We start from the raw sequence: 144,179 nt of genomic DNA, 5'->3' as shown, positions 1-144,179 counted from the left end.
CACTGTTTGATCACATTATAAAGGACAAAGAGTTACAGTTTAACAGGGATGTTGGAGGGACGGTCTTTTTCCTTTTATTTTTCTTTTTGCCTGAGGGAAGCGTCTGGACTGTAGCTTTTGAAAGAATCAGTTAAATCTTATTTTCTGTCACTTTCCTTAATGACAAAGAAAGCTACACAAACTAAGCTTAGTACTAATACTAAAACAGATCCTTCAGCTACCTCTGGCGAAGACATCCATTGAGTGTAAAGTGACCTGGTCAAGTCAGAAATATGGAGAAGTCAAACAGTGGCATAAAAGCCAGAAAAGCACAAGCTAATTCAAATTTTTGCATCTAGGAGAAAACAATTCTAAAATAAAGCCACTCTGTAAGATAGAAAACAGCTCTAAAATGGGAAAGAAATGCTCAGTATGTGATAATATTGAAAGGGATTGAAGGGTCAAAGATTGCTAATATCAAGCACTCTTATTAATGGCAAGGACAGTATCTTATTTGAAAGACAGTGAATAAATATAGCTATAGATCTGTGTGTTGTTTTCAGTTTAGTTATGAATCTTTCTTTCTATGGACTAATTTTCCAACATGTGTTAAGATACAGCCTCCTTCCAGAAGGAAATTTACTTTTCATCCTACTCAAACAAAAATCAAATTATATTTAAAAGCAGGAAAAATAGTGCCTAATTAACTATGTGAATTTAATGTTATATTATTAAAAAAAAAAGTCCCTGTACTAGAATTTAATTGCCCTCATTCTAACAATAAATAGTACAAATCGTGAGTTAATATCCACCAATGTGATAAAAACCTTGCTACATACCTATACTTTTGTTTCTCCAGCACATAAGCATGAATTCAGACAAGGCATGACATTTTCAGCTGATAAAGTGCTAACTTTCTAAATACTAATAACTATGAGAAATAGCAGAAAACTGATTTTTAAGTATGTTAAAATTGACACCATTTTTAGCAACTGCTTACATTTTTCAATTTAGTACTTATCAACGACAATAATATGGAATAGAGTTCTAGTCACCTCTCTTTATAATCATTTAAAAGGCCAGATTGTGAGGAGTGTTAAATGACCTCACATCAGAGGGATTCCATAAAACTTCTTATTGTGTTATTCAGTTATACAAGTGCTTCAGACAGCAATTTTCTTTCTCATCCTCCTTTCCTCTTCACTATCTGCCTACCAAGTAATGAAGGAGGAGGTAAGGAACAGTATTAATGACTTCATCTTTCACAGCAGTTTGCAAAACTTGACTAGAACTGCGAGAAAAACACTTTTTTTTTTCATGGTAACAGCAGATTACATGTGGAGGAGGCATGAAAGAGACCTTTTCTGTTTGTCTGGCTCAGAAATTCTATTGAGCCCTGAACGGCAAAGGCAAGGTCCTTACTAGACAAGTGTACAAATCCTAGATTTGCAAATTAGGCCTGGTTTATGGTTCTTTGAGCAGAGAGTTCCACTATATCAATAGGACCATTCCTTGGGGGTTGTTGCTCACTGTTCTGATAACTGAATTGTAAAACTAAAACATGACTTATAAATGAACACTTAAGACCCCCCCTTTGTTTTTATAATACCTTCCTGCGATGTTAAAAATAAAGAAAATATATATTGATCTATTTATATGTAGAACTTGTGGCTTCATATCAGGCAAATCTATTTAGCAGGTTTTTTGTTACTATGCTTGTTTTTAACTAAGTAACTAAAAGCTGTTGCACCCAAAGTATATTCACAAAAAACTATTCATTTTTATGTGGATTCATATATGTCAATCTATTTAATAGCCTTTTACCCAAAGTCTATTCAGAAAACCTTATTTGTTTTTGAGACTGGACTGCAAAAAAAAGCACGATATTTTCATGCTAAAAAGATACCCTTGAGGGTCTGCAGCTGAGGCAAGCCACAAAAGTCCATGTACATCCCATGGCTGTGTATGACCCACAGCAAGGAGACGTATTTACCTAAGTGATTTTTTATTTGTTCTTCTTCTCAATATTCAAATCAGTGGTCAGAAGTTTGTAGTAACTGGGAATAAATTATATTAAAAAAAAATTCCCCAACTCAAAGCTGTGTTGTCCATGACAGTGAAATATGTTTATCCGAAAACATTTTACAGCTAGTATTGGAATAAAGAAAATCTAATAATGCGATGTAAGAGTTAAGATTTCAGGAAGTTCTCTCTGAATTTTGACCTAATCAGCACAAAATAGAAACAATATTCTAAGAAAAAGGTTTATCTGGAAGTATGATAAATCTTCATAATTATTAATATCATGCCAACATAATTGGAACTATCCAAATGTAAGAAATGAGATAGAGGTAGCATCCCATGCACGGTGGTCCATAATACGTTGCAAGAAAACATTTCTCATGTAATGTGTAGATGAAACATGTCCTGAAGGAACCTTGAAATAAAAAGTTTTGTTTATAATTTGAATACAGCGGCTTCAAGTATTTTATTTGACCTTCATTCATTTTAATTGTGAAATTGAAAGGCTTATCTGTTTTAAAGATAGTTTACTTCTCTTAGAGTAATCTACAAATAAACAGTGGTTTATAATAAATATCCAAGATATTAGGAAAAATCTTAAAATATAGTAATTATGTATTGTCACACTATAAATGCCTTTTGATAGGAATTGCACCTTTGAGTATATTTGTACATTAACCAGCATGTTGGTCCCAGACCTGATTTCATTCTGTCTGGATTAGAACACAGATTTGTGTTCTGGTCAGCTTCCCTGGTCTTTTCCTTCTCTAGTAGACTGGAAGGGTGATTCAAGAAACTGGAAAGTGTGTTTAGTGCATGATACATGTTCTTCAACAGAAGTCCAGCAGCACGTGTGGTACTCTCGGTCATGTATATTAAGAACTTGTGGCTTCATCTTTATTGGGTGCAGGTGCTGAGTGCTGGCAGTGGCACGGCTGCAGGGTAGCCTCTGTGAGGAGAGGCCAGGGGCTGCCCTGTGCTGGACACAGATGGTTCTCGCTAGCTCCATGAGGCCCACTGCAAGACACAGCTGAGCCTCTCAGCCATGCAAATGGTGCCTCTGGGAAAACACATTTGAGAAAGAGTAAAACACCATGTGACTGGGAGAAGTAAGGAAAAAAAAAAAAAAGAAACAACCAGCAAACACAATGTCAGAGAAGAAGGAGGACCAGAAAGTGCTCCAGGTGTTGGAGCAGAGATTCCCCTACAGCCCATGGAGCAGGCAGTATTTCTTGCTGCCCAAATCTATTTTATTTGGCAATAAATTAAATTAATTTTTCCTAAGTTGAATCTGTTTTCCCATGATGGTAACTGGCAAGTGATTTCCCTGTCTTCACCTTGACCCAAAAGTGTTTTTCATATAATTTTGTCCATCTGCTTTGTTGAGGAGGGGGAATGATAGAGCCACTGGATGGGCATCTGGCAGCTGGCCAAGGTCAACCAACCACATCATTAAGAGTAGAGAATACAGAAAGGCCCATAGTAATAGCCAACAAGACTTCTGAAGAAGCTTTAAGCTGGAGCATCACAAACATCTACAGTAAATCATGAGTTATTTACTATGTGGGGGTATAGCAATATATTCTTATTAATTTACAGCATATTAAAAATATAGTAAGTGGAAACGAAGGGTATTTCAGAATCCTTATAAAGTCATTAGCATTACTTTTTGTGTTGTGATTTATGGTATTTCAAAACTATTAATTACTTGAAGTGAGCCATGCTTACTGAAAACCATCTTCCTACTTGCTTGATACGAATGCAAATTTCACTGGCTCATATCTTTTACTTCTGATTGACCTACAATCAGTCCAGATCTCACATTTCTGTCTTGCTCCTCTGCCTCAGTTCTGTGCTTGCGAAAATCAAGATAAATTCTTCAACATTGACCATGTGCTTCAGAAAGACTGGAGCTCAAGATACACATGATTTGGAGGTGTTCAAAATTATTGAGGTACTTCAGAAATTTTTATAAGTATTTGAGTTTGAAAGTAAGCAGAATTCTGGGCTCACAGAGTAAAAAGTGATTTAAAATTACTGGAGCACTTTTCCTAATTTGGGAGCTTGGGAGTTTCCCAAATTGAAATGTGGGAGTTTTTATTAATGCATAATGAACTATGAATGGTAGTTCAAATGTTTGATCACCCAAAACTGGATGTAATGTAGATCAAAAGTCAGGAGTCTACTAACTGTACTAATGAGAGTATTGCAATGGACTATTAACCTGCTTTCTCTTCTGACTCTTGCTACTATGATATATACATATATGGCCAGGTTTTTGATCTCACTTTGCTTTTCACTCTTCTGACCCTTTAATGACATATAAGTGCTAAAGGTTTTATTAGCTGCATTCTGACTGGGTTTTTTTCCCCATCTTTCCTTTTTTCACAGTTGTCAGAAACTCTTTTTGCATAAGCACTAATAACTTGTTATTTTGAAACTATCTGCCACGGTACATTGCAAAGAGTGAAAAAAAGCAGGAGGATGAGAAGTTAAAGTTTCATGGTCTCCTGATATTGCCAGTGTTCCTGACAAAGGGCACCAGAAATCCATTTATCTTTCAATTCACCTGGTTTTCTCTTTCTATCTCCACCAGCAGTCAAAAAACAAAATTGCTGTTGTACAGATAGACGACACACACAATCTACTTGATTGGATAGCCTGAAGAAGAGGGGCATAATTTAGGATTGTAGAATATTTTTTTCTTAATTGTCTCTTGTGGTGTTTTCTTTTTCTTTTCTTTTTTTTTTTTTCCCTGGTTTTGTTTTCTTTTTTTTTTTTTTTGTCTATTTTTTTCTTAAAACTGGATTCTATTTGTGGTTGCTTATAGAAATTCCTAGGGATTTCTGCAGCCAATAGTTTCTGCTAGCTGTTTCCTGAAAATACATCCTGATTAAAAAGGGATGGCAGCAGCAGTCTGTAACAGACAGCTGAAGGGGGAATATCAGCCTCCTGCTCACCTGCTTTGGGGAGCACATGTTCAGCTGATACACAGGATTGCAGCTAACACAGACATCAGTTGTCACCAGGGCAGGGGATGTGAAGGCAGCCTGGAATTTCTGCTCCAGACGGTTTGGGACTTGCTGACTGAGGTAGTGATGTCCTGTGGCTGTTTCTCCAGCAGGAGAAAGTACTCGTGGCAAAGTGCAGTTCTTGACTCAGATGGAGATGCCGAGTGTGGGTGCTGCCACCCAGGCCTCCAGCTGCGGGGGTGCCTGGTGCCCCTCCTGCTCTGGCGTGACAGTGGGAGGTACAGGAAGAAGAAGTGAGCAGACTACATCATATCAGGATGCTGAACAGGAGACTGACAGTGTTTTCAGAGACACTTTGCAGAGTCAAAATCTTTGAGTCACACGATGCAAGGAAGGAGGAACAGTTAAAGGCTATGCTTAATGGCAGACCAAGACTACAAAAATGGGGGAAACAGGAAGCTTGTGGCAACAAGAAAAAAGCTTCTCCACCACCCTCAGCATGAGTGCAATGGCCTAATCACCAAGGAAAGGGAACAAGTTCAATCAAGGTGTGTGTCCAAGCCAGCTTGCGTGGACTGACCATTAGTACTGAAAGGAGGACAATGGAAGACAATGGTTGGAGATTCCCTTCTGCAAGGGCTGGAGGCACCAATGGTTCATCTAGAAAGACTGTCCTGGGAGCTTTGTTGCTTGCAGAGCTGTCAAGGGAGACCTAGAAGAAGTCAAAAATGACTACACAGTCCCGGGGGCCAAGGTGACGGGTAGGAGAGACCAGGAGGTCTTGATCTTACAGGTGAACAGGCAATGCTTGTTTAGAAGAGGATGCATCCTAAAAGCTGTCAGCTGTCTGTGACTAGTGCTACAGACGGGACTTTGGTTACTTTTACCATGTTCTCATCTTTAAGGAAAAAGAACTGCTAACAATATACAAGGCTCGCTTAACAAAGAAGGGCAAGAGCACTTTTCACAATTTTTTTACCTTGTGAGGAAAGTTTTAAACTAAGTGTGTCAGGGGATGGTGATAACAGCTTGCAGATAAGTCAGGAAAGAGGTGGTAAGTCCTTGGGGCAGTGTGAAGGGAGTAAAACTTGTAAAACATGAATGTGGTCATAAAATCTAAAACAAAAGGCTTGTACACAATGCCAGCAGCCTAGGAAACAAAGAGAATACAGAGTTTCATATAAAGATGGAAAGATACAGGCTTTTTAGAAAGGCAGGAGTTGAAGAAGAAGATAAGGTGTAATTGCCTTTTGTATCAGGAGCAGCACAGATGTTTGTATCTCCTTTGTGGAGTGGGTGATAGACTGATAGTCATGTGGGTCAAGATCAGAGAAATAAGGGCTCTGTGGTGGGAGTCTGTTACAGGTCATCCAACCAGATATAACCAAACCAGAAGCCTGTGATACCTGTAGATTGCAAGTACACCGGGTTTGCTTTGAACCCAGTGTAGTATAGGGTGTTCAAATTTTCAATTAACATGCATTGCAAGAGTAGTACTTTTTGTGAAAAGTAATTTATGTTTATTCTTGAAATTCTCTTTGCTTCAGGCAAATGCTCTGTCTCATTCTCCTTTGTGAAGAAACAGACTAACATCAGAAACAGAGGCTTATGGAAGTCAGACTATATAGAAAATTATGGAAAACAAGTAAAACTATGATGTACATTTTTGACATTGATATTTTTAAGGGGGCAATTGAACCTCCTATTTGGTCACTGCCAGACTGAGAGGTGTTTCCATAAAAGTATATCCTATCAGATGTCGTGTGGACTGACTTGCCCTCAAGTTTCAGCGTTTATACTAATCTCCATGTTAACTTGAAGTCCTCCCATTATCTGTTGCAATCATCATATTGGAGTAGGTACCCTGAAAGTAGAGATTTGAACATTTTGAGTTATCATCTAAAATTTTTAGAGAAACTTTGCAGTGTGTTATGTGCCACAGTTACACAACACTTGATACACTACTTTATGAGCCATTAAACAAACATTCAGCAATAACATTTGCTAAGATAATTTTACTAAGGAGATTCATTGAGGTCTGAGTAATGGAATGCTGAAGAGAATGAAGAGAAAGAAATATTTACTGTGTGTTAGTATTCACAGGAAAATAACAGACTTTTCTGTCAATACATTTTTGCTCAAGTGGGATTAGTTTAATTATTTTTTCATTCCATTTTTCTTTTCAAGCTATTGTTTTTGATAGTAGTACAAATTTCATCTCAAAAAAGACCAAGGATGTTGGAATTCCATTTTTCCAAAGTTCAAGGTGGTGTTTCCATGGAGATACTGCAGTAAAAGAGTCCTCTAGTTATTTAGGGAAAGCTAGCATGTAAGGACGTGAGAGATGATACGTGAATTAATTCACACATACAAATGTTCACAAAATTGGATTCTGCAATTCACGCATCTTAGAAAGATGCATGCTTTGCCTTTATAAGCATGTGAGAAGTAACCCACTGGTTTCAAAGCTAAATAATAAAGCTATAACATTTATTATATGATGTAGACCAGAGTCCTCGGTTCTTAGCACAAAAGCGACATTATGCTTAGATTTACCAATTTTAACATACAAAATATAAAATAAAATGTGCTTCTATGGCTTTTTTTAATGATATTTGACTTTTAAAAATGTAAGCAAGCAAGATATTCAAGAGTATTGTGGCTGAATTATTATTAGAGAAAGTGACAGGAAATCAGAACTACCATCCACTGAGAATTCTGTTTCATTTCAGTTAAAAATAGTTTTCTTGAAATACATGCTGTACATTAAGCTATGGTTAGGTCCACTGAAAATTTTTGTTTGTATATTTGCATTAGCATAAACATTAAACTGTTAATCATCTTCTGAGAACTACAGTCTGAGATTTCATTAATGCTTTGAAAGTCGAACCTTTATTTCTTTCTTTTCAGTGAAAGAGAGAAATACATACTCTGCAATAGGTTCTAGAGTAATATTAGCAATTTTTCCCTTCTTCATCCTGTTGGTAACTTTTTCTGTTACTCAGCTCTCTATCCTCCACCATTTCAGTTTTACCCTCAGTTTAAAAGGGAACCTTTCCTTCCAAGACTATTTCTTGAGAATCTGACTGCCAGACAAAGGTTTGTCTTTCCCATAAAAAACATATATATATGTGGATTTTTTTAACAGAACTACATTTTCATGTAACAGTTACTTCAGATTTATGGCAAGAAGATTCTCCAAATTGGAAAGTTTTGCCTCTGACTTTATTGAGACAATAGACATTTGTTCCCTTTAGTCCTTCAGCCCATGACCCTACACCTAATATTATCATCCTTCTTTGAAAACAGAGATAAAACTCACTTAGATTTGAGAGTGTATATAGATTATTTTAAATTTCATTCTATTCTACTTTCTTGTTCTGGTTTGGTTTGCTTACTCTTCCTTTATCTACGTAACAAAGGAACCTCTTCGCTTTAATGTCTTTGACAAGTCCGGCTATGTATGGCTTCCAGTAACTTTCACCCAGGTCTCCATCCTGAACTCTAGAATAGCTTCGTTTATGATCTATGTCTATTTCCATTTCTTATGGATCCTCTACTTAATAATTTCTGAGATTCAAACTATTATTCCAACTGTTAATGAAACTATCTATGAAAGCATCGGGGGGATTTATCTCTTTTTTATTTTTTTTTAAGAGGGAATACAAATTCCATATAATTTGGGAGTTTGTGACTTAAAGAAATCTAAGTTTCATCATTGTTTAGCCCCTTAAATGTTTCATTTTTAATTCACATAATCTTTTCTGAAAGCAGGATTTTGGTATATTTCATTTAGTTTAAATTAAACAAACTTGTTATCTTTTCCATTTTTGCTAAGATCTTAATGAAAATAAACAAACTGAAATTACATCACCTCTTAATAGTTCTGTGACTATCTGATAAAGACATCTTTTAATTGTCACACATGGAAAAAAATATTAAGCCTGCCATTGTCAATAGTATTTGTTATCCAGAATGTATCTTAAAATTTAAAATCTTTTTAACGACATGTTTATTTTTTATTCCTCTAGGTAAACGGCTATACATTTCTAAATCCAGTTATTGGGGAATATAACTGATTTCCAGCCTTACTTGCATAAGACATCTTTTAACATCTTACCTTACCTTACCTTAATATCTGGCCCAAGCAAGTTTTATTTCATTTCTGTTATCTTAGTTATTGTGGATCTCTAACATGTAACTACTCCTCTTGCACTTGAAACCTCCCCTGTTTGATAGGTCAACTAATGTTTCTACCATTCCCAAGCAGCACAACCCTTCAAAGTTTGTACTGTGTGACTGATATCCTATTTTATTTCTGTTCTTCTAATTGTATCTAGTTTACCATTGTGCACTATTTGCTCTACCTTCTTGATTTTATTTTTCAGGTTTCTGGCATCAAAGTTTTTTCCCTATGACCTCATTTAATTTCTTGGGGCATAATTCTTTTATCCAATGATCTAGTTGTTATTAAAACCTGATAAATTCAATTTTGTTGAACTATTTTGATTCAACAAATCTGATTCAAAATGCTTCAGATCTCAATTTAAAATATTTTCATTTTAAAAGGTTTTATACTATTAAATTAAACAAAATTTGAATTTATTCTTAAAAATGAAAGAAAATTAACAATCTAAGCTAACCAGCAGCTTTATTTTTAATAGTGAACAGTACTGTTCCTCTTTATTCTTAACAGATGGTTTGTTTTTTTTTTTTAACTCCAAAAATCACTAAAATAAACAATTAAAAAAAAAAGGCAAAACAAAACACCAAAACCAAAACATAATAAATATCTGCTCTGATCATAAAAATATGTTTGAAACAAATAAATGAATTTTGAATGCCTTATCAGAATATCAAAAGAAAATGTCATAGAAATATGATTCTTTCTGCACCGATTTTAGTTTGTATGTACTGAGTTTTGCTGCCAGAAAAACATTTTATAAATGAACCGGTTATGGATGAGCAGTAGGCTCTGAGTAGGAAAAGGAGCCATTGCCCTTACTCTCAGTCTCAAAAGTTCTAGGTAACAGCAAAGCCCCAGGGATGAACTGTGCAGAGAAGGAAGTTTAAGAGCCTTCCTAACTCCCCCTCTCCCCTTCTCTACTAGTAAATGAAAAATTTATGCCTCCCTTGAGAATTGCATCATTTCCCATAGAGGAAATAATAAACTCTGACATAGACTAGAGAAAACAATATTATCAGAAGCAGCAACTATTCCTGAATTTAAAGGACTGCAGCATGCAGTCCTAATTTGTGGCCTTTATTCAGAAGTATATACAAGAGTTCTGACTACCACTAAATTGTAATCATATGCAGATGTTTCGGATTTAAACTGTTTCTTCACAATACCTTAGTATTTGCATGAGATTATATAACATGCAAGTAGAAAAACAGAGAAGAAAATATTTTTGAGGAAGAAAAGTGACTGGTAAGACAGTGACGAAAAGAAATTCAAACCACAAACAGTCTGTCTTGGATAATACAGTACAGTCTAATTTGAAGTCATTAAAAGTATTTCTGATACCATTCATACATTCCTGTTGTTAGAGAAAATGCTAAAAACTAAACAGCAAAGCACATTATCCAAAGATTCAAATGTGTTTCATTCACCGCGGAAGTGAGGAGAAGTGGCTAAGCATAGTATGAAATAGTCTGTAAAGAAAGTAATAGATATAATATAGATAGAATAGATATAATAGTTATAAAAAGAAATAGTTTTATGGTGACATATGCTCACAGTAAGATTATATATACACAATACTTTCAGACAGTACATCCTGATGTTTTAATTCCCCCCAAGCCTTCTTGGTTTCTGCCTATAGGGAAAGTAATTCATCTGCGATCTACCATGGCCTCTGGCAAGCAACATTAATTCTTATGATTCATTTAATGCCTGAACTAAAACTTATTATTTAATTAAAAAATAATTTAGGAATAAGACAGAGGAAAAATGCACTGAGGTTAAAAGAAAAAAAAAGAAAAAGCCCCATAATCTAGCCCAAATGAGAAACGCAGTTAAACAAAACCGCAAAGCCTAGCTATAAATTAAGGTTTGTATTAAACATATCAAGGGCAATCTACAGAAATTAAATATGTCAGTAGAAAAAAAGCCACAAAAGTACAGCATTAAAAATTTAGCTTGATGTAATTTCATACAGAATTTTCTACAAATACACCTGGAATTATCAAAATAAGCAAAATCCAGGTAAAAATGCATTAAAAGTTATCAGTTTCTTCTTAAAGTATTATGGTTGTATGTCAGAATAAAAGGTCTCCAAACACCAATTCCTTTTTTGGAAAATCTTGATGACCATATTATCTTTCATATTTTGAATTAAAATGGAGTTGGGAATGTAAAGTATTCGTATATTGGTCACCACCTTGCGAAAATCAAATGAACATCGTTTTGGATATATTTAATATTTAGTGAACTGTTTATCCCCACGTGAAAAATTTTTATAGAGTCTTAGATAAATTATGTGACTGTAGTCCATCACTGATCTTAACACAGAGCTAGGAAATTGTTTTAGTTATTATTATAAGCTATAGTAAATTATTCTGTGTTGTGACTGTATATTCTGTGTGGAGGTATGTATATATGAGAAATATGACTTTAGAAAAGTTCATTTCAATATTGGTTCTCCATTTTCTGCAACAGCTAAGGCTCACAGCCTGCTTTATCATTATTGAGACATCATGGTCCTCTCATCTTTAAAACTGAAGTTTCTGTCATTGCTGTTTTCAAAAGTGTGATTTCTGTAACAAAAGTAATAGTGCATAATTAGATCAGGACAGAAGTGTCTGGCATGTGCCTATTGACATTCTTAGGGAAACAGGCCTCCCTCTCCTTTTTCCCACCTTCCCACCAGGTGTAATAGACCCCAACCTTCTGTGCCAGACTGGCAGAGCACCTCTCTTGGCCACATTGCCCACACTGCCACCAGTGACTGCTACTAAGAACTTCATTTCCACAAACTTACAACTTCCCACTTAGTGGTGTCAGCCAAATTCCTCTTCATCTCATCTTTGTGAAATTGAAGTAGCAAATAAATAGATCTAGGCCTAAGGAAGGAGGGGTTTGTGTATAAGAACTTTTATGCAATTGATTTAAGGATGCTATCCATTTTTCCAATCTCATGAAATCAAAACCCTCTAAATTGTGAGGAATTGCTTACTTTATTCTCAGCTTTTCTGATTTCTATGGTGATCACAGTCTTGACAATGACATGAGTTGCTTTTTACGCACTAACAGTACAATTAGTTTAGCTAACTGTAAAATGTAGAGGCCTATTTTCTTGAATTTAGTTGCTCTATGACTCCCTCCAAAATACCAAGTTCAATTTATTCAATTGACTCATCATATGAAGTGCCAGAAAAGACAATAAGTTTTACATGTGTGTAGTACCTCACACAGTACAGTAATATTCAGAGTTGTTCTTATTTAACAAAATAAGGACAGTACCTATTTATTCAGAACAAACTACTTAGCACAGGATCTATTTAAAGTATTAATGAAGAATGATTTCATTAAGTCAACAGATTTTCTGCAAGTGTCCTCAATTGTAATGGAAGAATTTAGATTACTTCTTCTTCTTTGCTTCATGGGCAATGACTGACTTCCTGACTTCATGTCTTGTAATAAATATGATATCTGTTCATTCTTCTAATGATCTGAGCAGCCTTTTGCAATCTTTCTTCTGTTCTTGCATATCACCTTGTTGCTCAAAGCAGTGAAACACTTGTTTTGTTCCAGTTGAATGTCTAAAGTGTTTTACATGACATTTACATTTAATGAAATGTTGTATTATTTGAATTACAAGCAAAGACCATTAGGAAATACAAATGTAAATCTTAACTCCCAACAACAACAGACAACTGTTATCTAAGCAGTTAGTACATCCAAAATAGCATTCTGCCCCAAGCCTTCGACTGAAGTAGAATTGAGGTAAAAAAATTGAAGAGAAGCATAAAAAAAAAAAAAATCTTGCTTCACTGATTTTGGTGATTTTGATGGTTAAAGGTTTCTAGAGTATATTTAGAATCCCTACCACTTCACCTGAGTATCTAAGTCACACCTAAACACTTCTGTTTATTCAATCATTGGATGCAGGACTCTTGTACTCGTAGGTTATTTTTCTAGATTAAAGTAGCTTTTCCAGAACATATTTGTGATGACTTTAAACTGAAATTTCCCAACTCTAGGCAAGTCCATTACAAATAGAGTTCATTTTATGTACAGTCATTTTCTGTTTCCTCTTATTTTCGGTGGAAAGAAAATTGAGGTAATGCCAATACTCAAACACACAACAATGTTTATGTCTACATTATCTTTCACATGTTCTGACTATTTTTTAATTTTGCCAGATCCAGACCTGCCTCAATCCAAAGTCTGGTGACTGTAATAGCATATCACTGTTTTCAAATTAAAAGACTAAGATCAAATGGGTTATAAACTCAGGCACAGCACAGTTAATATGGATATATAACTTTTGGATGAACAAACGTTTGACTTAGAGCTCAGCACAGGTCTGTTTATAAAATGTTATGCAGATGTACCTTCAAATGTAAAAACCTGTGGGGAGGGGATTCATAATCTTAGCCTTTGAACCAGCAATATTTCCTGCATAAAACTCTAAAAAGAGACGTCCAATGATTTGTTATTAAATAGAAGCAACATATAAAATCTATTTTTTTCCTGATTTAAACACTAAATCCTGATTTCACTTACCATTGGATATTATTTCTAAATTACATTAAAAAAAAAAAAATTGAAAAATGTATGGTTTTCTGCCAGTAGGGGCACCCTCACTGAACTATAATTTGGTTGCTCTTTTTCTATTTTTATTATTCAAATTCTGTTTATCTGAGTCTCATTTAGTTTGGTTTTAATTACCGTTCTTCATAAAGCACATTCCTGTGAGACTTTCCAGCTAAGTTTGGCAGGAGCTGTTGCTTGATACCAGTAGTTATGGATGGCTAACCAAGTATGACAAAAGAAGCTAGAGAAACACCTACTTAGATTTCCATAGTAATATACATCTAGAGTGGATAAACAGACATCTAGGGTACTCTTCACTATGAAAATTAAAGCACAAAGGCAATTAACATACCACATGCTATGGAGATCTACATATTGCAAGATAGATCAATGTTATTTTCCTTTTTACCTGTAATTGATTATAGTTGATAATAATTTAGCAGGGATTTTTTACAGTTTTTCTTCCAAGTTAAAAAAAATATTAAATGTGGGAAAAAAAAATCTATCAGCTCTACAGATCATAGCTGCTTGTTTTGAGAAATAACCAGAAAGAGCCAGATGCTATTTAAAAAAAAACACAAACAAACCTTTGGATAATCCATAGCACAAATGTACAAGCCCATTGCAGATGAGTTTTTTATTATTATTATTATTTTTTATTTTCTCTAGCGACTTTTATCTCTTGTGCTCAGAGGACTGCATGCCTGCATCAGTTCTGCCCTTACAGGCCTTCCCCTACTGAGTTCTGAGTGCATATCTGACAGATGCTCTTGCTCTCGCAGAAAGGAGGCTGCTGCTGTGCTACTGCCTGTTCTTCGACCTGGTCTCAGCACTACGCCTCTGCTTTAATGGCAGGGATCAGCCCACTCCATCTCACATCTGCCTGTGAGACTGCTGCTATGCTGCAGTCTCAAAACAGTGCCTTGCTCACAGTGTGCATGACACAATGTCTAATTTCATTATGGCACACATTGCTACAGGACGTTATGGAAGCTAATAATTTAAATTGGTTCTAAAAGCTGTTAGGCCAATTCATGGAAGAACAGGCCACCGAGGCCTATAAAGATACAGACTCTACAAGAGAAAGTCGTACGCCACAGATGACTGAGACAGTGGGTAGTTTCACCACATACACCTTGTGTTCTTAATTACTATTTGCCTCAGAATATACTCTTGGCCATGGTTGGAGATAAAATACTGAACTAAAGAAACATTCTTTCTTATCAAAATGGCATTCTGATGTTGTTTAGCTTAGAACATCAAGTAGGGTTGATCTTTTTCAAAGCAGAAACTTTCTTTCCAGTGATGTTTTCATAGTACTGCTTAAATTCCTGCATTTTTTTTCACTTTGTTTCATTTATATATTTAAAAACAAACAAAGACCTTCAAAACTTGTGATCTACATTCATTTTATAATGACATAATCTAACATTAGATCACAGTTATCACCGGCCTATTTAGTTCAGCTATAGATTCAACACAGTTTTCACTGGGAAAGAAAAAAAAAAAAAAGGAAAACTAAAACCAGGTTGGCAATATAATAAGTTGGACATATCTTTTTCTTTATGTGTCTGAATTATACACTGAATTACGTAATCATATAGAATCACAGAGTCATAGAAATGCTGAGGTTGGAAGGGACCTTGAAGACCATCAAGTCCAACCATTAACCTAACCTGACAAAACCACTTCTAAACCATGTCCACAAGTACCACATCTACCCTTTATTTAAACACCTCCACGGACGGCAAATCCACCAGCTCCCTGGGCAGCCTATTCCAATGTTTAATAACCCTTTCAGTGAAAAAGTTTTTCATAAAATCCAATAAAAACCTCGTCTGACATATGTTGAACCCATTTCCTCTCGTCCTATCACTTGTCACCAGGGAGACGATGTCAGCCCCCACCTCTCTACAACCTCCTTTCAGGTAGTTGTAGAGAGTGATAAGGTCTCCCCTCAGCCTCCTCTTCTCCAGGCTAAACAACCCCAGTTCCCTCAGTCGTTCCTCATAAGACTTGTCCTCCAGACCCCTCACCAGCTTTGTAGCCCTTCTCTGGACATGCTCCAACACCTCAATGTCCTTCCTGTAGTGAGAGACCCAAAACTGAACACAGTATTTGAGGTAGGGTCTCACCAGTGCCGAGTACAGGGGGATGATGACTTCCCTAGTCCTGCTCACCACACTATTCCTAATACAGGCCAGGATGCTGTTGGCCTTCTTGGCCTCCTGGGCACACTCCTGGCTCATATTCAGCTGGCTGTCAGCCAACACCCCCAGGTCCTTGTCTGGCAGGCAACCATCCAGCCATGCTTCCCCAAGCCTGAAATGCTGCATGGGGTTGTTGTAACCCAAGTGCAGGACCCAGCACTTGACCTTGTTGAACCTCATACCATTGGCCTCGGCGCATCAGTCCAGCCTGTCCAGATCCCTCTGCAGAGCTATCCTACCCTCAAACAGATCAACATGCCCGCTTAGCTTAGTGTCATCTGCAAACTTACTGAGGGTGCATTCGATCCCCTCATCCAGATCATTGATAAAGATATTAAAGAGAACAGGCCCTAGTACCGAGCCCTGGGAAACACCACTTGTGACCAGCCACCAACTAGTTTTAACTCCATTCACCACAACTCTCTGGGCACAGCCATACATCCAGATATTAAGTACCTCAGCCTTTTCCTCATCCTTGGTCATTATGTTTCTGCTTTATCCTACTAAAGGATAAAGATTATCCTTGGCTCTCCTTATATTGTTAATGTATTTATAGAACCTTCTTTTATTGTTCTTAACATAAGAAATCTTGGATAAAGAACTGGCTGGATGGTTGCACTCAAAAAGTTGTGGTCAACAGCTCGATGTCCAAGTGGAGAGCAGTGACAAGTGGCGTTCCTCAGGGGTCGGTACTGGGACCTGTACTGTTCAAAATCTTTGTCGGCAAAATGGACAGTGGAGTCGAGTGCACCCTCAGCAAGTTTGCCAATGATACCAAGCTGTGTGGCGGGTAGACATGCTGGAGGGAAGGGATGCCATCCAGAGAGACCTGGACAGGCTGGAGAGGTGGGTCCAAGCCAAATTCATGCACTTCAACAAGACCAAGTGCAAGGTCTTACATCTGGGTCGGGGCAATCCCAAGCACAAACAAAGGCTCAGCAGGGAATGGCTGGAGAGCAGCCCTGAGGAGAAGGACCTGGGTGTGCTAATTGATGAGAAGCTCAACATGAGCCAGCAGTGTGCGATCGCAGCCCAGAAGGCCAACCTTATCCTGGGCTGTGTCAGAAGTAGTGTGGCCAGGAGGTTGAGGGAGGTGATTCTGCCCCTCTGCTCCACTCTCGTGAGACCTGACCTGGAGTACTGCATCCAGTTCTGGAGCCCCCAAGACAGGAAAGACATGGACCTGTTGGAGCAAGTCCAGAGGAGGGCCACAAAGATGATCAGAGGGCTGGAGCTCCTCTCCTATGAGGAGAGGCTGAAAGAGTTGGGGCTGTTCAGCCTGGAGAAGAGAAGGCTCCGGGGAGATCTTATTGCGATCTTCCAGTACCTAAAGGGGGCATACAGGAGAGCTGGGGAAGGAGTTTTTACTAGGACATGTAGTGATAGGATGAGGGGGAATAGCTTTAAACTGGAAGAGGGCACGTTCAGATTAAACATTAGGAAGAAGTTTTTCACTTTGAGGGTAAGGCACTGGAACAGGTTTCCCAGAGAAGTTGCTCAGGCTCCATCCCTGGAGTTGTTCAAGGCCAAGCTGGATGTGGCCTTGGGCAACCTGGTCTAGTGGGACATGTCCCTACCTATGTCAGGGGGGTTGGAACTTGATGATCTTCAAGGTCCTTTCCAACCTAAACCATTCTATGATTCTATGAACATCAGAGATCAGCTTAAGTTCTAATTGGGCTTTGGACCTTCTAGTTTTCTCCCTACGTAACCTTACTACATCTTTGTAGTCCTCATGAGTTGCCTGCCCTCTCTTCCAAAGGCCGTAAATTCTCCTTTTTTCCCTGAGATGCAACCATAGCTCTCTGTTCAGCCAGGCCATTCTTTTTCCCCAATGGTTCATTTTTTGGTACATGAGGATGGCCTGCTCCCGCCCCTTTAAGACTTCCTTGTTGAAAAACGTCCAGCCTTCTTGGACTCCTTTGCCCTTGATGACTGCCTCCCAAGGGACTTTGTCAACAAGGCTCTTGAAAAGACGAAGTCTGCCCTCTTGAAGTCCAAGGCAGCTATTCTGATGACCCCCCTCCTTGTTTCACCAAGAATTGAAAACTAACATTTCATGTTCACTATGCCTGAGACAGCCTTCAACCTTCACATCCACCACAACCCCTTCCCTGTTCACAAACAACAGGTCCAGCAGGGCACCTTCCCTAGCCAGCTCTCTCACCAGCTGTGTCCAGAAGTTATCCTCAACAAACTCCTGGAACCTCCTAGACTGTTCCCTTTCTGCTGTATTGTATTCCCAGCAAATATCTGGTAAGTTGAAGTCCCCCATAAGAACAAGAACTTGTGATCTTGAGACTTCTCCCAGCTGTTTATGGAATATTTCATCTGTCTCTTCATCCTGGTTGGCTGGTCTATAACCGACTCACACAATGATATCTGCCTTATTGGCCCTCCCCCTGATTCTTATCCATAGACACCCAACCCTCTTTTCACCATCATTTAGTTTTAGACATTCATAACGCTCCCTGACATACAGGGCCACCCCACTGCTTCTCCTTGCTTGCCTATATTTCCTGAAGAGCCTATAGCCATTAATTCCAGCACTCCAGTCATGCAAGTCATCCCACCATGTTTCTATGATGGCGATTACATCATAGTTTTCCAGCTGCACAATGGTTTCCAGCTCCTGCTGTTTGTTGCCCATGCAACATACAAGCACTTCAGTTGGGCTATTGATCCTGCCAACTTTTTACTGGGAGAAGCCCTAATTCCTGCCTGACCATTCCCGGGCATGGCCAAAATTTCAAATCCATCAATGACCCTCACATCTCTGCTGCTGCATGAATCTCCATCCCCTACTTTCACTGAGTCAGCAGACCGAGGAACCTCATTACCATCCCGTCCCATGGACGTTAGCATCCCAACCCCAGCCTTACTCCTGAAGAGCCTGGTTTTCATTCCCTTTCCCCCTTTGAATCAAATTTAAATCCATTTCAATGAGCCCTGCCAAGTCCTGCACCAAGAATCTTCTCCCCTTTTGAGACAGGTGTACCCCATCAGTTGACAGCAAGCCTGGTGTCGAGTAAATTGACCCATGATCAAAAAACCCATAGTCCTACCACTTATACCAGGCTCAGAGCCAGGTATTGATCTGCTTGCTCTTCCTGTTACTTTCCTTATCCTTCCCTGCAGCTGGAATGACAGAGGAGAACACTACTTGTGCTCCTGATCTCTTAACGAGTCATCCCAAGGCCCAGTAGACTCTCTTGATTGCCCTCGGGTTTCTTGTTGTCAGTTCATCGCTGTTTGTCTGAAAAATCAGTAATGGGTAGTAATCTGAAGGACGTACCAGGGAGGGAAGCTTTCTCTTTATAACTCTAATCCGGGCCCCAGGGAAACAGCAGACTTCCCTGAGAAGTGAGTCTGGTCTACATATTGGGGCTTCTACTCCCTTCAGGAGGGAGTCAGCCATGATAATGACCTGTCTTTTTTTCTTCACTGAAGAGGTTTTGATGCTGGATGTAGTTTAGCTTAACCATGGCGACACCTCTGCACCCATTGAACCATCTTCTTTGTCATGGTTTGGTTCCACCTGCAGAACCTCATACCTGTTTTGCAAAGCTACCTGAGAAGGTGGGGGAGTTACTGAGGAGACACACCTGCTTCACCAGGCAGGAACTTGTTGCCATTGCCCCCTATCCTCTAAATTACCTCATTCGGCTTGGCAGAGAGAGGACAGGGGATCCTCTGTGTCATGCACCCTGTGTGTCTGTGGGGTCTGGTTGAGGGAAGGTAGGTTGCACCTCCAGTAGGCTATCTCTCTCTTGCACTCCCTGATAGTTCTCAATCTATTTACTGCCTCCAGGAGCTCCATCACTGGGCAGAAGAGTTCTTCCACCTGGGCACACCTTCCACAGGCGTGCTAACTGCTGCCATCTGATACTGGCATCAGAGCAGGGCACAGCCTGCAGCCTGACACCCGATAGAAGAGGCTCAGCAGGAGCTATCACTTCAGAGTTTCTTGCTACCATTCCTCTTCCAAGCTGGTATCCATGTCCTTCAAATAATGGTGCTAGGTTACTCTGCATCTTCCAAGAACCTTTCTCTCCTATCTCTTTTTTTTCACGATTGTCCCCATAAAAATCCACAAGAGAATGGACATCTCTTCAGAATCTGTATCCTCAAAGTACCATATTCTCCTCAAGAGCTGAAGCAGACCACCAAGAATGAAGCCATTCCTGGACATTCACTATTTATTTGCTGCAGGTATGTGAGGAGATGGTGAGAAGGTGTTTCTATTTCCTCGTCATTGGAGTATATCTGGCTGACAGGAGAGAACACTGTCCTTGAGAGCCTGAGAAGTCGCAATGCATGGCACCAATCCCAAACACCATCCTCTTCATGGTCCTGATTCTGCAATAGCCTTGTTTCTGTCTTGAATGTGCTCTCTCGAAAGACTGGGTGGAGCTATAGATAGGATGGGTCACCAGGTGTTGGTAAAGTACCCTTGTGCTAGCCACAACACCGGAGTGTAAAAGAGCAATTTTTTTTCCCTGTAATGAATTAATCTCTGCAGCGAGGGAAGGCCAAGCTGCCAGACAGGATATAGGCTTTGAGAATTAAATGCAGGAGGTGTGAAAGAGATTAACAGTGAGAGAAAAAAAAAATAAATAATCAGAGGGCTGCTCTACTGTTCCCAGTAGGAGTAGGAGAAAATTTAGGCTAGGGTTTCTGTTTTAGTTTCTCCGAAAGTAAATCATGGAACTCTCCCATTTCTCTAAGATCGAGGTTTATCTTTGGCTATAAAGTACTTAGTTGCAGAACGGAACCATATACAATCCAAATCCAAACACCATAATCAGTTTCTTTAAAGCTTGTTTGTCAAAGAGAGTAAGTCGTAACCTAGCCTAGCCAAAGAAATTTTGAAGTCCAGAAAGGATTCATAAGAATAGGAAGATACGGCATTTCAATGTTAAGGGCCTAAAAAATTCTATTTGAAAAGTCATGAAAATGTTTTTATAATTCCTGACAGTAAACCTTGGAAAGATTTTGCCTGGACACCTAGCCTAAGTATGATGACATTCACTTACCTCCATTTGCATCTTCTCTAACCATAAATTATCTAGAGTCTATAATCGATGATAAACAGATGACATGCTGAATTTCAGGACACATTAATGGAACCATAATGAGTCTCATCTTTAGTAGTTCCGTTCTCTACATGGAGATCAGGGATGTTATTTGTGTAATTAGAGAAGACCCTGCACAGGGGCATGTGCCTCTAATGTTGTTTTGCTGAGGAGATGTGTGATTATTCTGGTCTTGTTTGTGGCTGTTCTAGCAAAAAGAATAAAAAGTATAAAAAAAAGCTTTGCACAATAAAATAGAGATTTTCTAGGCATCTAGAAATAACTGGAGAGACATTTAGCCTGACTTGTTAACGAGTTGAAACCAAACTGAGCCAAGGACCTGGCTTGTATTCTGTAGAGTTTTCCTAAAACTCTAATTAGCCATTGTAATTTCCTTTTTAGTGTTATCTGTGTCTGACTCTCAAATTTAGTTTCTGCATGAAGTGCAGTCATGAAAAGGATAAATCGTTGGTTCAGACTGCAATCAAACTATGTTTCTAGCTAAAGCTGTCAGACTTCCGAGCCATTTTTCTCAAACACAGTAAGGGGCATTTTCTCTGGGAGAAAAAACAAAAACGACCGTTCTTTTCTCACTGTGCTGCTTTTCTTACTTCTGTCTTTCTCTGCTCCTGTGGCTTACTTTGCACGTGTAAGATAATAATTTAATTTAGAGGGATTCAGATTACTCTAATGAAATATATGTTTTATAGCAGTAGATTATTTTTGTGTAATCATGGTGGTGTGTGAATTAGGAAGATCACAGAAAATCAAATACACACACACACACAAAACCCTCCAAAACCAGCACTCCCTAAAGCCCCACTAAATTCAAAGAATTTTATTATTCTTCAGTTCTATCAAGTCATAGTTCATATTATAAAGGCTTTTATTCTTATTGGTTTTGCAGCTTTCTTATTTTTGGAATATATTTTGGGAATAATGGAAAACTGGAAAATGGAACACAGAAGGGAATTGAAGAAAATTATGTATGTGTATAATTATTTCATAAATACAACCAGTATTCATGTGTAATTGACATTAAAAATATATATATGTACTCCCCTGCAAACTTGAAATGTACATCAGATAAAGTAAAGAGCATGCACTAAAAATTCTACAACACTGAGAATAAGATCTGGGCAGGCTCTCTGAGTAAATATTAAACAATATGCCAAGACATTTCACCTTCCATCCGCTCTAAGAAAACTACTATACACATACATAGTCCCAGTGGGGACGCATTATCAAAAGCCCTACCTAAGGAGAGTATGAACTCCATGTGTTTTGTTATCCACCAAAAGAATGGAAAGAATACACAGAAGGGCAAGAGTGCTTTGTTTTTGCATTCTTGTTTGAAGACTCTGTCTACACATCTTTTTCAACAAAGCCTTCTGCACAAGACTTTACTTGACAGCTCCAAAGGAATGAAAATGACAGCATAAATGTAAAAACACATCGTTATTTTAATCACCATAGTATAAAGTATTGCACAACGACTCATGCTTGAACTCAAGTTCAGTTTCTCATATCACTTTAAGTCACAGCTTAAAACACTGAGTATGGCTCTGAAGTATGGATCACAGGGTTCATCAGTGAGATGCTTTTGCCCGTTTATTTCTAGTACATGCAGATCTATTATCTCTATAAAACATTATTTCTATTTTGTATCTGTTGGGCAGCCCGAGATTCCACAAACGGTTTTCTCTGCCTGCTGCTTATTTTGCAACTTAGCTTCTTCAGACCTCCAGACAGAAATCTCCTACAAGACTACAAAGATTGATGCATTATTTTCTTTATTAATAAAACAAAATGTATTTTTCCTTATTTTTCCTTAAATTCATAGTCCTTTTTTTTTCTTAAAATGTTAGTTTTTAAGGGTTACATTCTAATATTTTACCTATGTAGCAAAAAGCTGTTCTTGGATTCCTTTTTTATGGCTGAATTTTACATAGCACATACATTTTATTGAATTTGAGAGAATAGTGTAGTCTAACCTTCCGAAAAAGTTTTCCATTACACTTAATTTCAGTTCTGAAGGCAGTTTTCTGCTCATTTACACTTTATCTTCAGACTGATTCACCTTACATATAAGATAAACTGCTGCGTACAAAGGTTTCCCATGGTCCAGATGCTAAAAGTGCAGAACATCAGTCTAACACTATGTTCAGTAAGAAGGAGCTATTTTATTGCTGTTAGGTCTTTCAAGGAGAACTATATCTATCATAATACTCATTGAATTAATCAAACCATCCAAAATTTCTGAGTTTTGAATCCACTTTTTTAATTCTAAGATTTAAGAAAAGAAAACATCTCTCAAAAGCAAAACTGTACATCTTCTCTTCCTATTTTTTTTTTTTCCTTTCTATTTTACATATTCCATCTACTGGTGGCAATAACAGTTCTTTCTGTCAATGCAGAATCAAACTCCAGCATGGTTAGAATACTCAATAACTGCCTTATTTCTTTTCATTATTCTGGATTTTTTTAAGATTGCGTACACTAAATCACTTATACTGCATAGCATTCTTCACTGTTTTACACATATGAAGTGGAGATCTACATTATACACCATCATTTTGCCCTTGTTTGTGTGTTATATACAATAATGCATACATGCAAATGAGAAGACCTATCTGACATGATTCTTCAGCATCATATAATATAACGAGAGGTGAATATACCAACAAAGGCCTGGGTGAGAAATAATCAAAGGGGGGGGGGGGGAGGGAACAATCAATAAAGACAAAAAATAATAATAATTAAAAAAATAACTTTTTTGCATAGGTTCCAATTATTAAAGTTCAGGATGTACTTAGTGAACCAAGAAGAAAGGAGGACTTTGAGCTTTAATAGAAGCAGTAGCTTTCAGCAAATACACTCAAAAATTCTTTAATACATATCAAAATGTTATCACATCTAGAGCTTCTTGCAGGCAAAGCCGCTCTGGTTTCACTGCAACATTATGAAGGTAAGACATGTTTATTAAAGAGTTAAGCAACATGGTGTCACTGTTTGCCTTGATAAAGTGAAGGAGGTCACTGCCAAGTCAGTAGTTTCTCACACAGATGAAACTAGAAGACAATAAAATTTCTTTGAAAAATTATGTCAGTCAGGGTTGAAAGGACACCTCAGCTATGTACAATAGTCACATTTAAATCAGCAGTCTTTTCTTGTTTATTTATATGCATCACAGAATTTGTTTAATACATTTTAGGGTTTCAATTTTCATTTCCATACTTATATGAAAACAGCAACATTTATTTTTAATCTTCAGCAGCTCTGCAGTGTTTCATTTCCAGTTACCTGAAGTACAGAAAAAAAGAAAAAAAAAACAACCAAAACCCAAACAAAAAAGCTGACTAAGCCCTGATATTTGTAAGTATTGTTATTACCATATAGAGCAACTTGTTAGTTCTTCAAGAGGACTTACAGCAGCTACTCATTCTTCCTTCTGAAAATATTACTAAAACAAATACATATATTCTATCAAAATGTTTAGCAGCTTATCCACAACTGTAAATTAAAATTAATTTCAATGACATAGAACTGTTTTTTCTTATACAACTTTTATAATTTTAAATGGTTGTTATGCCATTGATATAATGCAATTATTTGGCTGATATTATAAACTTCTACAGAGATGTTTATTGATACTGTTGAAATTAAAGAACACATTGTAAAATACAGAGAGAAAGACCAGATTCAATCTCTAAATCCGATCTCTGATTGTCTAAAGAAAAGTTAGTATGTGTTTGTACTGCAAATAACAGCACTTAAAAAAAATGTCTTCACTCTGACTAAACCAAGAACATTATTAAAATGAAGCTTGACTGTGTATGGCCAAGGTAGATACAGAAAATACTGAGAAAGTCAATAAAAAAAGCAACCTTGACTGATGGGATCAACTTAATTTGACAGACTTCTTAACTTTGTTTGGTTGAGCATTTGAAATGCTGTCTTCATAGGCAAATCCAGTTTTCTCAACTATGGCTATTTAAAGATTTAAATTTAAAGATCATTGTAAATTTTGTCTCTCCTTTATGCACTTTAAAAAGGTGTTAAAGCTCATAGTTCAATAGATTTAAAGGCTCTTGCCATGACTTTTAAAACATTGAGATGAAATTATATGAATGAAAAATGCCTCATCAGTTTTGGTACACTTAATACTACCCACTGGTAGGATACCACTGAAGAAAACTGCTAAATATTAATCTTTGAATTTTGCAAGTCTATATGAACCTCTCAGTCTACTAAACTTTCAGATCATGTTATACAGAATAATTTAAAACTAAATATAAAGGGAATGTGCAATATCATCATACTCCTTATTCAAAATGCCAATTACTTTTGATTAGGCAAACATTCATGTTTCCCATAGACAAATACAATTGCTCAGTGATCCCTCACATATAGGCCTGTAAATCCCTCCAGCCAAGCAGGTTATTGAACTGTTAATACAAGGAATGAGTGCCTGCTTATTCCACAAAATTCATCCAGCTACCAGGGAAGATCTTGCCTCCTCACAGAATACAGTGTTAAATAGCATCCAGCGAGCAAACAGGGAAGACAAGTGGTTTTATTAATTACATGAAAACAAAATCATGATGTCCTAATAGGACTGACCCTTCATCATATTCCTACCAATGGGGTACATAAGCAAAATCTTAAGTGTTGAACACCCACTCTGTTTCTCTCTATATTTATGTAAATATATGTACAATAATTTATACTTGTTATTCTGGTAGGGTCTGAAATTATTTACAAAGTGACAGAAGTTCAAATGGGAAGAGTGGGAAAGAGGTGCCCAAGAAGGGTGACACGTGACACAGCAACAACATGAATACAAGGACCATCAAGAATGGGAGGACCAACAATACAGGGGTTCCTGTTAACAAATAGAAGCACCAGAGTCTCTGCAGGCAAAAAAGTGAAGCCAAAGTGAGCTCAAGGGCCTCTGTCCACATAACCATGCTAGCACTGTATTGGTTGACATAATGTCACCTCTCCATAAGGAAGATGCACGTTTAGTACTGATTTTTCTCTCAGTTATCCAAGTCTATATAACTGAAGACTTCAACTAAGCAACTGTATGTGATAAATAGCCTAAGAAAACGTCTGTAATGTTGTCATTATCAAGACTGACTATTTCATTCAAAAGACGTAGTGGCAATTTAGGGAGAAGAATGAGCTACTGAGCTTGAAATCAGCAGAGGTATCCCACAGCATGACTGACAAGCTCTCTTCCTGGAGGAGTATTCCCAGCAGACCTAATTATTGCACTACTACTACAGATATCTGTTGGACTTTTGGGGAAACTGTTAATTCTCAGATACAGAGCATTGCTTCTGTTTTTTTCTTCACTTTTCTTTTGATAATTTTCCTTAGCCGTAGTATGATGATCACAATTCATTCAGGATTTAATCTGAATGGGTGCTGAGATCGCAGACAGCTCTAGTAAGCAAGTAGACTTTCTCTGATCAATAGACATTGTCCCTTATTTTTCAAGTGGTCTCTCCTTGGGGGCCAGGATGGGGAAGGGGCATTGCTTTTTCTTCTCTTTCTTTTAATACCAGCTGTGTTTAAGGGCTCACACTTTCACAGAAATTTTCAACATGAAAACAGTGGAACCGACTTGTTCTTCCAAATAGTTTTCCATGGTATTCTTGCATATTGATATATAAATTTGATATATAAGTTAGGTCTATTTTTCAGAATATGTTGAGCAACTTAAACTGCCTTTAAAGTCTAGGGAAATAGGGATTCTTAAAGCTTCCACAAATCATACAACTCATTATAGAATAACATCTTTAACTGATGCAAAATAAATAGTATTATTCCAGGAGTAGTTTCCTAACAAAGTAGATTTATTTCTTTCAAAAATTGCTTGTTCAGGAATGGATGATTAAAAAATTATCTTACATATCCTGTATGTATTTTATATATACATATATACATATTTTATATATACAATATATACATATCCTATATTTTGGCACTTTGATTTAAAACTGGAAGAGGGAATGATGAAACAAAGGAGAAGATACACTGAACACACATCTGGCTAAGCTCATGCAGATTTAGCCAGTGGCAATAAGGACAGCATTGCATGGGGCTTGACTGGGTGATGGAAGGATGGGTAACAAATAGAAATTATTGAGGAATGTTTGGGTCTGAAAAGTCAGTACTGACTATGGCATGGTTTTAAAGAAGATATATTATATGTGCATGCAGTATTGTGCAGCTGCATGAATCATGCAAATGTATACATAATATGCTAGGAGATAGAATCAAACAGAAAAGTTTGAGAAATGCTGGTGCAGGTGGCTTCCATTTCTGTTACAAACTTAATTTATTACCAAACCAGTTTGACAAGCAGAATATAACCCATGTATAGAAATCCTCAGAGCAACACAACATATCATATGGAATACTCCAAAATTTTTCTTATTTCCGATTCCTGTACTGCCTGTTGTAACACTCTTTTTAATGTCAGTTTTCTTAAAGTATGAAAAAATATGATAAGGTAAAAAGTTATGTTAGTAAAAGGAACCTTAAAGATCATCTATGCAGCTTGTCTACACTGAAGTCTGCAGTGACAAAGTAGATTTAAACAGTATACTGCTGGTATTAAGTATTATGTGCTGGTTTCTTTTCTAAAAGAAAAAAGAAATAAATGAGAATGTGGATATGGAAAATTTCCTGTTTGTGTATTATTTCGTTATACTTGATACCAGATAACATTGTAACACATCCTTTCAGATACAACAATAATTTAGAGAGATTTGCTCTTTTAATTATTAATCACAACACAATAAAGCCCTGTAAATGTCAGCTTATAGGAAAAAGCCATGTTCCATGCAATTGAAAACTTGCATTCAAGTGAGGGGAGGAATCTATTTATAGATCACTTCCTTCGAATAGCTCCTGTGAATTAACACTTGGACAGGACTTTGAAGAGAAAAATCAATCCAATTACATAATTTGTTCTTCCTGAGCCACTGTATGGAGAGAATAGATACAAGTGAGAATTCAGAGAAAACAGGATGACAACTTTGCAGCTTCAGCCTTAGACACCCACAAAGAAAGTGGAAAGGTGGGAGAAATATATAACAAACTTATATATAACATACATAACAAACTCACCAGTTTCTGAAAACTGAAAAGCTCATTTGGTTTCATTCATAAGGTAACAGACAAAATTTTCAGGTCTGTAGTTATATGGGAAACCAAGCGAGAGCATCAGCATCCATAGTTTAAAGCTTGGGTCCTGAGAGCTGTGCTCTTGAAGCTATATGGCAGTATCTGCCAAGGAACCACTTTAAAGTGTTTGAATGCGCAGGTTGTTCTTGGCCTGAAATTGTTAGTCTGGCAGGGAAGGGCAGGCTCTGAGGAGAGCACAAGTACGACTGAGAGTCTCTTTGACTGTCCCAAAGAGTGTCACTGAGACATAGATACAGCTTTAGGCTGGTACAGCCTACATTGTTGGTGACTGCTTTTAATTACACAATAGCCTGATTTTTCAGTAACCTCCTTTTGTCCAATGAATTCATGTCCTTTCACTGGACTCAATCCAGTAAATCCATGTTCCTCTTGTACTGGGGAGTCCAGCACTGGACCCAGCACTCCGGATTTGTCTCCTCAGGGCTGAGCAGAGGGGAAGGATCCCCTCCTTTGAGCTGCTGGAAACACCCTGTCTAATGTAGCCCAGGAGTCTGTGGGCCATGTTTGCTGCAAGGGGCCATTGCTGACACATGGGCAGGTTGGGGTCCATCAAGACCCCCCAGATCCCTTCTCTGCAGGACTCTTTCCAGTAACCCCTGCCCCATCCTCAGCATGTATTGGCGTCTGGGGTTAAGTCACTTATACTCAAAGTAGCAGAAAGTAACAGAAAGTAGCAATAGCATAAAAGGCTATTATTACATAGCACATATATCACGTACCATGCATTATGTGGAGCATAATTTAATGTTTTTGTTTGTGTATGAAAGTGACAACAGCATCTCTACAGACAGATAAAGGATATCAGTAAATTTTGCTTACAAAGGTGGAAGGAGATATTAAAATGGGGGACAATATACCTAAAAAGCTAAGTTACTGAAAATTAGAGAGAAACTATTAAAGAAAACATACAGAATATTCCTGAAAGATCCTAAACAATTTGAACTTCCTAATGCCAAAATACTGCCTCATACTGAACAGAAGAATTTTCTCTGGGAAGAGGAGGTTGTTATCGTGAAAACATTGAAATAAATGAGGTGACAAACAACAGCATGCATATTAATACATTCAACACAGAGCTCAACTGTAGCCTAAAGCATTATCAATGACAGAGCTGAAGGAAAGATTAATAGCTCTGACATCACTGGAAGTAGTCATCCCACCATTCTCAATAAAAAAAACATATTCAAATATTATCAGAAGAAGATCCAAAATTTGACATTTTTTTACAAATGAATCTACAAATCTAAAGAGAAATTAAAAGTAAAAAAAAATTTGGAAATTAAATACATAAGTCATAGGTAAAGAAAAAATAAACTCATAACTAGGAATTCTGTTTTTCTGCTATTCTGTAATCTGGCAGTAATGAAAAGATTAAGATATTTAGGAACACAATTCAAGAGAAAATCCTTCATGAGTTATAATCTGTTTTTAATCTACTAAAAGCAAATGGACACAAATCCAGTGAAACACATGAAATATTTTCCATGATGCTATTTAAGGTGTCAACTAACAGAAGTTCTTAGGCTACGTTTAAGAATTTGTACCATAATGTGTGAACATTATGTTTTTACTGCCTTGCACTCTAAACCTATCCTAGTAGGGGGCACTGATGTTATACATTATAATGCGTTCAAACAGAACAGTGAAAGAGGTCAGATTTGATGCCAGCTGTCTAATCTATCACAATTATCTAATTTTAAACCCTCTTGGCACAAAGTGAGGGAAAATAATTTTTCTGTTTACCATTAATTTTCCCACTGAGCATAGCCTGTTGATAATGAAAGCAAACAAAAACCAGTGTAAATGGATAATAACCTGGCACCATTGATCTAGTTCTGAAGGTTAATTAATCATACACTTGCCTTCAAGAAAGTGTTATGTTACAAAGAACCTTATTTCTTGCTGATTATCAGTTGGGTACTTTTTCCCCCCAGCACCCCAAGCCAAGGGATAGATTTGACTTTCAAAAGCTCCTTGGAAGCTCAGGTTAAAAGTATGCAAAAATATCTATAGTTCAGTTCAAATATTTATCATTGCATATCCTGTATTATTTATATCACTGACCAGAATAGCAGTAGTAGGCTGGTACATAAGCGTAAATTCCTTCCACAGTATACTGCTCCAGGAGCGAGTCGAAAGTCTGCTATAGGAGAAGAATGATTCTCATTTCAGTGGCAATAAATCAGTGAAATGAGAATTAATAATTTCTATCCATAATGCTACTCTAGAATTTTCTTCTGAAGTCATGAACCAGAAAAAGCTTACAGTGCATTGACTCAAGTTACTCATAATCATGCATTAGATTTTGTTCTTTTTAAAAAGTACATTTATTAGTTAAATCAGAATGGCATGTATATTGTTTCCTCACATAAGTGTTGATGAAGGGTGACATACATCTTAAGTATACTCATAGTGTTGCACCTCTATGCCACAGTCAAATAAAGAATATAGGAAAGTATTTTTGACACATAATTTAATCAACAGACATACAAAACAATCAAACATCAGTTAAAAGACACCTAAGAACCTGGACTTAATTTAGAAATGTGATAGTGGCACACATACTATAACTAATGCAAACATGCTGTAGGTTACACTTCCCAGACCTTATTCAGACCAGTTAAAAGCATGCCACTTTTCAATAATTTCTTCTTGATCAGGATTATAAAAATATATTTATTTAATATCAATTTGCAAACCTGTTTCTTCTTCCTTCCTTCATTCTGGACTTTATTTGTACTTCATGTACATAGCATAGGGACATGGCTTTAAAAATTCTTCATGACACAAAATCCTTTAATGCTTTTTTAAATTTTACTCCCCTGAACTGACTTGCGAGGATCGTATAAACTAGTCTTCTACAGTCACATGCCTACAGATGTACCCATTCACTTGCTTGGGCTACATTTATCGCATAATACCTTTTCCCCCCCTCTCTGGGAGAGTATAAGCTGCCATTTTTATTTCCAAGTAAAGACTTAATCATCCTTTCTATTTTTTAATTGTATCCCTGCTGAAAAAAAAATGTTGAAAATTGCCATTTCTGTTAGTGCCATTTCACCTCAGCGCCTCCTTTCAGTATGATTTAGATGTATAATGCATCTCCAATCTACCTAGAACATTCCTGTTCCTTCTATTGCATGGCGATAAGGAGCCCTGACCCTACTAGATGTTGTTTATTCAGCTTGCAACCTCTTTCAGATTTAATAGGTAATCCTTCATCCAAAAGCGAACAGCCCTTAAATGGCCTCATACAGATCTGCAAAGTGTTTGTTGTCAGCATTGCTGCATTCCATTTCATATATGACCTTTTACAGTGAAAAACTGATTTCATGTTCTTCTAAATGCTTGGGCAATAATGGGAGGAGAAACCAGCCACAAGATCCTGTGCCACACTCTAAAGTGCATTTACTAGTAAGAAATTAAAGGAGGTTTAACACTTATTTTTACTGACACAATACATTTAAAATAAAGAGAGAAAATTCAAGCAACTTTATTATGTATTAACTCCATTTATTCATCATCAAATCTGGTTTGAGTCCAAACAGACTTCTTTCTCACATTAGAAATACAGAACTAAGTTTACATACTCAGTAACAATATGGGTCTTGTAGCCTCTAAAATGATAACAACAGGGGGAAAAAATAGTTTTATATCTATTTTCTACTTAATAAACAGTGCATAAACTAAGTTTCTCATCATCATTGCAAAACAGATATAGCTGCAATATCTCTAATCTTGCCAATTGGCTGAAATTAGGGTGAGGCTTTTTTCTCTCCACTGTTTTATCTCTAGTCCTTTCAGATTTGAAGCTGGCTTTAATGAAGGGGAATATTTCAAACAGTTTCTGTTGTATTCTGTTTTTATTTTCAATATTAGTTATAATATTCTTGTCCTCTAGCAGAAAAAAAGAATCAATTACAAAAATATTCTAAGAAATAATAGTAAAGCAGGAAATATAATTTGTGGTACATTGTTTAGTTAAAGTGAACGTTAACGCATTAAATTTTACATTAAGTTTTGGCAATACACATGGAAGTCACTTGAAAGATCAGCCCTTATATTTATTTGTCTAATCTATTATACATATTACAAAGAGAGAGAAAGCAAATATTTTCTCATGATGTATGACTTTATCTTACTGAAATACAACACAGAACATATGTCTGTATGCTTATATTTAAATATGAGACAGGAAAAAGGTGTTGAATCTGATGTTCATGGTTCTAAGCAATGTGCAATGTAGTAGTTCCAGAGGAACTCATCATCATGAGTAATTCACCTATTTTCTGGCCTAAATTTTAATTTTTAAAATAAACTTTAAAAATTTTAATGAAAATTTATGAAATGTACCAAATAGTAAGGTTCTTCATTTCTGCTGTCTGCATTACAGGTTGTGGTGAAGATTGTCTCCTGTACGTTGTAGTGAAGCACTGCTGCCCAAAATTGTAACTATCAAACTTGGCTTTACAGGCAGTAGGGCTTTACTGAGGGGCTGGAGCCTTAAAGGGGAAAAACATGCAGAATTTACGGGGAAAAATACACCTTCATACACAGACACATGCATAATTGCAGCATCACACACAGTCTGGACAACTGTCAGACAGGTCCCAGGTCCGTCAAGGGGACTCTATGGTCCATGGTAGGGAAACCTGGACCCCAGAGCTGGCAGGTAGCCCAAGGGAAAACGACTGGCTTCCACTATCTTGTGGTGCTTCTGCAACCACAGCTCCTGTGGCGACAATTTCCCACCCCTCTTCCCTCCATTGGCAAGGTGTTTCTAGGCAGGCCCTGGCCCCTGGCCAACCTGGGCTGCCTGCAGATCATTGATGGGCTGTTAGTTTCCTAGGCCATGGCAGGTGCCTTATGCTGCTGCTCAAGTGTTTTTTCTTCATTTGGCTACCACTTCTATCCTTTGTAATTCTTGAAGCAGTCTTTTCTTGTCTCTCAAGGCTGATCTCTTCTTCAGTGACCGTCAGCTGACAAATAGTGAGGTTTTTTCCCAACTTGTACCCATATTTTTAAGACTTGTACTATTATCTCACCCTTAAACTGTGTATCGTAACAAGAGATACCTGGTACCAAACTCTAGTTCACACAGCAAGTTTTCTAGCAAGTTGACTGACCAAGACTAGGGCGTCACACATTTAGCATACAGCAAAGTTAGCAAAGTTTTAACCTGTGACCTGTTACTAGCAATGGCAATACTGTTCTTTCTGGGTCACCATGAAGTAACGGTAGATCGCAGGTGGCCTTCTTTCCACTAGAAGAACTATGCAGAAATGCTAACTAAATACCAGTAGGGTCATTTCTGCATTAGCACAGGATTATTGGGTTATAGGGGAGCTCAGGTGGTTGAGCCCAGAAATCCCTGCACTGCATTTCATTGTGCAGTGAAGATATATCTTATAGTAATGTGAAAAGAATATCAGATATCCAGTTACGGATGGTGAGGTAACTGCCTGCATGGAATAAAATAGCTACAACTTACAATTGTAAGACAAAATCATCATCAGATAGAGGAGCTCCTGCGCTTAGTGATGGAGTTCAGGGAGGAGGTAAGTAGGTTGAGGGTCATCAGGGAACGTGAGAGGGAGATAGGTGCCTGGAGTCGCACCCTGCCTCCCATGACAGAAACCCAGCAGGCAGACAAAGCCCCTGCTGTGGAGAGATCCCACTACTCTCCCCGATCAGCTGAACAGGGTGGCTTGGAGGACAGGGGGCAATGGCAAGTTGTTCCTGCCCGACGCAGCAGGTGCCGCAGGCACATCTGCCCTATGACTCCCACACCTTCCCAAGTCCCACTGCACAATAGATACACTGTTCTGCAGGGGGAACGGCACAACAGTGAGGATGATAATCCTCCCAGGTTGGAGGACTCGCAGAGGCCTCGTCAGACCACACCCCGAATCAAAACTTCCTCAGTGAAAAAGAAAAGACGGGTCATTGTAATAGGGGACTCAGTTCTCAGCGGGGCGGAGGGCCCATATGCAGACTGGACCCACTATATAGGGAGGTTTGCTGCCTCCCTGGGGCAAGGGTTGGTGATGTTAAGAGGAAGCTTCCGTCCCTGGTGCGGCAACCGGATTATTATCCCCTTTTAGTGTTTCAAATAGGAAGTGATGATGTAGTAAGAAGAACGCCAAGAGCGATAAAGAAGGATTTCAGGGCCCTGGGACGACTAGTTAAGGGATCGGGAGCCCAAGTCCTGTTTTCTTCTGTCCCTCCTGTTGCAGGGAACGATGAGGGGGTTAACAGGAAGAGTCAGCAGCTCAATGACTGGCTCCGAACTTGGTGCCACAGACAGGGTTTTGGGTTCTTCGATCATGGCCTGATCGACAGAACACCAGGCCTGCTGGCAGCAGATGGGAAAAGCCTGTCTCACAGGGGGAAAATGGTTCTTGGGGCGGAGTTACCAGGGCTCATTGGGAGAGCTTTAAACTAGATTTGAAGGGGGATGGGCGTGTAACTGGGCTTGCTGGAGAGGCACCTGGGCATAGTAGCTCAGCAACTGTGGGGCCGAGTGCTAGTACTTTTGAGAATCAGAAGGCCCACCACTCCTCAAGGGCAAAAACTACACACTCATTGGCTTTTCTGAAATGCCTGTACACCAACGCGTGTAGCATGGGGAATGAACAGGAGGAGTTAGAGATCTGTGTGCGGTCACAGGACCATGATCTCATTGCAATTACTGAGACGTGGTGGGATGGCTCACATGACTGGAACACTGTCATGGAGGGCTATGTTCTCTTTAGGAAAGATAGGCCGGTGAGGCGAGGCAAGGCTCTTTATGTGAGAGAGCAACTGGAATGTATTGAGCTCTCCCTGGGAGCAGATGAAGAGCAAGTTGAGAGCTTGTGGGTAAGGATCAAGGGGCAGGGTAATATGAGAGACACTGTTGTGGGTGTCTATTACAGGCCACCTGATCAGGATGGGGTAGTTGATGAGGCCTTCTACAGACAGGTGAAAATCGCCTCACAATCACAGGCCTTGATTCTCATGGGGGACTTCAACTACCCTAATATCTGCTGGGAAGGCCACACAGCTAGGCATGTACAGTCCAGGATGTTCCTCCAGTGCATTGATGACAACTTTTGGACTCAGGTGGTGGAGGAGCCTACAAGGAAAGGTGCTCTACTGGACCTGGTACTGACAAAGAGGGACTGGTGGAGGATGTAAAGGTTGGGGGCAGACTGGGCTGCAGTGATCATGAGAAGATAGAATTCAGGATTAAGTGTAGTATAGACAAAATGACAAGTAGAGTTGAAACCTTAAACTTCAGGAGGGCTAGCTTTGATTGTTTCAAGGAGTTGCTTGGAGAAATCCCATGGGAGAGGGCTCTAGACGGTAAGGGGGCTCAAGAGAGCTGGCTGCTATTTAAGCGTCACTTTCTCCAAGCTCAGGATCAGCGCATCCCAAAGAGAAAGAAATCAGGCAAGGGAAGAAGGAGACCTGCATGGCTGAGCAGGGACCTTCTGAAAAAGCTCAGGTGGAAGAAAGGAGTTTACAATAGGTGGAAGAAGGGGCTGACTGCTTGGGAGGAATACAAGAATGCTGTCAGGGTATGCAGGGAGGAAACAAGGAAAGCCAAGGCAGCCTTGGAATTGGACCTGGCCAGGGATGTCAAGGCCAATAGGAAGGGTTTCTTTAAGTATATAGGAGACAAAAGAAAAACTAGGGAAAATGTGGGCCCGCTGTTGAATGAGACAGGTGCTGTGGTGACAGATGATGCAGAGAAGGTGGAGTTGCTAAATGCATTCTTCGCTTCTGTCTTCACTGTTTGGGCCAGTCCTCGGGAAACCCAGACTTTGCAGGTAACAGAGAAAGTCTGGAGGGAGCAAGACTTTCCTTTGGTTGACGAGGAGCAAGTTAGAGATCAGTTAGATAAACTGGATATCCACAAATCCATGGGGCCTGATGGGATGCACCCTCGAGTGCTGAGGGAGCTGGGGGAAGTCATTGCTGGGCTGCTCTCCATCATCTTTGAAAGGTCCTGGAGGACAGGTGAGGTGCCTGAGGACTGGAGGATAGCTAATGTCACTCCAGTCTTCAAAAAGGGCAAGAAGGATGACCCGGGAAACTACAGGCCAGTCAGCCTCACCTCCATCCCTGGAAAGATGATGGAACAGCTTGTGCTGGGTATCATCTCAAAGCACCTGGATGAAAAGAAGGTTATCAGAAGTAGTCAACATGGATTCACTAAGGGGAAGTCGTGTCTGACTAATCTGATAGCATTCTATGATGAAGTGACTAGATGGGTGGATGAGGGGAGGGCAGTGGATGTTGTCTACCTTGACTTTGGCAAGGCTTTCGACACATGCAAGCTTAGGAAGTGCGGGCTAGATGAATGGACAGTGGGGTGGATTGAGAACTGGCTGACAGATAGAGCTCAGAGGGTTGTGGTTAGTGGTGCAGAGTCTAGTTGGAGGTCAGTAACAAGTGGTGTCCCTCAAGGGTCAGTACTGGGTCCAGTCCTGTTCAATATATTCATCAATGATCTGGATGAAGGGATAGAGTGTACCATCAGCAAGTTTGCTGATGACACTAAACTGGGAGGAGTGGCTGACACACCAGAAGGCTGTGCGGCTTTACAGCGTGACCTGGACAAGCTGGAGAGTTGGGCAGGGAGGAACCTAATGAAATTCAACTAGGGCAAATGTAGGGTACTGCATCTGGGGAGGAATAACCCCATGCATCAGTACAGGTTGGGGGCTGAGCTCCTGGAGAGCAGCTCTGTGGAAAGGGACCTGGGAGTCCTGGTGGACAACAGGATGACCATGAGCCAGCAATGTACCCTGGCAGCCAAGAGGGCCAATGGCATCCTGGGGTGCATCAAGAAGAGTGTGGCCAGCAGGTCGAGGGAGGTCATCCTCTCCCTCTACTCTGCCCTGGTGACGTCGCCTCTGGAGTACTGCGTCCAGTTCTGGGCTCCCCAGTTCAAGAAAGACAGGGATCTGCTGGAGAGGGTCCAGCAAAGGGCTATGAAGATGATTAGGGGATTAGAACATCTTTCATATGAGGAAAGGCTGAGGCACTTGGGTCTCTTTAGTCTAGAGAAAAGAAGACTGAGGGGGGATCTTATTAATGCTTTCAAATACTTAAAGGGAGGATGCCAGAGGGATGGGAGGAGTCTTTTTTCAGTGGTGCCCATGGATAGGACGAGGGGTAATTGGAACAAGCTTGAACATAGGAAGTTCCATCTTAACATGAGGAGGAACTTCACTTTGAGGGTAGTGGAGCACTGTCACAGGCTGCCCAGAGAGGTTGTGGAGTCTCCCACTCTGGAGACGTTCAAAACCTGCCTGGACGCTGTCCTGTGCAACCTGTTGTAGGTGACCCTGCTCTGGCAGGGGGGTTGGACTAGATGATCTCCAGAGGTCCCTTCCAACCCTGACTATTCTGTGATTCTGTGATTCTGTGATTTTCCTTCAGTGAAAATAATAAAAAAAAAAAAAAAAACAAACCCAAAAAACCCCAACCTACAGTTTCTGCAGGTAGCTCTGGAATGTGATTACACCAGTGTCTATGCTGTGACTGAGTTAATTTTTGGAAGCCAAGAAAGCAATGAATGCACATAAAGTCATGCCTCTACTTACCCATACATCCACTGTGAATGAGCACACATTATGTCTCTTAAATGTCATGAACCCAGTTATAGTCATGCGTATATGTTACTACACAATATAGTATTAAATTTCTTTTGTAATTAAAGGAGATAAGAAACTGGATACCTGGAGACAGTTGTTGTCTGTGTTCTCCACTTTAGATGATCCCAGAAACCAATCTGAATGCCTTCCTGCACGTGTTGCCATCGCTTGAGATTTACAGACAGTAAAAGCCAACAGAAAAATAAACATTCATACCTGCACTGACTGTTGATCAGTAGCCTGTTTCCAGTCTTAGGAAAGACTGGTTATATAAACCACAAAAGAATACTGTACATCGGAGTTATAGCAAACTCAAGAGATATAAGTTTACACACTAGAATTATGATTATGCACAAACTGTATCTAAAAGCTTTATTCAAAACTGTATTCAAAGCTTTAACATAGGAGAATTTATAAATGAATGTGACACTAATTATTGGTTTGGAACACTTGTTTTCTTATCTCTCCCTAATATGGTATAAATTATACACTATGAAATACCTGTTAAATCACCTTCAAGGTATAATGATAAAATGAGATTTATCAACTTGACAGTAAACTCATTTCAAATTGATTTATGGGAGCTCAGTGCATTATGAAAAGTTTATACTATATAACCACTTTATCAAGGCAAGCAACGAAGCTTACTTTCTAGCATTTACACCGAGACACAGGAACTGTTCATGTGATCAAAGATTAATATTTACCTTGTATAACTCATACTTTATTCAAAGAATATCATTCTGTCCTAGTTACTAAGATGCAGCCATACTGAGAGATTTAGGTCAGCCTTCAGTTTAACCCTTCTTTAACATTAGCCACACTGTAGCTAGGTGTCATGGGCAACCCCCCTCTCTACCTGCTCAGCTTCCCCAGGTGCCCCTCCGTAAAAGGTTTGAGGCCCTGGATCTTGAAGAAGACGTAGGCGAGGATGTGGTGCAAGCCCCACCTGCAAGGTCATATAGGAAGAGGCGCTTGACTCCACGCCTCAAGACTGCCTCTGATAAAAAAGAACGAAGGGTAATTGTAATAGGCAATTCCCTTCTGAGAGGGACGGAGGGCCCGATATGCAGAGCTGACCCTCACCACAGGGAAGTGTGTAGTCTACCCGGAGCCCGGATCAGGGACATCACCAGGGTACTTCCCACCCTGGTGCACCCGACAGACTACTATCCACTGCTGGTATTCCAGATGGATGGGCAGGAAGCTGCATCCCGCAGCCTGAGGGGAATGAAGCAAGATTTCAAGGCCTTGGGGCGGATGGTGAAGGACTCTGGGGCCCAAGTTATTTTCTCTTCTCTCCTTCCATCTTCACGTGATGATGTGGGATGGAATGGAAAAATTAAGTCAGTAAATGATTGGCTTCAGGACTGGTGCTACAGGCAGGGCTTTGGTTTCTTTGATAACAGCTGGTTTTATAAGACACCAGTCTGGACAGTGACACGTGGGAAAGGTTTATCTCACAGGGGCAAAAGGATGCTGGGGCAGGAGCTAACAGGGTTCATTTGGAGGGCTTTAAACTAGATTCGAAGGGGGATGGGCTTGTTACTGAGCTTGCATTGGTGGGGCAGCACTCCAGAATTGATAAAGGCCAGGAGGCCTCCCATACCCATAGGGTGAAATCGGTGTGCTCAGCTCGCTCCCTGAAATGCCTGTACACCGATGCACGCAGCATGGGGAATAAGCAGGAAGAGTTAGAAACTCTTGTTCGGTCAGGAGATTATGATCTGGTGGCAATTACAGAGACATGGTGGGACAGCTCACATGACTGGAATGTGGTCATGGGTGGCTATGTCCTTTTCAGGAAAGACAGGCCAGCCAGGCGAGGTGGTGGAGTTGCCCTTTACGTGAGAAAGCAACTACAATGTACCGAGTACTGTCCACGTGCAGTTGAGGAGCAAGTTGAGAGTCTGTGGGTGAGGATTAAGGGACAGGCTGGCAGGGGTGACACTGTTGTGGGTGTCTATTACAGGCCACCAGATCAGGGGGAGGAAGTTGATGAGGCCTTCTATGGGCAGCTGAGAGTGGCCTCACAGTCACAGGCCCTGGTTGTCGTGGGGGATTTTAACTTTCCAGATGTTTGCTGGAAGGACTACTCAGCCAGCCAGCCTCAATCTAGGAGGTTCCTCCAATGCATTGATGACAACTTTCTGATGCAAATGGTGGAGGAGCCGACTAGGAGAGGTGCACTGCTGGATCTTGTCCTCACTAACAAGGAGGGTCTGGTGCAAGGAGTAAAGGTTGAAGGCTGCCTTGGCTGCAGCGACCATGAGATGGTGGAGTTCATGATCTCGGCTGGTGGAAGCAGAATAGCAAGCAGAATTGCAACCCTGGACTTCAACAGGGCAAACTTTGGCCTTTTCAAACAATTACTAGGGGAAATCCCGTGGACAAAGCTGTTTGAAGGTAAAGGTGCCCAGGATAGCTGGTCAGCATTCAGGGACTGCTTCTACCAAGCTCAAGATCAGAGCATCCCGACACGTAGGAAGTCAAGGAAGGGAGCCAGGAGACCTGTGTGGCTAAACAGGGAACTGCTTGGCAAGCTCAAGTGGAAGAAGAGAGTTTATAGATCATGGAAGGAGGGGCTGACCGCTTGGGAGGAGTACAGGGCTGCTGTCAGGGGATGTAGAGAGGCAACTAGGAAAGCTAAGGCCTCCTTAGAGTTAAACTTGGCAAGAGGGGTCAAGGACAACAGGAAGAGCTTTTTCAAATACATGGCAGATAAAACTAACACCAGAGGCAATGTAGGCCCACTACTGAATGGGGTGGGTGCCCTGGTGACAGAAGATACAGAGAAGGCAGAACTACTGAATGCCTTCTTTGTCTCTGTCTACTCTGTCGGGGGCTGTCCTGAGGAGTCCTGTTCCGCTGAGACCCCAGATGAAGATGAAGTCAAGTCAATGGATGAGTTTGCCTTAGTTGATGAGGACTGGGTCAGAGACCAGTTAAGCAACCTGGACATCCATAAATCAATGGGTCCAGATGGGATGCACCCGCAGGTGCTGAAGGAGCTGTCTGAAGTCATTGCTGGACCACTCTCCACCATCTTTACCAAGTCTTGGGAAATGGGCGAGGTGCCTGAGGACTGGAGGAAAGCAAATGTCACTCCAGTCTTCAAAAAGGGCAAGAAGGAGGACCCGGGTAACTATAGACCGGTCAGCCTCACCTCCATCCCTGGGAAACTGATGGAACAGCTTATCCTTGGTGCCCTCTCAAGGCATATCAAGGATAAGAGGGTTATTAGGGGCAGTCAGCATGGCTTTTCCAAGGGGAAGTCCTGCTTGACCAACCTCATAGCCTTTTATGAGGAAATAACGAGGTGGATGGATGATGGCAGAGCGGTAGATGTGGTCTACCTTGACTTCAGTAAAGCATTTGACACGGTCTCCCACAGCATCCTCATGGCTAAACTGAGGAAGTGTGGACTGGATGACCGGATAATTAGGTGGACTGCGAACTGGCTGAAGGAGAGAAGCCAGAGAGTCGTAGTCAATGGGGCAGAGTCCAGTTGGAGGCCGGTAACCAGTGGAGTGCCTCAAGGGTTGGTACTGGGGCCCATATTATTCAATATATTCATCAATGATTTAGATGAGGGAATTGAGTGTACTATCAGCAAGTTTGCTGATGACACTAAGCTAGGAGGAGTGGCTGACATGCCAGAGGGCTGTGCTGCCATCCAGAGAGACTTGGACAGGCTGGAGATTTGGGCAGGGAATAACTTAATGAAATACAACAAGGGAAAGTGTAGGGTCCTACATCTGGGCAGAAACAACCCCAGGTTCCAGTATAGGATGGGGAGCTACCTGTTAGAGAGCAGTGTAGAGGAAAGGGACCTGGGGGTCCTGGTGGACAGCAGGATGACCATGAGCCAGCACTGTGCCCTTGTGGCCAAGAAGGCCAATGGCATCCTGGGCTGTATTAGAAGGGGGGTGGTTAGCAGATCGAGAGAGGTCCTCCTTCCCCTCTACTCTGCCCTGGTGAGACCGCATCTGGAATATTGTGTCCAGTTCTGGGCCCCTCAGTTCAAGAAGGACAGAGAGCTGCTGGAGAGAGTCCAGCGTAGGGCAACTAAGATGATTAAGGGAGTGGAGCATCTCCCTTATGAGGAAAGACTGAGGGAGCTGGGTCTCTTTAGTTTGGAGAAGAGGAGACTGAGGGGTGATCTTATTAGCGTTTATAAACATATAAAGGGGGAATGTCATGAGGATGGAGCCAGGCTCTTCTCAGTAGCAACCAATGATAGGACAAGGGGTAATGGATTCAAGCTGGAACACAAGAGGTTCCACTTAAATTTGAGAAGAAACTTCTTCTCAGTGAGGGTGACAGAGCACTGGAACAGGCTGCCCAGGGAGGTTGTGGAGTCTCCTTCTCTGGAGACATTCAAAACTCGCCTGGACACCTTCCTGTGCAACCTCATCTAGGTGTTCCTGCTCCGACAGGGGGATTGGACTAGATGATCTTTTGAGGTCCCTTCCAATCCCTAGCATACTGTGATACTGTGATACTGTGAAAAAGCCAAACTTCGATTCAGAACTCAGCTAAATACATCTGTTTAGAAAAACAAAGAAAAAAAGGTGGTATTTTTTCAGTAGGACATTCCTGACAGTGTCCCTGTCCACCACTGAATTCTTCACTTCCTCTGCCTCTTTAGCACAGATGTTGCTGCCTCCAGTAGGACTGACTTAACTACTGGTGGAAAAATGACCTTCACTGCTTTTCCGTACCTAACTCATCACCCCAGCTACGGACATCTCTTTTGTTCTGTAACTTGGTCAGAAGAGATAAGCAGTGTTAGCACACCAGGGTTCCTGAAATTTTAAGCTGAACGTCACCAAATCTTTGTAGATTGGCCTCTAGAGATCTGGGGAGTAGTCTGCAGACTCCAGTAGGGCTATTCTCATGTGATGTAGTGAAAGGTAGTGAAGTTGTAGATCTTTAACATGCATTCACTCCTGATGCTAATACTGAATTGATTGAACATTAACTTACTGTAAGAAATTCTATGTATATTACAATATTTTACATATAGTATGCTTCTGTTAAATGTGCTGTCAGCATTCATTATGGGGTTAGAGTAGTGAACAAATAAAACATCAGGTTCATTTTGAGTACTACAAAGAAGAAATGTTTGACTGGCATGCTGGTTTTTTTTTCTTTTTTCTTTTTTTTTTTTTTTTAATCTTGGGCTTCTTTACTCTGAAGATTATCAAGTCCAATCATTAACCTAACACTGCCAAAACCACCACTAAACGACATCCCTAAACACCACATCTACATATCTTTTAAAACCTCCAGGGATGGTGATTCAACCACTTCCCTGGACAGCTTGTAATATTCAACAGGATGGTTAATTAATTAGCATCAAGCTCACTGCTGACTAACAACAGCTTGTTTACTTAAAGTACTAATTAAACTGAAAACAAATTACTGATTTATCTTGTTAAAACAGTTGTTTGTGACACAGTTCAAGCCTTGTCTATAGAAAATTGGCACTTTATAAGAAAAAAGAAAGACGTATTTTTCAATAAGTTTCAATGATAATTTTCATTAAGGGCTGACATTTGTCCCAATGAACTATGCTATTGTTACCTATGTATTGAATTAACCATATACTTTTCTTCTTTCCCTGCTAAATTGCATTATTGTTTTATTTCACGTTCTCCTGGTTTGAGGTAAGCAGGACCAATTTTGTTCAGTAACTTTGCTTCTTAGCTGGGCCTCTTCTAACTACTGAAATTAACAGCATATTGTGCAGACAATGTTTGCTCTCTCAAAGTGATAAGACCAATGTTTATAGCTGATGCCCAGGCATGGTATGCAGAGAGGCTCCTGCTTATACTTATTGCTCTAACACCCAGGGCAGCTAACTTTGCTACTTGCCCCGTTGGAGGGTCAGAAGCGCAAAAGCGTAGTGGGGTCCCACCTGAGGGGAGAAGTGGACAGGACAGGTGACCCAAAACTGACCAACAGGGTATTCCATCCCATCTGCCTCATGCTCAGTATAAAAGCTGAGGGATCAAGGGGTCAGCCCTCTTCCTTCAATGGCCAACGTCTGAGGAGGACTCTGCCTGTTGAACCTCTATGCCATGTGTTTATCAAGAATCTTTGATTCACCTTAGGGCTTTAACATTTATTACGATGGAGGAATGTGTTTCAATGTGTCTGTGATACTTTGGTCTGTGTACTGTATGAAGCTTTTTTTGCAAAGGGCTTTTGTCAGAGTTGTTAGCAAGAGTTCCATATAACTTTATATCTGTGTGTTTTGTGATAATAATTTAGCTCGATGTAGAGATGAGTACATATTGTGAATTTTTTGAGATTTTACTGTGTTAATGTGTTATAAATGGAAGTCTTACAACATCATATCAAAGAAGAAAAACATGTTCAATAAATAACAGTAAAAAATACGTTCATAAAAATGGCCAACTCAATCTGAAAGCAGATATATACCTGCCAGGCCTGATTTCCAACCTTTCTAAACACTAAAAATCAATTATAGCATTCCTCAACTGTTCAACAGACCTTATACTGTTATGGACAGGAAACTATGAAAAGGAAAATCAACTGAGTCACCAGCAGAACATAAATGATTAAAGTATACAAAACTACTCAAATTAGAGAGAAACTACCTTCAAGAATTCAAAATCTGTAAAGAAACAGTTCATGAAATTACTATCTGGTCATAAGGAATTGTGGTGCGGCTGGAGAAGTAAAATAAGTGCTGTATCAACAAATTAAAAGAAAGAAAGTTACAGGCAGATTCGTTGGTTTGAAGCTTTTCATGGCTCTTGTCCAGCCTGTACATTAGTGTTGGTTTCCTCTACAAATCTGGTTATGGTATGGACAACACATAACATAAAAAGGATACAGAGTAATTTTCACTTGTGATTAAAGCAGAGCACAAGTGAGGAATTCACATGAAGCACAGATATTGTCATAGTATTCCTGAGTCTGGTATGGAGGTATAAATGAGAAATCAGCTGTTCCCAGTATTTTATATTTAAGAAAAAAAGAAGATGTTAAGTAGAAATTGTGACAACTGGAAATTAAAGTTAGAATGTGCCATATTGAACAAGCTTCTCTGGGGAAAAAAAAAAAAAAAGTCTCATCATTTTATCAGCAAAGGGAGAAGAATGGACCTTATTTATCTGATCTTTAATAAAGTGCTCAGTGTAGTGTTATCATTAGTTGGGGAAATCTTGGAGAAAAAGAAAAAAATAGTATATTAGTGGACTTTCTAAGTTAGACTGTTCTAACTTTTGTGAAAGGACAGTATTAGATAAAAGTTTTAATAAAAAATAAGGATTTTTAAAGCCTACCTTATGATTAAGTAATAAGTGATATAATATAATAACAATAAACAATATAGTAACAGGTAACACAGTATAGTAACATTAATAAAAATGAATTAATTAGACATTATGAATATATGTATAACAGGGAAAGGGAAGGAATGTGCAGTGACAGACTCATGGATTCTTTTTCTACCCTCCAGAGAGCAAGCAGTACTAGGCAACTAGCAGTAATTATGCAATTTGAATTCACAAAGCACATGGACTATATAATAAATCAGAGGAGAGGTCTGACCAAATAAATAGTCTGATGAAACACAGTTCTCAGCCTTGTTAAGGCACATATCTTTCTGAGCAGTATGCTAGGAGTTTAAAAGTTAGAAGCAAAAACTCTTGTTATATTGTGTCATGAAGATAGAAAGAATATGTTGGTTGTTTGGGTGTTTTTTATGAAATGTTATTAAAAAACTATTATGCATTTTGAAAATTGTCTAATACTAATTGCAATAGCAAGTATTGCACTTTGGGGACATATTCCCTTCAATAACCACAGCAATTGAAAGATGACATGCATGATTAATTGCTAACATTATATAGTCCTCTTATGGTGAATCATATCCAGCTTTTCTTTGATATTCATACTTATTCTTAATCAAACCTGAAAATAGTAGGAAAGATTTTGTGACAGGTTGCAAGTTTCAGTGAACTTCAAAGGCAATCGTATGTTTAAAGGCAAGATTGTTGAGGAAAGTTTTTTGATGTGATAGCTTTGGGGGGTTAAAAGGCAATACCTTATACAAGGCGGATAAAAGATATATTTATATGCATGCAGTTGCATAAGTAACAGTGAAAGGAGGAATTAACTTTCAGTCAGTCAAGTAGTCTTTGTTAAAAAGTCACTAGAAGAAGAATGAATACAATAAAGTATGACCTATCAGGTTTTGCATCTGTACCACTTTCCTGGTCTTAAGACAAAGTATTGATGCATGGGACAGTTAAAAAACTGAGACAAATTAATGTAATTCAATATCTTCCCAGGTGGTTTGAATGAGATAAGAATCAGACCTGCCAACCGGTTATGCAAATGTAGTGGGTATTTTTTAAAAGCACAGAATCTACCAATCTGTAGATTTTTTTTTAAGGACAACTAATAATTTTTAGCAACATACAACAAATAGTTTGGCCACTACTTATTTAGATCAGTAGTACATGTAAAAAAATAAATTGACCATCATGGTGTTAGAAGGCACAAGATCCTGGAACCACAGAGGGACTGAGATCTGAAAGACAGCATATGTAGAGTGAGACATCTGAAGGGTCCTGAAAAAGCTCTGCCTAACTACTTATCAGTTAGAAATCTACAGGCACTTAATTTTTTTTCTGGTAAAATTAATTGAAGGTAAGATTTTGCTGGAAATTCAGAAACCTAGTTTTGAGTCCTTAATAAAGATATCTACATGTGGAAGAGATCTCTTATCTCCGATCACACAAAATTTTGGCAATACAACTACAAGAGTCCAAAGACATTCAGATAGCAAAATAGAGGTGCATACTTCGGAATAAGATTACTAGCTTTCTAATCCCACTGACTCTGTTGACTAGAGCCTGCTATTGTAGCCTAGATATCAAGTTCACTCATAGACAACAGAATATACGTGTCCAGCTATAGAGCTGAAGCCTACCTTTTCTGATAAACCTATGTTTTTGCAAAGTAATTAATGTTTTGAAGAGTTCAGTATCTGTTTCCTACTTTAAAACCATTGAGAATCCACGTGTTAAATCTCTTATTTCTTTCATTGTTAAAGGCTATACAGGTGTTGGGAGACTGTCATGTTCCTGAGGGCACCAAGAGCCCTGAATATTCTTGCCTAGCTTCCAGGGTCTCCCTGGCCCTGCCCACGGCCCAAGGCCCGGGACCCCACATCAGCTGCCTGGGCTGCCAGGCCCTGCCCCAGCAATGCCACAGCAGAGCCAGTTTTCAGCTCCCCACAGCCCTGCTCTTCTGTATGTAGACTTCAGTTGTATATAAATTTCCCCCCTTAACATGAGGTGCGGTAATACTCAGTATTCTCATATCTAACCCATTTATGGAGCCCTACCAGAACCTCTCCCCCAACTGCCAAACATCCAGCAGCTCTCAGGAGACAAATGCTACTTACTTAATACAGAGAAGGAATCTCCTTTCTGTGAACTTTACATGAATTGAGGGGAAAGACATGTGAAAATCCCATTGCTCAGCAATGACAGGTTATGTCAAATTGTTAATAAGCAGAACTTCAGAACTACATAGAATTTATTTTCATTATTTTTGTCTGAAAGAAAATTGAGCCCTGGTAATCTTTACTTATAAAGCTGTTTACTAAAAGAATACCTTGTTCTAAAGTAAAATTTGGATCAACTTAAAATTGCATTAAAAATTTTAACATTCATAGGTTTTTAGACTTGGACATTATCATAAAGTCTGCTGCTGTATGAGCATAAAACGTATCACTTATTGTGTTATGCCAAATTCATTAAAGCATTTGTGATGAAAATACCCAGCAAATAGTGCTTACTCATCATACTATATTTTAACTATATAATAGGGATGAAAATATAAAATTAAGATATATATATATGCACAGCTCATTTATATTTTTAACTGCAGGAATAACAAAATCATATTCTTATATTGCAGTTTAACTGAACTTAATGATAGATTTTAGAACTGAGGCTTTAGATAAAAGTAGTGTAAAATATTATGACAGAAATTAGCATAAGAATGCATTCATGACAAAATGTTGCAAAAATACTGATATAAATTCAATTTTTTTTAAAAATACATGTTATCATTCTCGTTCTGTATTTGCAGACATCCAGTATAGGAAAAGTGTCATGATATGTTCTTTAAAAGGTAGTTATTAAATGATATTAGAATTATTCCTCCATTTATAAACCTTATTGTAAAGGAGATACACAGTATGAAGTCTGCATAATGTATTAATGCTTTATATATATGTATATGTATATGCAGGATATAGAATTTACATTTAAACATCTATCTATTTTTTCTTTAGATAACAGTCTACAAATTACACAATTTTTTTAGTATTGGGAACTGATTTCAGATCACAGTTTGTAATGAAGGTGATATAAATGGAGATGGAAAACGTTAGTTATGAATGTGTTAAACATGACACAATAGTACTGAAACCAATGGAGAACTCACATGGAGGAAAGACTAGCCCTTGAGAAAGCAATGAAAGTACTTCTCTAAGTATGATTGAAAAGAAATAGCTAATATTTTGAAAGAACATACTGACAGATATATAAATAAGATAAAGCAGAATTTAAAAAAATCATATATAGGAGAGCTAAGACATTCCTGTTTCCAATAAATATTACAAGTATTTTACCATATATTAATGTATTAATATACAGCAAAGTCTACTGTGTGTACAAACTACAAGTGAGGATGGAAAAAGCTCAGGAAACAAACACAGAAAATAACCTGAGAAATACACATTATCAGGAAATATGCAATTAGCAGTAAAACTAGCCAGCAACTTCAAATCAGAAAAAAATACTGAAAAAGCAGTTTATCCCATCAGAGTATTCCCTCGTGAAGGGCAATTTGGCAACAGAGGGGTAGAGAAGTTGGTTTGAAAAAACAATAATCTATCTAAAACACGTATTTTACTGAACATGCACAGCTATACATGATTTTTCCATTGCTTGCATATTCTCTGGAATATGGAAAAGGGATATTAGATTAGATGAGAGTTTCACTTTGTCTGGATTGAGAGTTAATATTCTTGCACTGAAAAGAAGATGGCAGATCCTTAAGGTATTGCATGTGGGTTTGATTTGACTACAGCTCCTACCTGTATGATTTTAAATGATTTATACTCGTATTGGTGGGATCACACTACATTATCTTCTACTGAGAACTTACAACTATAGCCAAATCTCATTAATGAGCAATCTATCCATGAATATCCCTATGAATTCCTCTAATAGATGTCACAGTAAACATTTTTAATGATTTATTTGCTGTTTGATAATATGCCACATTTATCTTTATCAAGCTTTCTTTATATGCACTCTGGAAATACACTTAGTCATTAAAAAAACCCAACAATGGTACAGGTTGTATGCAGCATTAACATTTTTTATAGGCTCCAAATTACACAGTTTATAAGTAGATTGAAGAGGGAAAACTGGCAAGAGTAGTAAAAGAGTAATTTGTTTCTACTTTTGCTGGTGATTATCCATGTTGATTATTTGATTTATGGGGACATGTAAAATGAGGAACACAGAGAACTGAATATGCAGATAAGTGTGCTCTCCGAGATAAAACTGAAATCTATTGCACAGCGGCTCTTTTCAGTTTAGCCTGTAACTGTGGAGTGTTCTGTTTTCCTGAGCTCACCTGACAATCTCCAAAGTTTCTTGCTTTCTGTGTATTGATTTTTCAATGAAATTGTCATTTCAATTGATGAATTAATGAGACATGAAGTAAAGATGTTCTCCCTGTTTACCTAAGGTGACTCCTGCCAAAGCAATGATGTCCTCTGCAAAGAGTCAAGAGCTATGCCAGTAAATAAAGAATTACATTACAGAAAGAAAACAGAGAAAGAAGGCTTCCTAGCTAAAGCATCTTGAAACAATATCCAAAAAAGGATTCCTTTCTTTTCATTTAGTTTTTGTCTTTCATTGCATCTTGGTGATTGTATGTGTATATTCCTAACCCTCCTTGACAATGATACTAGATTTCTAAAAGAAATCTGAGATTATAATATAGACCATTGATGTAGTTCTGTACAGATGGCACCATCTATCTTCTGTATTTGCTTGTGTTCAATTCTTATTTTGATAAAAAGAGCAAAGACAGAGTTATTAAAGCTGAAAAGTTTTGCAGAAAAAATGAACAAAAAAACAGCTTTGCTTTTTGAGGTAATGCATGGATAAGGATTAGGATGAAATAGTCATAGAGTACATAATAAATTTTATTTTTCCACAATGAATCCACTGCAGATAATGGGCACAAATGGAATGTCTCAAACTAGTTTCCATTCTGTGTGATGGATGTCTCCCTTTCCCCTTTGACAAAGAGTGCTCTGAAAAAAAGACAGCCTATGGTATATAACCTTGCCAAAACCAGAGCCTAGGTTATGGACCAGTAAGAGCAATGCCCAATTTGAATTGGCACCAGGGTCTTTCCTGCTGAAAACACTAACAGAAAAATGAATTACCTATGGAGGGTGATACGGTGTTTTGTTTAATGCCCACACCAGCAGCTAGGAAGTGGTAAACTGCGATGACTTAAGTGTTGTGTTTTTCTGCTGTCTATGCTGTACAAGGCTCAGCGGATGGAAAGTTGAAACTGAAACAGTTCAATTGAAGTCAACAGGCTATTAGCAAGTATAATAAATTAAATAGTACAAATTAAATGGTTATGGGTTGCATGACAATATTTCCTGTAGAATTCACCAGATTATTGCCCTGTCACATAATACAAGGGTTCTGGGGTTTTCCAGAAAATTTGTCATGCCTGACAAATTCTACAAGGGGATTACAGCAGTAGTGAACAAGGGAAGAACAACTGATGTCATCTACCTGGACTTGTGCAAAGCGTTTGACACTGTCTCACATAATATCCTAGTCTCTAAATTGGAGAGACATGGATTTGACAGATGGACCACTCGGTGGATACAGAACTGGCTGGACTGTCACACTCGATGTCCAAGTGGAAAGCAGTGACGAATTATGTTCCTCAGAGGTTGGTATTGGGACTTGTACTGTTCAATATCTTTGTTGGCGACATGGACAGTGGGGTCGAGTGCACCCAAGCTGTTTGGTGAGGTAGACACGCTGGAGGGAAGGGATGCCATCCAGAGGGACCTGGACAGGCTGCAGAGGTGGGCCCAAGCCAACCTCATGCACTTCACCAAGGCCAAGTCCAAGGTCTTACACCTGGGTCAGGGCAATCCCAAGCACAAATACAGGTTAGGCGGGGAATGGCTGGAGAGCAGCCCTGAAGAGAAGGACCTGGGGGTGCTGATTGATGAGAACCTCAACACAAACCGGCAATGCACTATCACAGCCCAGAAGGCCACCCATATCCTGGGCTGCATCAGAAGTAGTGTGGCCAGGAGGTTGAGGGAGGTGATTCTGCCCCTCTGCTCCATTCTCGTGAGACCCCACCTGGAGTACTGCATCCAGTTCTGGAGCCCCCAAGACAGGAAAGACATGGACCTGTTGGAGCAAGTCCAGAGGAGGGCCACAAAGATGATCAGAGGGCTGGAGCTCCTCTCCTATGAGGAGAGGCTGAAAGAGTTGGGGCTGTTCAGCCTGGAGAAGAGAAGGCTCCGGGGGGATCATATTGGGGCCTTCCAGTACCTAAAGGGGGCCTACAGGAGAGCTGCGGAAGGACTTTTTACAAGGACATGTAGTGATAGGATGAGGGGGAATGGCTTTAAACTGGAAGAGAGGAGATTTAGATTAGATATTACAAAGAAATTTTTCACTGTGAGGGTGCTGAGGTGCTGGAACAGGTTGCCCAGAGAAACTGTGGAAGCTCCATCCCGAGTTGTTTAAGGCCAGGCTGGATGGGGCTTTGAGCAACCTGGTCTAGTGGGAGGTGTCCCTGCCTATGGCAGGGGGGTTGGAACTCATTGATCTTCAAGGTTCCTTCCAATCTACACCATTCTATGATTCTATGATTCCAGTTTTATACCTGTTAGGTACGAGAGATGGTATTGGTTGGATGTTTGTCTTGGTGATACCTGAGGTCACGTCTTTTCTTTTTCACAGCTGTCTATATTTACTGAATGGTAACTGTTATTGTATATGACTTTGTTAATTCCCAAGTCTGTATACTTCATTGTATATTCATAGATTCCTGTGTGATCATTTAATCCAGAATACGAAAACAACTTTCAGAGCAGAGATCAAGATACACAGCACTCCCCATTCATCCTTGTAGAATGCATATTTATTGGTGAAATATAGTTGTATGTGACCTCTCATTTACTGTTTTATCCCAGGCATTTTTTTGTATGTTTTTTTCATTTAGTGATTTGTGATCAATAGCAGAGTTTAAAAAGTCTGGATCTAGTCTAGGGCTTTTATAAACTTCACTGAGACATGAATAAAACCCTTTTTAATTAAAAGAAAACATGCATTGTAATTTTTAAGTGATACTGTATTTCACTGAATGGGATAATCTCTTCCTCCGCAAGCTCTAACTGAAATGAACCCGACACTTTTTCTTGTATTGTATTCCGTGATCTCTACACATACTGGATGTAGTCCAATTCAAACACATTTAAAGGATTAAAATAGAAATTGGTTTGAGGATTTAAACATCTGTGAATTATGACAAAGCTTAAACAGATCTTTTGATCATACTGGAAGCCAATGGCTAAGTGCTGGGCACACTTTAAGGTTCAAAATGAGTCTCAGTTGGCTGATTGATTTTAAGGATGAGGTAAAACTTGGTGTACCCAAGTACTGTACCAAATACTCTGAAGAAGCAAGATTAAGATTTGCGCTGCCTAACATTAGACACTAGAATGAGTCCAAATATCTAAATTAGTAATTTTCAGCCATTTTTTTATAATCAAAGATAACAAATAGGCACTGCCAGGGCCTTTTAGGAGTACCTTGCAGATCTGAGATTTGCTCTTTAAAATGAGACCAGCTGAATGCTAGAAAAATCTGCTTCTTTGCACTAGCATTGCAGATATCAGATGATTATTGTGCTTAAAATCTGCTTAATCTGGTATTTAAAAGGCCTGTCAGCCTTTATACTTATAATTTCCCACAGTTTCCTGCTATTTTCACCAAGAAGAACAAATATTAACTGTTAGCTTCCAAAATTTGAATATGAAGGTAGGAAAATTACTGAAATAAACTTTGACTCTGTTGAGAACAGGTTTCCCAGTTACGCTGTGGACCCTCTGGCCCTGGGGATTTTTGGAACTCAGCCACACAAAGCCTTCAGCAGCTTGAGCTGAGCTTTGAAATTAACCCTGTTTTGTGCAGGAGGTTGGATTAGCTGACCTTCAAAGATCCCTCCAACTAAAGTCTTTCTGTGGTTCTAAGAATAGTAATGTCAGGTCTAGCAAAAAGATCCCACGGGTGTTTGATTAATAAAGAGCAAAAAGGCTCAAATAGAAGATATGACTTTTGCTGAATAATTATTTTTCATTAAGCAGAATATTTATGTAGCATTTCTTCAGTCCCCTTAATGTCTGAAACATTCTAGTGCCATCAAAACAAGAAACTGATAAAATTATGATTTTAAGTATAGAATGTGGCATAGAATTAGATTAGATATATGCTAATTAAGTCAGTTCTGTTTAAAGGCTTTCTACAGTGTGTTGAATGTAATTTGTAAAGGAAACTTCTCGTCTTTGTTCTTTTCTGTGAGCCCTCATGAAAAGAAGAGGATTTTGATATAGGTTTTTATTCCTTTTGTGGGGGCAGAAGGGGAAAGATTTGGTAACAGATTGTAGGATGAGTGAAATACCCATATTTGATAATTTAGTATTAAAAATTCTGGATATTTTATATTAAAAATTGTTTTCTTCTTAATCTTTGAAAAAAAATTGCCAATGAATATTTAATATTCTGTTGTATTTCTGAAACGTTAAAATGCCAATCATAATAAAAAATGCCATTTATTTTGAAAGAGATTGTAGCTATTTAAAACCATTAAATAAATAATTTTCAGTTGCATTTCCAATATTTTGACATCTTGCTTGTGATTTTTTATTATATTTTCAGTGTTACATTTTTTGAAATCAATAATGTTCTTTAATATTTTAACCTAGTTTAAGACAATAGCAAATTGTATTGCAATGATGAGAAGTTGCATCCTGCTGAACTACTATAATCTCTTTACAGAATAGATATTCCTGTCACTTCAATCACTACTTGTTATGAAATAATCAAAAATGGAAAACTAGGCATTGATTCAGTTTATCTAAACATAGATATTTAGTATTATCTAGGGTAAGAGGCTGAAAGAAGCTGGGAAATGCAGAATTTCAATTGGTAACTTTACCACTAGTAATCCTGTGCTGGATGGCTTCAGTGAAGCAGAAAGCAACAGAAATGGTAGAAAGACTATTTGAGTATTGACTGCAGATAAGCTTGACTGAAAAATTAATTTTTGTTTGCATCTGTATAATTTTTTTTTCATCCCATCTCTGAAAGAGAATGAGGGAGTGGGAGAGGTAGTGGTGGGGAAGAGGATCCAGATACATAAATATTCCACCTTTGATGATCAAAATCTATGTCTGAATACAAGAACTATGACTTGGACCCTTTTTCTTGGTAACATATTGCAAATAAACTCAACACAACAGAATTTCTAAGCAGACAATCACATTCAATAAAGTTATGCAGCTCTGGGTCCTAATGAGCATACACTGCTGATTACCAAATAAACAGTTAGGAATTCTTGCCATATGGAAAGTTATCTTCAGTGCTTACTATGACTTCACCCAGCTGTCACTGCAAAGTGGGCAGCAGTAGAATTACTCTCTTTTCAATCTGTCCGGAAACTTCAAAGGCAAGATACCATCAACATGAATTATTTTTCTTCAATATTACACCTCATACAAATAAGAAGCTGTTGCAGACAGTCACTTTTAAAGTCTTATAAACTCTTAGAAGTCTCATACATGTTCAATTCTGTAGCTAATCATTAATTTCAAAAGGCAGCAACATAGAGAAATACAGAAAACATAATACAGACTGTATGTTACATAAAACTTCGCTGCATATACACCAAAACAATTTGTCTAATCTTTGAGTGGCAACATGTTATGTCCGTATGTAGCACCTTTGGTGCATAAGTCCAAGAAGAAAGCTCTCATGTCGTGAAAGATGTTGAAATTAATTGAATCAGGGGTATTTCGTTGCCACAACAAATGGCATAGAGTTTAGGTATTAGAAAATACTGTCTATGGCAATACAGTGGACCAACATGTTTTTAATCTCTGGCTTTAGAGGCAGTTCAAGGTTGTTTGTCTACCTTGGCAAAATTTAGTTTTGTGGCAAGATGAGGTTGGGTTCACGTTAGAGTAGAAGAGGTCACAGTGAGACAGTTAATGAGGAGTGGCAGGGCTGCGATAGCCTAGGAAGTGCAGGTAGGAGTGCTCTGGAGGCAAATAAAGATACAGTTAGAAAGGAGTCAGTGATGATTTTGTGGGTGTTGTGGTATTAGCAATAATTAATGCCGTTTAAGTAGTGTGAGGTGACTAAAGCAAGTGGGATGAGCTGATGTGGCTTCACAACCTATGGGAACACTTAGGCAGCAAAGGGAACTGTCTTTTTCTCAGTCTTGCTCTCTTTTTTTATACCTTGTCTCCTATTAAGATGTTTCTATTTGACTGTCTGCCTACACTGTGGCTTGCTACTATAGCCTGTTGCTTACTTTGCCTGCTGCCATGAGCTGCTTTGAGCCTTGCTCTGGAAGGCATATTTATAATAAAAGAATAAGATATTGTTTTAATGTTAAAATCATCAGAAGTCAGAAGAGAGGGTGGTTGGAAAAAGAGAAGCTACAGGAAAATCTCAGAAAATCTGGAAAATAAGGGGACTATAGAACTGCTAAACAAATTGGCACCTGCTGATTTAATTTTTTTTTATGCTCTGTCATTAGGCCAGACTATAAGAGATAGGGACACTCTGGCAGCATATCTTCCAAGAGCTGTCTATTACCGGGAAATCATTGCTTGCTCTGTGAAGGTCTGCAGGTGGACAACTGGGTCCTGGCCTGAGGTTTGGCTACGTCTACAGCATGAGTGTCTGGGCAGAACGTGCAAAATCACTGGGCATGACAAATAATAGAGTGAGTAGATAACAAAATTATAGATAGTGCTGTGAGGAATGGACGGATTTCACAGATGGTTAAGGGAAATTATGTGAAAGACAGCCAAACTTCACAGATATTTAGAGAAGAGGATTAAGGATGTTTTGGAGAACAGTGTCTTGCAGAGCCAGCAGTGCCTAAGTAGCCATATCAGTAATACAATGTATGGCTGAGATGATCTAGGTAATGGCATAAGGAGTGACAAATTTGTGTACAGACTTAGCAAAGCTGGGACATTTGGGGAAAGATGTAAGAAGGCAGGGGTGTTGTTTATCTGGGAAGAGACAAGGGCAGAGGAAGAGGGGAGGTCAGTGGGGGAAGGAGCAGCCTGGGAAAAGGAAGCAGATAAAAGGGACAGTCTGGTCATGTGTGAGATATTGGTTTGCACATTTTTCTGACAGAGCCCCACACCTGCACCAGTCACCGCAAACTGTCCTGTCTTCATAATACACCATATTCCTAATGATTTTCCATGTAAGTGGGATTTCTATTATGCACGTGCATGGCCTGACTGTGAACTTCAGCATGAGCTCATCCCCAGTGAGTGGGATGAGAGATCTGGGTGCCTACAACTGCAGAGACCAGGGTCTGGGTACCAGCTGCTGGACAGATCAAGCATCTATGGACAGCTAGTGAAGAAATCCGTCTGTGACTGTGCATCTGCTGTAATGAGCGCTCTTTGATCACAGGCAAGGGGGAGAACTGTTTTGTGCAAGATGGTATTTGGATGATAATTTATGTTTTATAACTTCTGATGGTTCTTTTAATGCAGATGTATAGAAAAATACAAATTTTAAGACTGTTAGAGTGAAGCTCGTGAAATGATGTATCTGCTATCTTCTTCACCAGGTAGCTATGTTTTGAAACTTCAGTTCTTTCTTTCTGTCCCTTCCTTCCTTTCTCCTTTCCTTCATTCCTTCTTCCCTTCCTTCCTTCCTCTCTATTTTCCCTTTTGTGTTGTTTTCCTTTTTTTCATGTTAAAGGAAAGGGTTGAATCTCCCCTTTTTTTTTCCAGGATGTGTAGAGTTTTCTTAAAAAGTATAAACAACATATCAGTAGGTATTTCACAGACCTGAAAATGTTTCAAGTCTCTTTGTATAACTCTAATAACATAAACCAGAATTCCTTTAACATAACATGAATTAAACATTACAGTAAAGTAATAAACTAACAGCATCCCTAAAACCAGTAATTATTCTAATACGGTTGTAAACCTGAAAACTTCTACAGAAGATTAGAAGAGGAAAGCAATTGTACTATTATAATCTTTGCCTTATTGTCAGTGAAATTTTTTTTTTACTGAAAAATTGTAGTTAGACTTTTAGACAGGGAAAGGAGAAAATTAGAATCCATCATGGAAAGGTATTAGAAGTGCAATACATTTTTCCCTTCTTTTCTTTATTCTTTTTCCTCCCTTCCCTCCAAAAGAAATAAATAAGAAAAGGAAAGAGCAAAGGAAGAGGAAAAAAAAAAAGTACTATCCTTGCTATTATTGCATGAAAATAATGGAGAATATATTCAGCTGAAAAACATTAGGAACCTCAGTGATGTATTATTGTTTCTTGTTTTATACAGCTTCTTTCCTGCTAATGAACTTCCAATTGACAAAATTTTCAGTACCACTAGTAATACATCTAGAAACCAGTGGGTAAAAGACACTTTCTTTTTTTTTTTTTTTGCAATATCTTTTTCTTGACCAATGTTTTCCTGTAAAGTAACATCATTCTCTGTGATCATCATTTTGGCTACATAAAAAATTAATTTCCATCTCAGGTTATAAAATTTCTATTTCCTTTTTCAGGCTGATCTTCAAAATGGATTTATTAGCTGAAAAGAGATCAATAATTTTAAGTCACTGTCCTTTACAAACTTTTCTCAGGTGACTAATAATCAATAGGTCAGAGAAGAACCTGTTCTATTATAGGGTATAAAAGGTTAATGTTATCCTCAAGACCCCAATTCAGTTAATTTAAGACAAACATAATTTTCTAAAGGTTAAGACAAAATGCATCTCATAACAAGAACTTCTGTTTTATCATGGAAAACCAGGGGCTTAAGAAATATAGCTTCAACTGATTAAAAAAATTTTTAGTTTACAACACAGAACACAATATGTATCAAACTGCTATTCAAGTTTTGTTTCAAAGTTTTCTGTACATGTTTTGCTCTTCTTCACTTAAGCAAACCCCTTTGAAGGATTTTGACGGTTGAAAAATAATTTGGGTTTCCTAAGCCCTATCCCAATAAAATGACTGATATCCCTGACTGTAGCTGTTTCCACTTCCTCTTGCTACCGTCACATTTTTGCTTTGCTTACTTTTAACAAATAGAGACATTATCTAAGATCCCACTCCCTTTACTTCTCTTGTGCAATGAAATTCTGAGATTTCACAGTGCTCTGAAGACTCTAGTCCTGACCTAGTTCTTTGTAGCATCATGTTTTTATCCTTCCTCTGGTTTTAGAATAAACTTGAAGGAATTGGGATTAGTTATTTTGTTGTGGTCTTTTCTAAAGTGAACTAAGCTTAACCATCCTCTTCTTCCTCTTTTAACAGAACAAATTTTTTAACTGTGAATAAAGACTGAATATGGGAATGAACAACTGGAATCTGTCACCATGATACATGATATCTATCACTCATTTTCTGTTTGTAGGATTCTGGTTTCACCGCTAAAGGATTTTGATGATGGTATTACTGCACCCTGCACTGCACAGAGCTGCTGCCTTGTTCTTGTACCACCTCAGGCATCACATGAGTAGATTCAAACCTGTTATAGTCTCGCTACCATAAAAGAGAGGGAAATAAAATAAAAATACATTAAATTAAACTGCTACCAAAGAGGAGACTTGGGAATATTTTATATTAATGTATTTCTATAGAAGAAGAATATTTTTAAGAATTTTCCTTGGAGGAAGAATCTTTTAAAATTCGACTGCATTCATTATTACACAAGAGAGGGTTAGCTTGCTTCTGCAGAACAAACTGCGGTTCTGTTTCCATGGTTAACTGTATCATCATAAGGAGATAACCCTCATTCCTCGTGTTCCAAGTACCCGCTTAGGGGTAGTTTAGGGCTAGCCTCCTCAGAAGCAGGGTGGCTTGTGCAAGCTTTGTAACACTTGGCCCAGGTTGCCTCTGGGTCCCATAGGATACTCCTGTAAATCCCATGTATAATCTGGTCATTGTAAAACAAATCGTCAATTTGAAGGTTAAGATTTCATTAATGTTGAATACACGTAAAATGTCATTTTTAGACAATCTTGCTTTCAGCTTACATATACAAGTTTGCTTAAATGTATTCAAGAACTATACAGACAACATAAAATATTTTTGAAGAGAAGGCTTACCAATTTTCTGTAAAGATCAGTCAATCCCATTCTTTTGCCAAAATTCGAATTCAGTTGCACAGTAATAAAAAACATTCTACCTCATCTTTGTGAAAAGCACCTATTCACTCCCATCAGCTTCAGCTACTTTTCACACATTTTAAATTTGACACATTAAGTCCTTTCCTCACAGTTTAGTTTCACTGTTCCTCTTGTGGCTGACTTGTCACAGAAGTCCAAAGTTTAAACCAAATGTCCTTTCTCAAGGACATCTGATACTTACTTTGTTCACAAAGAGGGTTTAGTGATGTAAAATGACAACTGCCCATGTGGGAAGGCCAAATGAAAAATACCGTAAGCTTGAAAAGGAGTATATTTAGTGAGAATGTTAAAAAGTAGTTTAAGCCTAATTCCGTGAAGTAAAAGGTCAAGTTGTATTTCTACCTTGTTTTACATATCCAGATTTGTTTGCAGCAGAAATCCCGTAACTCCTTTGAAGTGACTCTCACTACAGAGTGCAGCAGGTTCCAGAGGAAAGTCTCTACACAAAATCAAATATTTTTTTAACAACAATATATATATGCACAAACATAGACATTTGCACATAGGTAACCCTAGAAACTAATATAACTTTTTAAACAGAAACAAAATAAAATTGCATTATAAAATCATTCACAGTCCACAGATGAAAGTATTCAGCAAGCTCTTAAAGCCTGAAGTCTAGGTAAGTTCTCAATTTACTCATATAAAATAACAAATAAGATTTTCTTATGTGGAGCAGGTTGCAATGATCAGCAAAACTGAGTTTGAAGAAGACCAGCTGTGGCATTTCATCCAAATAATATTGTATTGCCCTTCTAGTAACAGGCTAGTAACAAAATTTTCAAGGCCCCAGGAATGAAGCTTGTCAGGATTGGGTTGCCTGAACTTTCCTTGATGTTCCTGGAGCTTTGATCTCCTTTGGTCTAACTGAAATAGACTTTCTGTTTGTTTTTTTTTTTTTTTTTATTATTGGGTAGCTATAGCTACCATTTGCTTTATTTTTCCTTATATTTGTGTGGGACAACCATAATTTTTATACAAAGAATAGCAACGAGTAGTTGTTCTCTGCAAATGAGATATTTATGACTATTATAATGATGCTGTGTAGAGGGAAACAGGCCTAGCTTGATAGCAGGGACTTTGAGAAGTGAGGAAACAGGATGAGGCATAGAAAAGTGCAACAGGGGGTGATAAGGGACACAGGCTGACACTGAAGGTGTTTGGCTAAAGAAATGCAGACCGAGAAAGTGGACAAAACATGTTTGAAAGTAACAAAGATAACAAAGAACAAGTGTCTAACATAAAATGCAACGTATATTGCAAATTCCTGCATACAGTGAAGTTACAGATCAATGAAGAGAGAGCATGATGTGAAACTTTGTTAGAAAAAAGACCCCAGTAAATCTGAAAAAGGAGAAAGGAAAAAAAAAAAAATAGGTGGAAGAAGAAACATATCACCATTAATCTCTTTGCAGTGAAAGTGAAGAACCTGGAGCACAGATGACCTGCTGTTACCATTGCCTATACCCAGCCCTTGCCCCTCGGTGCCCCTGCTTACTTGACAAAGATTGGTCCTGTCAATCTCAGAGTACAAAGGGGTATTGAAAGAGGTGAGTATAACACGCAATAATTTTAACTGTATTATTACTACTATTACAATTATTATGACTGTGTTTTGTTTTTCTGTAATAGTACTTCTTAATTTTTCTTTTTCTCTTTCACAGTATTGAAATCTGGACTAACAAAGATTCTTTGATTAGATTGTTCAGGGTCACATGATACTAAGAGTCAGATATTTGGCTTTACACGCAAAGTATATTTCCTTTTCTCTCTTAGCAATACTTTATGCATAATGCAACTGGAATTTCAGTAGCATATATTGTTATTTTGCATTTAGCTTGCTGAAAGATTGCTTATTACACAAAGTCAATAGGTAACTAGGAGCATCCTGATGGGAATGATAGTAATATCCTTTCTGCAGGTGAATAAGCATCAGACAAGTCTTTTCACCTATGATATGAATCAGAAATTTTTCACAGAAACAAAACTAATGGTATTATGGCATAGGTATGTCTGCCTTAATGCTCTCGGTCAAGCATTCAAACTTTATTTTGTCAGCTTGAGTTATATAGTACTTCTATGTGCAAAATAAATAAAGGCTGATAATAAAAGTACATAAAGAAAGACCACATTATGTTGTCAGAATACCTGTAAAAATTGTTTATACGTCAGGCAGTGTCTCAGAGAATACTTCTGTTAAGGAAAGTTGTTGTACTAATTGTTTCATTCACAGAGTGTTTCTCAAAACATTATTGAGGAAAACAGAAAGATCCCCTTTAACGTAAATAAGATTAAATTGCATTCTAAAATGAAGATTCATTCTAAACGTAAACACATAATGCGCCTTTAGATTTAGTGGGGTACCCTGGAAGTCCAGCAACTGCCCCTTCCAGATTGGCAGAGGCTGCCTATAGGTCCTCTGCTGTATCTGTCAGCCCCATGCAGATGTCTCCCTACCTTCAACAGCAAAAGATACCAATGTTTAGGTGGCTACATCATTCCTAAACGTCTGACTTCCAAGGTGCCATATAAGAGACAATAAAGTGTTCCCTTTCCATTTCCCAAAGCTGCTTACACTTTATAATATTTTAAATTAAATGTTATAGCAACATTTGGATAAGAACCGGTGATGGCATGGATGTGAGTCACAAAACAATCACACAATTATTTAAAGAGGTACTCCGCCCTATTAAAATAATTGAACCTTTTTGTTGATGAAACTCTTAGCACTGGATCAACGTATTGGATCAAACTGCTAATACTCAGCAACTTAAGTTCATGTACTTCAGGACAGTCAATTCAATTAGAAAGCTCCCACTATGTGTGATTAAAAGTCCTCTGCAGGCGTTGACTATGCTTACTGGCCAGAGCTGACATTATGTCCACATTGTCAAGTATCCTACAGATATTCTTTTGTTTTCCTGTTCCATTTATTGATGTGCTATGAATTTTAACTGCTGAATATTTTAAAACATATATACTCACTTAAAAGAGGTAATTACGTGTTCTCCACTGGGAGGCACCTCTTCATGAACAGAATCTACAGAGTCTTGTGTGAAAATCTGTCTGGGGCCTGTCCAATGCTGCATGAAAGTGGGTTGTCCAGCATCTGAAGGGATGTAACACTTCCTCACTATCTATATTCTTCTTTTTGTTCTATCTTATTCAAACAGCTATTTTATTATGCTGTTTGCTGTCAGGTTTTTTCTTACTGAGATCCAAAAAGAACCCCAGATCATCTTTCTCTCCCTTCATCCCGATGAAGAACATCTTGTTTATTGGATTTCAAGATATTTGTGTTTACTTGACAAAATGGAAGACATTGGAAAAGGGATGTTATCACATACCGAGGCATCTCTGTCTAATTTTAAGATTTTCTGTTATGTGTGTGCATGTATAGGAGAGAGCTGAGCTGGACAACATCCATAATAATGTCACTGAATGCCTTTTTAAGAACAAAAAGTAAGACAACATTGTAATAAACAACATTTTACATTCTTCTAGATCAGAAACCCGACCAGCCAGTTCTGAACTTTAACAGGATACTTTTCTGGTAGAGTACAAGAAAGGTAACTGCATATGCATCAAATGAGTGGATTATGACTCTTCAGAAGTTAAAGTTCATCTCTGCAATTAAATCAACTCTGGTAAAAACAGCAGCCTCACAGAAAGGTCATACATGAGTGCTGAGAGGCTGCAATCCAAAGCATCTAAAATAAACAGCAAATGAACTGCCTAAAAGCTTGTAAATCTAGTCCTTCCTGTATATCTGCTGACAAAGCTAAGATGTTATGGCAAGGAGTTTTTTAAATAAACTTGAAAAAGCAGCTAATTTACATTGGCAGACTATTTGCATTGAAGACACGTAGAGGAAATCTTGTTTGTCAATGACAAAAGTTCTATTATATTTTTCTTTTCTTTTTTTTTTTTTTTTTAACTGTTTCCAAGTGTTAATGAAGCTGGAAATGGATCTTAATGTATTCGGAAAAACAAAGGTTTTATGGAAAACAGGACCATAAATGAGAAAAAATGAAATGTAAGATTACACTTTAAATAAATGTCCCAGGTAAAAATGGGGACACAACTGGGGTGTTTAAACACTTGGTATATTTAAGCAAATTACCATAAAACATTTTCCACAATACAATATCCAAAATCAAAAGATTTTTTTTTAGATGCAATTCTTTTTCATTGAAAAATAATAGTTTCCATTACTCATTAAAGGACTTGCAGCAGCCTTTCAGAGGAAAACAAAGGAACATATTTCTCTACTTTCAAAAATGAAGAATTGAAGAATCCTTCAAAAGATTTATGTGGTCAAGAAAATCAGTGACAACTTGTACAAGAATTAATAGGGAAAGATTCTGGGGAAGCTAGCATGCAAAACTGCTAGAGAACATGCAGCCTAATTTTCATCCAGTCTTTTGCAGGAAATAAACCATTATGCAGGAGTATATCTAGAATATAAATAATGTAAAAGTAATTTTGTGCATTAAGGATATAATGTGCAGATATGTTAAATAAAAAAATAAAATTAAAAGGAATCTAGCATCCCGTAAAACAAGAATATGAAACTCCATTTTTAATTTTAGAACTAATCTACAGAGAGGTATAGTTAAATTGAAAGCAGAAGAACCTGAAGTAAATATTGCTAGGTATTTTCCTTCCCCCCTTTATACCACCTAAATCTTTTCTAAAAAGTTGAATTTGTTGATCATGTGGAATAGTATAAATTTTCACCACTGTGACCAACAGAGAAAATATGTTCCGTGATATAAGTGAGTCTACCAGCTGTGCTGGAATACATTAGTGGACTGATAACATTTTGTTACTTTTTAACTGACTCAGCATTTTGGTTTTTAGAACATTTTTTTATTACAGTATATTTTGTCCTTAAATCATTTGTCTCAATGAAACATGCTCAAATAAACTATCAATATTTTATAGAGATTTATTTTGCCCTTGAAGTACAAGGCTCTGTGATGAATTTGTTCTCATATTTCCTGCAGTTTGCAACTAAAAATATACTAAGGCTTAAAATTACTATTAGATTGTGTTAGTGTTGACTAATATTACCCAATCTTCTCTCAGCTGATCAGTTATATGGTTCAAGAGAAGATGGGTGACTAGTCTAGCTGAATCAGTTTCAGACCAGAACCTTCTTTAATATAAGAAAAAATTATTTCACAATGATAAAAATAAGAGGAGAAATAGACAAAGGGAAGAAATATGTAACCTTTTTCTTTTTTAACCCCCACAGTGTAATTGTGAATGGGTTTCATTTAGCATAAATGGGGACTATGAATGTGTTGGGCAACTTATCCTATTTTCACTCTTTTCTTTTTATATTTTTCTTGGTTTTTATTAAGCGATAACTAAGCTAAGATGAAGCCTTATTCAGTTATTATTTTCCTGTTACTGGAACATCTGAATCACTAATATTAATCATACCAAATAAACAAATTTGTGGCAGCCCTTGGGGAAATGAATGTGGAAGCAACTCTGCTCTTTTCCATGCTTGTTTAATTTGGTACTTTCAGTACTTATTATAGCTAATCAAAAAATACATGGATAGTTTTGAGGGAGACAAAACCGATCAAATTTTCATTAAAAAATCAATAAAACTAAAAAAAGGTCATTGTCTAATGAATATGAAAAAAAAAAAAATAATTTAAAGTGTGATTTTAAAATTATATCCTGATAAAAGGTATGTTTTTCAGAACTTCTGAAGCTTTCCAGCATAAGATATTTTCATTTAAAGCATAAGCTTGAAAGCAACAACTATTGATGTCAGGTACCTCGGAATTAGAAAAATTTTATTTCTTGATGATTCATAACTGTAATAATCCACCCTTCATTTTTACAACCATTGCAACAGAACCCAGGTCTTCCTGTGAAACAAGCAAGGTACTGCATCTGTGTGGGCATGTTTGGTGTTCAACCTGCCCAGCATGGAACAGCAGATCCTTCCACGACACAGAAACAAAGTGTAGGATAGGCTAAGTAGAGATGTGTAGGGTTGATAAAAGGTAAGAATTTGGCAATGTATTTATATGTGTATAACCTAGTCCGTGAGCTACGATGAGTTACAGTACATTTTACAGGAATTGTCATGATATGCAATATGAAGTGGTTTTATAATATTTTCTTGAAGTAATTGCATTTACGACATAAAAAGTGTTAATGCATTAATAAATTGGAAATGATCCATTGCCTATTTTTATGAACACTGTGCCAAACTCTTTCCTTTTCTAGCTTATTAGAGATTAAAATGTGCAGATTTTCTTATGATTTCCTCCTGAAAAAACTTAATACCATTCACTTTGAGGTTTTGTGCTCTCTGTGTGTTACCTATATTGATTTTCATTTGCAATATGTCAGTGTAGCATCAAATCAAGTCAAAATGTGTCTCATTTTTTCCCTCACAGATCAACTGCTTTTATGTCATCAATGATTCAGAAAGAAAAAAACCCAAAATAACCCTCAGCAGGTATCTCACTTTTGCTTCATTACCTGAAAGATAATCGATAAACATAATTTTAAGGACCATTAACGAAATATTTTGTTGTAGGAGAGGCTGAAAATATAAACCCTTTGTTTTTTTTTTTTAAATCTGAAGAAATAGAGAAAAGACTGGATTAATTCTGAATGCTTGGAAAATTAGATTTAATGCTATTATTTTTTTAAGGTAAAACATGTTTCATTACAAAGTTGCTCATTTTATGCATAACCTTTTAAAAAGAACCATCTGTTGGTATTTAATATTTGCTAGTGCACCAAAAAAAAAAAATTTCAAAAATTTGCAATGTATATAAATATTCACTGAATCTTTAAAAGATATTTTTAAACACTACTTTATTAAAGTCAGAAGTCAGCCATTCCAGATATAAGACTTCTTAGGAATTAAGTTGTTTGTACAGACCTAATTTATTCTCCTATATATCATATGCATTCTAATATAGCTCTTTAGTTAAACAATCAGATATTTGTTTTAGCTTTTCTTAACAGTATTAATAGTGCTGAAAGATGAAGGAGCAAACATGGGCAGATGTAATTAGTCTTGATTGAATATTTCTGTGCAACCTGAGTCATCATTTCAGAACAAAGCTCAGAGAATGTAAATCATCTAAATTTTTAGTCAATCAATCAGAGTTTTGACCAGTCAGAAAGACAACTTTAACTTGAATGCATACAGGATAGTAGTAGATAGATTAAATATACTTTACTTGATGGAACTGCATCACTGACTTGTAGTTTTTACACTAGGAGGGGATTTCTTCAGTATTCCAGTCCAGCAACTGGGGCTGGAAAAGCCCCAGTTTCAGACCGGAAAAGGGCAAAAGGAAGGTTCTGACACAAACATTGACATCTGTTTACAGTTTAGCTTTGCTAATAAATAAAAGGCCAAGTGATTTTTTACAAATTTAGAAGGTGTAATTATATGAGCCTTCTCCTACAGCTGTGTTGGAAGCTGTGCTCTGTCAGGCAGGACACATGGTTTGCCAAGCCATTCAGAAGAGTAAATCATAGGGCAGGCAGCTATAACTGGTAACCATTTTCTGCACTTTACACTGTTCATTTGATAAACTCATATGCCTTAAATATACCTTATGCACCCAATGAGAACCCTTGCTTTACGAAGGCTTGACTGATTTTCCTAAAGCACAAGAGTAACAAGCTTCTCCTGATCCACGTGAGCATAAATGTCTATTGTGGTTTGGGCTGGGCTGGCCACTAAAACAAATGACAGATGCTCTCTAACTTCTCTCCCAAGCACGAGAAGAATGAGAAAGAAAGACTTATGAGTTGAAAAGAAACTAAACTACTTTAATGAAATATTAATAATAAAATAATAAAAAGAAAATATAATAATAAGAAATATATATATGAAATATATATACAATATATACAAAACCATATCAAACTCCTAGGATGATGATCACGTCACTGGCAGGCACTGAGAAATTCTGCTTAGGCATACTACCCAAATAATTCTTTCTCTAAACTAGTAATAAATCAGCAAGGTAGTTAGATTACTACCCAGAATGCTAAAAGTTAAGGGCATGATAACATCTACAATACAGACAATATGATTGGTAACTGACTATTAAAATCTATACTGGTTTATTTATTTTAACGACAACTATATGGATGCATGAAATGCTTATTAAATGTAAAATTATATGAGACATAGAACTGTGAGACCAATAATAAGTTCTGTTGAAATCCTTATATGGTAAGTAATACCTTTTTCTGTGTTTAGCTAGTCTTTTTGCAAGCAGAACACTAATTGCAAACACTGAATCTTTACTTGAGTAAGAATGTCAGGATTAGGTCTTTTATTACAAATACAAGAACTTTATGCTAGTATTGATAATTAAGCAGGACCAGAAGACATTTTGCAATAGTGTGATACCTTTTGTCACTAAGGAGAATATTAGCAGTTCTAAAATAATTTTAAAATTACTTTCAGAATCAATTTTGCAATGTTTATTGGATACTTTCTTGGAAAAAATCATTTCCGCAAGAGTTGTTCAGGATGTCTGCTTAAGGCAAGCTTCACTTAAACTTTTTAAATATTTATATATATAGATATCCTGATAATCCATTTCAGAATTGACTTATATCCAATACTAATGTCACTATTTCTTATAAAAATTCCCTCTCTTTGTCCAGAGAAGATAAACCAAGATGATGCTTATTAATCAAAAATAATTAGGAAAACCAAGAGGTTTATAGGCAAATCCCATAAAAATCAGATGGACAAATAATCATACATATTATTTATAACATAAAAGTTAAAAAGTAGATTAAAAAGAGTCAGCATTAATTTACTTGGTCAAATTAGTCTAACTGTTGTCTAACATTATTATGTTTCTGTAGAGAAAGCAAAAAACTAAGGTATCTTTAATTTAGTAAGGCTTTGAAATTATCCCAACACACTTTTTAATAAGCTATCTGGGACACATGGAATAAGTAAAACTACTAGCAAGGTTGCTTGACTAGTTAGCTGCTGTCAATGGTTTATCGCCAAAAAGGAAGACAAGACAGGTTCTGCAGGGATCCATCTTGGGTCTGACTTTATTAATGTATTTTTCATTATAGGCAATCCAGAGGGACCTTGACAGGCTTGAGACATGGGACTGTGAGAATCTCAAGAAGTTCAGCAAGGCCAAGTAAAAAGTCCTGCATGTGGGTTGGCGCAGTCCCAAGCACAAGAACAAGCTGGGCAGAGAATGGATCAAGCAGCACTGAGGAAAAGGATTTGAGTGTGTTTGTTGATGAGAAGCTCAACATGAGCTGGCAATGTGCGCTTGCAGCCCAGAAAGCCAACTGCATCCTGGGCTGCATCAAAGGAAGCATGACCAGCAGGTCAAGGGAGGTGGTTCTGCCCCTCTACTCTGTTCTCGTGAGACCCAACCTGGAGTACTGACTGCCCAGCTCTGGGGCCCCAAACATAGGAAGGACATGGACCTGCTGGAGCAAGTCCAGAGGAAGGCCATGAAGATGATTGGAGGGCTGGAGCACCTCTCCTATGAAGACAGTCTGAAAGAGTTGGGGTTGTTCAGCCTGGAGGAGAGAAGGCTCAGAGGAGATCTTATAGCAGCCTTCCAGTACCTAAAGGGGGTCTGCAGAAGAGCTGGGGAGGGACTCATGTAGTGATAGGATGAGGGGTAATAGAATCATAGAATCATAGAATCATAGAATTAGTGAGGTTGGAAGGGACCTTTAAGATCATCAAGTCCAACCATTAACCTACCCTCATAAAAACACCACCACTTCTAAACCATGTCCCTAAGCACCTCATCTACCCTTTTCTTAAACACCTCCAGGGATGGTGAATCCACCACCTCCCTGGGCAGCTTATTCCAATGTTTAATAACCCTTTCAGTGAAAAAATGGTTCCTAATATCCAATCTAAACCTGCCCTGACATAACTTGAACCCGTTTCCTCTTGTCCTATCACTTGTCACCAGGGAGAAGAGGTCAGCTCCCATCTCTCTAAAACCTCCTTTCAGGTAGTTGTAGAGGGTGATAAGGTCTCCCCTCAGCCTCCTCTTCTCCAGGCTAAACAACCCCAGTTCCCTCAGTCATTCCTCATAAGACTTGTCCTCCAGACCCCTCACCAGCTTTGTAGCCCTTCTCTGGACATGCTCCAACATCTCAATGTCTTTCCTGTAGTGAGCTCTCACTGAACATGTTACTTGCATTTCTTAGCTTGAATGTTGAGTATACCTAGTCAATGCATATTTGAAACATATTTTTACACTCTCTTGAGCTAGCTCCTGATATACACAAACATCACAGTGAATTTTTGGTAATATTTAGCTATGGGGAGTTGAACTGACTGCACATTATAAAATCAGGAAGGTAAAAACACTTTCCACTGAATTGTACTGATGATACATAGATGAATTGATGTTTCTAGTTGGAAAATTCTTTCAAACATCCACAGCGACTTTTGTCATGTAGCAGGTTGCAGGAACAAAACAATCTTCGTATAGAAGTGTATTCAATGCAACAATGTTATAATAACATATTATTCTGAAATTATCTGGAATGATGGTGTATTATTTCCATTTTCATTAGACTCAGGACTGTGTCTTCAACATAGATTTTATCATTGTTGAAGTGCCTTTGAAATAAGTTTCTTTAAGGGCAAATAGTGCAAACAGGGATCTGCTTAGAGGACAGAGAGAAAAAAGGATTGTTGGAATGTATGTGCAAAGAAAGTTTTCCAGCATAGAGTTAAAAGGCACTGTAAGTGTAGGAAAGGGAAGGAAAATCTGTTATATAATGCATTAAGACTAGGGTTTCTTGGTGAAGTAGTTCTGAACTTGCCTACAGATGCACAATAATTTTCACTGTAATGTCTTTTCTGTATTGTCCCTATTTCATATTTGCTCCCTAATTATTTATTTTGACACGTGTAAAAGTTGAGACAAGAGGAAGCAATGGTCTGTAAAGTTACAAAATGTAGTTTTATTAATTTTAAGTGATAATGAACATAATTTATCTGAAATACTTGAGTGAAATCCTCGAATTAAGGTGCCATCTGCAAGATGCTACCTGAGCCTCATATTAAATAATCAGTATTCATAGATGTCCATCATGTTATTGGCCTCCTGAGTACTAGCCTCTCATTGAGTCCTAGTCATAAGCTGCAGCAATATAATTTCCTTGGCTTATTAAATCTAGTCTGTCTGTAGCTGGAATGCATGGAGCTCAGCCTGGGGATGGATAAAGAGCCAACTCAGACCCTATGGGTCAGGATTAAAGGGAAATCGGGAGCAGGGGACATTACAGTGGGGATCTGTTACAGGCCACCCGACCAAGAAGACTGAGTGGATGAAGCCCTCTAAAGACAGATAGGGGCAACATCATGTTCACAGACCCTGGTCCTCATGGGTGACTTCAACCACCCCGACATCTGTTGGAAGGGTAACACAGACAGGCATAGGCAATGCATCCCTACAAAGAGGAAGGCAGGCAGAAAAGCCAGGAGGCCTGCATGGATGAACAAGGAGCTCCTGGGCATGACCAAAAGGAAAAAGGAGGCTTATAGGGAGTGGAAACAGGGGCAGGTAGCCTGAGAGGAATACAGAGGAATAGTTCGAGCAGCCAGGGATCGGGTTAGACAAGCTAAAGCCCAGACAGAACTAAATCTGGCCAGGGACATCAAGACAAACAAAATATCCTTCTTTAGGTATGTCAGCGAGAAAAGAAATATTAGGGAAACTGTGGGCCCTTTCTGGAAGGAGACGCAAGAACTGGTTACCAGGGATACAGACAGAGCTGAGGTACTCAGTGACTTTTTTGCCTCAGTCTTCACTGGCAAGGACAAAAGATGCAGCCGCACTACCCATAACAGAATGTAAAGGCAAGGATTGGGAAAACCGCCCACTGTAGATGAAGATCAAGTGCGAGGCCACCTGAGGAATCTGAAGGTGCACAAGTCCATGGGACCTGATGAGATACATCCGCGGGTCCTGAGGGAACTGGCAGATGAAGTCGCTAAGCAACTAACCATCATATTTGAGAAGTTGTGGCAGTCTGGCGAGGTTCCTGCTGACAGGAAAAGGACAAACATAACCCCTGTTTTCAAAAAGGGAAATAAGGAAGACCCAGGGAACTATAGGCCAGTCAGTCTCACCTCTGTGCCTGGCAAGATCATGGAACAGATCCTCCTGCAAACTCTGCTGAGGCACATAGAAATCAAGGAGGTGATTGGTGACAGCCAACATGGCTTCACCAAGGGCAAGTCATGCCTGACAAATTTGGTGGCCTTCTACAAAGGGGTTACAGTGGCAGTGGACAAGGCAAGACCAACTGATGTCATCTACTTGGATTTGTGCAAAGCGTTTGACACTGCCTCACACGATATCCTGGTCTCTAAATTGAAGAGACATGGATTTGACAAATGGACCACTCGGAGAATAAAGACGTGTCTGGACGGTTACACTCAAAGAGTTGCGGTCAACGGCTCGATGTCCAAGTGGAGAGCACTGATGAGTGGCGTTCCTCAGGGGTCGGTACTGGGACCTGTACTGTTCAATGTCTTTGTCAGTGACATGGACAGTGGAGTCGAGTGCACCCTCAGCAACTTTGTCCATGATACCAAGCTGTTTGGCGAGGTAGACACGCTGGAGGGGAGGGATGCCGTCCAGAGGGACCTGGACAGGCTGGAGAGGTGGGTCCAAGCCAATCTCATGCAGTTCAACAAGACCAAGTGCAAGGTCTTACATCTGGGTCGGGGCAATCCCAAGCACAAATAAAGGCTCAACAGGGAATGGCTGGAGAGCAGCCCAGAGGAGAAGGACCTGGGCATGCTGATTGACGAGAAGCTCAACATGAGCCAGCAGTGTGTGATCGCAGCCCAGAAGGCCAACTGTATCCTGGGCTGCATCAGAAGAAGTGTGGCCAGCAAGTCAAAGGAGGTGATTCTGCCCCTCTACTCCACTCTCGTGAGACCCCACCTGGAGTACTGCATCCAGCTCTGGAGTCCTCAACATAAGAAGGACATGGACCTGCTGGAGCATGTCCAGAGGAGAGCCACGAGGATGATCTGAGGGCTGGAGCACCTCTCCTATGAGGAGAGGCTGAAAGAGTTGGGGCTGTTCAGCCTGGAGAAGATCTTATTGTGGCCTTCTAGTACTTAAAGAGGGCCTACAGGAGAGCTGTGGAAGGACTTTTTACTAGGGCATGTAGTGATAGGATGAGGGGGAATAGCTTTAAACTGGAAGAGGGCAGGTTCAGATTGAACATTAGGAAGAAGTTTTTCACTTTGAGGGTGGTAAAGCATTGGAACAGGTTTCCCAGAGAGGTTGATGAGGCCCCATCCCTGAAGGTGTTCAAGGCCAGGCTGGACGTGGCCTTGGGCAACCTGGTCTAGTGGGAGGTGTCCCTGCCTATGGCAGGAGGGTTGGAACTCGATGATCTTCAAGGTCCTTTCCCACCTAAACCAGTTTATGATTCTATGATACTATTATTTCTTAAATTTTAGCCTACAGAATGCTATGAAGTAGTTAATACATAAATGAAGTAGCTCTCTTGTAAATAGTAGTATAAAACAAAAAAAAAATAATTTTAATCCTCAAACCACCAAACAATTAGGCCCAAAATACCGTGAAACATATGATTTAAACTTGTAGTTAGCAAGGTCTGTCGCAGATGGAGCAATGCACTTCACTCATAGAGAGAAGTAGCAATACATTTATTAATATGAAACAGGGATTTAACAAAGATTGATGGTAAATGTGACAGTGTTTTAACAAGATTCAAGATGGCAAGGCACAGTTGGTTATTTACTGCATAAAGGGTCAGATAGAGCTTTCAGGGATTCTCTCCCATTGAGTCAAGGTTCCAGAAAGGACCCCCTGGCTTTCTAAACTCCTTCTCAGAGAGGAGTCTAGGTGAGGCTGGATCCAATCCTAATCCCAGACTTTGTCAATGGTTTATGTCTAATGATTATATATGCACAGTCAATCCTTTATATCACTTAGCTAAGATTTCAAAGTTTAGTGCGCTGTTAGTCACTTACCAAGGATCTGTTCCAGCAAGGAATCTCTCAATCTTGAGAAGTAACCTTGAGTGGTGTCCCTACACAAGGGGACATCCTGGCGTGCAGCTCACTGCCATTCAGGAGAACTCAGAGGGCTCTTGGGCTGTTCACTGTTTATGGGGTAAGGTGATTGACCTATAGTCATATTTGCATATTGACCTCAGTACCAGCATTGCTCAAGTTAACCCTTGGCCATTATGTTGTTATCTTTCTTTCTGAAACTGCATTGGGCCAGGTGCAGACATCACAACTACGTGCATCAATTATGACCATGGGTGGTTATCACTTGAGCAGGGTTATGGGAGATAAAGATCAGGTTGGCACTGGGGAGGGGGAGCACATTGTCACACTTCACCACTAGAGAACTCTACAGTTTCTGTATTTTGTAATACAGTGAGTAAGGTTGGTTATTTCTTATTTCCTTTTATCATTTTTGATGGAGAAAAAAGAATTTAGAACAATCATTTGCCATCTTTTTTTTCTGTTTCTCTGCCTTTTTTACCCTCATTTGTGTCCTTAAGAAAATCAAGTTTTTCCATGTTTGTTTGGGATTTATAGATTAAAAGGACGAAAGAGGAGGAAAGTGATGAAAAAAGTAGGTATTGGAAAAAGAATTTCCTTTGAAAATCAAAATAACTTAGACTCATTAGAGCTTTTTTTAAAAGCATGTATTCAAACTCTCCTGTGATCAAAATAACGTAGAATTAAGTATTCAAATCCTATTTAAAGCCCTTCAGATTTCTGGCTCCAAGCACCCTATTTGCTAAAAAAAATAAAAAAAATAACATTGTCATTGCAGTGGTAAATTCAGCAACATGTAAGATGAAAATAGGGAAGCATTATTAACTATCACTTTCACAAGAATTGAGCCCAGAAATACTTTATTTTTTTTTTTTTTAAATAATACACATAGGTCATTTATAACATCCCTCTCCTTCTTAGCAGAGGAAATACGTGTCAAACCAGTAGACATGATGATTTTCAGTATTATCAGTAGATAACACAGGGCAAATGTCTTGCAAATATAAAATCATCTCGTCCAGAATAAGAATGCAGTCATATTTCTGTAGATTGGATTATCAAGTCATATAACTAAATATCCACTCTTTGGTGGATTTGATTGATAGTTCCTGTTATACTGGGCACTCTTCTAAAAATCATCTATTACTGCTTACAATTAGATATTGCAAAAGACATGGCTAATGAGGCTGAAATACTCTGAAGATGCTCAAGTGAATTTTATGCATCTGGGTATATTAGTGCCTGCACTGAATCCAATAACTAAAATCAGATCCTCACATCTTCAGATACTACTGAAGCTATTACGTTTTGACTACTACTGGCTACTATTATATAATGTTTGTCTAATGACACTTCAGTTAATTAAAAAAAAATAAATTTTTCTGGCTGTATTATGTTAAAAGAAATAAAAATGTTATCCTTTACTTTTATCAGTAAATAAACAGCAGCCATTCAGTCACTTGAATAGTTGGCAAAGATTCTGTGTTGTACAACTAGAAATAGCAAATGTTTTTCCTCTTTTCATTCAGATCATTACATAGTCAGATTAGTGGTTAAATAGCACTAGTTTTCCTTTCCCTAAGTGGCCTTGGAAAGCAGAGCCTGTAATTTAGTAACAGCTGCAAGGAATTAGCTGAAAACAATCTACTACAGATGTAGACAATTCAAATTATAAAACAAACAAAAACAAGCCATTCACACAATCAAGAGCCTCAGCCCCCAAGTTTATTCAAACTGCTTATTTGTATTGTTTTGACGTTCTTCCCCTGAGTGATGAAAAGTGTGAAGCATGTTGCCATAAAATGTAACTTATAAGTGCTTATAATGTATACAACCCTATATAACCCTATTATAGCTTTTCTTTTTTTTTTTTTTGGAAGGCTGGGGTATTAACCTGGTTCTTGCAATGGTATGTAAAAAAAATCGCATTCTTCTTTGGTGCCAGCTCTGTATCAAATTATTTCAGGTCATAGGTGCCTACTTTAGTAACAAAAAAAGAGTTTCTCTTCCTTTCTATTCTTGTTAATTCTTCAGGTTCCTTGCTTCTGGATATAATCTTGCTCAGGTATACTCTTCACTGTTCCATTATTAACAAATTTGACATTCATAGGGATAATCAAAACTATTTCCACATTTAACTATAAAAAAATCTCTGTTTTGACAAGAAGGAGAAGATTTGCAGAAATATATTTATTTGGTTCAAAACTTCTCAGAACCATACTTTTAAATAGAATGTTACTCTTTAAAAGAAAATAATAACCCTGATAATTTTACAGAAAATGTATTTTTATATCTTCAATTCTATTTTCAGGGTTCTTGTATTTTAGGTTTGGGTTTTTTTCAAAGAGGAAGAAGAACTGAAAGCTTTTTGCCATTAACTGTTAAGTTAAAGCTAAGACAAAAATTAACGCTAAGAATTGCTAAGAAAATAATTTTCATTATTTTTGCAATTATTTTTGCAAGTCTTATAACTGAACTGAAAGTCATGATTTTGCCTAAATATTGCCAATGCTCTGTTTAAAAAGACTGGATCTAAAAAAGAATAACCTTTTTCCTTTCAACAATAAAACAGAAGTACAGTCTTAATGAAATAAGTTCAGTTTCAATTAAGTCTCTGATAACAATACCAGTGGAAAGACGAGTGACTTCAGTCCAATATGAAGAAAGAACAATTTAAAGATGCTTTGATAAGTTTCTGATTTCTGCACCTCACATGAGCTTCACCCTACAGTTTGTATGGATTTTAGATGGATTTTTGTATGGATTTCTATCTTAGAAAAATCATGAACTGAAGGAAGATAACATAACAGCAAACATGGAAAAAAAAGTAGAAACCAAGGAGAAACGTACTTAAAAATAATTTGAATAATTTTTATTTTCAAAATTTAACAGATTTAGAGAATCAGTATCTTCCATGGACCAAATCAGGTCTAAAAATTATTTTGGTATAATTTTTCACAAGGTTTTCTTAGTACTGAGTAGTATTATCTAAGTGCTGGAGCATGTGTCTGCTCTCCTGCACCTAAAAAAAAAAATCCAGTTTTGCAGCCATCTTGGATTTTCCAATAGCACGGGCAGAGAAACACTGATGTTTCAGCTTTTGTACTAGGCAGAGCTCATCAAAGTAGCAGTTGTCCAAACATACAGCAGCACTAGTTTCTTGGAGCGCAAGAAGTACATATCATGGATGTACTTCTGTTACATACAAATCATATTTTTGGCATGAATTAATCACAGCTAATTATAGGGATGAGATTAATTAAATCACCTCATTTAAGATATGCATATGTAGGTACGTACATGTGAGACATAGCTAAACTCCCATTTTGCTCAACAGGGATCTAGTTAGTATATATACTGGACTCTAGAGAACTGTGTAGGAGAAAGAAAATTACTGTGAAGACAGTGAATCCTCAAGAGGGGTTTCTGTTCAGCTGCCCGTACACAAGCATCTAAAGCCATCTGCAATATGTGACATAGGCCAAAATGGAGACAAGGCAGGGTACCCAGGAGCGTCTCTGATGGGCCTAGAGAGCTGACTGTGAGCAAATACATCAGGCCCAAGTTTCCCACAGATGTAGCTACTAAATATAAACATTGGAGGTATTCTGACTGTTCCTTCCATAGGACTGGCTCAGACAGAGCCCCCAGTTTACTCTCATTTGTAATCAAAGGAAATGGGTACAATTGTTTGAATGTTATTTCGCTTTGTTTCGTTGTTGCTTTCACAAGCTGCCTTCTTTTACTTCATTCTTCGTTGTGATATGGAATTCTAATTTTACTGTCATTAATACAAGAGAATTAAAGCCTCAAGAAAAATCTACATGGCATAATGCCCAGAGTGTAAATATTCTGTTTCTGGACAGACTTACAAGTACAGGGCGGGGGGGAAGGGAGTAAGGGGGAGAAAAAAAGAAATGTTCAGTGCATGTTCAGTGATGTTTATAAAATAATATCTGAATGGTTTTCTTCGGATGCGAGGGGGACTAAATGTTTCATATTCTAGTAAAATAATCTACTCTAATCGTAGATCCTTAGAGCAGCATTTCACAAACTGTGTTGCATGCTTCTCTTTGTCTGCTACCAAGTGAATTTTAAAAACTTACACATCTATTTTGCTTAGCATAATGATCAAATTTTGGTATTATGAACAGAAGTAATAAACCCACTCCTTCTTATGCCGCCCCTGACCATCTGGTAGTTTTTATGCCTCATCCAGAAGAGCATGACCCACAGTTTTTGGAAACATAATCATAAATGCATGTGTCTCTTTTTGATTAGAGTGTATTTTGTTTTTATGGATGGCAGCTTGTTTATTGACTGCACCGATGAAATCTTATTTTCCAAGAGATGTTTACCATTGAGGTTGGTGTTGCCTGATTGTGTGACCTTCAGCTGCAGAAATCCATCTGACATTGCTACTAAATTAAGCAGATTAAATAAGATGTTCACATAAATGAAGACAGTGAAAAATCTAATAAAGGATTGTTTTTAATAATTTGCTATTTTCTTATTTTTTATAAACCTTTAAATGACAAATGTACTGTTCAGCTCACTGTTTTATAAGCCAAAATGTGAAGGTCAAGCTGTTGTAAATGCATGTTGTAACAAACACAATTCCTTTGGCTTTTATGGTACAATGCATATAAAATGATTTTATATGCTTAAAAGCCTAATTTTTATGAGCTAAAGTGTTTGTAGTAGTGGCTTAACCTTATGTTCATGGATGTTTAAGCTGGCTGAGATGAGATTTCTCTCTATCATTGCTGCAGTATTTCTTGTTTTATATAGTCTACATCTAAGTCTAAAAAACTCCATCAAAACATTGATCTGATCCTATCAGATTATTTTCATTATCTATATAATTTTAATATTTCTGAAGAATGAATGAAATGGTTGTTATAAATGTCCATCTACCATAGCCTAAGTTGTCTGTTATTCAATACCACTAAAAAGAAGTGATATGAAGTTTACTAAGATTGCCCAACTTTATTTTTCCTCATTTTCCTCTGCCTTCTTCCAACTTTTTCTTTTTTTTCCTGAATTCCATTGTCTCATTTTCTTAGACATTAAAAATTCCTTTTCTGCTCGAACCAAAGGTATGTCAATTTCTCACTAGATGTTATGGGAAAATATGTAAATAATATCACATGCTTGTTATGATCCTTCATCATTATATTCTTTCAGCTTTTGGTTTAACATTTAGGAATTTTCTGAGGCAGAAGGTACATCTGGACCAGTGTGATAATAACCAACAAAACTTTATTTGCCCAACCTCTTTTAGAACCCACTTGTTTCCTCTTTAATATCTTGTCACAATGAGATTAATGTTATGGTTAAGTACTTCAATTCTTCCTAAGAATTTGCTTTAGACTGTTATCCAATAGTTTTCTATATTTTTCCTCTTTTTCTATATTATGAGAAGAAGCTAGTAGCCAGTAACTTTTTATTTACTTTCTTGAAACCATTCACTTCTCTACAGACCTCCATCTTATCTTCCATGGGTTGTTTCTTTTCAGTGTCATTTCATACAGGAGTCATTCCATGCTTCTGATTATCCTTTTCGTCATTCTCACTACTTTGTCTAAATCTGCTAGATTTTTCTGAGATGGCTGATTAGCACATTTTATGCAGCATGGAGTATACTATGAATTTATATGACAACACTTTTTTGTTTGTTTGTTTACTTGTATTCTATACTCCTTCAGTCTTAACTTCTGGCATTATATTTGCCTATTTAAAATGACTCTAAGACAAGTTTTGAGAATGGTAATCACTAATTCAAAGATTATCATTCTGTCTCCACAGTTAGGGTGATATTTTCATGTGTGCTTTACATAGAATTTATAAGCACTGAGTTCTCTCTGTCATTTTTTATCACAGAATACAATGAGCTCCTTCTGCAACATTTTGCAGTCATCTTTTTTTTTTTACTTTCTTATAAAAATGTTTTTCATCTGTAAAATTTGGCAGCTCATTATTCACTCCCTTATATAAATACAGTGAATATCATAGATCCTTCTGGAACCCTGAGGGTAAGCTCCTTCCAGTGTAGAATACAAGCATTTATTCCAGCCCTTCATTTTTGTTTTCTTTCTTTTTGTGTCTTCATTTTCTTTATTAACCACATAGAATCATCCATGGAAGAATTTTCCTTGTTTTTCCCTTACTGTCTTTCATAGAGTTTTTGAAGGCTATGTTCTTATTGGTTTATATCCCTTTTCCACTTTCACTTTTGTTTCCATTTGATATTTTTGTCTTTCTATCTCCTTTTTGCTGAGATTTACTTTACTTTTCAGTCCAGTTGGTATCTTTTCTGTATATTTCCTCTGCCTTTTTTCACTTTTTGCCTCTGTCATGATGTTTCTTTAAAAAAAAAAAAAGTCTTTTTTTTTTTTCATTTTTAAATCTATATATCATATTTTCTTTGCTTTCTACAATATCTATTTTCATTTTATTATTTTACCTCATATTTTTCCCTTGGAAATCTTTTTATTTTTTTTCCTTTTTGAAATCAATACATATGCAAATCATAGAATCAAAAAAATATCTCAAATTAGAAAGGACCCATAATGATGCTTGAGTCCAACTCCCTGCTCATCACAGGACTACCTAAAACTAAATCATATGACTAAGAGCATTGTCCAGATGCTCCTTGAACTCTGACTGGCTTGGTGCCTTGACCACTTCCCTGGGGACACTGTTCCAGTGACAGACCACGCTCTCAGTGAAGAACGTTTTCCTAATGTCCAATCTGAACTTCCCCTGACATAGCTTCATTCCATTTCCTCATGTCATCAGAGAGAGGAGATCAGCACCTCCCCCTCTGCTGCCCCCCTTGAAGAAGTTGTAGCCTGCAATCAAATCAGCTCTCAGTCTTCTCTTCTCTTCTCTTCTCTTCTCTTCTCTTCTCTTCTCTTCTCTTCTCTTCTCTTCTCTTCTCTTCTCTTCTCTTCTCTTCTCTTCTCTTCTCTTCTCTTCTCTTCTCTTCTCTTCTCTTCTCTTCTCTTCTCTTCTCTTCTCTTCTCTTCTCTTCTCGCTTTGCTTTTCTCTTCGCTTTGCTTTTCTCTTCGCTTTGCTTTTCTCTTCGCTTTGCTTTTCTCTTCGCTTTGCTTTTCTCTTCGCTTTGCTTTTCTCTTCGCTTTGCTTTTCTCTTCGCTTCGCTTTTCTCTTCACTTCGCTTCCCTTCGCTTCGCTTCTCCTCGCTTTGCTTCGCTTCTCCTCGCTTCATTTCTCCTCTTCTCCAAACTGAACAAACCAAGTAACCTCAGTTGCCCCCCCATAAATCTAGCCCTCGAGACTTTTCACCAGTTTGGTCGCCCTGCTCTGGACACACTAATAGTTTGATGTCCTTGTCATACTGAGGTGCCCAAAACTGCATACAGTACCTAAGGTGAGGCTGCACCAGTGTGCTGTAGATTGGGGCAATCACATCCCTTGACTGGCGAGTTATGCTGTGCTTGATGGACCCCAGGACACAGCTGACTCTTTTGGCTGTTGACTCATATGCAATTTGCCATCAACCCAAACCCCTAGATCTTTTTCTGTAATGCTGCTCTCTAGCCTCTTGTCCCCCAGTTTGTATGTATAACCAGGATTATCACACCCCAGGTGGAGAATCCAGCATTTGCTTGTGCTGAATTTCATACGGTTTGGTGGTTACCCAGCTCTCTCATCTATTCAGATCTCTCTGTAAGGCCTTTCTACCTTCAAGGAGTCCACAGCTCCTCCTAACTTAGTATCATTGGCAAACAACTCATGTTCAATTCCTGTGTCCAGATCATTTATAAAACATTAAAGAACACTGGCCCTAAAACTGGAGAACCCACGGGCCACCAGTCTGATGTAATCCCATTTACTATAACTCTTTGAGCCTGACCTGTCAACCAATAACAATTTTATCAGGCATTGAACTCAGACTGACAGGCCTGTATTTACAAGGGTCTTCCTTTTTGCCCTTCTTGAAAACTGGGACATTTGCCAGCTTCCAGTCAACTGAGACCTCTCCGGACTCCCAAGACCATTGAAAAATAATAGACAGAGGTCCTGTGACAATATTGGTCAGGTCTTTCAGTACCCTGGGATGAATCCCATTGGGTTCCATAGATTTATGTGCATCCAGCTGGAGCAGCCAGTCTCAAACAAGTTCAGGGTCAGCTGGGAGTTTATCATCCCCCCAGTCATGGTCTTCCAACACAGGGCTCCAAGGGTCTCAGGGCCCATAATCAGTGTTGAAGACAAAGGAAAAAAAAAAAAAAAAACATTAAGTGTCTCTGCTATGTCTACATCCCTATTTATGAGGTGACCAACCTCATCAATCAGTGGACCAATGTTATCTCTGATATTCTTTTTGCTGTTAACGTATTTTTAAAAAGCCCTTTTTGTTGTCCTTCACAGTGCTGACCACCCCAAACTCTAATTAAGCTTTGGCCCCATGAATTTTCTCCCTGCAGTGTAAGGAACAGCACCTCTGTAGTCCTCCTGTGTCACCTGTCCTTGGTTCCAATGTCTGTACACTTTCCTTTTCTATCTAAATTCTAGAAGATCCTGGCTTAGCCAAGCCATCCTTGTTAGAATCAGATATTTTTCCTGAGACTAAATTAGATTGGGGTTTATGGTCCACTATGTATATTACTGCACTTTACACTTCTAAAATAGTCATGAGAAATAAAAATAAAATTCAAGTTTTGTTCTGTCAAGTTTATTGCAGCTGTGACTCCACTAGCAAAACAAACTCATATACACAGATATTAAGCCTGATTGAATATTACAAATTTAGATACTTTTTTCCCAGAGATTTTTTCCAGAAACACTTATATTTTTTTTTTTCCTCAGCTTTCTAGCTTTGTCACAAATCAGCTACATAATAGGACAATAAAGAAAAGATTTTAAACATTTCCAGATGTATTTAGGTATACAATATGCTTTATGGAATGATCTTACCTGTTAAAGAACTTTTGAAAAGGACGGTGCTGTGCAGTGCTAGACTGATGATAATTTTGTTCAGCGTGGTTATTGATTATCAGTGTGAGCTAATGAAGTGTGTACCATTATAAAATTTATCACATCTCTTTCTCTGAAATAAATAGTAGTCTTTGTTGTAAAAGAAAATAGGGAATGTGGTGGTTGGGGTTTTGGGTTGTTGTTTGTTTTTTTTTTCCCCCCAGATACTATATTCAGAAATCACATTTTAGGTACAAAGCATGGGATTCAGTTCTCTGAGCTAGATGTCTGTACCTGAAATGTTCCTCCTCTGAGTTACTGGAGATATAGAAACCTTTCTAGAGGACAACTCACCTGACAGGTTTAGGTTATTAGGATAAGATGAATCTCAGCAGCTAAAAAATCTTATTCCTTTCCATTGACTGTAAAGGTAATGAAGAATGATTAGTTAACCTCTATACCTAGATGCTGTAGATGTCTCCATTTGGTCAGATGAACCATATCCATTATTGTCACATTTTTTGGAACCAGTCATTCAACTGGGGGGGGGGGGGGGGGGGGCAGATAACCCCCCTCCAAAAAACAAAACAAAACAAAACCAAAAAAATAAAACCCAAGCCACCCACTCTTACATTCTGGTCCAATTCTTGCTCTCAAGTACAATGTTTTCAAAGCTGAAACTTGCTGACGCAACTCCAAATTTTTATTGCTAATGTATAGGTTAATAGATTCTATAAATGAAGTTAAATAAATCCAAGTTTGCAGTTGCTTTGCAGTGTTAGAATATCACAAGCTATAGCCAAATTGCATTGGTGGCCAGCATTGATTGTTCACAGAGAGCATTTTATTTCAGGGACAAACCATGCTCTTCATTAGGGTGTGGTACTCATTCACAAAGAATAGCACATGGTTCCACTAGGCTTGCCTGAAATTGAAGTATTTCAGAGAGAGCAGCTGTTCTGAACCTGTTGTGTGATGTCATCTGTTGGTATAGTAATAGTGATGTTCACAAGTGAAGGACTATTTTGTTCTAGGACTATTTAAAAAACTAGTACATTTTTGTCATGAGAACTGACTTTTAGTTATGTATTTTAAAGAATATTCTTATTGAATGTCACTTTTTGCTTCTACTTGAGAAGGTAGAAAATAGAATCCTATTTCATTTCTGTGGTGCAAACTGTATGCACCACATCCAGGCTAACAAAGTTGATTTTCTTCAAGCAGCCACATAGAAACCTCCAGTTTGGATAGCAATGGAAGGAACTATGTGAAATAATTACAATTTTCTGAAACAATAACAAAAAATGACAGAAAAAAATCTGTTAGAGGATTAAGTTACAATAGTAAGCAAAGGAGACATTGCAGAAGAAGAAAAACATTCTTAAACCTTCAGTTGTCTGACCCAGGAACATTTTGTGATTCTGATGCTAGCTATCAATCCTGACATCCCAGTCTGGTATGATCACAGATACTAGATTTTCTTCTTTTGAAAAGAAGTAACTTTCAATTATAAACATGGTTAAAAAAAAAAAAATGAAAGAAAGAAAAAACCAATATCAGTACAAACTAACTAACTAATAATTTCTCTTACAAGTGCAAAATATAGACAAGTACTTAATTGTAAGTAACAGACAGAGGTAAAGTCTAGGATATTAACTTATCATTTTGGAAAGAATGCTACCTCAATGATCAAAACCTGACTGGTTGGTTGTACTCTGTAGGGTACTTTAAACCATGGTAAAGTCTAATGAAAGTCTAAATCCTTCTAGACTCCAACCTGTTTTATTTCTGATATTAAAATGATGATGAGTAATATTGTTATTGGCTTTCCACTAAGAATATTTTGTTTGTCCTGTTATTGATAAAGAAGAACACTTTTATTTCTGACTTAGCAACAAGTCACTTATGTCAGTAAATGACACCTGAAACCCAGCAGGAACTAAGAAAAACTCATCCTTTTACAACAATTTTCTTTTGAAAAAAAAAAAAAATTGCCAATGACATTTGAGCATTTTATTAAAATTACATTAATTTTTACTGTGATCAATAATGATTTTGAACATGCATTAAATCTCACAGCATCATCTTTTGAATTTGATCTTGATATGATTTAAAAGGCAATGTGAATAAACCTGTAACCTTTCTTGCCTATTTATATGTTGTCTAATTTAAGTTTCATTTTCAGAACTTACGCAGAATTCTGCTATTCTGCTCTGGTGAGACCCCACCTGTATTGCAACAGCAATTGCAACAGCACTGGAGTCCTCAGCACAGGAAAGACATGAACCTTTTGGATTGGGTCCAGAGAAGGGCCATGAAGATGATCAGAGGGGTGGAGCATCTCTCCTGTGAATACAGGCTGTGGTAGTTGGGGTTGTTCAACCTGGAGAAGAGGACTCCAGGGAGACCTTATTGCCGCCTTTCAGTACTTAAAGGGGGCTTATAAGAAACATGAGGACAAACTTTTTATCAGGGACTGTTGCAACAGGACAAGGAGTAATGGTTTTAAACTAAAAATAAAAGTAGATATAGACTAGATATAAGGAGGTTTAGACAGAGAGGTTTAGAGAATTTCAGGGACAATTACTGTGGGTCTGGCCTGCTGACAAGAAGGGCTTCCAGATCGCTAATTTCAATTCACTAATTTGTGTCGGTGAAAGGAAGTAAAGATTTCAGTCACTAAAGCTCAGGAGGCTAGTATCAATTGAAAGAGATGCCAAACATTAATGGTTGCATCTCTATGAATTTATCCTTCAGGCTAACCTATAATTCTTGTATTTGACATGTGCTTTTATTATATGGAATGCTGAGAGTCAAATATAAATCAGATTTGTAGTGGCATGTAGTAACAGAGTCAGTCTCATACCAAGATTGTCCAGAAGTCATGGAAAACACTACAAGTACTAAGTGACACAATTTGGTTAGGTGTGATGGTATATGAGTTCACTTGCCTCGGTGCCCAAGATCATTTAATGAAGTCTTCATTGTCATTGCATGAAAAAAGATACAATCTATCAAAGTGGATTTTTACTCTGCATATGCCGTATGCCTGTATGGATATCAAAATCACAAGTCCTGCATTTGGACTACCTGTCACTTCTATTCTCAGAAATTAAACATGCTTGGGAACATCGCTGGGCACAGTCTCCTCTTGGCAAGCTATCTCAGCCCCAGGAACATCATGGCTGAAAGCACATTGTCTATTAAACAATTATTCTCTTAGTTTTTCCTGCAACTCTCAAACCATTCTCAAGAATTGTTCAGAAAAATGCTAGTTAGCACAGGACAAATTTGTGTCCGGGAATATTCTCGCTGTTTTCTAGTAAAGACAATCATGTACCAGTGTCCAGAAGCATTACTACACATGATTTTACTTAGAAGATGTAGACTTCTTATATCATTCTATTACATTTTTTTTTTTTTAATTTCCCTTTCCATGCCTCTATTCAATGCACTGATGCTTATTTTAAGGAAAAAATATGAAGACAACAGTAAGCTGTCTCCTTCACTGACTGGTTTGATAAGCAGTAAAGCATCACTGACAGAGTGCCATTCTTTGTCTATTAGCACTCAGTGAAATGGTAGGGACAATTCACATTTCCATGCTGTGTGCCAGTACTGACATGACTAGTATCCTGTTAACACACAACACAGATAGCAGGAGACATCTTTAGAAGTACATCTTAGATTAAAGATATGAAAAGTTTGTTCATGTTCCTCATACTTCATGACTCTGTTTATGCTCCACGCTCTGGAAAATGAGAGTTTACATTATGACTGTGACTTTTATTTTTTTTCTGTGAGCTCTTGCCTACTGGAACTGGAGGAAAAATTAATAGAGTTTTCTGCTTGTTCATATTTTTTTCTATATTGATGAGAGCTGTCAATTTCTTCTTTTTTTCTTATCACAGGAACTATTTTTACAAGGACAGTACTATTATTATTTTAAAAGACATGATGAATATCATACACCAGACAGAAAGTAGAACAATTCTGTTCATAAAATGTCATAGAGCTATCTTTAAACAATATTGATTTCCTTTGAGGTAGTCTGATGCATGTAGTTATGTTGGCTGTGTCTAGACTAAACTGCAACACAGTGCATCACAGTGATGCTTAAGAACCTGGTTCCCCAGTAATGCTGGATGAAAGACACGCTGCAGAGTCCCAGGGCTCTCTTTAGCCTACATGAGTGGCATCTTTACTTGCAGAAACCAGAACGCAGGAAAGGCTGGCGTGCATTCAAATTTTACTCTGAGATAGTGTAAGGATACTGCAAATATGGGACCTGGGAAATGCTCCTGGTTCTTATAAAGGAGACATCACTTGATGTCTACCATACTCTGTGGACAATCCTGGTGAGACGAGTGAATCTTTGCAAAAGCGGTGACACTACATGCAAAGATGAATCTTCAGATTTGGCTCTGTGTTCTAAAAGCAAGGTGAATAAGGTGAGCTGCTGCTCTTGAAATCAGAATGCAACTGTCAATTTCTTTCAAAAGCTCTGGATTTTCTCTTAATATCTTAGATCCTGGGCTCTAAATAGGGTTCAAAATGGAAAGAAAGGTCTTTCTAGATCTAGTTGTCTGAAAGTTCAAGGTTCTAATGTTTACTATAACAGGCTTTTAAAATAAAGCTCAATAATCAAGGCTGACATCACTCCGATCTTCAAAAAAGGCAAGAAGGAGGACCCAGGGAACTACAAACCAGTTAGTCTCACCTCTGTCCCTGGGAAGGTAATGGAGTGACTCATTCTGGATGTCATCTCCAAACACGTTGAGGAACAGAAAGTTATTGGAAGTGGTCAACATGGATTTACCAAGGGTAAATCATGCTTGACCAATCTGATAGCTTTCTATGATGTTATAACTGGTCGGCTGGATGAGGGGAGAGTCGTGGATGTCATCTACCTTGACTTTAGCAAGGCTTTTGACACTGTCTCCCATGACATCCTCATTAGGAAGCTGAGGAAGTATGGGCTAGATGAGGTGACAGTGAGGTGGATTGAGAGTTGGCTGCGGGACAGAACTCAGAGGGCTGTGATCAGCGGCACAGAGTCTAGTTGGAGGCCTGTAACCAGTGGTGTCCCCCAGGGGTCAATACTTGGTCCAATCTTGTTTAATATATTCATTAATGACCTGGATGAGGGGACAGAGTGTATCCTCAGCAAGTTTGCTGATGATACCAAACTGGGTGGGGTGGCTGACACCCCAGAGGGCCGTGCTGCCATCCAGCGTGACCTGGACAGACTGGAGAGCTGGGCAGAGAAGAACCTAATGAGGTTCAACAAAAGCAAGTGCAAGGTCCTGCACCTGGGGAGGAAGAATGCTAGACACCAGTACAGGTTAGGGGCGGACCTGCTGGAAGTAGTTCTGAGGAGAAGGATCTGGGGGTCGTGGTAGACAGTAAATTATCCATGGCCCAGCAATGTGCCCTTGTTGCCAAAAAGGCCAATGGAATCCTGGGCTGCATAGGGAAGAGTGTGGCCAGTAGGTCGAAGGAGGTCATTCTTCCCCTCTACTCTGCACTGGTGAGGCCACAACTGGAATACTGTGTCCAGTTTTGGGCTCCCCAGTTCAAGAGGGACAGGGAACTGCTGGAGCGAGTCCAGCGAAGGGCAACTAAGATGATTAAGGGCTTGGAGCACCTCCTTTATGAGGAAAGGCTGAGAGAGCTGGGACTCTTTAGCCTGGAGAAGAGAAGGCTGAGGGGAGACCTTATTAATGCTTACAAGTATCTAAAGGGTGGGTTGAAGGAGGATGGAGCCAGGCTCTTTTCAATGGTTCCAAGTGACAGGACGAGGGTTAATGGGCACAAGTTAGAACACAGGAAGTTCCGTTCAAACACACGGAAACACTTCTTTACGGTGAGGGTGACAGAGCACTGGCACAGGCTGCCCAGCGAGGTTGTGGAGTCCCCTTCTCTGGAGATTTTCAAGACCCGCCTGGATGCAGTCCTGAGTAATGTGCTCTAGGCAGTCCTGCTTTGGCAGGGGAGTTGGACTAGATGATCTCTAGAGGTCCCTTCCAACTCTGATAATTCTGTGATTCCGTGATTTCTGTGATCAGTTCCTAATAAAAAATGCTCAGATGTGAATTTCATTGTACTGTTTAATGGCATAAGGTGCATATTAGCACTGTAAAGAGGCAAGTTTCATTATGTTGGGAGGAGTCCTTTTTCAGCTCAAAGTGCGTTATTTGCTTCTGTTTTTTCCCTTGTAAGCACAACTAAGGCATACTAGAACATTTATTCCTTCAGTGCATAAGCAATGCTTAATCTTTTTTCCTAATGAGTGCCAGGAGAGAATGTATTAACTGAGATCCCAAATTATCATTGCAAGTTCCAAGTGGATGGGAAGAAATGTGTTGTGTCTGCCTGCTTTCCTGCCATCATTTCACTGGTGTAGAAAACGTTTTTGCAAATCATTAGGAACTAGGGGAAAGGCAGAAGGAGTGGCTTCCCTGTGCACTCTGTTCATTATATCCAAGTCTCATCCCGTCCTACACACAGATACTAATACATCCCAAATGGATGCGAGTACAGAACTGTGACCTAAAAGAGATATACAAGAAAAAAAATATCCAAATTATAGCTCTCTTATTCTACAATTGATGTCCACAGATAGAAAGTATTTTGTGGATTAAATCTCATGACCACAAACTTCGGGACCAATTAGCACCCGTGCTCTTCTAGTTTTAAACTACAGTGACTTCCCAAAGCCTTCAGGTAGCACACCACTGAATCCCAGTGCAGCCTTGGACTGCAAGCTGCATAAGAAAAAGTTACTTCTCTTTCATATTATTTACAGCCAAGTGCAACTTTGGGCCTGAAAAAAACAAGTAATAAATTCTCTGCTCTGGATCTATTTTTCAAAGACTTATTCTTTAACAATTTCAAAGGTATTGTAGATAATATTCCTTTTAACACTTTTATATGTATCTTTTTGCATTATTAAGAAGCATATTTTCTTATGCACCCATGTGCAGTAGACCCAGTCCAAAACTTAAAGAACACATAAAATCACATGAAACTAGGGATCCTGTCCCTAAGAAAATGAAAGATATATGGTGTACAGGTTTAGTAGAGGTTACTCTCCAGTGGATAAATTTCATTCCTCTCTCATCACCATTCAGTATCAACAAATAATGCTTAAGCAGAGTGCAAATTATGTGGGACAAACATAGTATTTCATTTTTGTAAGACCAGAAAGCTAAACCCAAACTTCAGAGAAAATACAATATATGTACTTTGTCATGTGCATGTGGATTGATGAATTCAGTAAGGCCTTCTTTCCTCCTTCTTCTAAGTATTATCACCAATTGCCTTGAACTTCAGATTCTGTAATTTTTATTGCAATCTCTGTCTTTAAATATGCATATAACATTTTTAAAAAAAGAAAAACTCCTTAAAACTCCTGTTAAACAACATATATATATATTTTAAGAGAAATGACAATAAAATTATTCCTGATAAATGTTCTTGTCATGGTTTGGGCTGGATTATCCACCAAAACAAAAGACAGATGCTATCCCCCACCTCCCTCTCCAAGGAGAGGAGGGAGAGAAAAAAAGACTTATGAGTTGAAAAGAAACTAAATTACTTCAATGAAAATATTAATAAAATAATGAAAAGGAAATAATGAAATATATATAACATATACAAAACCAGTATTGAGCTCCCAGGATGACAATCATGTCACCGTCTGGCACTGGGAAAGTCCCAGACTGGACTCAGTGACAGACAGGAACTGGATTCTGGAACTGGATTCAGGAATGCACAGATCAGGCTCAAAGGCAGACAAACAGAAAGAGTCCTCCTTGGTTGCCAGCCACTGAAGAAAGAGACTAACCCCTTTGATCCCTCAGCTTTTATACTGAGCATGATGCAGATGTGATGGAATACCCCATTGTTTTGTTTGGGGTCACCTGTGCTGTCCACTCCTCCCCGCAGGTGGGACCCCACTACACTTTTCTGCTTCTGACCCTCCAGCAGAGCAAATAACAAAGTTAGCCGCCCTGGGTGTTATAGCAATAAGTATAAGCAGGAGCCTCTCTGCATTCTGTTCCTTGACATAAATTATAAATAATCAGGTCTTATCACTCTGGGAGCAAACAGTGTCTGGACAATATGCTGTTAATTTCAGAGAGTTCAGTTAGTTAGAAGAGGCTTAACTGCAAAGTAAAATTACTGAACAGAAAACTGATTCTGTTTTAGCTCAAACCAGGACAGTGCTACATATTAAAATCCTCACAGGACGGGAAGATTATGTATTTTCCTTGTGAAGTCTACCCAATAAGCTCTGCTACCTGTTAAACAGTAGCAAGTATCACCCGCTCTCTGGAAATAGCTTTCTTTCTATGAAAATTGCATTGTGACATTAATCCTTGAATTTAGGCACTCAGTTCTGTTCCTGTAGTCAGTAAATCTGAATGTAATATACACTTTCATTTCTAGCCCTGATCCTTATGGCATGTTAGTTATTTACAAATTTTCAGTAGATATTCTACATATGTAGATGTATACTATACCAGAAAAATGCACACAGACAAGAAATTGAAAATTACATGTCTGCTGTAACACTGAAGTGAACTAAAAAAGATGTTAGGGTTTTTTTTTTATTGTTTCATGATGAAAGGTAATAAGTTTTAGGGAGTGAAATAATTAAATCATTCCATGTGGATGTTCATGCACAGTGCAATTTTTCCAGTTCATTCTGTGATTCGTTTCTTTTTGTCAGCATTTTTATTGGCTAAAAGTACAATGTATAGGTTATGTGATTGTATTGGGTGTAGGTGGAAAAGTTTTGGTAGCAGGGGGACTGCATGGGGGGCCTCTGTGAGAAGAGACCAGGGGCTGCCACATCCCAGGCACAGCCAGTTCTGGACAGCTCCAAAACAAACACACCGTAGACATGGCTAAACACATCAGCCAAGCTGGTGGCATCTCTGTGAAAACATAGAGAGGACCCTTGATGGAGCACACCTACCCTGAAGGACTGCAGCCTGTGGAGAGGAGCTATGCAGGAGCAGGGGAAAAATGTGAGGAGGAAGGAACGGCAGAGAACAATTGTTATGGACTGGCTTTTATTCCCCATTCTGCATACACCCATGTGCTGCTCAGGGGCAAGGACATAAAGGAGTTGGGAATGAAGGAGTGAGGTTGAGCCTGGGAAGAAGGAAGGAGGGTGGGAGGAAGGTAGTTTTAGGGGTTTGGTTTGGTTTGTTCTGCCCCCGCCCCCCCAATATGAATCTATTTTACTTGGCAATAAATTAAATTAACTTTTCCAAAGTCAAGTATGTTTTGCCCGTGATGGTAATTGGTGAGTAATGTCTTCAACTAGAACCACGAGTTTTTTCATCTCCTTGTAGTCTGTTGAGGTGGGAGAGTGAGAGAGCAGCTGAGTGGGATCTGGCAGCCAACAAAGGCCAACCCATCACAGAGGTTAAAGTTTGATTATGGAGCTTAGCAAAAACAAGAGGAAAAAAAAAAACAGTTTATTTGGGACCAGATATCCTATTATTTAATTTATCCAGCCAAACAACATACTTTGCTACAGTACTGTTTCAATATTTTCTTAAACTAGTTCAATTTCACTTTCATTTAACATTTCATTCAATGTTATTGTGCTGAAATAAAAGAATCCTAAACCAAAAGTTCAAAAAGAATATGGAAAAATCCAGTTTAATAATCCAATTCTGACTAGTGGAATTTTAGTGCAGAACTTATTTTGTGTTGTATGTAAAAGTGATTTTGAGTTTTTTGAGTTTCTAATTTTGGGCACGTGATAGAAAGCTCATCTTCACCCTTATATGGGACTTTTTCCCATTCACAATTTCATGAATCATGTTAACAGTTTTAAACTGGATTTTTTAAAGTATTGTAACAGATGTTTTTGATATATTTCTTATGTTTACCACTACAGAACAATAAAATTTTTTGTTCTTCTGTAATATACATGTCCATTTTGACGTGATTTGCTATAAAGTATCGATACAGATAAACATTTTCCTACCAACTATGATTCAGGCATTGATTTGGGGAGGAAGACATAGAGCAATCACATTCAGTACCTACTATTAATTTGGACCAAATGAAACCTTGTGGTTCAATAATATTCTTCATCAAGTGGGCACACAAATGCTCTACAAAGCAGGGTAGGATCATTCAACTTTGTTTCACTGGTATTGAGATTTATTGTGCCTATTTATGAAGACATTAGAGAGAGCTGGTTGTGCACACAGGTACATCCATTTACATGTGTAGCTCAGTTTTACATACTCATTTCCTTTGGCAAGTAAGGTTATTTCTTTTCAGTTTGGTATTAGTGATGCTCTTTCTTTCCATTTTATTCTCATTTTTAAGACATTTTTATCTTTGGTGAATGGCCTTTTCCGGCCATAGATGTGTGTGGTCAGGCATATCATGCATACTATGTATCTATATAAGTGTTAATACTTGGGAATATAATACATAAATCTCACCATAAAATAGGATGCAATGGATGGAGCAGAAGAATATATTAAAAACAATATATTCATTAACTTATTATGAAATATGATTACTATTATTTCTGTGACCCTCTCATATTTCTTCTGATTATCTCTCATTTTCTTACCTCAAGATATGTCCTTCCTTAGATCACTCATCTTCTTCAAATTGAGTTTATTGTTCAAATCATAGGTATTCCCTCAGACTGAATTAAATAATGCAGCACTTGAGAGTTAATTAAATGTCCCACATAGGTGAAACATATTAGGAATATGGAGGTGATAAATAACAGACTTGACCTTCAGCATCTTGTAAGACAAAACTCTGAATATCATCATGTCCTGGTTTGAGGTAAAACAGAACCAATTTTCTGTTCAGTAATTTTACTTTTCAGTTAAGCCTCTTCTAACTCTCTGAAATTGATGGTGTATATTTCAGACACTGATATTCAGATCTGCTTCTAGCAGATAAATTTGGTGTGTATAGTGAATCCCAAGGAATGGTATGCAGAGAGGCTCCTGCTTATACTTATTGCTATAACACCCAAGACAGCTGACTTTGTTATGCACCAAGTTGGAGGGTCAAAAGCAGAAAAGTGTAGAGGGGTCCCACCCGCAGGGACGAGCGGACAGGACAGGTGACCCAAAATGGACCAATAGGGTATTCCATCCCATCTGCCTCATGCTCAGTATAAAATCTGATCAAAGGGGTCAGTCTCTTTCTTCAGTGGCTGGCAACCAAGGAGGACTCTGTCTGTTTGTCTGCCTTTAATCCTGATCTGTACATTCCTGAATCCAGTTCTAGAATCCAGTTCCTGTCTGTCACTGAGTCCAGTCTGGGGCTTTCCCAGTGCCTGCTGGTGATGCGATCATCATCCTGGGAGCTCAATGAGGTTTTTAATATATATTTAATTCTTTTCTCATTAATATTATTATATTTTCTTTCTATTATTTTATTATTAATATTTCATTAAAGTAATGTAGTTTCTTGTCAACTCATAAGTATTTCTTTCTCTCTCATTCTTCTCTCACTTGGGAGAGAAGTTAGAGAGCATCTGTCTTTCATTTTAGTGGCCAGCCCAAACCACAACACATGAAGAAAATGGAGTGGTCATAAATTCACATCAATTTTTAGTATTGGCTTCCTTAGATGACCCAAACTTTCAGTGCATTGGCACTTTCATTGTATCTCCAAGTTCTATTTTCTGCTTCACGTATCAGGCTTTGAAATCCATTACTAACTCCTTCTGTTTATGCTTAATCAAAGCAGCACAATACTTACTGTGATATTATTCTCAGTAAATATCCATCTCTGTAAGTACTCTCCTGGTGGTGCTGAACCCTCAGAATATAATGCCTCCCGGCTTCTGAATTTGAAGAACGTGAATAATCAAACAGCTGGCACTTGTTGAAATGAAAGGCCTGCAACAAGCTATGTTGTAATGTTACATTGTGCTGCTGCTCTTGTGCTGTGAAGTTACTCACTGCTATATGCACATTTCCAACTCTTTGAGGGGAATGAGAACAAAACACATGACCGTTTTGTTGAAAACAGAAGTCAAGAAGTTACTCATTTGTATTCTACAGATTCATTTTAAGCCTGTGGATTTTGAGATTCGTTTATAATTAATTGCTGTTAAATGTTATTATTATACAGAAAAAAAAAATTAAGAAAAAGTATGATTTTGAAAGTGCACAGTACTATTCTTACCTGCTCTCATTGCATAAAATTATAAAAATGCAAAAATGCTAAGACTGGCATGAATAGAAACAATCTAAACTAGTAGCTCTGAAAATTACTTTCTAGATCTATTGATGAGAAAGAAAATTAATATTTAAAGGCAACTCTCTTCTGAGGGGTATGGAAGCACCTATTTGCCAGCCTGATGAACTCTCTAGGGAGGTGTGCTGCTTGCCAGGGGCTCATATCAGGAATGTAACTGAGGGACTACCAAATCTTATGCAGTCATCAGACTATTATCCACTGCTGCTGTTCCATGAGGGCACCAGTGATGCAGCTGGGAGCAGCCTGAAGACTATCAAGAAAGACTATAAAGCCCTGGGAGCAGTGGTCAGGGACTCTGGAGCACAGGTAGTTTTTTTGTCAATCCTCCTGGTCAAAGGGAAGCTGGTTGATAGGGCCAGGCGAATCTGTCAAATCAATAAATGGCTACAGGAATGGTTCTTTGGGGGCCCAACTTAAATGCCTCTATGCAAATGCGTGTAGCATTGGTAACAAACAAGAGGCGTTAGACACATGCGCATGCCTGCAAGACTATGATCTAATTGGCATCATGGAGACATGGTGGGATGGCTCCTATGACTGGAGTGTTGAAATGGATGGATACAGACTCTTCAGGAAGGACAGGCAGGGGAGAGGAGGAGGAGATGTCGCCCTCTATGTCAATGACCAGCTGGAGTGCATGGACGTCTGAATGGGGGTGGGTGAGGAACATGACTGAGAGCTTATGGATCAAGATTAAAGGAAGGACATGAACAGGTGACGTTAAAGTGGGGGTCTATTACAGGCCACATGACCAGGAAGACTGAATGGATGAAGCCCTCTATAGACAGATAGGAGTGGCCTCATGTTCAGAAGCCCTGGTCCTCATAGGGGAGTTCAACCACCCAAATATCTGTTGGAAAGACATCACAGCAGGGCATAAGCAATGAAGGAGGTTCCTTCTCAAAGTGATGGAGGAGCCAATGAGGGGAGGTGCCATGCTGGACCTTGTTCTTACCAACAAGGAGGGGCTGATGGAGAATGTGAAGCTCAAGGGCAGTCTTGGCTGCAGTGACCATGAAATGGTGGTTGTTAAAGATCCTTATGACAGTGAGGAGGGTGCACAGCAAGGTGACTACCCTGGAATTCAGGAGAGAAGACTTTGGTCTCTTCAGGGATCTGCTTGGTAGAGTTCATGGGATAAAGCCCTGGAAGAAAGAGGTGACTAAGAAAGCTGGCTAATATTCAAGGATCACCTCCACCAAGCTCAGGAGCAATGCATCCCAACAAAGAGGAAGTCAGGCAAAAGTGCCAGAAGGCCTGCATGGATGAACAAGGAGCTCCTGGAAAATCTTAAACAAAAAAAAGGAAGCCTACAGAGGGTGGAAGCAAGGACAGGTAGCCTAGGAGGAATAGAGAGAAATTGTCTCAGCAGCCAGGGATCGGGTTAGGAAAGCTAAAGCCCAGATAGAGTTAAATCTGGCCAGGGGTGTCAGGGGCAACAAGAAAGCCTTCTATAGGTATATCAGTGACAAAAAGAAGACTAGGGAAAATGTGGGCCCACTCAGGAAGGAAACAAGAGACCTAGTCACCCAGGACATGGAAAAGGCTGAGATACTAAACGACTTTTTTGCCTCCAGTCCTCTCTGGGAAGGGCTCTAACCACACCATCCAAGTTACAGAAAACAAAGGACTGGAAGAATGAGGTACCGCTCATTGTAGGAGACCAGACTGGAGAACACCTGAGGAACCCGAAGGTGCACAAGTCTGTGGTACCTGATAAGATTCATTCACAGGTCCTGAGGGAACTGGCGGATGAAATTGCCAAGTCACTATCCATCATATTTGAGAAGTCACAGCAGTCTGCTGAAGTTTCCACTGACTGGAAAAGGGGAAACATGACCCTCATTTTTTAAAAGGGTAAAAAAGAAGACTTGGAAAATTACAGGCTGATCAGTCTCACCTCTGTGCCAGGCAAGATCATGGAGCAGATCTCCCTGGAAACTCTGCTAAGGCACATGGGAAATAAGGAGGTGATCAGTGGCAGCCATCATTTGACACTGTCCTGCACCACGTCCTTTTCTCTAAATTGGAGAGACATAAGTTTGATGGATGGCCCACTCAGTGGATAAGGAACTGGCTGGATGGTCGCACACAAAAGGTTGCGGTCAACGGCTTGATGTCCTGGTGGCAAGCAATGACAAGTGGTGTTCCTCAGTGGTCGGTAATGGGACTGGTACTATTTAACGTCTTTGTCGGTGACATGGATGTTGGGATTGACTACGCCCTCAGCAAGTTTGCTGATGACACCAACTGTGTGGAACGGTCGACACGCTGGAGGGAAGGGATGCCATCCAGAGGGATCTGGACAGGCTCGAGAGGTGCAAACCTCCTGAAGTTCAACAAGGCCAAGTGCAAGGTCCTGCATGTGGGTGAGGGCAATCCTATGCACAAATACAGGCCTGGTGGAGAATGGATCGAGAACAGCCCTGAGAAGAGGGAGCTGGGTGTGTTGGTGGATGTGAAGTTCAACATAAGCTGGCAATGTGCGCTTGCAGCCCAGAAAGCCAACTGGGCTGCATCAGAAGTGTGGCCAGCAGGTTGAGGGAGGTGATTCTGCCCCTCTACTCCACTCTTGTGGGACCCCACCTGGAATATTGCATCCAGCTCCAGAGCCCCCAACGTAAGAAGTACATGGACCCATTACAGTGACTCCAGAGGAGGGCCAAGAAGACGATCAGAGTGCTGGAGCACCTCTCCTATGAAGACAGGCTGAGAGAGTTGGGGTTTTTCAGCCTGGAGAAGAGAAGACTCCAGAGAGACCTTACAGCAGCTTTCCAGTGTCTGAAGACAGCTGGAGAGGAACTTTTTACAAGGGCATATAGTGATAGGATGAGGGGTAATAGCTTTAAACTGGAAGAGGGTAGATTTGGATTAAATATTAGGAAGAAATGTTCACTATGAGGGAGGTGAGGCACTGGAGCAGGTTGCCCAGAGAAGTTGTGGATGCCCCATCCCTCGAGGTGTTCAAGGCCAGGTTGGACAGTGCTTTGAGCAACCTGGTCTAGTGGGAGGCATCCCTGACGATGGCAGAGGGGTTGGAACTAGATGATTTTTAAGGTCCAACCTAAACCGTTTTTTGATTCTATGATTGGTACATTTAAAAAATTTCATCCACATTATACAATTTTTTATGTTTTTAAATAAATAAATACTAGTTTCAACTAGTGTCAACACTGAATGAAAAAATAAAAGGAAATATCAAATGTTTGAGTGGCTTTTGAGAAGATTTGGCTCTAAACAACTTACACATTTTTGTCTTTAAGCCTCTTTTGTCTTTGAAAAAAAAAAAACCTAGCTCAGTGCTAGAGATGTGAACTGATGACTCTACAGGGGGCGTAGGTTTGTTGAATCATGCTGCAGTACACATATATGTATATATTCGGTACATATACGTTGAAGTATATATATATTCCCACACAAAAGAATATCTAAAAGCATTTAAAAGCATCTTATAGGAGGAATTTTGTTGCTAAGTAGACATGACAGACAACAGGAATTAGAATTAAGAGTAAATCTGGGGAAAACATCCAAAATGTAGTAAAAATAAGCCTAAAATTTGATTAAAAAAAGCAAACCAACAAAACAACCAAAAACTTGGTGGATCTCATTTAAAGGACAGGAAGGTGAAATCAGTGTCACCATAAGAATGCTTATCTTATACATCTTATAACCCACTAACCTGTTATTAAAATCAGAACTGACTGGGAAATTATTTTAATTTCTGAGACATTTAAAATTCAGCCTGAATTTACTTTTATTCTCCTCACAATAATTTCAATTACAATAAAAAAAAAGTTTTGAGAAAACTAAAAGTTTTCCATTGCATAATTATTAAAATATTTTTAAAGACATTTAAAATATTTAAAGAAAATAGTTTAACAGTTCCAGAACTTTTCTAATTTTTGTAAAAGCATTAAATTCACTCAAATTATCTGTTGCTCTCAAAAAGATTTGGCTCCAAAGATTTTTATTTTTTCTATTAAGATTCTGACTATATATAGTTAACATAGCTTTTTTTTTTTTAGTGATATTCTGGGCAAAATCTCCCTTTACTGAAAGAAGAATACCTATTCTTTGTAAAACCTTTAAAAGAAAATCTGTTTATATAAATTATACATATCTGAAACCCTCCGTCATTTCCTTTGAAGTCCCATATTTTTCTCTTCTGATTTGTGCCTAGCAAGCTGTCAAAATTTACAGAAAGTAACACATGGTGAAAGGACATTTAGAACCCTAAAGTAGGTTACCTTTATGTGCAGTATCCCCAGAGCTCCACCTTGTCTTCAGACCGTCATAGATCAATTCAGCAACAGACAAGCTGAATTCTTAAGGACAGTTTCTAGGTTATTGCTAACAGCTATCATTGAGACATAAACTCACCTGAAATAAATATATTACATTTTTCAGGACTAGGAAACACCAGTATGTATTATATTACAAAAAAAAAAAAAAAAAAAAAAAATAAAAAAGAACGTTTTCTTCCTTTAAGTGTATTCCATTTTAAGGCTGCTTCTCATCTTTTAAATGTATTTTTTTCCTAATAAAATTATTGTACATTTCCATCCTCAAATATTGGCAGTTAGTCAAATGGCTATTTTGTGTCATGGTGCCTCATTCATTGGCCTTAAATCCATAAAGAAACTATAAATGGAACAGCATTTAAAACACTTCACTTACTCAGAGGTGAATTTTCAGCGTCCCTCTGAGAAGGAACAGTAAATTTGATTCATTAAGTTAATTATGTACTTATGTAAAGCATTTTCCAAAATTATTTCTAAAACCTACACAAGGTCATAACAAGGCTTTCTGTTTAGTCATTGTTTTTGAGTTTCAAAGGTCCCAAAGCTTTAAAAAAAATTCTTTGTGTAATGTAAAAAGTCATATATTCTCACACATGTTGTTCACCTTTTCCATTTCTGTAATAACACCAAGTATGCTTTTCACCCATGCAGTATCCATAAAATAATTCCATCTAGTGCATATTTTATTTTAGGAACGAATACCTGTTTATTTGTTCATCATGACTGCTGAAGCCAGTTATATCTCTTGAAAATTTATTCTTGTATGGTGGTTAATCTGCTTCAGTTCCCACCTCTAGAACAACCTAAATTTCAACAACACAGTGACAAAAAGTTCAGCAGCTTCACCTCACACATGTATTTGCAAGCTTATTTTCTTTGAATACTGTACCAGTATAGTAAGTGCAAATACAATGACCATAAGGCAGAATTTGGTGATATATATGGACTATTATTTGCTATGTCCTTGCAGCATTTTTACAGGAATTTTGCATATTCAGTAGTTCCATCATACCTTAACAGAATGCAATGCAGCTCAATTAATAATTAAAGCTAAAATGCAGGTGTAAAAGAAGGACTTAAGGAAGGTAAAACTTTTTAGTTTCAATAGTCTCAGGAGTCCAGTAAAGGGAGGAAGAGCTGGAGTGTCTGAGAAGATACTGGATATTGCTACACATAGGCTACGTCTGGGTGGCTTGGCCAGAAACTGTTATAATCATGTCAATAAGTTAACCTATACTGTATGATGACATGAAAGACAAAACCCCTTGCTTTTACTTTTGTCTTTATAGTTTGTGACTTGCAAAATGTCTTTCCACTCTTTCAGGAAAAAAAAAAAGGGGAGTGTGTGGGGAAGCATTCTTTGCATACAGACAACAAAATTACAGAAAAACTTCAGTCTAGTGTCAGCCTGGGAAGTTTTGCTTAATCCAGAAGGTCCTTAAATACCTTCCATTAAACACAATGTAAAAAATGTCAGCAATAGAAAGTGATGCAAATTTTAAAGAAAACTACAGACCATTTTTCCTTGCAGGGTGAATGGGGGCTTGTCCTGGTTTGAAGAAAACAGAACCAATTTTGTTCAGTAACTTTGCTTCTTAGCTAGGGCTCTCTAACTACTGAAATTAACTGCATATTGTGCAGGCAGTGTTCACTCTCTCAGAGTGATAAGACCAATAGTTTATAGCTGATGCCCAGGCATGGGATGCAGAGAGGCTCCTGCTTATACTTATTGCCATAACAGTCAAGGCCAACCAATTTTGTTATTTGCCCCGTTGGAGGGTCAGAAGCGGAAAAGCATAGTGGGGTCCCACCTGAGGGGAGGAGCAGACAGGACAGGTGACCCAAAACTGACCAACAGGGGATTCCATCCCATCTGCCTCATGCTCAGTATAAAAGCTGAGGGATCAAAGGGTCAGCCCTCTTCCTTCAATGGCCGACATCTGAGGAGGACTCTGTTCGTCTGCCTGTGATCCCGATCCTGAATCCAGATCCGGAATCCAGTTCCCGTCCATCACTGAGTCCAGCCTGGGACTTCCCCAGTGCCAGCCAGTGACGTGATTGTCATCTCGGGAGCTTGATACGGTTTTGTATATATTTTTCATTATTTCTTTATATTTTATTATTAATATTTCAATAAAGTAGTTTAGTTCTTTCTAAACTCGTCTCTTTTTCCTCCTCTGCCTCTCTCTTTGAAGAGGGGTAGAGGGGAGCATCTGTCGGTCCCATCTGGGGTCCCTCAGGTCCACAGTAGTGGATTTTGGCCTAAAACACGACAGGGTTTTCTGACTGATTGTTTCAAGGTCTATTCAAAGGCTTAGGAGCTTTACATGATAACCTAATAACTTGACAGAAAAAGCCAAAAGTGCACAGAAGTAACTTCTAGAGAAAAAGAAGTCTGCATGAACTCAAGTGAAACATTTGTTGGAAAGCATATTTAGGCTATAGGTGGTGAGAAAACATTGACCTTGGGGAGAACTCCCATACAATATCATGCAGAAATCTCAAAGAAGGAGATGACTTTTTTTCAGAATGGGGTCAATGACATTAAGTCCCAAGATACACTGACGCTCCTAAATGAAAAAGGAACAGAAACAGAAAGGAACAGAAACACTTAGTGTTGGTGGACAAGATCAATATGAGTGAACAGTGTGCTGCAGTGGCAAAGAAAGCCAACAGGATTGCATGCAGGGTTGCATCAAGAAGGGCATCACCAGCAGAGACAAGTCAGTCATTACTCTGCTCTACTCAGCACTTGTCAGGCCACACCTGGAATTCTGTATTCAGTTTTGGTCTCTGCTGTACTAAAACAATGTGGACATGCTGGAGAGGGTCCAGAGAAGGGCCACAAAGATGATCAAAGGACTGGGAAGCCTGCCGCATGAGGAAAGGCTGAGAGAATTGAGTTTGTTCAGCCTTGAGAAAAGAAGGCTTAGGGGAGACCTTATTACCATGTTCCAGTATTTAAAGGGTGGCTGCAAAGAAGATGGAAACTCTCTTTTTACAAGGATTCACATGGAAAAGAAGAGGGGTAATGGGTACTAGTTACTCCTGGGGAGATTCTGATTGGACATAAGAAGAAAATTTTCACAATGAGATCATCCATTGGAATAATCTCTCCAGGGAAACGGTGGATTCCCCAACATCAGACACTTCTAAGATTCAGCTGGACAGGGTGCTGAGTCATTTGTATAGACCTTACTTTTGCCAAGAAAGGTTGGACCAGATGATCTTTGAGGTCCCTTCCAACCTGGGATTTTATGTTTCTATGGTTCTATAATATGATTCTCAGTGCTAGCTGGCAGTGAAACAATAAAAGAGTCAACCTATACAACTCATCATTAGTTCTATCTAGGTACAGGTCATTTCTATGCTGTCTAGTATTTAGCTTCATATCTCCTCTGGCCCCAATGTGGTGCTGTGCCCCTAAAATGCCTAATCTCTCTTGTGTGTGGGTGTGTGGAGAGGGTTGTTACCAATGAAGTATCTGGAATAATGTCCCGTTGTGTCACAGCCAACCAGGCTGGAGTTTTCATGGTATGATACAAGGATGTTTCTTTCCAGTTTGAGAAAATATTCATTCATAATATGGCTTTTTTTGTGACTTTTTCATGCAAAAACATAAAATTATTTTAAAATATAATGATAAGAATTCTATTTAAACTGAGATAACTGACATCATTAATATTAAATCTGTATTTTCTTGTCCACTGTGCCTTGCCACCCTCAAGTTTTCACCAAAGAAATAAATTCATCAACTTGTGTAATGCAAATTTTCTCTTCTATATCGGTTTTCACTTTTCTCATCTTGAATTTGATTCTTGGCACCCGGACCTGGTGTAGCTGTAATACTGGCTTTAAAATCAGTCTGAAATAGTCCTGGAAAGGACAATGTTGTTGCTGACTGAAACAAAGCAAAATGGCTGGCCAGTAATTAAATAAATACACCTGTGACTTTTCTCTGTAGACAGTGTTAAAGTATCTGTTACAGTAAATGAGCCGCCAGTTTACACTACAGGCTTGTCACTAACACCATTCACTGAGGCTTTCTTTTTTTTTTTTTTCTTTCTTTTTTGCAAGGGTAGAAAAAGGGGCTTAAAGATAACTGTGGCTAAAACAATCCTATAATATTATATGAAGGTTTCTAGCCTACCTATTATCACTACAAAGGCAGTGGATAGTACATGAGATTTTGAACAACGTTGGAACTCCTCAAAACCTTCTGCAATTATGTATGGGGAAAATTCATCTTCTACCTCCAGTTATATAAATATTGGTTTATGAAAGCTCATGCAATCTGTGACAAGCAACACGGCCACTTTTTAGTATACAAATGAGATTCCTGTATAAGCTAGTGTCAGTCTGATATGGCATGCTGTTTAGCCACACCGCTGGGACAGTGATGATTTTCTACAGCAATCTTTTGTCACCTACTCTATCATGAAATTATGCTCAAATTGCAAAAATTACAGTGTGACAGTGCCCATGAAAACAAGCTTCTCTCTAACTCTGGACCCATTATCACTCAAAGCTGTTGCTTGCTTGCTTGCTGCATTTAGTCACAAGTCAGGATCTCTCGTGAACTGTGTGCATCAGTCTTACAGGAACTCAGAAACATTTTTCAGCATGTAGGTTGGCATAAAATGCAAGTTTCCAGCCATAGAGCTACTTCATAAGGAAATGTATTTGTAGAATCATCACTGCTCTCTACAGCTTCCTGAGGAGGAGATGGGAAGGGAGGTGCTGATCTCTTCTCCCTGATATCCAGTGACAGGACTCATGGAAATGGCTCAAAGATGTGTTGGGGGAGGTTCAGACTTGACATTAGGAAACATTTATTTACCAAGAGGGTGATTAAACACTGGAACAAGCTTCCTAGAAAGCTGATTGATGCCCCAAGCCTGTTGGTATTTAAGAGGTATTTGGACAATAATGCTTTAACTTTTGGTCAACCCTGAATTGGTCAGGCAGCTGGACTAGATGATTGTTATAGATCTCTTCAAACTGAAATATTATGTTCTCTTCTAGTCTGGTCTAGTCTAGTCTAGTCTAGTATATTCTTCTGTTAAACTAATCCATCCTACAAATGATTACGTCAAAGCAATTGAGTGGTCAGCTTAAAGTCAGACACAAGCTAGAGGTGTAAGCGAAGTTCTTAAATAAGAATTGCCAATGAGAAATAATTATGTGGAACAATACTATGAGACTTCAGCATAAAAAAAACCCAGGTGTAACAATAAAGTGTGTTAGAAAAGTAGCTAAATAAACACAGCTAATAACAACTCAGTTAAATAAAGGAAGAGGGAATTTTCATATTTAACCATATGTGAATAGACATATATTTATGAGGTAGTTAGTGATGAATAAGGTTTTAGAAGTAAAAAATGTGTATATTAGTCCAGAAGAGTTGCATTAAAGTACAACTATGACACTGTACTGCAGATAATGTGTCACATGTAGGAGTAGATTTTGTCCCTGTACCAAATAAGATGAGCTAGGAATATGAAATGACTAGAGACCATCTATGGGAAAAGAAGAAATTACAATTATTGTTATTATACCAGGTTTGTTTCTGATGAAACATGGTTCCATTTTCTCAAAAACATTTTGTCTCAAAACAAGTGACACCATTGTGTTCATCAAAATTTGCCTCACATGTATGTACAAGATTACGTCTTCTAAATTCTTTTTCCCGCCTTTCCTGTTGTCCGCTTCCTTTTGTTCACCTTTTTTCTCCAACATGCAATTACATTCTTCTGATATACAATGTGGATTTAAATGTAATTTATTTTCATTTTCTTTATTTTCATTTTTAATGTCTTATGTCCCATTTATGACAGCTATTTGAAGCCTATCATCTTGAATAATGAATCCCTGTCCCCTCTGTCAGAAGGGCTGAATTTCCATCTGCTCAGTTTTAATTTCACCTTGAAGAAATGCTTCTTGATAACAAGATGGCCTCTTCCCCTAAAAGTGTTATAGAGGTAAGTGGTATAAAAAGACAGGAGGAAGTATGCCCAAGCAGTGTGCAGGGTTCAGGTTCTCTCTAACAAAATTTAAAAACATCTAGTTTCTATCTTGCTACTGACTGTCCTACCAGAATTTAGATAAACCAGTCAGTTGATCAGCAACTGCTAACCATGTTGATAAAACCCTGTTTTAACCCTGTTAAAAGTAATTGCTGGAGCGTGTCCAGAGGAGAGCCACGAGGATGATCCGAGGGCTGGAGCACCTCTCCTATGAGGAGAGGCTGAAAGAGTTGGGGCTGTTCAGCCTGGAGAAGGGAAGGCTCCAGGGAGATCTTATTGCGGCCTTTCAGTATCTGAAGGGGGCCTACAGGCCTACAGCTGTGGAAGGACTTTTTCCCAGGGCATGTAGTGATAGGATGAGGGGGAATGGCTTTAAACTGGAAAAGGGCAGGTTCAGATTGAACATTAGGAAGAAGTTGTTCACTTTGAGGGTGGTAAGGCACTGGAACAGGTTGCCCAGAGAGGTTGTTGAGGCCCCATCCTTGGAGGTGTTCAAGGCCAGGCTGGACGTGGTCTTGGGCTACCTGGTCTAATGGGAGGTGTCCTTGCCTATGGCAGAGGGGTTGGAACTCGATGATCTTCAAGGTCCTTTCCAACCTAAACCATTCTATGATTCTATCATTCTATAACTTTTCATTTTTTGAAGTGTTCTGTCTTTTTGCATAGTAACATAGGTTCAGAACCTGAGAACAAGAAAATATTTTCCTTTACTATAACACCTATAACCTATGCTAGTGTCAACAGATGGTCTTTTTTCCAAAACATTAGCAAATGAATGTTAGAACAGCTGTGAGTCTGTTGTAATTTTTTACTTGAAGATGAAAGGTTGCTCAACTGGTCAGCTTTAATTAGCTTTGAACCCAAGTGTCATATAACAATGAAACAGGCACTTTTGTCATCCAGAAAAAAAACTTACACTCTTCTTTTTCTTGGTAATTCTCAAATGTAGGCCAAAGGACCTCCCAAAGAAACTCTGTCTAGATAGTTACTGGCCACTCAATCATGCTATTACTGGATATTTGACAGCTGAATACCACTACAAGCCCACAGAACTTACAATAATTTGCCTCTAAGATTTATAGTGAGCCTGAATGAGGAGGATTGAAGCCACAGGACTTACTGTTCCAGCGGTCAGTAAAAAAATATGAAAATATTTTGGTTTCTTTTTTCCCCTTAGTTCCATAGCATGCAATTTGAAAAAGAAGACTGGGATGAAGAACAGAAATAGAGACAACAGAAAGTAAATCTGTATAAACAGGTTAAATATTAGATAAAGTTGTGGCATCTATGTAAACTCTTCCCTTAATAAAGATTAAGTCTAGTTTCAAATGTGTTGAGTCCCATGGAATAAATAGGTATTGCTGGCTTACTTGTACCAGTCCTATAAAACATATAAGTACTCAGCTCACCCGTACCAGTTTTTGTTTTTTTTTCCTTTTAGTGAGAAGACACTCTGTGTTCTTCAAAGACACTGTTACAAATCAATGTGCAAAATGTATTGTTTATGAAAACAAATATCTTAAATTCAAGTGAAAATAAGTAAGATTTGCATATATACTCTTCTGTCACCCTCTAACAGATTCTGTAAAAAACTCCTGTTCAATGCAACACTACAAAGATAAAACCCAATATATTTCTCTTTCCTTGTGTCTGTTTTTTGTGGTAATTATGTTGGGTTTTGAAGCAGTTGCGAAATTTTAATATAAATTGTATCTTCTTGCAAGATACTAATGTAGCTTATGTAGCTAAAGAGTCATTATACTGTTTATTATTATGTGCATGCTAATGTTGTTTTCTATCAACTTATAGTTGCTTTTTAATAAACAACAGGGAAAGGTCACTCTAAAGGTTATACCAGCTTTGTTATGACAGTATTTAAGCTGCAGCTCAACTTTCCATGATGTCCTGAGACTGTAAAATATATTCTCATTTTTTCATCTACTAAATGCTCCTTCAAGTGACCTGATTGTAGAAAAAGTATCTCAGCTTTCATTTTATATCCAGACAGATAAGTTTCTATGCGTACTGAAGAGAACTAGAAACATGGGATGATAAAAAACCCCCAAAGGCACAGGTTGGCACTGGCGACCTTGGGACTATAGTTCACAAGTGGTCACCTAAAGAAATGCAAACCTGGGACCTGGGAAAAACTGAATTTAGCACTAAAAATAAAAAAAAAAAAAAAGAGTGCACAGAACAAATTTCTGATGTATGAGAAAAATACATAGTAATTTCAGATGTAACATGGTTTTGCAATAATACCAAACAAGACTATACACAAAACTGTCCATAATGTTTGTAACCGTTGTTATTATTGACAATAAATATTTGGCTTCCTCTATAAGGCATGTTTTCTTTTTGCCCATAACAATATTTTGAATATAAAACTATGAGGTTTGAATCTCTTTACTATTATGCAAATTGGAATACAGCAAAAATTAAATGAGAGGGGATATGGAAATCATTAACTGAGATGAAGCATCTAAGCATTTAGGGCACATGATCACTGCAGATTTTTTTTTAATGTGAAGGACAATCATAATCTCCAATACTGAACAAAAATTATGCAATTAGATAGACTTGGATCCAATACAATTGGTTTTGTAACTCCATTAACCAAAGCTTGTTTACACAAGAGTTAACACTATACCAAGATTACCTGTTACCATTCTTGTTCTGATTTTGTCTGGCTATGGAATAATAACTTTGAAACTGAAGCCAATTCTATATAGCAGAGAAAATCTTCGTCCTAAAACAAAAGGAAAAAAAAAATCAGATTTACTTGATATGTATTCTGTTCTTTGGATAGATGACTCAGTATGTGCTTTTACAGTACCTAAACCAAAAGACTACCATCCTCATTAGAGTTCCTGAGTGCAAGCTTTGTTTTCAGATTTGTTTTGCCAGCAATTCACAGTTATTATACCAAATACATCCCAACACATCTATTTCTAATTGTAAGATTTCTTGTTACTACAATGTGCCTCTATTAAAGCAAGCATTTCTCTTAGAGAGAAAATATATGTTAAAGGTCATTTCCACTGCAAAAAGCACAGATTTCCACATAAGATTTTAGTAGCATCCTTTCATTGACCATATTACCTCAAGCAATGACCAAGGCACACATTTTTTGCCATTAGTTTAGTGGCTGCAGACTTTAGATGCTCCTTGGATGTAGCCCTCAGGATTGTTTGTCGCTTGATTCCACAAACACAGGCTGAAATGAAAGTGATTTGATATACCCTTCTTTATGAATGAATGCTTTCTTTTCCATTTCATCCTTAGCTCACTGTTGGAAAGAAAAGTTTTGTATTGATTAAGTCATTGTTTACTTCTTATTTATCTGATGTATTTGATTTATTTTAGTCTGCAAAACACAGAACGCAGACTATATTCCTCCACTCTCATTTCATATTAAGTCCTTCTTCCTCTCTCTGCCTCTGACTTCTGTTACTTCTAAAACAGGGGTTTTATTAGTCAGCTGTGAATGTGTACCCTTTTAGAAGAAGGACTATGTCCTTCCTACCCTCTCAATAACAATCAATCAGCTGGTTTTACTCATTAACTTCAAACACTAACTGACACTGTCTTCAAAGGCATTTATTCAAAGGGCTCAGTTTTCATACCAGCATCGAGAGTGACAGCAAGTGCATATATAATTGGTTGGAGTGAAGTACTGTATGTGTAAGTAACATATTTCCCTTCCTTTTGCACTGCTTTTCCAATTTTCTGTGAAGCACAGATAAGAACTCATCTCTTTTTGTAAACTGCTGCGAGACAATGTCATGTATTTTTTACATTTTGTTGAGGATGTATATGAACAAGTGTATTGGGTTTGTGTGGCAAGGTTTTGGTAGTTGGGGGATACAGGAGTGGCTTCTGTAAGAAGTTGCTAGCAGCTTTCCCTACATCTGATAGAGCCGACGCCAGCTGGCTCCAAGACTGACCCGCTGCTGGCCAAGGCTGAGCCCATCAGCGACGGTGGTAGTGCCTCTGGAATAACATATTTAAGAAGGGAAAAAAAAACCTGTGCAACACCAACAGCAGTCAGAAGCCAGGAGGGAGAATATGTGAGAGCCACAACTCTTCAGACACCAAGGACAGTGAAGAAGGAAGGGGAGGAGGTGCTCCAGGTGCCAGAGCAGAGATTCCCCTGCAGCTCATGGTGAAGACCATGGTGAAGGCTGTCTCCCTGCAGCCCACGGAGGATCCCGCACTAGAGGAGGCTGTGACCCCATGGGAATCCTGTGCTGGAGCAAGTTTTCTGGCAGGACTTGTGACCCCACAGAGGACCCATGCTGGAGCAGTCTGTTCCTGAAGGACTGCACCCAACGGATAACTTTTTCTCCCATGGGAGGGACCCCATACTGGTGCCAAGGAAGTGTGAGGAGTCCTCCCCCTGAGCAGGAAGAAGCGGCAGAAACGATCTGTGATGAACTGACCACAATCCCCATTCCCCAACTCCCTGCACTCCTGGGGGGAAGTGAGGGGTGGGGGAAAGTGATTTTAAGATTTGATTTTATTTCTCATTATCCTACTCTGATGTGATTGGTAATATATTTTTTTTTCCCCAAGTCGAGTCTGGTTTGCCCAGGACAGTAATAGGTGAACGATCTCACTCTGTCCTTATCTCGACCCATGAGCTTTTAGTTATATTTTTTCCCTCCCTTGTCCTGCTGAGGAAGGAGAGTAATAGAGAAGCTTTGATGGGCATCGGTGTCCAGCCAGGCTCAAACCACAACAAAATTTAGTGGAATATCAAGATGGATCTTTTAATTATTTATTACACAACTATTTCAGCAGTTTTTTACTCAAAAAAAAATATAATCCCATTATGAGGAACCATAAGTATGTGTGAGCGTGTTCCTCTTTCACAGTCAACTACAGGGCTCTGAAAAGTGACTTTGGGACTGCATGTGCACTATATATACTACACACACAAAGCAGAGAATGCATGCTGAAAATGCCAATTATCATCAACATCTCTAGAGCCTGGGCCAACTAATCACCTCTTCAGCTTCCAGCTAATAGGAAATCTGATCCAAATTGGCAGAATGAAGAACATGGACCTTAAGGTACATACAAAACAATCTAGTATTGCTTAGAGAAAAAGATCTCAGAATGTTCATTTTTCCATGTATCATCATTGTCTAGTCCTGCCCAAACTAGGTTAGTTCTCAAACTGCAGATGTGTGGAAATTGTCCATTTTCCAGGAAAGCTATTAGAAGTATGTAATACGCAGTACTACTGTCCAACATTATGTCTGGACCAGCAGCATTTCGCAAACATTTGTGATGGAGGATTTTTTTTTTTTATTTATGACTCCACTTCCTGGATTACAACTCCAGTTGCATTTGCTTCACCCTTCTTTAAAAACCACACTTTCAGGTTTATTTGGGCAACTAAACTGTCGTGTTACGCACATGTATCCTGCAACACAGGATGTCTGTCTATCATTTGTCTAGCCGCATGTGTTCTCGTGTCCCCAAATCTATATCTTCATGGAGAGCTAATGCATACAGGTTACTTGCTTCATGAAGTACCTATAAAAAGTATTAGAACATACTTAAAATATTTTCTGAACTCCATATTTAAAAAATATCTCCATGCAGAGTGGTTCTTATAAATCCCTGATATTCGGTTTATTGTTTTGTTTTTGGAAGAAAACCTACCCATTACTGTGAACTTTCTGATTTTTTGCTTCATACAGTTTTCAAAATAGATCATGTAATCTGGTTATAGAAATGTCCTTGTAAAATTAGGTTGATCTGATAGAAAGTCTAGTCATAGTGGGATTAACTGTTTGTGTTTAGCTGTTGGCTACTTTTAAGTGACATTGTATTAATCACTCATATGTCTCTTTTCTTTTTTTCTGGTCAGGTTATAAAGATTTCTACAACAACAACAAAAAACAAAACCAAAAAAAAACAATCCATGGGCATCAACAGATTAAAAAGTGTGAAACCAGGTCATATTATTATTATTATTATTATTACAGCATCTCTGTACTACATACCACAAGTTGGGTTGCAAATTAATTTCTAGGAATAAAGAAGAGTTTCCTCAGGAATAATATCAAAACTTTGAATAAAATTAACTAACCAGGTTAAAATAACATAAATAGCCTTTTCACGATAAGTAACAGGCTTTTAGTATTTTGGGATTTTCAGAGGTAGAGGTGGTAATAAATCCCCAACATCTTGAAAAACCTAAAAATCTTTGGTATCATGTAACTCAGTAATATAATATACGTAATCTGCTTCTTTCCTTTTTCTGCAGGACAATTTTCCACAGAATTTGCCTCATTAAAAGACAGAACAAAGCTGTTGTAGACACACCTAGACTCCTGTTCTAGTCCCTGGAGTGGGAATATGTCAAGATAAAACAATGGCAATGGAGGGATCAGCCAGCGTGTTCCAGTTTGTGTTAGGAGCTTGTAGAACAGCCAAAAATTAGTGAAGCCAACGGGTGGCATTTTTGGTCACTGTCCACCTGGGCTCAAGTCCTGTACTGCATTTTCTAACTGGCAAGGCTGAGATTCTGGCTCAATGTGATTACCGCTCTGAGTATTAATGTATTGGCTCTGAGTTGCAGAGCTGGCCTAGTCATTGATGCCAAGACATTAATACTCCTTGTGAATAGGAAATTGAGCCAGATTCTTCAACATCAAAATCAATGAAATCATTATTGCTTTTGTCCATTCAAAAAGTGAGTCTCAGCTAGGAGAACGTCCAAAAAAAAAAAAAATCACATATACAATCTTAAAAAAAAATTTAACAAAAAGCAGAAAAAATACACTTGTAAACACAAGCAATAAATACAGACATGTAAATGTGAATTCTGGCAAAAAGAAGATGAGCAAGATCATGCCAATATGTTTTTAAGAAACTATGAAATTGAGAAATTGAAATACAGGTACAGTTTAATCCAATCTGATGGGACATAGCAGAATCCAGAACTTGAAAAATAGATCCTTATACAGGGAGTTTTACCAGGGAAGCATTGAAAATATCTTACTACTTTTTGCCAACCAAGCACATCTTATGACCTTTTCAAAGCAAACCAATTCTCAGCAATCTTGTGAAAAGATCAGTCCTGTAGTTAGACCTCCTACACTGCAGCTAAAACATCTGTCAATTGTTTCACTCCTGCGTCACAGTCCAATACTGTCTGACCAAGGTCTCTCAGGTACTCTACATGAGGAGGGTTTAATGGTTTAATACCAGATTTACTTATTTGAAGATACCGGACGTTACACGGAATTTTGATTTAGCAGAGTATGCAGCAGTGTACTGAAGGCACAATAGAAGCGCAATATAGCAATTGTAATATACAGTTGGATCACATTACAAACACAATTCCCATCACCAGCCCCTATAAGCTCACTGTCGTGACGCTGGGCACCCTCAGTCACGGGAAAAGGTTATGTGGGTTGAAGCCAGTTCAAGCCTGTTGCTGCTTTCACAGTTTATTCTGTTCGTTGCTCAGTTTTAATACGCTGTGTTGGGCTGAGCCACAAGTACCAGCTGGTTTGGTTGGCACAGAAAGACATTCACACCTTTTTGCAGGAAAGGCCATTTACACAGTCAGCTGATCAGCTCAACTGTTTGTCTAAAACAAAGGCCACCCTCTGGTCTCTTTTGTGTTAAGTTCAGCTTTATTTACAACAGCTATTGTCAGTCCCTGTACTCTTCCCTGAGCATCACAAGCACATTGCCTGTGTCCATCTTCTCTGAGCCTTCTTCCATTGTAGGGTTTTGATGATTGCTCACACCATAATATTGCTTTCATGACAGCTGAAGGAAACTTCTGTTGATAAATCAGCACGCTTTCGTGGGTTTATGTTGCCATTTGGAATCTGTAGCGTTTTCATTACGTAAGTAAAAAAGTAAAAAATAAAAATGTTCCTCACATACACTGCAGCTTTAGGATGAAACATAGAAAGGATAAATGAATAAACAAATTTTGCTCCTGAGCCCAGCATTGACAAATCAGCTGGGAGTCATTTAGTTACTGGGAAATATCCGATATGCAGACATCCAGCAGTACATGTGCTGTCAGAGAAGCTTCCAATGAGCATTCACAAAGCACACCTAAATCACAGAAGAAAGAAAAATGAAGAGTCTGAGTACGAGTCTAATGTGGAGTTTTATGTAACTAAGTAACAGACGGATGATGCCAAAGGTGTGGTAAATCCATGAGCCAGTATATCTTACAAGGTGCATTACTCCCGGCATACTTTTCTTGATCTCACAAAGTTTAACACAGTGGATTCTCGTTTTATCTGCATGGGTCAAGAAGAAAGCTACCACCACAAGCGGCTAGGGGTGGCACAGCATATCCATAGTCCTACGATGCTGTACAATTGCAGACGTGTTTTGGCATGCAGTGAATTATCAGGGAGCATGCCTGAATCCTGACAGCCATAAGGTATCTGTCACATTGGCACAATTGCCCAAAGAAGTGTTTCAATGTGAAAAGTCAGTTAAACAGAAACGACCTAAGAAATTAATCCAGCCCACATGGTATCACTGCGAATTATTTTTTGTTTACATTAACAAAAACAACCTCCCGTACGTACCCTCCTGATTCACATTAAAAGGCCAAACAACCACCTTGTTATCTAGAGTGAGTTTTGCATTAACAAAACATTGCCCAAAATATATAGAAAATATGGACGATATTTGAGTCTGTATTTATTGTTTTATTTTGTTGCTTCGCTTTGGATTGCTTTCAGCTTTCAGTTCCTATTGCTATCATGCTTGAAAATAAAATACCATACTTATTTTTATTTGATAACAAATCTTCCTTAGAAGGTCTAATCAAATACATATTGGACAAATACAGAGGTACCTTAACCTTCCTCAGTTTCTCTGAACTTAGCAGAGTTATTTTGATTATAAATCAGAATTATAAGGGCCAGAATTATAACAGCCAGTCCTAGAGAGCTTATTTTCTTCCCAGATTCCAGGTGGTAGGTGCAGTGCAGCCAGTGGTTTTATTATTTTCTCCCTCTTTGCTTTTTATTAATGTATAAAACATGTTTCTAAGCTTGCTTATAGTACAAAATGCATCTAACGCATTTATTTCTGACAGAAAAAGTGAAATATTGAATAAAACATCTTTGGGTTTTTTGATATTTTCTAATGTCTATTAGTATAAGCAGAGCTACAGTTTAAATTTATACTTTAATTATTCAAAAAAGGCCAGCTTTAAGTTTTTTGCATCTATGAAAGTTAGAGCTAATCAAATTTCTGTTCTGTGCAAAGACAAATATTCAGTTGGGGGTTGATCTTTCATTTTATGTTTTATTCACTAATTTCTTTACCATAAGTTAATAGAGTCTAGGTTTTCTTTGAAAATTCTCTGTTGATTCATCAGTTTGTATCAAGAATGCTTGGTAATACTTTATGGGATATGATTTGACAAGTTATTTATGGCATATAATTTGCTTCCTTTGCTTACATTTAATGCATTATGCAAGCAGCAAGCTCAAATCAATACCAACACAGAGGGTCAGGAAAATTTTTTCTACAAAGAAACTTGTTTATATGCATCATGAAATTTCTTTTCCTAATATAAATTTTAAACACACACACAAGCAAAAAAAACCCAAAAACTCCATAGCCAAAATGTTACAAAATTTATATAGCCTGAACAATGTGCAGTTAAATTTACTAGATCAGTACAGAAAGGTGTTAATTGCTAAAAGCATTAAATAAACTCTTTTTTTATAAAGGATGACAGATTATATTAAATTCCTTAATATTTGTGATTTATCTTGAGGTTGTAGCCAGTTCTTACCCTTTAGTTGTGCATTAACAGTCTCACATGGTAATGGCAACAGATCTAGTAATGGACCATATTTGGTTACCTGCTTCTTTGCTCCCATTATGTCGATGCTCATTGAAAGGACCAGGCATCTCAGGTGGAGGAAAAGGGAGATTACCCCTTCATCGAGGGAGCTACCAGGGGTGCTGCCACAGAGGCAGAGAGACATTCTGGCGTAGGCAGAGGTGGCAGCGGACAGGCCGGGCTCTGGGCCAAGGGAACACCCTGAGGCCTGGGCAAAGCCCTGCAGGGGCAGCACTGCGGGGTGTGAAATAACCTGCCCCCGACGGAGTCAGCCAGAGCTGTGCACAGGACGTTTATCACTATTATTATTATCTGGTTTGCCTGACCTGATTGCCTTGGGATTTTTCTATGTAAAGAGTGATGTTTCTCATGTTCTTACCCCAATAAAACATAGCTTTCCTTATTTTAAACCCCTTATGGTGTTATGTAGGGAGACATCCTGGCACAGCTACCTCAAATCTCTGGCCATCTCAGGATCCTGTCACAACCTCAAGCTACTGGGTGTAAACCCTAAGGGAAAAACAACTTCCCTATTACTGTGGTCTGGAGGACTGTGATATGACTACCTGTAGGCAGTAGTACTGATGCATTTCATTCCCACTAGTGATCTATAATTCTGTTCATTGACTTCCATGATATATATATTTTCTGTATTAAGCTTAACTGTGCCACTGTTAGTCCGCTATGTCACCTATTTGTCACTTTATTCTACTGTTGACAACAGCTGCAAAACAAGATATAATTTGTCTTAGCACACCCAAATGTTTTTTGGGGTTTTTTCAGATAAATACACTAAACAAGGTATGTGATAAAGTTTTTAATGTTTATTCACGACATTATAGATTTGACCTTCCTAAAACACATCAACCTTTTTCTGTTAACTTCTGAAATGCAGATACAGGCTGTTCCGGATATTGTCACAGATTTTATCTGTAGTTACAGTGGAAATGTCCATTTTGGCAGGCGAAACCCTTTATTCTAGTTAAAGAAATATTTGGACATATTCAAACAAGGAAAATAACATTTAACTCTCTATTGCTGTGCTTTAACTTTTACTTACAGTGCCGTCAAGGATACTTACACTCTGTTCTAATAAAAATTTATGCTCTTTGAAATCCCATTGTCAGGGATTTTGTTGTTCTTAAATCTCATGTGTACTGTGCAGAGCTTTCTGCAACTTAAATGGTATAATTCTTAAATGGTGAAGGCATAAAATGGGTATTTTATAAACTGTATGAGGGTTTTTTTGTGAAGCTCCAATCCCGAACAATCCTAATAAAATTATAGAATCATAGAGTCATAGACTGTTTTGGGTTGGAAGGGACCTTTAATGGTCATCTAGTCCAACCACCCCTGCAATGAGCAGGGACATCCTTAACTAGATCAGGTTGCTCAGAGCCCCGTCCAACCTGATGTTGAATGTTTCCAGGCATGGGGCATCTACCACCTCTCCATGCCAGTGTTTCACCACCCTCATTGTAAAAAATTTCTTCTTTATATCTAGTTTAAATCTACTCTCTTTTAGTTTAAAACTGTTACCCCTTGTCCTGTCACAACAGGCCCTGGTAAAAAGTCCCTCTCCACCTTTCTTGTAGACCCCCTTTAAGTACTGGAAGATTGCTATAAGGTCTCTCTGGAGCCTTCTCTTCTCCAGGATGAACAATATTAACTGTCTCAGCCCGTCTTCATAGGAGAGGTGCTCCAGCCCCCTGATCATTTCCGTGGCCCTCCTCTGGCCCCACTCCAACAGATCCATGTCTTTCTTGTACTGAGGGTTCCAGAGCTGGATGCAGTACTTCAGGTGGGCTCTCACCTCGTTCAACCTGCTGGCCATGTTTCTTTTAATGCAGTGCAGGATACAGTTGGCCTTCTGTGCTGCAAACGCATATTGCCGGCTCGTGTCCAGCTTTTCATCCACCAGTACGCCCAAGTCCTTTTCTTACTCCCCTCATCCCCCAGCCGGTATTTATACCAGGGTTTGCCCCAACCCAGGTGCAGGACCCTGTACTTGGCCTTGTTGAACCTCATGAAGTTCACATGGGCCCAATCCTTGATCTTATCCAGGTCCCTCTGAATGGCATCCTGACCCTCAGTCGTGTCTACTGCACCACTCAGTTTAATGTCACCTGCAAACTTGCTGAGGGTGCACTTGGTTCCATTGACTATGTCATTGATGAAGATATGAAACGGTACTGGTCCCAATACAGACCCCTGAGGGACACTACTTGTCACTGATCTCCATATGGATATTGAGCCATTCACCACTACCCTCTGGATGCAACCATCCAGCCAATTCCTCATCCACTGAACAATCTACCCATCAAATCCATCTCTCTCCAATTTAGAGCAACAGATCTTGGGGGGACCATATCAAAGGCCTTACAGAAGTCCAGATAGACAACATCCGTAGCACTTCCCTTGTCCACTGATTTAGTCACTGCATCATAGAAGGCTACCAGTTTGGTCAGGCAAGACTTGTCCTTAGTGAAGCCATGCTGGCTGTCTCAAATCACATCCCTGTACTTCATGTGCTAAAGTATAGCTTCTAGGAGCATCTGTTCCGTGATCTTCCTTTATTGGGCGGCCTGTGGTAGACACCAACCATAAGGTTACTTTTGTTGCCTTGGTCCCTAATTCTTACTCATAACCTTCCCACATGCTCATGGCTATTCCTCAGAGACAACTCTTCACCCTCTATCCATTTCTTGGTGTAGAGGCCAACACTTCTGCCCCTCCTTCCTCAACCGTCATTTCTGAACAGCCTGTAGCTGTTAATAGCAGCACTCCAGTCATGGGATTTGTTCCACCAAGTTTCAGTAATGGCAACTAGGTCGTAGCTTTCTAACAGCATGGTGGCTTCCAAATCCTGTTTGCTGCCCACGCTGCGTGCATTGATGTAGAGGTACTTCAGCTGGGCTGTCAACCATGTAACCTTCTTAGAGGAACACCCCTTAATTCCTTTGAGGTATTTCCCTGGTGTTTCCCTGTTTGTTACTATCACCTAAGGTGCCCCTGGCTTATCTCTGTCAGACTTCAAGCGTGCTGCAGTGTAGCCAGCACACCTCAGAGCAACAGGCTGAGGGCCCTTGCTAGCACTCTGTCCCCCTAAACTTGGCTTGTCATCCCACAGCTTGTCACAGGCAAGCCTGATATTATCCCCCACCCCCTTCAAGCCTAGTTAAAACCTGCTAGCTTGTGAGCAAAGACCCTCTTGCCCCTTTAAGAAAGGTGAGTCCCATCTGACACCAGCAAGCCTGCTGCCATGTAGGCCATCCCATTATCGAAAAACCTAAAATTGTGATGGTGACACCAGCCACAGAGCCACGTATTAATAGATTGGGCCTGTCTGTTTCTTCCAGGCCCATCTCTTTCTTCCAGTGTTGCTGCCTGCAACTGGAAGGAGAGAGGAAAAAATCACCTGTGGTGCAGATTCCCCTACCAACCATCTGTGGAATGATTACTAAAAATAATCAATAATACAGCATTGTTCACGCATTAAGGAAAGGTATAGAATCAAAAGGTTTCTAGGATAAAATACAGCCACAGCTGGTATGTGAAGAATCCACCACATCTGCGATTCCCTGTACAATATTGCTTGCAAAGCAACACAGGGAGTGGAGTGGGGTGGAGACTCCAAGGCCAAATGCTGTAATAATCCAGAAAACATGGGAACGAGATGGCACCACAGAAGGAAAACAGTGTGAAGGATGGAGCAGAGTGGAGACACCACAGCTAAAACTCTGCGATAGACTGGGAACTTGGAGACCAAATGGAGTCCTCCAAGGTCTTATAGAACTGATAAACTGCCTGCTTGTTACGCTGAGCCAACAATCTGTCATTTTTTTGATGAAATGCTGTCCTTTAGTGAACTTTGCTTCTTATAATGTCATTATAATACCAAAACACACCTCCATCCCAAAAGCTACCCACCTCCAAGGTGCGACCACTCCTCCTTGAGTCTGCGCCCTGAATTTTTCATAAACTATACCTTGTCGAGGTTTGGCCTCAACCAGCAACAAAGAACCACAGGGCTGCTTGCTCAACTCCCACAGCTGTGGGAGAAATCAGAAAAAAAAGGCAAAACTCGTGGGTTGAGATGGTGCAGTTTAACAGAACAGCAAACGGGAAGAAAAAAAAGAATAACACCGATAAAGGAGTATAATGACACGATTACAGTACCGCTGCGTAGCACACCCACTGGACCTGAAGCACCACAGCCCACCCCCAAGTGGTGACTGCCCCCCCACCCCCACCCCAGCTAGCTCCTCTTATAGCTGGGCATGGGTCACGTGGTATGGAATACCTGCCTCCCCTGCCCCCTCCTTGGGGAAATTAACCCCATCCCTGCTGGAACCAGGACATACCTTTAAATGTGAGGCGAGAAAATTTTGCACCGATTGTAATGAAAGTATTTATGACTACAGTCACTCAAACTCCACCTTGAAGATAAAAAATAGTATAAAAATAGCCCAAGAAAAGGGGGATGTTAGGGAAGACACCATTGTGGACTTCTGGGACCAGTTGATGGGCTGGGCCTTTCTTCCCCTCCCCCATAAGGACACTTGTGGGTAAGATTCTAACACTTTGCTATACCAAATGCTTCCCCAGTGTCCTGGTTCCGGCAAGGATGGGGTTAATCTCCCCAAGGAGACGGCAGGGGAGGCACGTATTCCATACCACGTGACCCATGCCCAGCTATAAAAGGAGCTAGCTGGGCAAGGGAGTCAGTTGCCACTAGGGGTGGGCTATGGTGGTGTGGGTCTGGTTGGTGTGCTTTGCGGTGGTACTGTAATCGCGTTCTTATATTCCTTTACCGGTGTTATTGTTTTTCTTTCTTCTTCCCTTTGTCTGTTCTGTTAAATTATAATATTTCAACCCACGAGTTTTGCCCTTTTCTGCTGATTTTTCCCACGGCTGTGGGAGTTGAGCGAGTCGCTGCGTGGTTCTCTGTTGCTGGCTGAGGCCAAACCACGACACCCAGGAAACTTAAAAATCTCTATATAGAGAGGTTTTATGACTTAGCGCTTTTGTAACCGAGCTATATTGTTAGCATCTTTAGTATTCGCACATGCTTTGCAGACAGTCACTATCACCGGCAATCCAAAAGGACTTGTGTATCTGTTGTTTAAATAGATAAATAAACTGTGTAGGCAGCTAGTCATTTGTGTTTTCTCATTGAATGCGACCGAAGCGAGGCCGTGTTAGTTCATGAGCATGACTGGGCTTAAAGTGCAGTCCGCTATTAGTGTATCCAGAACCGTAACAGATTAATACATATTAAACGTGCCTGGACTGATTTAAACCTAGAATTTAAACCCAGCCGCACCTAGCCTCCCACCCCAGTGAGGAGTGTTAGAACACAAGGGTTTTTTTTTTATGCCAAAACTACTTTGCCCCTTAAGGCAACACCATCCCAACACCCTGAAGTCTCTCTCTTTTGGTTGCCCTTGGACTATGTGTTGTGGCTTCATTGCCACCCATGTGGAAGAGCAGTAATGGGTAATAATCCAAAAGGCCATACCAGGCTAGGAAGTTTCCTAGTGATGTCTTTCACCTGGGCCTCAGGGAGGCAGCAGACTTCCCTAAGATGAGGGTCTGGACGGCATATTGGAATCTTTGTTCCCCTCAGAAGGGAGTCACCTACAGCTATAACCTGGCTTTTTTTTCCCTTGTAAAGGTTGTCTTGATACAGGGTGTAGGCCTTTCTGACCTTGGCAACATCTCTGGTGAAGATGGGCTGTCATCCTCATCATCCATTGACTAGCCTTCCACATCCAGAGGTTGTACAAAGGTACCTGGGAAGGCAGGGTGGGCAAGGAGGGGGTTCACCTGCTGTCCCAAGCATGGACTTGCCTCCATTCATTCCTCTCCTTAAAGCTACTGCTTTCAGCCTGGCAAGGGGAGGATACAGGATCCCCTTGATCTTGTTTTTTCTTCTGGTGGCTGTTCCTGTTTCTGTCTCTATACACCGGACATAATAAAAAATCATAAGGAGGAAGAGAAAATGAAACATTTCCTAAATTGTGTTGAAATGTTCTGCTGCTTGACAAGGAAGATATACAGGATAGGAAAGAAAGACTATGTTTTTCTTGGACTAAAGAGAATCTGGAGAGTCATGTGCTTGTTATTCCATTGGTCAATTGACAGTCAAAGAGAAAGATATGACTAAAAATAGCCACATCAAAACTGTGAAAGAACCCTCCAAGAAACTCTCCAGAACTTGTAAAATATGTAGAGGCTAATTAACCAGACTCATAAGCCATCTGAAATGCTCAAAAAATAAAAGAAACAAAAAAAAAATTATAAAGAACCTTAATGAGGTTTTGTTGTGTTTGTTTTAGAACTTTGTTCCATTACTACATTAAAGTTTACCATTTTACAGCTAAGGTGTTTTGTTTGGTTTTTTGGTTTTTTTTTTTTTTTTTTTTTTGATAAAGCTGACTCCAAGTTATGTATCAGCCCTTAGACGCTCCATTCCCAAGGACATTTTATTTTGCATTCTTTTGTTTTTCTTCCAAAAAACACGGATTTATTTCCAGTATTTCTACTACCTAAAGATTTAGGAAATCACTGTGAAGCTGCCCAACCATTGTCACAAGCTGCCAGCGTACAGAGCTATGCCTCTTGACAAGTGTTAGTCTGAGCTTTTTCAAGAAGCTAAAAATAATGGGGAAATAGTCTGACCTTAAGCTCATTTGTGCTTTATGTAATTCATAAACATCAGACTCTTCCCCTTTTTTCATTTTTGTTTGAATACTAGTTTTAGCAATATGAATGTTCTAGTTGTCCTAAAAAGAATTGTGTGAGCATTCGTTTGGAAGAGAAGCATATTAATAATTTCTATTTTTCTTTAATGTATTTTCATTAATGTATTAAATTATATAGCATCACATTTCTTTACATGAAATGGGAAATTGGCTTTCCCATTAACAAAAAGTTATTTATGACTTTTTTGTGCTGTACTGGAAGATTCAGTGTAAAGTGGAGACCAAGCTTGAAGATTTGCACTAAATTAATATAAAACTGTTCATGTGACAAACACTAGGAGGTAGAATATGCATCATTAACTCTCATTGTAAATAGAAAAAAGATGAAAATGTATTTTATTTATCTAACATGCAAAAAGGGAATTTTCATCCTCACTGAACATCTTGAGTGTAGTGGGAAAAAAACATCATGAGAAAATCATATTTTTATGATCAAGTACTAAATGAAACTGCGGTAATGGTTTCACATCAGATTGTCCTCATGGCTTACAGCAAGAGATGCAAATACAAAAATGAATTTTATTCTTTTATCACTAATGAATAATGTTATAATGGAATATGGCATCTTTTTACATTTATGGTGAATTACTTTGGAAAAAATATGGATATTTTTGTGGGTCTTACATGAAGTATAGTTTAGCTGCAGGTAGAATCCTCAAAAGATAATTTGTCCTTATTCTCCACAACCTGTTTTCCAGATTTCATTTAAGTTTTGGTTAGTAACCAACCTCTATTAACCAGTTGCTATAAACTCAGTGGAGATTAAGATTGTTTCAGTAAGTTATACTACCGATGGAATATTTTGTCACAAGTACTAGGGTTTGGTGTTTTTTTGACTTGCAGAGACCCATAACTTGTGCTATTAAGAGTCTTACAGTTTACATATGGTGGAAACATTTAATCAGAAGAAAATATAGGACATAAGGAAGACTCTATCATTTTCTTCTCTTACACCACAGCAGAGCTAATTCCTAAATCTTGCTTAGGCAAGATAGCATGTTTCAGTTTTATATGAAGTCATTTATGGATAAGCATGCAGTATCTAGCCCTTGGGGTGAAATGCCTTCCTTATTATAGAAAAATGAAGAGAGAATACAAGGCATCTAGTTATTATAACTCATTACAGGATTGTACCAACTCATACCCTGTAAACATATTATCATGAGTATGTATAAAGGTTAAGTAGAGCAAGATTTGTTTTACCAATTGCAAAATGAACACTGGAAAACAAAATTCCTGAGAAATAAAACTTCTGGGTTTTAGACGAATATATTTAGCAGTTTCAACTAACATGTGAATTTATGTTCAAGTGGCAATCTGGATGCCTAGTAATTCTTTGGTTTTGAGAGATGGTCCTTGAAGAAGACCAATGTAGTAATTTGGTTTGCCTTTGAAAGACAGATGTGGAGACTTGAATAGCAAAGGATTATGCTCACAGAATGATTTGAAGGGCTGCAGGTAGAAAAGAAAAGTGAAGGTCACTTGAAAGAGTGAGAGAATTCACTCTCTGAGAATTTATGTGGAAAGATTAAGAGATTGCTGAAAGCTGTAAAAATCAGAAAGCTGTGCCTTGGATGCTCCAGAAAGAAGACCCTTCCTAGGAACTTCCTAAGAGAGGATTGTGAGGGGTTTGCTGCCATTCAGAATACCACAGAGTTGAATGAAATGGATCCTGGTAGCATTAGCTTGTTCCAAAGGACAGAGTGAGCAGGAGGATAGCTGTTATAAATAAAACCTTTCTTTATTTCTAAACTGACCTAATAACTTTGAGAAACATAATTTAAAATATCTAGTTCAGTTCATCTTCTGTTAAAAACCGTTTGTTTGTAGAGGAGAGTTAAAAGACATTGGTTGTTTTGGGGGAGTTTAGTCCATGAAGAAATCCTACTAGTCTATCTCAGAGCAATGCGAAACTTGGATTTCAGAGTAAATTAATAGAATAGCCTCCAACCTCTGCTATTAAATAACCAGGGATTCAGCAGAGATATTAACGTAAATAAGACTTTTACAACTTCACGTACTGAATTGTAAAGTTCTCTTTTATTCACGTGTATGTAAAAATAGTTTTCAGTAAGAATTTTCAATGTGCTTTAACAACTGGGAATTTGTTTACAACAATGGAGAAATCTGTTTCAAACAAGGTCTGGAATTCAGAAAACTAGTGAGTGAAAAAATAAGGAAACTGCAATTATTACTTAATATACAGTGACCATAAGGTCAACACCAAAACAGATAGAAGCATAGCAGATTAAAAAACAGTAAAACACACATCTATTCACTACTATTGTAGGATTTACAACCAAATTTAAAAAAAAAAAAAGTTTTAAAATGAAATGCACATCTATTAAAAACAAGAAACCTTTGTGTGATAGTGACATCATAAAGAAAGGAAGGATGAGATATCATGAAATCAAATGCCTTTAAAATGTGAGAGTTAAATTCAAAGCTCAAGACTCTGTACCTTGGAAACATATCTCGTGTTTATTTTTATTTATTTAGGAATTTAAATTTAATTAGTCAAATTCTAGTCATGTGCTCAGTGTTTAAAAAGCAACACATTTGTGTAAGTGTGTCATCACGTAAGACTACATATGACGCATGAAAAACCTTATTGATTAATAGTTTAGAGATTTCACTATTGTGTTTTCAGGGATTGTTTCCAGGCTTTTACATTGTGGTTTTTGATAGTGATGACTTTTATGTTTGGGAAGTAACTGTGGTTAAGATTTAAATCAGACAACATTTGTTTTCTGTTTCACTTCATAAAAACTTCAAGCACGTTTCCTTTCGGAGTATTTATTTTTACTGTTGTTTTGTATTCTGCTTCTTATAAAAAAAAAAAATTATTGCAATCATAAAATCAGTGAGTAAAAATTTAATTCCTTTTATATGTAAATAAATAAGATCTGAAACATGGCAGAAATGCACTTATTTCTTTTTTCTTGCAGGATCTATGAGAACCAGACTTTAGGTAGCTACTGTGGATAATGAAATCATGTCCTACGTAATTTTATTTCTGCAAATGTTGCCCTTTTCAGTCCCCACTTTGTTTTGCCACTTTGTTTTAGCATCATTATACTTCTTCCTTACTTCTTTTATTTTTCTTCTTTTCTATTGCATCTAGTATTATCAATTCTTTCCATTAATCTTCGCACAACTTTCATACTCAGTTCCCCTATCTCTCTCTCTTTTGATCAGAAATGAGTGACGTCAACCCAGGACATCAGATGCCTAGAATAAATGAAATGTGATATTTTTGTAACGTAACTGAAGAAATATACATTTTAGATGGTAATTCTATCTGATAATCCTATAATACTATCTATATATGATTTCTGAAAATTCCTATTAAAAGATCAAATTTTTGTTCTTTATACTTTAGTTAATTTTTAAAAAAGGAATAATTTTTAGTGCTAGGAATCAATCCTAAGTTGAACTGCTACCATGCGGACTTTGTCTTTTAAATCCTTATTAAAGTAATGCAGCCTGATATTGTGGAAAATAAATGGTTTGTACATTTGAAAAATATCTTTGATTTTTTTCACTGCAAAGTTCAACAAGAGCAAAATTTATGATTTAATGACAAATGGTCATCGTGCTGTCAAGGTAACATGATGTCATGGAAGTCTACCCTTATCTAACCAAGATATGAAACTCTAAACAAAATCTCAATTTTCAAATGTGTAGGAGAAAATCCATTAAATTTTAGAAAATTAATTATTCACACAGAAAATTCATCAACATTGCCAGTATAGAGCTGAAGAGAGTCAATGATACTTTGCAAGCAGTGTGCTTATCTGGCAATCAAAAGATCACCAGAACAGTTACCAGAACTGAAATGCAGGACTTTACTGCTCTCTTATTCTCAGTGTTATTCTGTTGTTGTCCTGGCATAAAAGTGAGAAAGACAGATGGATGTGGAGTAAGATCTTACCACTGGAACACTGAATAAAACACTGTTTCAAAAATGGCTATGGCATCGTCTATTCAGCTTCTGTATTTTATTTCTTCTGTCATGCTCATACACATGTATAAGTAAATAGAAATTCTGCCACTCAGACTTCCAACAGTCTTCAAACATTTATTTTGTCACACACAGAACGATTTGCTAACCTTCATGTTAAATTCATTAACATTAATAAATATCATTAAGGTGATCCTGGCATCAGAAAATTGAACTAGGCGATGGTCAGCCTCCCTCAGCTACACTTTAGCTATCATTGCCTCCCTACCTGCCTTATTGTTAATTTCAGGGCTTTCCCTTCTGATATCTTAAGGTGTTTAAATGTTGTCATGACACTTCAACATATCTGAAATTAATGGAGCACCCTAATGTGGCAACTATATATGGTTTTGTTATCACATAGAAAAAGGCAGAGAGGTGATAATTTGTGCTGCCAATTTTACGTCCTTTCTCCTTGGTTTTCAGCAGGTTGTAATTTATTTCATCAGTTATGAGAACATAGTATGACAAGATATTTTCTAGGTGAATTTAGTCACTGCATATACGTTAAACGCTGACTATGATTTGTCAGTCTGAACCCGTAGGTGACTGTACCATTTCCTAAAAGCTAGAATAAGATGTAAAATTTCATAACACTGTAAAGAAGGTTTGTGATAAGTCAAAATTTTCTCCTGGGTCCACAGAGAAGTAGCGCATAGTCAGTACCACAAAGAATCCGAAATTGAAAAGAGACCATGCGAGAACCATAGAAATGGAGAAAGACTGGCTTAGAACAGAAAAAGACATAATTTTTGAGTTCTGGACTTAATATTAATGTAAAACATTGATTTATATGCAATACATACAAAGGGATATGGAAGCAGTAAGCATGTGTTTGTCTTTCAGCTTGGTTAAAAAGAAGAGCCTTGACTGCTTGACCCGGAAGACTGAACATATTGTCAAATACATGTAGTGCAACAATAGAAAAACTTATTCAACAGCTGCTCTAAAACAAGTGTCAGACTTTGGAGTTAAACATTATTTTATTGTGCAATTATTGTATAAGGTTATTGTGAAAGTAGCTAGATGTGGATTTATCTGGTCATGCTATAGCATTTAGTGGTGCCTACTACAGACTATTTATGTGTCTTGTCTTGTTTAGCAAACACGTTCTGCTCTTGTGTAACTATATTAAAATTGCAAAACTCGTGTAATAATTCAGGAACTGATCAGAAAAAGAACAATTTTCCAGGCAAGGCCCTAGTAAAATGTACTCTTTCCTTCTTTAAAGACCTATAAAAATATTTAACAAAGTTGTTTGTTTCTAGATAACAAAATATAGCAATGTTTTCCATTACCTACTGAAAAAGAAGAAAACAACAACAAAAAAATCCTATGAACTGGTTTGTTTAGAAAAAAGGATAATTTTACATTTAAAAAAAAAAAGAAGTAATAAATAAACTCCAACAAAAAAAATCTACCAAAAAGATCACCCTCCTTGTTAAAAAAAATAATTTAAAATTACTAGATTATTTAATTAAGGACAATGCATTAGAAAACTTGGTTCATTTTGTTGTTAAATGTAAAATATAAATATAAACCAAAAAAAGTACCCATCTAATAATTGACTGATTTGTCAGTGGCTTAGTATGATTACTTACTGGTACAACAAATTCTGGCAGGTGAGGTATTATGACCAGTTCCATAGGTTCTTTAGAGCAGTAACAACAAAACTTGACTTTTTCAGGACTTACCATATTCTCTGAATAGATCACTATGAATACGCACATACTTCGGCTATGAAGTTTCTCAAACCACAGTGGTACACAACCGTAGTGTCTTCTAAAATAAGGGTTATAAAGGTAAGACAATGTTTTCATTTTGTTTATAAATATTTAAGAAATTGACTCATTTTTTTGATAAATGTGACACAGTTTAGTGCTTGAATGTTTTCTGAATGCATTTTTCAATACGTTGATAATATTATAGTTGCTGTGATGATCTAAGCATGTAAGAAAGGCTAGGTTCAAAAAAAACCCCAACCACATATTTTATTAGATCAGTGATTAAGTTAAAACCTAAACTTTTCTCTCTTCAAATTTATTATTTTTCAAATAATTTAAACACTAGACATATTACGTGTTTTTTGCTTGTTTGTTTTTTAAGATGAAAGTCATTAAAGTCTGTAACATCGTGTAGACAAATGATATGTAGAAGTAACATTGGAACAGCCTTGGAAATGTTGAAGATTATGTAAAGGATGTGGTACTTTTTAACACACTAAATATGTGAAAAATTATCAACTGTGGATCGATCCAGCTGTGAGACACATGAGAAGTCCACATTGGGTGGAGGAGGTAAGAAAAATAGATGTAATTGAGACATTGCAATAGAAAGGACCCCTCTAGCAGAGACAGAAGGATGATACACAACTAAAAAGAGAAGCACACTTTCTAGATCCTGATATTCTTAGTCAAAGGTAGAAAAATGTAGTAGGAATCATCTTTTAAACAGGTACGATGTCATGAGAAATGATGGCTTTAACTGACGGCATTATGGATAAGTCCTTTGGGCTACAGCATCTGAAGTCCTGCAAGTGTGTAATGTTCTAATACTTCCAACATATCTGATGGCCGTGTATATCATCAAAAAAGAGTCTGAAGGACATCTGGTGTACAAAGATGGGTCTGAGCTTGAAGAGAGTCAGAAAGATTGTTCAAAGATGTCTGAAGTGTCCTTCAGTGATTTTGGAGCAAATTTTTCTATCTTCCCTGAGGGGTTCTGTGGTTATCCTGAGACAAGATTCAGAGGGACTGAAGTGCTGGGAGTCACAGTCTTCTGACTGAAAGGATGAAGGAGTTTTTCTTGGATACTGAACTCTCTACTTTGGCAATGGCTGAGCTTTATTTTCATTGGGACTGACCTCATCCCATGGAAATTATTGTAATGAGGAGAAAGCCCTGCTATAAAGAAGTGGTTTTAAACTCTCAGCAGAAGATAATGTCTGCAGGCTCCTACTGCTGTCACTGAAAGATGAAAAGATGGTGTGTAGTCCCAGGGTTGCAGTGGTTTATACAGCATTACCTGAGGCCCTGTAGTGCTCTACCCCATTTTCTATAAAGAGAAGAAGTAGACGTGCAGGAGGGTGGGAGACAGAGGCATTCTTGGATCTTACCTCATCATCAGAAAAGAAATGAACTTTCATCAAGGCCCAGATCTAGTAGATACTCAACCCAACCACAGCATTTCTGGTCTAGAGTTCAATCGGTTTGTATTGGAAACCTTGGGCCAAAATCCTCCAAAGCAAATGCTTAAATGGTTCTAAAGAATTAAGTAATGATTAACTTTAATTAGATTAGAATTAAATGAGCTTTAAGTAATATTGTTTTGGGGTTCTTCTTTTTGCCATTCTCTATATTGACCACCCTTTAATTCTTAAACTATTATGCAGCAAAATAGGCTCTCTTTTCCCCCTGCTTACAGTTAATTCTGTTCCAGTTTAAACTACAGAAACACTTAAAAACTAGAATACAATTTAATTCTTTACATAAGATAATTGTATATATTTAGTCCAAAAATGTATTTAGAACAAATAAATAAAATTCATTTGAATGAATAAATATGACATTAAATTGAGTCTACTCTGGGTGTCAAGTTCTATAACCTTGACTATTTATTATGCTAATAATTCTAATGATTTTGTAACATTTGGTTAAGAATATTAATTTAAAGATTATTATTTGCTAGGCAGTTCTTCACACTCATATCCAAGCTTCATCACAATATTCCACTGCAATATCACAGAAACTGTGGGTAGTACTCAAAAAAGAGGGTGATTGCTATATGAGAGTCCAGAAAAAGTTTTAAAACCAATATTTTAAAACACGTCAACAGATGCGTTCACTATCTACTGTTGTATTAACAAGCTCATGAAAGGCAAAAGAATCATGTTTCATTCAGGTCCTAGCTTGCTACCTGATACCAAGAATTGTTTTACTAGGAGAGAAGAGCAAGTTATTTACGTCGGTCTCACAAAACCAAAAATCTCTATTTAAAGAATCTCTTCAAGGTGAGCCTGTGGGAGATGAAAAGACCAGGAACCTCATATAACCATAGCAAAAAACTTTACAAAGGTAAGATTTGCTTTAATATTGGCTGTATAACACATAAACAATCAGATTCAGGTGAGACCTTTAACAACATATTTTAACTTGATATTTTAAACAGGCAATTTGTACATTCCTTAGAAAGGAGAGTCTGAAGAGTCTGCTTTAATTAAAAAGACTAACACTTTCACAATGAAAGCCTTTCCACTAAATGAGATTTTGATCCTCACATTGGCTCCTTGGTATGGAGGAACAGTCTCTGCTTACTGTGTTCCCAAACTTTAATTCCTGCCAGAATAAGTACTGCAGACTTGGCCCCTTTGTTTATTAGGGTCTTCTTTTAATTAATGAGCCAGGTCTCAAAAGGCATAGCTACCCCAACCTTTTTAACAAATGCGTAGCTTTTGGGTATGATATCCCTGCAATTAACTTGTTATTCATTCCTGTGCTGTTTGACAATAGCACTTATATGCAATCTATCATTGACAAAACTGTAGATGATAACTCTGGGAAAACAGGACATCATTAGTCTTTTTGCCATGAGGATGAAAGAAAAGGGGAGAGACGTAATTAATTATATGGGACACTATATACTCTTCACAGCAGCTATAACAGGTTAGCTGGTCTGCTGCCAGATTAATGAGTATCTAGGAGGAAAGTAGATGGTGTTGATGAAAGCAATGCAATAATGTAGCTTTAGGTTATTTTGCACACACTATCTACTCAATCCCATTTCTGTTAGCAAAAGTACCTTATACCTCATATGTGGAAATATATGCATGTTCTTTTGAGAAGTTACAATGCCCTTTTTTTTAAGTAATTTCTTCAGTAAATCAGATTATGCGTTTTTTTCTTGGGCAGAGATTTTCTTCTAAACCACAGAGTTCTACCTGCACTCCTCAAATAGAAATCAGTGAAGCAGTCAGTAATTTAAAAGTATGTCTTTTGGATACTAGAGACAAATCATTTAGCTATGTAATTGCAGTTTTATTGCTATCTTGTTTTTTACAAAAATTATACATTAGTAGGAAGGGTAGGACTTGATAGCTGTTCTAAAATTATTAGGAAACAAAGGAAGGAAATGTTGTTCTAATATCAATGATAATTATTATTAATAGTTTTTTAGAAGATACAAAAAGCTGGATCATGGAAAAAAGTGTATTTAAATATCAAGTTGTTTCTTCAGTACAGGTAAAGAGTTCCCAATTAATAAAATATTTTCAGATTCCCTTTGCTCTTATCTCTCTCATGCATACACGTACTCACTCACACATGTTAAAGCAAATAACCATGAAACACACATCTATAGTTTTATCTTGGTTTACATCTCAGTATGTTATGTAGGCCTGAAATGCTGCTTGTCCCCAGTGACTTGCACTGAATACTTTTAGTGTTTTACATCTGTTGTCGGTGTTGGTAGGAGGTTAAATGTTATGTATTTTGGTAGGATGTTAAATGCTATGTATTTTCCCACTCCTGAAGGACAGAATAAAAATGGAAGACAGAAATCTATTAAAATGTTTGGGAGCAGGGGTTAACAGGCTTTCTTTAATATGTCAAAAGTAAACATATTTCCTAGCAAAAAATGAACACTCTAAGTTGAAGTCAAGGATATTAAAAGGTTTATGAATGCCAAAGAACCTTTTTGAAAAATGCAACAGACCTCTGGATTGATAACGAAAATGCATATTGAGTGACATTTATTTGACTTAAGATTTAAACTACTTGTTAGTTTCAGTGAGAGTTACATCTGTTTGATTCTTTTTTTTTTTAACTCAAGTTTTCTCAAGGCCATAAAAAATCACAATATGAAAGGTCTTTCTCTTCTGAAACAGGAAAAAAAAATACAGTAAGTGTCTATGAATTTTTTTTCTAGATTCTTTTTTTTGAAGTGAAGGAAGGACAATTTTAGGAGACAGGTCCACTGAAGTTCCCAGCAAAAATAGTTTCAATGCAAAATTTAAAATAAAGTGAAGTGTGAGATTGAATCAAACTGTTATTTCATTTTCTTGACTTTGATTGAATGGGTAATGAATTGCAAAATGAACAGCTTTTATTCCTCAGCATCATTACTTGATCAGCTTTATAAAGTAGGTAGTAGATTTTGGGGTCACATTGGTTCGTACTTACTAGACAATTGGTATTGTGTACAAAGACAAGCAACACGCACTAAAGCGTAACTGAAGTTTTCTGAAATAATATGTATAAATTCAGAGAAAAAAGTTAATGAGAATATAAAAACAAGAATGAGACAGAACGAATGTTCATGTAGCCCTGTAGTCTCTCTCCAACAATAGTGTCCTTGTATTAAATTGCTCTGGATAAATACTTCCCCCATGACCACCATACTCAGCCCCTCAAATAATTCAATCTTATATTTAATCCACAAAACCTTTTAGAACTATAATTAGGTTGGGGCACAATTCTAAAAATCGTATTCTCGCTTTAACAGAATCAATAGACATGACTTTATAATAATGACAAATGTAGTCTATAGATAATATTGTATCACCTATATTAGATAATATGCATATCATGTAATCTTTTAAAACAAAAAATATATCTGCTTATGGTCCTTATAGAAATCAGATTTTATGATAGAAAAGTAGAGTAATACCCACAGCCTGTTAATTCTGGAAAACTAGAGGTATCTTTACAGATCTGCTGCAGAACATATCATTGATGTGCCATAAATGTGCAAAGTAACCTCCAATTGACTGGCATGATCAATAAATACGTCTTACTGATGGAGTTCATAAACCTTAACCTGTTGCCTAGAAAAAATGTCAAGAAAGCCACTAGAAGAGATGATTTTCTGCTATGAAATCGATCTATATCTTTTCTTAATTACCCTCAGTATCAGTATATTCACAAGATAATTTGCAAGGGGGAGAAAGATCTGCTGAGTAAACAAATGTACTTGGTAAATAAGGGGTGCTTAAGGGCTATACGGTTTTAGGAGGCTTCTCATCTACCACTAAGGCTCTTGGAGCAGGACAAAGAGCAAAGAAAGCCCATTCATTCACTGCAACGCTAAGTGTCAATGAGGTGTGTTGACAAGTCACTGTCCATCAAACATATCCATAGTGAGAGAGGTGAACACATCTCCTTTTTCTCTATTTTCCCCTCCACTTTGTGTGTCCTTGAATATTGTTGCAAAGCGCAGCATTCACATCAGTGCTGGGACATAATCCAGCTGCAGTTGACTACAATTCAAAGAAGTTTTAGACATTTATGTTATTAATGTAAACATGAACACTTGATTTTGGGAGGTATATACACATCAGGCCCATGAATTTTTACTCTTCAGAGTACCAACCAATCATGCCTTAGGTATGAAAAAAAAATAATTCTGTTGATAGGTCTATATGTGGTCCAATTATTTCTCTTCTTTATCTGTAGGCCAGTTTGAGAGATTCTGCACTAAAAATTAACCCAGTGTAACAGTCTTCAAGTAACTGATTTAAGTTCACAGCTGCATGCTTTCACATGGCATGTTAGTGTATATAAACCATAGTACATGATTCCAGTTTTTAAGTTCATTGTGGCATTTCTGATTAAGATTTCAGTCTTCCTCTGTTTTGATATCTCCCAAACTTATGTCATCAAGAAAATTAACTTCTCACTGTTAATCACAGTAGCATGAAAATATTAAGCAAGATGTGTCCCAAAATAGATACTTCCAGTAGATATTTTCTTTAAGTCTGATATTGTTCCAAGGAAAATCACAGCCATTTCGAGTTTCTCAATTTCAATGGTGTTTTATGCATTTTACATTCCTGTATCAATCCCCATATTCACAGGTTTCACTTATAATTTCCCATGAAAAGCCACATTAAATGTTTGACTATTAATATTTCATTCCTGTCTAGTAAATAAACTAATTTTTATGATGATCTAGTATGAACTTTCTTTTTGAAATCCACATAGAATTTTATGGTTTTTTTCCCCACTTATCTCTATGTCATTCTTTCTTTCAAAATTATGTTCAAAGTATCTTATAATATTTCAGCTGGACTAATAGACCTGCATTTATGTGAATCTTCCCATACGGACCCAACTTTCTTCACTCATACTGTTTTTCAAGACCTGTGTGAGTTCTTAGATGTCTTGGGTTTTAGTATTCTCCCATTATATCCTCCTGTCATGGTGTCATCTTTAGATTGACAGACTTATTACAATTAATTGTTACTGACCTGCTATGCCATGTGGCACTTCTTCAGAAGAGTTATTATCTGATTACTTCTTCCACAATGGAACTATGCTCTCTGTTTTGATGCTGTTATAATATAGTAACTCCCATATAACTTCCATTACTATTATTCTATTCATATTGACAGTCATCTTGTCTATTTTAAAGCATTTTTCCAGGCCTTAAACATCTTAGATTTTCTCTATATTTTTCTGAAGTATTTTATTTATATTCTTTAATCAATATTTTCCCATTATTCATAGGTTCTCTTTTTAAGTGATAGACACCTCAATATAACTATACATTTAGTTACATTTTCAGTCCCTTCTTCCACTTCTCTGTTGTTTTGGATAGATTTTAATAGATTTTGAATTGAAATAAATTCTAGGCCTCTTTTGCTTCAGCTCCTTAAGTTTTCATGTTCACTTAGTTTTACATTGAGAGCACACGCAAGAGACATTAAGAATATAGAGCATTTCAGTTAATATATGTTTGGGAAGTCCTTAAAATCTCATCTGTTTATTTTGAAGAATAGTTATATAGCAAGCTGGCAATACGGTAAAATAACTTCAACATGATGAAGTGTGATAGTCATTGGTGGTACAGTGCATATAGTGTGTAATTACTTCCGGACTTAGTCAATGGCTGAGCACATTTGTGGTGAAAATTGTGTTTAGATTTTTAATTTATGTCCAAGTTCCATTTTAGGTGCTTCCGTGCATTACTGGAATTAGACGTCTCATACTGGTTGGCCTCACATCCGTACTAATTTCTCATTGATCATGAGAAAACGCTCATTTTTATTTGGTCAAATTATATGAGAACATGAAATATGTATACTATTGGTGAAAAACTAAAAAAAAATCCTGAAACATAAATCAGTGATGTCTTGTTTTTTGTTTTCTTAAATGAAAAGTATATTGCTGACATAAAAATAATGGTAACCAAAAAAATCCCCCTCACCTTGTCTACTGAAAAAACAGTCTTCACAGTTCACCGTGGTAAACATCTGGAGCTATGTTTACCTAGATATGACCTGTTGCATGATGTTTTATCAGATCTTTGCTTGCTTTTAGGCAGTACTTGATATAAAACCTGTCAGCTATGAAAGAATATATTTTTTGTCGTGTGAGTGATAGCTTTGGAAGAGTTTCATGTTGAAAACACCACCTGCTCATGAAGACATAATTCAGACTTCTTGCAAATGTATAAAGCCACAGATGTAGCTGTAAGATGTATCTTGTTGTGACTGTCACATCACTCACATTTTAAATGTCAAACCTGTCATGTTCCTTGATTGAAGTACTCTTAATATAAGATACCTGATTCTTTTCTGTTCTTCAGTCAAGACAAAGCCATGCTAGTGAATAGCTAGATTTTTAAAGCATCACCTAGAGAAAATAGTAACGGGTACATCTTGTACCACAGTCTGCATGTATTGTCTCTACTTGTTTATAGTCATATTCTTCAGATGAGTCACTTACATTTCTACTATGTATTTTAAGCCTGCCTACATGTTGTGGAAAGGACACAACACAGTGATTTTTCAACTGTCTACAAAACAGCCTTGAATTGAGGACATTTAGTCAAGATACAGAAAAGCATATTGCGTGTGAATTTGTTCTTGAATTCTACCTTTTTTCCATTACAACACAATTCAAAAATGAATACATAAAAACTTGAAAGTATAGAGGTCCACCTTCACTTTTTGACTTTCTAAAGAACAATATTATGTGTTCCCTGTTACGTTGCAGGCAGAAAAAAAAAAAAAAAAAAAAGAACAATTAAGTAGGATACACAAAGGAAAGTAAAAATAGCCAAAGTACTGCAAAGACCCCATAAGCCATGGTAGGTAAGAGCTTAGGAAATTCTGGTGGAAATTTAAGGTATAGAGTTGATAAAGGGAATCTATGGATTCAAGGCAGCTATGATGTATCCAAGACAAGTATTAAATGAGAAGTAAGCAGTGGTTACAGTGATGTGGGACGGAGGTTCACATTAATTTTTATTAACTCCTCTGCTTATCATATAACTTGTTATATATTTTCTTATACTTTCTTATATTGAAATTCTTCAAAGAACAGAAAAAACATAATTTTAGCCAATATCATTTTTGCCCTTTCTCTGTGCTAAGGGATATTGTAAGCAGATGCAACCTCCAGCAGCTCCAGGGCCAGGGTTTCCTCCTGCCCAGGGACCCAGGATCTCTGCCCAGGCTGGGAGACCTGTCTGCCACTTGCCTGTTTTCAGGTTCAACCAGTAGCAAAGTTGAGTGTGTATCCCAAAGACACCATCACGCACATAGACTCACAAACACACAGGTCCAATTACAAATACTGCCGTACACAAGGCACTGCCATCAGCAGCACCCAGATGCAGTGCTCACATAAACACAAGTGCAGACAGTCAACTGTCACTTAGTTGGCTGGTCAGGATTGAAGGTCACTAGTGCAAGTGCATGCACACGCACACACACACCACTCTCCGGAGTCACAAGCACATGTGCATTCATGGATCCCCTGAGTAGTGGTACTGCCTTTCTGTCCGTCTGATGCCTCTGCCTGGATCCTGGGACCCCTACCTGCCCCACAGGTCCCTGATTCACATGCAGGTCCCTCCCGGTCCTCACCAACAAACAGATGTTTGTCTCACGGCCACCCCAAGTTCATGGGTCCTCCCAAATATTGTTATAGCCCTGCTGCCTGCCTGGTGCCCTTGCCCAATACCAGGCTTAGGGGAGATACAGACACTTGCTCCCCATCCCAGCAGCCACCACCAGGCACCTGCCACTCAGCCCCTCACTCACCTCACTCAGCTGGTCCCTTGTAGTTGATTTGCAGGACACACACTGTTTTCACCCAGTGTCTGAGGCCGAGTCCCCCACTCACTTCAGATGGTGCCCCTGAGACCCCACTGGCTCCACCTGCTGACACTACCAGCCCAGGGCACCCGCACCCCTGTCTGACTGTGGTGTCTGGCCCCAAACCCACTCAGACACCCATCAACCAGCACATCGTCCCTACAGCACTCACACCCACACGGAATAAAAAATGAGTTGGCATAGGGAGACCTACCATAAGGTTTAAGGAGAAGAGAGGTGCAGGGCTGGGCCGAGTCAGACAAGCGTGCTGACCGGCCACGGTCTGCGCACAGCCGGACCCTCTTATACACAAACCTGTCAGCCTGTTCTCCCTTTGCTCCTCCACATCTTCTTTCCCTACACTGTCCCCCCTAAGTTTTGCATAGTTCTGCTGACTCTCCCCTCAAATACCCCAAATCCCCATGTTCTTGTTTCCCCCTTCTTATGTCTCAGAAAACCCAGGCCTTTCCTCTCCAAAGCTGTGCCCAGAGTTTCTTAATGGCCCATCAGTTGGTGACTGGACACTTTTCATCCTTAGAACTCTCTCTGCTGTTGCTTGTCTATCGCCTTCATGTCTGTCTGTCTTCTTGTTTATCACTCCCCCCTTTACTTATTACCCTCTTTGCACTGAAGAGGTCCTTGATGGGATCACCTCCGTGAAGCAGATGGTCTCACCTGCCACATATGCTTATAGTCTGCCCCGCTAGATTACTTTTCTTTCATGACTGATGAAAACTAAAATATATTCTTTCAAGTCTTGGTCAGGAAAGTTAATTAATATGTAATAATAATAACAATAATAATGACAATAATAACAACAACAACAATAGGAAATTTAAGAAAAATCTAATTCAGAACAACCTCTAGAGGAGCCACTAGTGAAACCCTGTCTCTCACAAAGTTGCTGACAGCTTTGCCATTGATTTTATTAGTGCTATGACTTCAAACAATGCCTTTTACATGGGGTGTTAATTAAATGCTTCTGGGCTTGTGGAAAACAGAAGAAAAAAATAATATAAACAGCTATGCCTTGATGGGCTGACAGGTTGTTTCAGCCTACTTCAAATCTTTATATCCTTTGTGATATTCAAAGTATTCATGTATTTTCACAGTATATTGCACTTTTTAATGATTAACTCAGTTTTATTTCTGGACCATTAAAACAGAAGTTTTCATTTCCATATAACTTGTGGTTTTCTTACACTAATGTCCAATCAGAAAATCAATTAGAAATATTACTGTGTAATAGTGACTCTTTTTTTTTTCTCTCTTCCCCACCTCCCCACCCCCGCTTTTTTTTTTTTTTTCTTTTTTTCCTACATGGAGAGACCTAGAAGGTAAATTAGAGAATGCCCTTCTGCAGCCTCTATGACTCAGGAGCTACAGTGTGTCTACAACAGGAGGCTACTGTCTGTCAGTGCTCTTTTATGATGAAGGAAGGTTGGGAGGGTAGATATCAGGGTGTCCTGCACTTTCACTGAGCAAAATGAGGTCAGTGGTATCACTTTCACACAAGATAAAGAATGCTGTTAGGCCACAGGAAATATATGAGAAAATGGGGCTGGTATCAAAGGGGATTCTTGTTAGTAAGGTGAGTAGAGTAACATGCCCAAAGGACTCCCTGCTGCATTTAGATTGTTAGAGATAATAATAAATGGTGCTGCTGTCTTTGGATTTCACCCCGCATAGACTTCTTTTATCTTTGTTTCCATTTCTGACTGAGGCTGTAATTTATGCTTTTGTCATTGTTGGACTGGGGCTGACTTTCCCACTGCATTACATCTCTTGTGTTCAGTGAAAATGCAATGCACAATATGAAGAAGTTAGAAAAGAGACTCAGATCTTGATTCCTGCGGTGCAATTTACTTGAGGACAGCCTTGTTCAAAAATAGATAAAAGAAGCGGGTCTTTTTTTCTAAATTCATAATTAATCAGCAGTTTCTATTGCCAGAAGGCACTACTGAGGCAAAGAAATTAGAAGGGTTTAAAGATAATTAAACTTTTTTGAGAATAAAGTAATATTTTATACAGTTTTTTAAGAAATACGAAACTGTTCTTTAAAGCATAAACCAGCCATTTGACTGGTCAAAGAGGAAACTCCTTATGAGGGTAAATTGCTTTTTACCTGCCTTTAAAGGGGCTTTCAACCCTTAATTTGGTTCATATCATACTGACTACTATCGAAACAGTACTCGGCTTTTAAAACACGGCTTTAGACAGACATCTAGTCAAATAAGACAGCATTTCCTAGATTCTTAAGAAAGCCTTGCAGAAAATCATTTAAAGACCAAATTAGCAGAGACTGAATGTAAGCAATATTTAAATTTGGAAGGTTTTTATAATAAAATACGTCAACCTTTTATGTTATTAAATACTTCTGTTTCAGCAACCAGTGGCATTACTAAAGTTGGAGTGATTCTGATTAAATTCTAGCTCAAGCTTTTAAAATTATAAGTGTGAAGAGAAATTAAATTGTCCAAAGGGAAAGTTCTGTCTTTGTTTCTATGAAAAGGCAAGTCACAGGGGATAACTGTATTCAACACACTTCAGAAGTCCTCAAGCTTTTCATTATTGAAGACCTCTTGAGGTGGAGTGGAGGACAGATTTTCCTCTGATACCAGTTTTGCTGTGGACTCAGCAGCTTGTTCTTATGTTGGCTAGCTAAGTCTGTGAAGGTGGAACGCACGTATATTTGTATACATGCAATCCAGAGTGATTAAGGATTCTGTGGCTTCTGTCTTAATATTTTATTTAGTTTTGGTTTTCCTCAGTGCTGTAATCACTTCTCCTTTGCCTTCAGTAGACAAAATATATCCTGTTTATGTGAGAGGTGAATAAGTGGGAATGAAGTCTGTGAAAACATGAGGTCAACAAAAATACAAACATATTTTTCTTTCTCCGTGAACTGCACAATAGAGTTAGCTCAATGATGACAGTAAGACTGAGTGGTACTTTGAAATGTTAAAGAAAATTTCCTTTTACCTTCATTAAAAGCAATATAAGCACATGGAAAAAGACAGAACCATATGAAAAAAAGAGTTCCAATATTATTATTTAAAATAGCATATGAAATCACGTTACATTCATTATATTAAAATGATATTGCATATTGAGTATTATACATTATATGTTATTCATTATGTATCATTATATCATATATGTTGCAAAATGTTGTACACTGTGTATTGTATCTTTGCGGATATTTCTGTCATTCATTTGGATTCTTAAAATACAGTGGCAGAAGAGATTATTCTGACTATGTAAAATGCACACTTCTCCAACATCACAAAATACCATTTTCCCAGACCGCTTTTGCATTATCTAATAGTCACTGCACTCATGTAAAATCAGAGAAAAAAGCAATAATATCACCCAGATACTGTCTATGTGTGGTTTGTGGCACAATGAAAAGGAGTTTGAGGGATCTTGAATTCAACGCTGCTAAAGAAGAGTCTCTCAGGACTGTTGTCTCATCCTACTGCCCCCCAGCTGCAGAAAGCAGCACCATACTGAAACTTTAGGGTCACGACAAAGTGAATAGCTAGCTTAAAAAACAAACAAACAAACAAAACAAAACAGTGTTTGAAAGATCTTTTAGAAAGGTAACATTAAAGTGACACATGAGGTGACATGTTTTTCAAAATACAACAAATCTGTGGCCCACTTTCACTGGACGTTATTTCCACACTCCCCACCCCTGAGCCTCCCCCCCGCCCCGATTCTTCTGCTCTTAACATCTGATCCCCTTAACTGGTGCTGCCGGAGTTTGGAGCCTGAGCAGAGGGAGGCTGTTGCTTATGATTTTCATATGGCATCATTTTGTTCTGCTCAGAGCAGACCTAATTAATGCCTAATAAAGAAACCATCCAAGGTCACTGATGTCAATAAAGCTGAACAAATGTTAGGAAGGATGACGGTTTGGGGAATCAGTCTGTCCAAGTCCTAAGCCTGGTGCGAGGCTCTGAACTCTCTGTGTGTATCTTAAGGAAGGTGCCAGCTTCATTTTAAATACACAGCCACAGCCATTTTCTGTTGATGTTTTTGCTTGCTTTTTGGATTAAAACTGTAGCACAAAACCTGCAGGAATTAGAGAATACTCCAATGGTCTGGTATCCAAAATTAGCTGTTACCTTTCAAAGTAAACTATTTTGTAGTAAAACATACCATAGCAATAAAGATACCTGCAAATTTTCAAACTGCAGCGATGGCCCTTGACTCATTGGATTAGAAAGTGATGAAATGGCCCTTGTTTCTTTGTAAGTTTCATTAATTCAGACTGAAAATTTGCTGTCTCTGCCAGGAGCTGCGGGAAGCAAGGAAAGCCTACTGTCTGAAATGTAAATTGATCCCTTTTGAGAGGCAAGGAAATACTGAGCTGGAGGTATAGGAAATGTATGTAGCATTTTATTACGGATTATGAGTATTTGCTTGCGCTTGCTCTTAGACGTGTACAAATTATAAAATTTTGACTGCTCATTCCCACGTATAATATTACCCAGGAAACATTTATTGTAAAAAGTATGTCTAGTACCTTAATTGTAAAAGTATTTACTTACACTTCTGGAGTCACACTAGCAAAACTTTACATCATATGTCTTTGAGTTACTAAACAAATTACCTACTGGGGAAGAGCATGTGTAGATACCCTAAATCAGATGCAGTTTCTGTACTCTGTTCTGAAGCAGCAGGCTTCAGCAGGCATGTGGACAGAAATCAGTAAATGAGCTAGTTATCCTCTAGCAGAGTGGTGACTGCCTGCCAGTTCAACCTTTTTTAGATTTCTTTCCATCAAAAGAAATTTTCAGAGGGAATTCCTTTAGCTTGTAAGAGGAAATTGCACTTAGAAAAAATAGATTTGATTGATTGTGCTTATTCTGAAACAAAAAAGTAAAACTTTAGTTCACTTCTCTTTCATACAAAATCTGTGGACTTCACTGTCAGTTCCAGTGGAAAGTTTGGTGCTTGTGTAAATAAATCAGATAGAGCCTAATTTCCTTTGAATTCTAATCCTAGAGTCTCAAATTCCTTTTCATATAGAAGGGATTTGAACATAGCACTGGTTTTGAACGTAAGGCATTTTATTGTTGAGGAAAATTAACTCATTTAAGTATGACAACATTGCATATGGCATTTTTTTCATTTTTATAAAAAAAAAAAGAATATTGTAACTTTTTTGAATGTAGTTCATCAGGAATTTATAAGAAAAGATAAAAGTAAAGATGGATATAGGTCTTTCTTTTGACCCCAGGCCTGAGGTTTTCAGTCAAAATACGTTCATTATATTTCCTTTTTTAGAGGAAAAAAAAAAACTCAAAACATCAGACATACCTATACTTTTGCCTCAGCTCAACTTGTACTGTAAAATATGACTACATTTCCAAAATAAATTATTTTTTATGTATATAATAGAAAAACACATATCTCTTTTCTGTTACTCAACCGTTATTTAGCACCATTTCAGTCAGGTTTTCTTAACATCTGGCTTTTATGTTTGGTGGGGTTTTTGTTCTTTCATTCCAGTAAGCCCATATTTTGTCTCTTGTTCTGTTGTTATTTAGGTTACTCTCTTTTGGGTCTAGCAATATACACACAATAAATATTTTAACGTAATTTCATATCTAGAAAGTCTTATTAGGAAAATAAAATAGCATGAACTACCTGCAACTAATCCTCGCTCAAAGCTATAGTCAACATAAATTGAAGGTCTAGCTAATGTTTTAAATTGTCCTACAGACTAGGAAGCAATGGCTATAATATTAAATGTTGCCCCTTTGAATTGAATAGCATAAAGCTCAGTCAAACTGGGCAGACTGTTAGGAAAGATCAACATGCTGGGTACTAGAACTGCCATTCAGAGGGACCCCTACAAGCTGGAAGAATGAACCAACAAGAGCATCGTGAAGTCCAATGAAACTGCATGTCAGGTTCTGCACTGGGGATGGAACAACACCATGCGTCAGTACAGACTGGGCAAAGACATAGGCTGAAGCTTTGCTGAAGAGAAATTGAGGGTCCTGGTGAATGGTAAGTTCAACACGAGTCAACATTGCACTCTTGCTACAGTGAAGGTTAACTGTGGGCCAGGCTGCATTAGCAAGAGCATAGCTAGAAGGTGGAGCAAAGTCATTATTTCCCTCTACTTAGCACTCGTTAGACCACTTCTTGAATACTGCGTTCACTTTTGGGCCCTACATTACAAGAGAGAGATTGATGGACTGGAGATATTGCAGGAGATAGACATGGAGTAAAGGAAACTGGACTACATGACAGTTGCACAAAAATTACAACCAAATGCCAATGGTGTGATACTAGATGGAAAGCAAGTAATAGAGTTGTATTTCCTTTCCTTCCTATCTCTTACCCAGGTAAAATTATAGGAAACCATAACGATCAGTTCTGCCTATCCTGTCTTGAAGCAGCAGAGCCCAGGCGGCTACTGAATTATGCTGCAATCTCATAAAAACAATCTAAAGACAACTTGATCTACGCTACTAGATTTGATCTACTACTACTTGTGGGAAACTTCCAAATATTATATACTTGGTCATGTTAAGGAATCCCAATACAATGGTTGAGAGATTTTCCCCAACTAGGTTCCTGTTTTTATTCTGCACACTTCAAGATACAGTTTTCTAATATCGTTTCTATATGTGGCTCCATGACTTCAGCATCTGTCAAGATATAATTCCTTGATAGCACAACTCAGTTCTCAGATGTGCCTTAACATTTTTTAAGATACTTTATCTTGGTAGGGTTTTCCAGAAATGACGTTCTAATAGCCCTAGTGTATTCCAATATATTCTTGTTCAATTCTTCTCATGCATACATTCTTGTTTTACGGTCATTGAAAATTCATTTTACATTAATAGTGTTTGTGTGTGTGCACGTGTGTGCATGCATAACAGCTTATGTCTTTGAAACTACTTTTCAATTATATACGTCTATCCATGGCAGCGTTACTGTTATGAGATCAAAATTATTTGCATAAATTATTTTTATTCTGTTCAGAATACAACAGTCCAATGAGAGACTGAGGGAAACTAGTTTGTTTAGTCTGGGGAAGAGAAGGCAAATCTACCTGTAGTTTTCATTTACCTAATGGTTGGTTCTAAAAAAATACAGTGTCAGACTCTGCTCAAAGGCACACAGGAACAGGACAGAAGGCAATGGACACAACTTGTAAAAAGGGAAATTTTGATTGGACATAAGAAAAAGAAAATCTTCAAGGTAGGAATAGTTAAGCATAGGAACAGGTTTCCCAGAGAGGGCAACAGAGGAACCTAAATTTTGCTCTGACTCTATGAATTCAGTAAGATAATACATTATAGGGGGTTCTAGATTTAGTAGATGGGG

The sequence above is a fragment of the Vanellus vanellus genome, assembly GCF_965231255.1.
Source record: "Vanellus vanellus genome assembly, chromosome: 1".
NCBI lineage: Eukaryota > Metazoa > Chordata > Aves > Charadriiformes > Charadriidae > Vanellus > Vanellus vanellus.
Note: the sequence above shows the minus strand (reverse complement) of the source record.